Consider the following 144179-nt stretch of genomic DNA (forward strand, 5'->3'; position numbering starts at 1 on the left):
CCACGAAAATGCACTTATCCGACTTGGGTGTGATCTTGTCCGACTGAAGTCGCTTGACAAACACTTCACATCCCCAAATCTTTAGAAAAGACAAACTAGGAACCTTTCTTGTCCATATCTCATATGGTGTCTTAACTACGGATTTAGATGGTACCCTATTAAGTGTGAAAACTGCTGTTTCTAGAGCGTATCCCCAAAATGACAATGGTAGGTCCGACTGGCTCATCATTGATCGAACCATGTCCAACAAAGTTCGATTACGTCGCTCGGACACACCGTTTCTCTGAGGTGTTCCAAGCGGCGTAAGTTGTGGAACAATTCCGCAACTCTTTAGATGATTGCTAAACTCGTGGCTCAAATACTCGCCTCCACGATCAGATCGTAAGGCCTTAATTTTCTTGCCACGCTGATTTTCAACTTCATTCTGAAATTCCTTGAACTTTTCAAAGGTTTCAGACTTGTGCCTCATCAAGTAGACATAGCCATATCTACTAAAATCATTAGTGAAAGTTATGAAGTATTGGAATCCTCCTCTAGCCATCGTGCTCATTGGTCCGCATACATCACTATGTACGAGTTCCAACAAGTCTACTGCTCTCTCAAGAAATCCTGTGAAAGGCGTCTTGGTCATCTTGCCTAGCAAGCAAGCCTCACATGTCTCGTATGATTCAAAATCAAATGAAGTTAGAAGTCCATCAAAATGGAGCTTCTTCATGCGCTTTTCACTTATATGACCCAAATGACAATGCCACAAGTAGGTAGGACTCAAATCATTAGGCCGAGGCCTTTTAGCACTTACATTACAGACAGGTGAACCATCAAGATTTAAAACAAATAATCCATTCACAATGGGTGCAAAAGCCATAAACATATTATTCTTAGAGATCACACAACCATTGTTTTCACTCGCAAATGAATAACCATCCTTCATCAAGCATGAAGGAGACAAAATGTTTCGACTTAAACTAGGAACGAAATAACAATTATTCAACTCCATAATAAATCCTGACGGGAGGTGGAGTTGCATCGTCCCGACGGTCAACGCAGCAACTCTTGCATTATTGCCCACGCGGAAATCAACTTCTCCTCTTTCCACGCTTCTACTTCTTATCATTCCCTGCATCGAATTGCAAATATGAGCAACCGATCCGGTATCAAATACCCAAGAATTAATAATTGTATCAGCGAGAAATATGTTGTCTATAACATTAACAACAAGCGTACCTGAGGTAGAAGTACTCTTACTTCCGCCATTCTTCAAGGAAGCTAGGTACTGCTTGCAGTTTCTCTTCCAGTGACCAAGTTCATGACAGTAAAAGCACTCTTTGTCTGGAGCAGGTCCAGGTCCAGCTTTAACCTTGGGCGGTGGGTTTTGCTTGGACGTTCCAGCCTTGCCCTTCTTCTTCCAAGAATTGCCCTTCTTCTTAAAGCTAGGCTTGTTCTGTATAGCCATCACATGGCTGGTACTAGCGCTTTTCTTGATGTCAGCCTCTGCTGTTTTAAGCATGCCACACAGCTCATTCAAACCCTTCTCCGTCCCATGCATATGGTAGTTCGAGATGAAGTTCCCATAGCTAGGCGGAAGAGACGAAAGAATGAAATCAGTGGCCAACTCTTGGCCCAGTGGGAAGCCCAGCTTCTCCAACCGTTGAGTGTAACCAACCATCTTGATTACGTGTGGTCCTACTGCTGCGCCTTCTGCTAGCTTGCTCTCAACAAAGGCCTTAGACACATTGAACCTTTCAGTCCTGGCCTGTGTTTGGAACATGTCTCTAAGCGCCACGATCATATCGTGCGCCTCATGGTTTGTTTCGAACTGCATCTGCAGCTCGGGTTCCATGCAAGCAAGCATAAGGCAGCTTACTTCGAGGTTAGCATCACATGCTTTCTTGTAAGCATTCTTAGCAGCAGCGGGTGCATCATCAGCAGGTTCTTCTGGTAGTGGGTTGTCTAGAACATCTTCCTTTTTCTCAGCCCTGAGAACAATTCTCAGGTTACGGATCCAATCCGAGTAATTTGTTCCATTCAACTTGTCCTTCTCAAGGACCGAACGCAAAGCAAACGGTGTAGTGCTGCTAGGTGCCATTTAATCTACAACAAAGTAATGCAAAATACACTAAGACAAACGTATCCATGATAGAGCAAATCACATTAAACTATTTTAACAGAATCTACTCCCACTAAAAACAATATCCCTCTATTGAAACTTAGTGATTCAGGATCCACAACTAACAAGTCTACTAGTGAGCTTTAGCATCACCGCTAGCAAACAAGGTAGATCGGTAAGCAACTTTTGCTAATCATATCACATATGACTCCTGTTGCTGGGTGACATCTCTATGTCTCAGCGCCCAACCTTTATGCCCCAAGGTCCTTAACCGTTAAGATGACCTTGTTAGGCAAACCAACCCTTATGCGTGTAAGTGTCCGACACAAACCCGTCTAGTCAAGGAAAACTAGTGGTACCCTAATTTCATAGACCCACCACTAATTGTACAAGACATGGGACGGTGCAAGTTTTAGTTGGGAGGGCATACTAACTTAAACTTTGTGAGGGATCGTTCTACTTCTAACATCACAGCATGCAGAAAGTAAAACATAAACAGAATAGCATTCACACAGTTGTGACACAGTATGGCCCGTTTTCATATGGTGATCTCCATCTCCATAGAACCTGTTCACCATGGTGATCTCCATCTCCATGTTCCATGTGCGCCATCTTCCTGGTGATGAGTCCTCCAAGAACTAGAACATGCTATTACGCCTAATAGCTAGTAAAGAATCTAGTAATGAAGATTACATAGTTGCTTGGATCATCACAGATTGGTACGCAGACCATTAAATACAATAAAGTGACAACACATATGGCTCCTGCCGTGTTGCCGTACGCGCGACACGCAGGTCACGAATGAGTTACACACATGCATCACATACACAAGGGGGCCATACTGATCACAAGATACCACTGTCGGGATACGAGGTAGGCTACACTAGCGCAAATCAAAATTTCTACCGCTTATAACCAGGAAGAACTGCCGTATAAGGATCACGGGATTACCACTCGACGCACTACTGGTGCGGAAGATGTAGATATGCGTCGATGCAGTGAAGACGATCACGTAGTCGTACGTAGTCGATCAACGTAGTCGTATGTAGTCGATCACGTCACGTCCAGCAGCTCCTCAGCAGATCGTCCACGTGCAGCAAGATCGCCTCCGGTGCCGCGGCTCGTCGTCGGCTCGTCGTGGCTCGTCGGCGGCTCGTCGATGGCTCGTCCAAGTGCTGGAGGCGCAACACCTCCAAGGTATCCACACGTGCAGGGAGGAAGCGTCGCAAGCCGGACTGCTAGATCCGCGAGTTGCAACAGGCGAGGGCGTGGGAGGCGCGGCAGGTGTGTTTCGCCAAAAGGTGTAAACCCTAGGGCGCCCCCACCCCTCTATTTAAAGAGGTTCCTGACGGGCCTCTGGGTCCGAGGCCCATTAGTACTTCTAAACCTAATCCAACTCGGATCAGATCCGAATTGGGCTTCCAGCCCCTTAAGTGTGTGACCCTATGGGTTCGGATACGTATAGACATGGCTCGAGTACTCCTACTCGGCCCAATAGTCGGTAGCGGCCTCTAGCAAGACGTGCCAACTCCTATACGTACACGAAGATCATATCAGACGAACCATCACAACATAATATATATGCTATTCCCTTTGCCTCACGATATTTGGTCTAGCTTCAAGCCGACCGCTCTTTCTCGATCCTGTGATTCGGAATCCCTTTGTAGGTTAACTCTTAACCGTACGTAGCATGGCCATGCATTTTCGGATCCGATTACTCGAGGGGCCCAGAGATATCACTCCCAATCAGAGAGGGGCAAATCCCATCTTGATTGACCATGTCTCATAGCATGCTTCTTGACAAACCCGAAAGCTACCTTTATAACTACCCTGTTACGGCGTAGCGTTTGATAGCCCCTAAGTAGGTCGATCCACATCTAGAATACATGCGACAATCTCAGGTCTAAGGACAAAGCGTATATGTTGTTTAAAGAGAGAACTACTTCTCGTGTTGGGTCAGTCCTAGCACATGTCTCCACATGTGTCCACATTATTAGTTCAACATCTCCATGTCCATGACTTGTGAAACATAGTCATCAACTAATACATGTGCTAGTCTAATATTCATGTGTGTCCTCACATGAACTCCGACTAGGGACAACTTTAGAATAACCATACAAGTAAAGAGTTTCACATACAATTCATATAATTGCAAATCAATTCAAGTAGCCTTTAATGGATATTCAATGAACACAATATACAAATCATGGATACAAATGGAATATTATCATCTCTATGATTGCCTCTAGGGCATAACTCCAACACAAGGCACTTGGCAAAATAATAAGATTTTTTCCTCTCCTACCCTCCAAACTTTTTCTACTCTCCACATACAACATGTGGTACTACATGTTCAAATTTGGTATATTTCTCTATATGTTTGCTATATTAATTTATTGCATTTAGAGGAATTTATTGGTATAAGTCAAATTTGACTTGCAAGTGATTCAAATAATGGAATAAAATGAGTGGAAAAATGGTATTCATGTTATTGAGTCCATTTTGAGGCCTTACCTAGGAAATCAAAAGAATTTTTGAACATTTTGTTCAGGAAACACGACCATGAACATGTGCCCGAATGGTTTTAAAATTCTAAAAAAAGCAAATGAAGTTTGAAAATCACGAGATTTGTCAAGATCTCATGATATCATATGTGGAGGCTGTGGTAAAAAATTGAGAAGGTTTCGCATATTTTGTCACGTACGATGCTTACAAACTGAAGCAACTCCGAAGAAGAATCGTAGCGTTGAGAAGGATCTAGTAAGATTCTGTACGTGTCGATGTCCCTACAGAAAGGAAACTTCCACAGAATGACCCCGAAGCCTCGGCAACGTCCTGGGTGTTCGGGATTCCCGAGCACCATAGTGAGCTCATTGTTTTCCCTATCAACCTTCAACTTTCCCGCTTTAGCATCTTCAATGTTTTGGATAAGACTTTTGGCCTTCTGACATATTGTTTCATTGAACATAAGTGTCCCGTCCTCTTGGCTCAGGTTGCCTCCATGAGTGTAATACCAATTCTTCAATCGATCGGGCCTACAATTGTTGCTGGTACGATACCTCGATCTAATAGGTTTTGTTCCATCTTTTTCCATTTGGGAATTGCACTCATGTAACCACCTCACCCTAGATGATGATGAAACTCCTTCTGGGCATTGGTACTCATCTAGTATTCCAGAAATGAGTTCCAGTGATCCCTTCACTTTGGCCTATCATTAAAATCTGGAGTTCGGCCCTTCTTGATAAAGTTGGCATCTACATTCTTCTTAAAGGTCTGGAATTGGGTTGCCATCTTCTTCAGCATCTACTCTTTCTCAACTTTTTCTTCGACACCTTCAGGAAGTGTGAAGTGTTTCTTGACATCTGCCCACAACATATCCTTTTGTGTCTGCGGGAGCACGTATGGATCATTTAGTTTACCCTTCCCTTCAATAATGTTGATGGGCACATTATCCCTTACAATAGCCCCGCATTGACTCACAAACTTTCTAGCCACATTTTTGGGAGCAATTGGCTGGCCCTCTTCTGTCACTTTGGTGATGTGAAGCCTTTCCTCCATTATCTTCTCCATTATCTTTGTATGACCTCACGGCTTATTTCGCTTCGTCGATTCAGAGGGCTAAAAGTTCAAGATTCATTAATTAGTACATAGTAATAATGAATATGAAATTATAGATGGGGTAAAACAATGAAAATGATATATACCTCGCCGGAACCTTCCATCACGGCAAGGTTTTGTTCTGCATTGTCATCAACACCTTGCTCGGGCTCATCATTGCCATCACCGAACATGTTGAGGAACATGTTCGCCTAGCTACCCTCATCCTCAGTGTAGGTTATTGGAATGTTGAAGCCACTATCGCCAGTAGTAATCTGCTCCATTATATACCTTTCATCGTCTTCATCTCCCATCATCAACTAATAATGACATTAGTTAAACAAACATGTAATCATAGATACATTAAATTCAAAATTGTATCATAGAACGTACAAAAGATACTTGTGAAATATACACATCAAATTTTAAATACAAGATACTGGGAATTGAAATGCCTCTAATAAGATTTCTCACAGTAAGCCTGCAGATATACAAGTGAAAGCATGTTACATACTGGAACTTTGATCGACCATAAATTCATAAAATACCTAATATTTGGACATAGATGCCAAAAAAGCCAAGTGCATGACTGTTTATTTTCTAAATGAACTTTTATTCATATTAACTACCAACAAATTCCAAAAATCAATATCACAATAATGACATGTACATACAATTAAAAGAAACTTGTAAAATGTACAAATTTTTTAAGTATTTAAACTAATTTGTACACTTTTTTCATAAGTATTTAATATAATTTGTATTAATTTCTCTAAGTACTTAAACTAATTTGTACAAATTTCCTAAGTACTTAAACTATTAAATTGTACTAATTTGTCTAATTATTTAAACTAATTTGTGCAATTATTCTAAGTATTTAAACTAGTTCATACTAATTTTCTAAGGATTAAATGTAATTTATACAAATTAAACATTAAAAATAGTAATTATGCATTAAGAACACTAAAAAATGGGTGCTTGCATTAGCAAGCCCCGTTTCAGGGGGAGGGGGCAGTACCGGCAGGGTGAGCGGGGTGCGGATGGCGGGACGACGATCGGGGCGCGCGGCGTAGTGAGCGGATGGACAGGGCACGGACGACGGCAGATGGAGCACGAACGGCAGACGGCAGATGGGGCGCGGGTGGACAGTGGCCATATGAGAAGAGCACAAACAACAACGGCGGATCCAGTGAAGTGAGGGAGATAAGGCAAAGGAGAAGGGAGGCCGATGCTTTAAACCCCCCCTATCCCGGGTTGACTTTGCAACCAAGCCTAAAGGGCCTTTAGTCCTGGTTGCAAATTCAACCTCGGACTAAAGGGAGTGGGCCTTTAGTCCCGGTTGCAATTTCCAACCGGGACTAAAGGGTGCTTTTCGCTTGGGAGATGAAAAGGCACCCTTTAGTCCCTATTGGAATTTGCAGGCGGGACTAAAGGCCCCCCTTTTCGTTTGTTGTTGCTTTTGCAATTTGAATTAATATATGTTTTAAGTTGTTTTGCACTAGTCTTGTTAAAGAAAAATAAAAACTTTACATATTATGAACATGCAAAAATATATTAAATTAGCAAGTATATTTAAAATAAGTTTGAATCAGTCATTAATTCTATACTATTTTATTAAGTTTCTAAAGTAATTATTTTAATGCATTACTATCATCAATAAACTCTTCAATTAAATAATTTCAACACGCATAAAATGCAATTGATGTATGTGGTTAAATTAACATTGTTTATATTGATTTGAATAAATGTTCACCATAGAGTATTACATATAATTCAAAGGTTCTGATGGCCATAGAGCATTACATAAAGGTGCACCATATTTAGTGCATTACAATGTAACATTAAAAAAGTTCTTCTTGATGAACGTTCCTTGGTCATTGTCGGTGTTTTATACCCGGCAACCTACCAAGGGGGTACCCGACGTAGTAGATTGGTTGGTGGGGAATTGCTGGACCTGAAACTCAAAGGTAAAAGCGCGAACACAAGACACGGATTTATATAGGTTCAGGCTGCCAGAGTAGCGTAATACCTTACGTCCTGTTTGGAGTGTTGTATATTGCGCCCCGCGCTTGGATGTTGTGTGGTGTTGAACCTCTTGGCGGTCCTGAGGGTTCTGCTAATCTAGGTACCCCTGCCCTCCTTTATATACTCCAGTATGTGGGATAACTAGTCGGTTACAAGGAGGAGTCCTAGTAGGATTACATGGTATGAGTCCTAGTAGGATTACAGAGGAATCCTAGTAGGAGTCCATCTTCTTCCTTCCTTGCGGGTACTGAGGATCTATCCCCGACAAGCCCCCGAGTGCTTCATAGTCAAATGCAGCAGTCTTCGAGTAGTTTTAAGATCCTCACCAAGTAGTTTTGGAGCTCTTCAAGTACTTTGTCTGTCTGAATCTTCAAAGTTCCTCAAAACTGCTATGAGGCTATGGTGTGCTCAAAGCCCTGATCATCTTGATATTGTAGTCTTCATATATGGAGGGTGGCAAAAGTCATACTCCATATGGAGTAGCCCCCGATCCTTAGGTTGAATCGAAGAAGCAGGTTGAGGGTTAATAAAATCTTGAATCTTCTTTCTTCTTTAAAAAAAGTAAATTGATGGGTGTAGCTTATCAACCCCCGAGCCTTGGATTGATTGAATAATCAATTCAAGGATCTTGAATCTTCATGGAAATCATCATCCGAGTAGTTTTGTGGCGTCCAGCCCCCGAGCTTATGTGCCAGGTGAGCCGGAGGAACCATGTCGAGTACTTATTGGCGCTTAGCCCCCGAGCTTGGAAGCTAGCTGAGTCATTGGAGATATTCCGAGTTGTAATTGGCACTTAGCCCCCGAGCCTGGGAGCTAGCGGAGCCACTGGAAGTATTTCCAAGTAGTAATTGGTGCCTAGCCCCCAAGTTTGGGAACTAGCTCTGCCTTTGGAGGTACGCTTAGCGTCCGGGAGCATTGTCGCCGTAGCTTGACCTGAAAGAAAAGATGCATACATTATGTAGCATATTTGTAGAATATAGAAAACTGCTGAAATTTATTCAGTTATCAATATAAATGTTTCATGTCATGCTCTTATTTCGGTCATATCTCTCCCGAGTAGTTAGCCTACTGCGTTTAGGCTCTCGATCTCTGTTTAGCCGTAGCCACTGCGTGGCGAGATCTTTGTCTCTTGTACGTGTATGGGCATTGTTGTATGCACAGATGAGATCTTTGTCTCATGTATGGGTGCTAGCATTTAGGCGTGTTCTACTCGAGAAGATTAGTGACCTTAAGAGAAGACAAAAATGAGTAGTCGGCATTGCAACAAAAGAGATTGCGCGATTGTGTGTAAGAGTTTGCAGCCCTCCAGCGAGTAGAGCGCGTGTAGTGCGCATAAGATTTGTGCCTCCATAGGGTGTAGTCGTTGTGAGCCTCCAATATTTAGTGCATCAAATTTGTGACTATTGCCTCCAGAATTCAATGTACCACACCCGTGGCGGTGCCTCCACAACTCAGTGTACCAAACTCGTGGCCATAGCCTCCGCAATTTGGTGTACCAAGCTCGTGGCTATCAGTCAACATGCCCCAGGAATAGTTGGCAAAGTGTAGCTCTGGAGGGTAATTTCCGTTGAGAGGCGTACACAAAAAGTACTCGGCGTGTTGCCCTACATGTGGAAAACAAGTTGGAAGAATTAGAAAAGTGACTTAGCTTGATTTGTGGACAATTGTCGACGAAGCCGTGTGAATTGTTGATGAAGCCAACTAGTCGGAGTCGATTCCAACTAGTTGTTGATCACGTGCAACCCGCACTCGACTAGTTTTCTAGTTGAGACGAGTAGTTGAAGTAGTCCGTCCTCAACTAGTATTCTAGTCGAGATGAGTAGTCGAAGTAGACCGTCCTCGACTAGTTTTCTAGTCGAGACATTGGTTGAAGTAGTCGATGGTTTGAAGTCTGTTCCGACTAGTTTTGTAGTCGAGATGAGTAGTTAAGGTAGTCATCGGCGAATCACCAAGCGCCCTCGCAAAGTTCAAATAGTCGTTCACGAGGTAGTATGCGTACTCTTCTTGATGCGAAGCCTTCTAGTAGTCTTCTTGTGCGTGTAGTAAAATTGCATTGAATTCCCTTTAGCCACAAAGGATAAGTGGTGTTGGCCTAGGTTTGTACGATTCTGGATGCGCGTGTAGCAATCAATTTTTCTTTTGAACATTGCACATGCCACAGCCTAGCAAAATAGACTAGCATCTTTTGTTTTATATTTATAGACATGGACAGCACTCGCCGACTCGGATTCAATCGCAACAAGTCCACATGGAGATAGGGTGATGACTTCATCTTAGCGATTTGGATTGGCTCTGAATCAAACAAGAATACGGAATCCAATCCGGCTAGGAATTGAGTACTGACCGATCCGAACAGGAAAGAACAACCTCATCGCGCCGAGTATTTTGATCTTGATGATGAGGTCCTTCAAGCTCGCCCGATGATCTCGACGATCAACGCTACCTGGCACGCCAGATGTCGGTGTTTTATACCCGGCAACCTACTAAGGGGGTACCTAAGGTAGTAGATTGGTTGGTGGGGAATCGCCAGACCTGGAACTCGAAGGTAAAAGCGCAGACACAAGACATGGATTTATACAGGTTCGGGCCGCCAGAGTAGCGTAATACCCTACATCCTGTTGGGGTGTTGTATATTGCGGCCTGCGCTTGGATGTTGTTTGGTGTTGAACCTCTTGGTGGTTCTGAGGGTTCTAAACTATCGATCTAGGTACCCCTGCCCTCCTTTATATACTCTAGGGGGTGGGATAACTAGTCAATTACAGGGAGGAGTTCTAGTAGGATTACATGGTATGAGTCCTAGTAGGATTATAGAGGAATCCTAGTAGGAGTCCATCTTGTTCCTTCTTTGCGGGTACTGGAGATCTATCCCCGACAGTCATGATCGCGGTGTAAGTATGGAGTCTCTTCTTTGGCTAGCATGATGCTTGGGTCAACGTTGACAATGAATGGAGGCATGCCATCAAACTAATCATAATCATCTGACTTGTCTATTTTATCCTCGAATCCCACGATTTTTCTTTTACCTAAAAGAACTATGTGGTGCTTTGGCTCCCATGGTTTTTCTTTATCTTCTGAATTTTTCTTAGGTTTGCTAGACATGTCGTTCACATAGAAAACCTGATGCACATCATTAGCAAGGATGAATGGTTCATCAATGTATTTAGTCTTGGTTAGGTCCACTATTGTCATTCCATACTGATCTTTCGTTACGCCACCTCCAGTTAGCTACACCCATTGGCAACGAAATAGAGGGATATTCAGCGATCCATATTTGAGTTCCTAGATCTCCATGAAACCATAATACGAGTCCTTGCTCCTGTTGCTGTTTATGGCATCTATGCGGATACCACTATTTTGGTTGGTGCTTTTTTGGTATTGGGCTCTCGTGTAAAATGTATAACCATTTATCTCGTAACCTTGGAATTTCATGATTGTGCTAGAAGGTCCCCTAGCTAACCAAGCGAGTTGTTTGTAAATCGCGAAGTTACCCATAAGGTTTTGACGCAACCAAGAAGAAAAAGTATCTATGTGATCATATATAATCTAGGCATCGAATTTCGTCGGGTATTGGGAAAATAGAATCTGCTTGTGTTCCTCGATATACGGAGCCACAAAGGATGATTGTTGCATAACAGTGAAGTGTGCTTTATGGAACAAATCACAATCATTGCTCATACTTGATTTCCTTCCAAGGGAGCCCGTTCCTATAGCTTCCCCTCGTGGCATGATGTTGGAACCCCAATCAAATTAATTGAGTCAATCAAATCAACACATAACTCAATGAGCTCCTCTGTTCCATATCCCATGGTGATGCTTCCTTTTGGATGGGCATGATTATGAACATAGTTTTTTAGGACTGACATGAACCTCTCGAAAGGCCACATATTGTGCAGTAATATTGGACCAAGAATAGTAATCTTTTTGACTAGGTGAACCAGGAGATGTGTCATAATATTGAAGAAGGATGGTGGAAATACCAACTCAAGGATGGTGGATTGATTGCCTTATACGAAATCGCACTGAGAAACACGCATAGCTTTACGAGCGCCAATTGTACATTCTCTGGTAGAATACCCCTCAATGCAACTGGAAGCAACTGGGTCATCAACATGTGGCTGTCATGGGCCTTTAGGTTTGTGAGCTTCTTTTCTTTCATATTTATTATTCCCTTTATATTCAAGGAGTACCCAGATGGAACCTTGATAATATTCACACATTCAAACATGCTATCCTTCTCTTCCTTGTGAAAAGTGTAACCGGTAGGATGTAAGTAGTGATATCCTTTATCAATCTTTTCCGGATGTAGGCCATCACATTGCTTCATATGTTTTAGGTCCTGTCATGCTTCCAATGTATCTTTTGACTTCCCATAACAACCCATGAAGCCTAGCACGTCTATTGCGTTGTGGACCTCTAGGATTTCCCATAAGGTAGCTCCCAAAATATAGATTTCTTCTTCCACATGGGTGCACGTCCGTTATCATCGTTCGGAACAGGTTCGCTACCAAGACCTTTTGCAAAGACTACCCTTACATTGTCTATCATCTCAAATACACGCTTTCCATTATGGTGTGCATGTTTTTTACGATGGTCTGGCACTTGTTAGAAATGCATCCCTCTCTTTCTTAACGGGTGGTTAACAGGAAGAAATCGACGATAGCCCATATACACGACCTTCCTCTGTGTCGTCTAAACAGTAGGTGCTGGCTCGATATCTCTTGTTTGTCTGTCGTAAAAGGTTACCCAGCGTAGGCCAATCATTGATGATTACGAACAACAATGCTTGTAGGTCAAAGCTCTCTTGTTTATCCTCATCCCACACACGTACACATTCTTCCTTCCAGAGCTGCAAAACTACTCAGATGATGACTTGCGTGAAGACTAAAGACCCTCAGATTGATTATTTAACCATTCCAAGGCACGGGGGCTGATAAGCTATACCCAACAGTTGATTTTTTCAAGACGAAAGAAGAAGATTCAAGATTATATTGACCCTCAGTCTGATTCTTCGATTCAACCTAAAGCTCGGGGGCTACTCCATATGGAGTGTTCCAAAGAAGAAGATTACAAAATCAAGATGATCAAGGGCTTGAGCACAACATAGCCTCGTGACATCCTTGAAGCACTTCAACTATTCAGCTAGACAAAGTACTCGAAGAGTACCAGAACTACTCGATGAGGATCTGAAAAGTATTCGAGGATTGCTGCACTCGACTACGAAGCGCTCAGGGGCTTGTCGGGGATAGATCCCCAGTACCCGCAAGGAAGGAAGAAGATGGATTCCTATTAGGATTCCTTTGTAATCCTACTAGGACTCATACCATGTAATCCTACTAGGACTCCTACCTTGTAACCGATTAGTAATCTCATCTCCTAGAGTATATAAAGGAGGCCAGGGGTCCCTAGATCGGTAGGCCAAGACCTCATAGAACCACAATAGAGGACCAAATCCTCAATACAAAACAACACCCAAGCGCAGGGCACAATATACAATACCCTAAATAGGACGTAGGGTATTACGCTACTCTGGCGGCCCGAACCTGTATAAATCTGTATCTTGTGTCCTCACTTTTACTGTCAAGTTCCAGATTTGGCGATCCACCACCAACCAATCTACTACCTCGGGATACCTCTCGGTAGGTTGCCAAGTATAAAATACCAACACCAACCTAAGGGTATTCCGACCTTTCACGTGACTTCTCTCTCCTCCTCAGCGTGAAAAGAATATTTTATTAGGGGCAGTGTCCAGTAGGAAATTTCCACTGTTGGGTAGTGTCCGGCAGCCAAATCGACTTTTTTCAGTGTCCTGTGGCAAATACCGCGAAATCAGAGTGTCCATCTACAAATTTTGCCTTATTAATATCCTTTGGCTCTATTGAGTTTTTTTTTAGAAAAAATTCACCCAACACTACCATTATGAAAATAAGCACCTACATTTGCATCTAAATTACCCACCTCTACTGTTATGAAAGATAATCTAAAACAACCCTTTAAATTTGCGCATAAATTACCCACCTTTATCATTATAATAGATAGTCTATGTAACCCCCTAAGTTTGCATGTAGACTACCCGCTGTCTTCTGTTATAAAAATGCTGAACAACAGTAAAGTATGTCTATATATGTTTCTAAATTACCTTATACTACTAAACATATATGTTGTGTGTCACCATGCAGGCTAAGTATATGTGCATGCATAAGGGATAAATACATATTTCTATAGCTTGGCAATCATGAAAAAATTTCCTTTGACGAATCACATACCAATAACACAAATTATTCACTTTAAATTATATTAGTATTCCATGGTAATAAATTATGTAAGTTACTATTTTAGATAAATTTATACATTTTATTGAAACAATATAACATATCTCCACATCCGCCATTGAAAACATATATAAAGTAACCACTTAAATTTATATATTTAAATTGCACACCATTGCCTTCATACTGATAATATAAGTAGCCCCAAAAGTTTGCATGTAAATTACCCACTATATTATTATTACAAATAAACTAAAATAAATCTACATCCAAATTACCAAGAACTGTTAGTATAAAAAGCTGAAGAACCATAAGGTTGGGCTGTACTTCTAGCACTAAACATATATGTTGTGTGCCATCATGCAGACTAAGTACATTTGCATAAGTAAGTGATAAATATATATATATATATATATATATATATATATGTGTGTGTGTGTGTGTGTGTGTGTGTGTGTGTGTGTGTGTGTGTGTCTGTGTGTGTGTGTGTGTGTCTGGTTTTGACAATCATGAATAATGTTCCTTTGACGAATCACATATCAGTGGCACTGATAAGTCATTTTAAATTATATTGATACCCCAATGAGAAAAAGCTATGTACGTTATATTGATACTCTATTCTTAATTAAAATATTAGAGACATAACTCTTTGGTAGAGAAAATTTGACATCATAAGCGTCGAGGTGCAGGCTAAATGACTATTTATGCCATTATAGTAACTAGAAGTGCAATCTAAGGACTAGAATCTATTTTTTGAACAGAATAAAAAAAGGGAGTTAATAATAGGTAAAATAAACATTTGACCTTACACTTGACATGTGGGTAAAACAATAATTGCGGCAACCAATAAGAACAAAATTTGAAAACTAAAATCTAGATTAAATGCCTCATGACGCATAAGGTTCCAAGACACACAGAGGTCTGATGCAAGGGAGCAAAGCTGCAAATATATATGATGAAATATATATTGTGATTCGTAAATTTATCACGACTGGGTAGATATAATGGCGTGTATGTGTAATGATGGGCATTATGTTAGCATATTTCTCGTAAGATTCTAGCCCATGCAGGAGTACAGCTCGATGGACTAGCATATTTAATTCTGAATACGCCATGCAGTTCGTTACATTCTTATTACTCCCTCCGTTCGTAAATATAATATGTTGTTGACTTTTTACTCCAACTTTGACTATAAATATCTATTGAACGAGTTAGTTAACTAAAGTAAAATGTGTATCATTATATCTATTATCAAATGTTCTTTAGATTTAACTTGTAGGTTTATCTATTTGCAAAAATATTGGTAGAAAAGACGAATTATTAAACAAATGAAAAAACTCAACGGTGTTATATATTTAAGAACGGAGGGAGTACATCATTTGTTTGCACTGATATGCCACTCGCATCTGGTCTGGCCTATAATTAGAAAAGTTTTAGTTTTAGTTCCCTGCTGCTACCAGCTCGTACGTGCACTTTGAATCTGTATTGTGAGTATTGGCTGGCACACTGTTGAACTGATTATATTGATGATTGTTTTCAGCACTCCCTAGATGGCGTTGACAAGTGCGGTCCAGCAGCTATGGAACCGGTGGGAGATTCAATGTGTGGTGCTCGTGAGCTTCTCCTTGCAAGTCTTCCTTCTCCTCTTCTCGGGCATCCGGAAGCGCCACGCCTCCCACGTCCTCAGCCTGCTGCTGTGGCTCGCTTACCTGTCGGCCGACTACGTCGCGACCTTCGCGCTTGGCCGCCTGACGATCCACCTCAATGACCCGCGGCATCAGCTTGTCCTCTTCTGGACGCCCTTCCTGCTGCTTCACCTGGGCGGCCAGGAGACGATGGCAGCCTTCTCCACTGAGGACAGCCTGCTGTGGAAGCGCCACCTACTCAGCCTCGTCTCGCAGGTCGTCTTGACCGTGTACATCGTGGCTAAGTCCTGGCATGGCGACAGCAGCAGCAGCAAGCAGCTTGCGGCACCAGTGGCGTTGATGTTCATTGCTGGGACAATAAAGTACGTCGAGAGAACATGGGCGCTCATGTCGGCGGCAAGCACGATGACTCCCGGGAGCAGCTCCATAACTGACCATGTGCTCCACGTAGAGAACGTGTCATCGACGATGCAAAGTCCTACTTCCAGAGGCTCAATGCACTTGTATCAAGTGCTCAAAGAGATGGCAAGCTAGACTACTACGAGGGCCTCGTAGGAGTGGCCGGGAAAGGCCACCGGATGTGTGTGCAATTCTTGACAGACATGACCCCTTTCCTGAACTGGCATAGCGGCAACATCATTGACCGCACTATCAAGAATCTCCAAGATTTGAGGAACCAAGAGCTCGGAACCCAGATCGCTTACAAGCTGGCTGAGATCCACCTCTCGCTCATCTATGATTTTTTTTACACCAAGTATGGGGTGCTTCAGTTCCATCTGAACCTGCTTAACAGCGGGGTCGAGCGGCTCATCACATTTGGTGCAACCTCCGCAGCGCTGGCTCTATTCCTCAAGGCTCATCTAGATGGACTCTTCTTCAATTTGAGCAGAGCCGATTTGATTGTGTCTTATGTTCTGCTAGTAGGTGCCGTCGCATTGGAGCTGTCCTCCACCGTCATGGCGATCTCATCATACTGGCCGTACCTACCCGGCAGGAGTCCATTGGGCGGCGATGGAATCCAATTCCCGGTAGAAGTACAATGTTCAATGTGGTGAGGTTTGCCAACCCAGTGGACAAGGAGCTGTGGTCAGGAAAGATGGCGCAATATAACCTGATCAGTGAGTGCATTCGAGGAAAGCAAGGTAACCTGTTCATGAAGGCCCTGCGTAAGATTGGCCTCGTGTCTGACATCACGCACGAACAAGTCTCTCCTGGCCTGAAGATGTTCGTCTTCAGCAAACTGCTGGGCATAGCGACCACTCGGCATGTGAGCCATTACCTGAAATGGGACTTTAGCACCTTCCGTGGCCAGTGGCTGCGGTGGGAGCTGGAAGCCACGGAGGAAGGAAGGTCGATAGACCAGACACTGCTCAACATTGAGGGTGGGCATTTCACGGGGATCATTCTCATGTGGCATCTCACCACAGAGATGTGCTTCTACACCGACAACAAGGAGGATCCCCCATGGAGAACGATGAGCCGGCAGCTGTCCAACTATGTCCTGTACCTCGTCGCAAAGTGTGGCGTGAAGAGTGGCAGCAACGGTTATTTCGAGCTCGGTAAGCTCAGCCGCGACGTGAGGAAAGCTCTTTCTCATGAGCGTTTCTCTCGAGGGCGCCTGGAGCAGAGCAAGGTCCTCCTGTATGGTTACGAGGGGCATGGGTATTTCTCTGCTCGTGCCAGTGGTATCGCCAAAGAGCTGCTCAAGGTCACTTGCTCGATCAACTCGGAGGTGGGAGCTCATCGCCACTGTATGGGTTGAGATGCTTTGCTACCTTGCACCCAACTGTGATACTGGGTTCCATATAAAGAAATTGAGCACCGGTGGTGAGTTCGTCTCCCAAGTCAGGATCTTACTCATTATTCTGGGCATTCCTTTTCTTCGGGATCCATGGCAAGAAGCCGAAGGTAATAAACTTTACAAACAACGCAACGTGCTGGCTTACAATTATAATTATCCATTTATTCCGTCAGTGTTTATTCCTACTGTACTTGAAGGGTAACACAATAGGTGGGTCTAATTTTATGCTACCTCTTTTGTATCTGACAATAATTAGTGTTTACATATAGTGGTGTTTAGATAGCTTAGTTGCTCTGGTTTTCAGATCATTTGATCAGTTAGGTTTAAAGCAGGGAACAATTTTTAGGTAAAGATAATTTGCGGTGTCATTTATATAAAATTAGTTCTCAGGGTCGTTTGATCGTAGTGCCACAAATCGTTCCAAGCAATATGATTGAATGAGATTCAAAGATTTTGGTGGCCTAATGTTGTGCATTTTTTGAGGGTTGGGGTGTTTGAGCTATCCACTCTGGCGCATATGCACTTTTCATGTTTCTGGATATCCTTAGCTTGCACGTAAAAATAGTTTTTAGATTTGTTTCCTTATGGTTCTTCAGTTATATTCTTTTATGCAGAAAATGTAATACGTAGTTACTGACCTAGTTAAATTCATTTTGTAAATCAGCTAAGGATGACGCCAAGTATTCTGACTTCGTAATGTTCTAATTTCTATTGTGGATAACATGGGATCCCAACTCCAGCTTATTCGAGAAAGAAACTCTCTATGCTGAGGTCTATTGCGTTGATGAAGATACAAGTATAGTTGGCATCCTTCGCAAAAAAAAAAGGTATAGGACGTATGGTTGTTGTGGAGCTTTGTCATGAGTCAGATTTTCTAAGCAGAAATCTTCTATATGTTGCGATAATACTTGTTGTGAAACACAAAAGATTCTCGTAGTATGTACATGTTCAAATACGCACCCAAGTGAGACTCGTACTCTTTAAGCTAGCTATTATTGTAAGCACATTTTGTTTGAACAATTATCTGTCATGAGAATAAATTTCCATATATAAGAGTGAAATTATACCTATCAACCTAGACGTCGATGTAGCCCATGATATTTCTCACATGTTTTGGTGTCCTCTAGGGAATTTATCAATTAAATATATATTTAGGATGCCTTAACTTCATGATAAGTCGAGAAGAGAGGATGTTCAACCTTCAGTAGATAAAATGATTAAGAGAAAGAGTTGCTGGTTGGAGGGGGAAGCTTTTATCCTATATCCAGGTAGAGTGACTTCAATTAAGGCATGCCAGAGCTCGTATTCCCATTTATCGTCGCTCCTTCATAAAATTACCCAAATAGGATATTAAGCTCATAATTTCTCACATGTCACATTGCCTTTGGAATGGTAGTGAAAACAGTTCTGGTATTCACCTTGTCAACTGGGAGTGTGTCAGTTTAAGAAAAGGATATGGAGGCCTTGGTATACCTAACCTCATAGACCTTAACCTGTGTTTGCTCACCTCCTGGCTGAGAAGGTATTCTGAGGACAGGGAGAAGTTATGTCAACAAGTGATAGACTATATATAAATACAAAACTCAGAAACCTAATATTTTCTACAGTTCAGATAGAGGCGTCTCTAATATTTTCAAAGGTGTCCTTTGGGCCGCCAAAGCAGCTAAATGGGTTACAGATGGAAAGTTTGCAATGGGAGAAGTATTAGGTTTTGGGAGGATATTTGGGTTGGTAATTCTAGCTTATCTGTCCAGTATTAGGAGTTATACAGAATAATGAATGAGCAGACAGCCACAATTGCTGAGCTATGGGATGGTTGTGTTGGATTATAATTGGATCAGACATTTTGCTTTCGATTAAATCAATAAATTCCAAGAGCCCATGTTATTTTGTGGGAGTTATATGGTAATTACATTTATAATAAAACCATACAGGAAAAGAGAGGTTACTTGACCAACTTAAAAGGTGTATCGTGACATGCACCCATGGAATAGTTGGCGAAGGGAATAATAGTGCCACACGCGTGCGCTCTCACTTGCTGAGCTGAGCCGAGGGCATGAGCGTGGGCGTGGCCATGGCCGTGGCGGCCGTGGTGAGGCGTGGCATGTGTGCGTGCGTACTGTGCCGTGTGCATGATTGGATTGAATTCAATCAACATGGTTTTAGAAACCGATTGATTCCCTGGTAATTGATTGGCGCATCAATGATAGATGAAAACGGTGGATTGATTGAGTCCGCCTTCCTTCTATTTGTGGCCTCGCTTCCTTCTTAAACCCGAACCCTCCCTCTCCCGAGACATCTGATCTCACCTCCTCTCGCGACTCTGCTGCGTAGCGCTCTAGCTTCCCCGTCTCGGTTGCACTGCGTGCACAGGAGCAGGCCTCCAGAACCATCACCTCCTCCGAGATCGGATAGGTGGGTGATAAGATTTTTGGGGGCACATCACCGTGCGACTGCTTTTTCCCGACAACAACTCCATCAATTGAGGGACTGCACTGTGTACCTCTTGTAACATCCCTACTTTTTATAACATTTAAAATACACACTTTTTAAAAATTTTCTTTAAACTAAACATATTCTCCTTTCCCCAAGTATTCAAAACATTTTTATAAATAAAACTTGCACAAAATACTAGCATATGTGTTGCATTTGATTGCTATAGGAATACCATTTTTATAACACCCTTCTTGGATTAATATTTGAAAGAATTTCAAATAGCCAAACCCTATTCTAAATTCTTTCTGAATATCATTCAAATTCTTGACTAAATCTACACCCACACCTTCTCATCATCAAATCCTTTAAAACACCGAAACCTTAGGAATAATATTTCCATAATATTCTTTTTCTCAAATCCTAGAATTAATATCCAAAGTTAGTCTGAATATGAATTCTATTTCAAACCTCTGAGAAATCCCTCCTCAAACCCAAATCTACCCAAACATCATCAATCTTAAAACCCTTTCAAAAAGCCCCAATTCTATGCCCTATCAAAGCCCCCACTTCAAATCTAAATTTGAGAACTATTTCAAATTTCACCTCAAAACCCATGCAAACAAATGCAAAACCATTTAAACTTTCAAACGGGCCGCCAACCCTCCTTCTGGCCCGGTTTCCCCGCCTTCGGCCCACCTTCCCTCAACTCCGATATTTTTTATCTATCGATAATGTAAAACCTTGGTCACCAGTCCGTCCTCCCCATCCCATTCACCATCTTCTTCCCTCAAGCAGCCGAGAGAAGCCACCGCAGGCACTCGATCGGTCCATGTCCAGCTACGGCTTTTCTCTCCTGTAAGCGTTAACCACCTAGATCACACTGTAACACAAACCCCTCCCGGTACTCCTGCCTTCTTCACCTGTGTCCAGTCCAACTGGCATTCACCACCTCCACCTCCGCTCTCCGCACATCCAGCTGTTGCCTGGTCAGGCTGTACAAGTGCGCCTAGGCTTGATCTGTACGTACGCCTCGCCTGCAACCCCATAGTGCAACAGATCCAGTTATGCGAACCATGTGGGCATTTGGTGCCGGAGGTCACTGAACTCGCCGTGTTCGTCAGGTCAGTTTCCTTAACCATTTGTGCAATTATTCATGTATAAGCTCAGTCCCTTGTTAGGTACTCTCTCCGCTTTACAATGTCTTGTTCATATGCCATAGAAGACTGACTAACCATGTGAAGCTCTAACAGTAGCCAGTGAACAATTTACAGTTTAGACATAATTTCTGCCTCACTCTCTCATATTCCCGTACAGACCCTTCTTTGGTAATTAGGAACTTATAATATCTAGTATTTTCTTCACATACGATTGCTATGTGCTAGCCGGCCTGATGCAGGTATATGTCTATAGTCGTTAGTTATTCTCCTCCCTTTATGATTCCCTTCAGGGCCGGCTCTAAGGTTTCAAGGGCCCTTGAGCAAACCGTAGACTATGGGCCATTTTAACTTAAATATTTTTTTCATTCATAACAAAAAAAGAAGATGGTAGTACTGATGATATGTACTTAATTCTTGAAAAATATTATCAATACTACAAACTAAAAGAGCAGCAAAATGAAATTAGTATGATTAATTTATTACTTCAAATAAGGACCAAACTCCATGACTCCATTGATAAATGATGCTTTAGTGTTTGAAATAAACCTCCTTCATGCATTTTCTTAATGCATAATTGTTAAGGACTTGTGTAAAGCACCCTTTAAGATTCAATAAACTGGTCATCTTATTTTCTTTTTTTTTTATTTTCTGAGAACACAACAAATGCTTATTAGGATTCTAACACCTAAATAGCGAAGAAAAAAAGATAGGAATTAGAAGTTTAAAGCCCTAGAAATCTAAGACACAATAACCTGCTAAGCTAAAAATTCACACGCCGCTGAAGCAGAGATAGGAATTAGAAGTTTAAAGCCCTAGAAATCTAAGACACAATAACCTGCTAAGCTAAAAATTCACACGCCGCTGAAGCAGAGAAATATGAGGAGGACCCGTTTGCCGATTGATTTGCACATGAGCGGTGAGGGTAGACGATTGTGGATCTCCTTTCCATTTTGGGGACAAGGATCAGTCGATCAGACAGCTGAATGGGATGGTAGGCGCAAGGCCGCATCACTTTGATTTTGCGGCGCAGGGGACGAAGATGGACGAGTGCACGCGGAACGCAGATTTGTTTCTGCGTCTGGCTGCTAGCAGCCTAGCCACTAGCAGGCTTGTCAGGTCTCATTGCCTCAAATGTAAGTACACCATATAAATATTTAGACCTATTACATATAGGATCCTGGGCCCCTTCACTGGTAGAGAAGTGAGCTTTAATCCCGGTTGGTAGGGGGCAAATATCCCGAAAATGCATCCGGGATAAACCATCCGGGACAAAGGGGGGGTCTTTTATCCCGGGTCACTTAACCGGGACAAAAGACCCCCTTTTATCCCGGTTGGTAACACCAACCGGGATAAAAGAGTTGAGAGCGCCGACGCTGCAAAAAAAAAAAAACTTCCCGAGCTCCCAGGCAGGCCCCCACACGCCCGAGCTAAAAGTCACAAGTCACGCGTAGCTTCCTTGCCATCCCACCTACACACCACATCTGACTATGTAGGGGATACTATCCTTTTGTATTAACTCGTGGGGGACCCTTTTATCCCGGTTGGTGTTTCCAACCGGGATAAAAGGGTCCCCCACGATTTAATCCCCTTCCAGTCACCTTCCAGTCACCTCGTTGGGGCCCTTTTATCCCGGTTTGAAACACCAACCGGGATAAAAGGGGGTCTTTTATCCCGGTTGGTGTTTCCAACCGGGATAAAAGGCTCTTGACCCTTTTATCTCGGTTGGTGTTACCAACCGGGATAAAAGGGGGGGTCTTTTATCCCGGTTGGTGTTTCAAATCGGGATAAAAGGCCTCTCAGAGTCTTTTTTTCCCATTAGCCTTTGCAACCGGGATAAAAGGTTCCGGTTGGTGAGCCTCCCACCAGTGACTGAGTTTTAGTCCCGGTTGGTGAACCTTTTATCCCGGGCCAACTTTAAACCGGGACAAAAGGGGGCGTATGGAAAGTCAGTTCTCTACTAGTGCTTCCTGGTATGATATTTGGCCTAATTGTGGTACTGCAGAATCCAGATCCTGCTATTCATGGCGGTGGTCTTGGATGCTTTGGCATCCTACGTTCAGAACATGCTGGCAGAGATGGCAAGAGATGAGTTGCAAATGCTGTTCGGGGTCTCCGGAGAGATCGAGAAAATGGACATCAAGCTTGAGTACCTCAAGAACTTCCTCGCTGATGCTGACAGGATGAACATTACCAACCAGAGCGTGCAGGCATGGGTGCGAGAGCTTAGGGATGTCATGTACGAAGCCACAAACATCCTCGACATCTGCCAGCTCAAGGCCATGGAGCGGGGTAAGGGCCATGATGCAGGGTGCCTCAACCCCTTGCTGTTCTGCATGCGGAATCCCCTCCACGCCCACAAAAATGGCAACCGCGTCAAGAACCTTAACCAGAGGCTAGAAGAAATTAGGAAGCGTAGCTTCAACTTCGACTTCGTAAACCTCAGTTCATATGAGGACAGTAGCAGGAGGGTGGCATCCGCTCGTCTTCGTAGCCGTGAGATAGCTGGGGAGCTTGATGAGTCAAGTTTAGTCGGCGAGAATATTGAAGAGGACACAAGAAATCTGGTTGAGATACTGACAACAGAAGATCTAATAAAAGATGAAAACAACAAAATGATGGTTTTCGCTATTGTGGGAGTTGGCGGGATTGGTAAAACCACTTTGGCCCAAAAGATCTTCAATCATGACATCATCCAACAAGAATTTCCAAACAAAATGTGGTTGAGCGTCAACCAGGGACTTCGGTGAGACGGAGCTTCTGAAAAGAGCTATCATCGAAGCTGGGGGTGTGCCCACCAATCTACTGGAAATATGAAGAGTGCGCTTGACTGAGATCTTAATTAAGGAGGCCTTGAATGGGCAAAAGACCTTATTGGTCATGGATGATGTTTGGGATCCTCAGGCATGGGAAGGTGTGCTCAAAACCCCCTTTGTCAATGCTGCCCTAGCTCATGGTTGCCGTGTCCTTGTTACCACAAGGCATGATGCAGTCGCAAGAGGGATGATGACAAAAAAGCCCTACCACCGTGTCAATAAACTTGAGCCCGAAGATGCATGGTTGTTGCTCAAAAAGCAGGTTCGTAAGAGTTAACCCATGCAAACAAAATGATTTTTCATTCATGCATCATGCTTTATAACTTATAACTGCATCAGATTATAGCTAATCTGCATTTTTAATTAATAGCAATAACCCGATTCCCTGCTGCCGCATTATTATTATTATTATTATTTCGCACATATGAATTTTACATCAGTAACTTAACCTCAATGAATGTGAAAGGACAAAATCTCGTACTTCAATATGTAGTAATGTTATAAAGCAGATGAAGACTCAATGTGGAAGTTGGTCACAATTTCCTAAAGCATATTCAAATTAGAATTAAAACTTTGGACTACATTTTATAAATTTTTTTGTTATGCTGGCAAGATCAAAATTTTGAACCCCAATAGGCAATGGCTTGGCGGCTAGATTCTTGTCGAACTAATTAGCAAACTTAGGATTCTTGCAAGAAATAGCAAACTTAGGATTCTTGTCGAACTAATTATCAAACTAAGGATGACATCATCCTACTGCTGAGATGGATGGATCGGACTTAACCGAGACAACATCAGCTCAACAACAGTAGTTAAACGCTAAGGATCTGAAAGCTAATGACACGAGGGGCAAAGATAGAGATCTATCGGATCTAGTAAAGATACAACAATTAAAGCATACAAGATCAAACTAGCCGATACGATCAGATAAATGGTGAGCTTTTGAAATAATTAAGAGATCGATGCAAGTTAACTTAATCAGATCAAACAAACTCGATAACTAGCCTTACGATAAGAGGATCAAAATATCGGACTGAACCGAGAAAGTTTTGATACAAATAATGTAATGACCGATAATGACGGTACTTACAAGCCTGCCGGAGGTCGAAGTCGATACAGTCCTGCTCGCTAGAAGAAACTCGGCGAGATTCTACTCTAATCCTATTCCTAGGGTTTGGTGGCATGAAGCTGAAAAAAGTTGCATTGATTGATTGTTGACTATTCTCAGTACAATGTCCTAGGTTTATATTTATACCTGGAACAAACTAAAGTTCTCGGTCACGGTGTGAGCCGTTACAATTATTTCTAGAATCTACCTAAGATAACTCTCCATGCTTTCCCTAATTTGGTGGAGACAAACATGTCTGCATCGGGCTCCCTTCGCTCCCATCAGCTCTGGGACTCTGTCCTTCCGTTATTGATCCTGGTCAAAAACTAGCGTCAACAGAGGCATAACAGTTACACACGTTCTGATTCAGCATGTATAGTAGGTCAGGTGTACCTAACGTGATTTGCTTGCAGCGGCTGGTTGCTTCGATTTCAATTAGTGGCCAGGCAAGCTCATTTCAGTTTCTTGATACGTAATGATATGTGATGAGGTGATCAGGTATATCATTTGAATTTTGCATTGCATGAAATAGTTTGCCTTGTATGTGCTAACCTACGTTTAGCCCGTAGTCTAATGTGTTCAATTAGGTTCTCTAATTAATTAGCCCGATGGACAAACGACTTTTGTTCGTGCATGTACGAGGAAAGTTCAGTCGCGTATTGTTATGTGATTCTTCTGCTGTCTGCTTGCGCACGTTTTTGACCTATTTGGCAGAGCTCCAAGAGTTGATTTTCTGCTAAATCCAGCAGGAGCTTTGCCAAACAGTTTTTCAGGGAGAAGTGATTCTCTGCTGATTTTGTAAAGTGATTCTCTGAAATGAACTAAGAGGATGGAAGTTGAAAAAAAATAGCTTCTCCTAATTCTATGAAGTGATTCTGCATCTGATTTTCAGCCATAGAATCACTTCTCTTAATGAATCAGATCTCGTAGAGAATCAGAATCAGATGGAGCTCTACCAAATAGGCCCTGAAAAGGTCATGAAAGAGACATGATTTAGGAACCTAGATGACACGCGCTGCCAAGTTCATGTACCACTGGTGCATTTTACTCCACGTTCTGAATTCAGCATGTACTGTAAGTCAAGTGTACCTAACATGATTTGCTTGCAGCGGCTGGTTGCTTCGATTTCAGTTAGCGGCCAGGCAGGCTCATTTCAGTTTCTTGATGCGTAATGAGAAGTGATCAGGGTATATCATTTGAATTTTGCATAGCATGAAATAGTTTGCCTACTATGTGCTATTGTGCTTTGTTTCGCAGTCGTAGTGCAAACCTACCTTTAGCCCGTAGTCGATAATTAGCCCGATGGACGAACGACTTTTGTTAGTGCATGTACGAGGAAAGCTCAGTCGCATATCGTTATGTCGTTATGTGATGCTTCTACTGTCTGCTTGCGCACGTATGGAACCTTGGGGTACCTAGGAAAATTGAAAAGGTCATGCCGGTCATTTCGCGATAATGAAAGAGACATGCCACGTAATGATCACGCACACTTGCCATGGAAAGGTCACATCATACTCTTTGAATTTCCACCACTCGCCATGGCCGTTTCCAGATGTCGGGTGTGATGAGCCATATAGGTTTAAAAATGTTTTTCGTTCATAGGGCCGGGGGGGGGGGGGGGGGGGGGGGCGTGGCCCCCGCTGGCCCCTAGCTGGCTCCGTCCCTGACTCGCGGTTCCATGGGTCCAGCCGGTCGGCTTTACCAACTCAACTTTTCTCGTCCTCTGTCCTCTATCTCCCCTCGCGATGTGTCCTCTATCAAGGTATACAAAGGGCACACCAGACTGCCATGGGAAGAAGACTCATCAGGAACTCAGTCTGAGCAACGACCACAGTTACAATGGGAGGCCGGAACAGGCTGCTCTTCGCGGCGCTGCTGCTCCTGCTCTGCGTGTCCGCGTGTCTCCAGGGTGCGCGCTGCTCGAGCAGAGAGGGCGGCGAGGGCGGGAGTGGTGGCGGTGGATACGTCAGAAATGCAGCTGGCGGCGGTGGATACTTCAGTGGTGCAGCTGGCGGAACCATTTCCAACTGGCGTGACCCGCTTGGTCAAGGTGCTTTGAGGGTCTGCGGTGCCGCTCTCGCCCTCGCAGCCGCTGCGCTCCTTTGACGCTGTTCTTGGTTTCCTAGAGGCTAGAGGGAAATTTTATATCTCATGAGTTTAGTAGCATATGTGAGTATGACTGTATCATGCTTTTTATTGCAGCAATGGCTCGCTGCACTATTCACTAGCCAGTACATAGCCCTGTTAATTGGGTTGTAACCCACCAGGAAATCAATATAACCCACTCCAATTCAAACCTCCACCATCAAACATCATACCACCCCAAACTTTCCAACACATAAATTATATAAACTGCTGGTCACGTATGGTTACAACCCAATAAGAACCCATATGATAGCTACTAGTAGCCAAACAAGTTCTATTCAGTCACTTTCTCACAATAAGAACTGCACAGGGGCAACCCACGCATCCTGTCCACCTCCCGCATCATCTCCTCCACATCTGGTCTATCACTCTCTCTCCTAAGTTGATCATCACCTGACGAAGCCGCAGAGTACTTAAAAGACAAGTTAATAGTTTGACTAATGTTAACTGAAACTGAATGCAGGTTTATGTTTAATTCAAGCTCCTGCTATTGTTACAAGGAACTGTGATCAAATCGGATACCATTTCCAATAATGAGATAAGCTGAATGGCAGAATCATTGACAGAACATATGTCACATTATTAGACGACTTCATTTGTTACTAACCAACCATACCTCAAGGTAAATAGTAAATCTTATTAAACCTTAAGGTAAACATAAATACTCAAACCCACGGTGTATAAAACACCAAGCGGTGCAGAACAAACTGAAAGTGACGATTCAGCTATAAACGGCCATTGTGGTACAGAGTTACCAACATGGAAACAGACTAGTAATTAGAAACTGCTACTGTTACAAGCAACTTCAAAGTCCGTATCTCTGTCAGACTACAATCCTAATGTTCATACTCATACAAGTCCATTCAGATTATATATGGATCCAGGGCATGAGTGGAAATAAGGTGATGCTGGAAATAAGGTTCCATTCAGTACATGATTCTGTACTGACATTGGATAGAACATGATTGATGAAGGACAGAACAATGTTCAGCAGACCAATGAGGAATAAAAGGGCTTTGCAAAACTACACGCAGTCATAGATTGTATGACCAAAGACATATACCCAGCTAAATGTCAAGACTAACAGAAATACCCAAATGACTAATTAGTGTCAGATGACAAAAGACAAGGGCTGCTGATTCAGTCTACAGGCAAACAAAATGTAGAGGCAAGCAATATGGCTAGAATGCCAACAAACAACTAACTAAACAGTAGACAGACAAGCTAACCATGGTCTGTTCATCCAAGAAACAAGAGCAGTAAAAAAATTAAATAGCTTCAGAACTCATCTCTTGAAATAATTCATTAGAAACTTTTGGCAATATAGGTTGTTCAAATAACACAAGCTATATGGGTTGTTGAAACTAAAATCATATATATTAGCAATTCACTTCCTATAGTTGGCAATAATGTCCTTTAAACCAGTCAGATTTATTCAGAATTGAATAGGGGGGCTAATCCTTGATTTCACGAGGGAGTCACTAGCAAGAAAACAAGGAAAAACATAGTTACTTTGCTACTCATATCGACAAAAAGAATGTGTAGCTAGGCCCAAATACAGTATGCTCCTTGCACTAAGAGGTGACAAACTAAGGAGGCAAGCTCTAAAGGAACGGAAAGCGGGTGGTACAAGATGAATTTACACTAGCCAGGCCCACATTATGACGCACAAGCGCCGTTTCCATGCGGAAGAAGTGGATCTTTACCTACAGCTGCAGTTGGCTGAGCACCGAGAGCTCCATGAGGCAGCACGTCATCGAGGGCCTTGATGGTGATCACGACCTGCAACCTAGGAATGCGCCATCGTCATCCCACCTGACCTCGACGCGCCACATCCTGCCAGACGGGCCGACAACATCACCTGTTCGCTTCTTGGATAGCTCAGATTGCCGCAGCAGCTGTGGAGTCCGGGACGGGCAGGAGGCGTTGCGGCGGCACAGGCGAGTCGGAGGTGGAGGCGTGGTTGTGGCAGCGGCGGCGGAAGAGAGGCGTGGCTGCTGCGGCAGCGATAGAGGGAAAGGAGGGAGGCGAAGCGAGGCCACGGGCAAGGAGGAGGTCGAGGCGTGGCGGCTGCGGTGGCGGCGGCTGGGGAAGCGAGGTGTGGCTGCAGCTGCGGTGACTGCGGAGGGAAGGAGGCCATGTGAGGCCCTTGGCGCACCATGCACCCGCGAGGGTTAGCATGCTGTGGCTGCGACTCGCCTCGCCAATCCATGTTGTCCTAACGGTGTGTAATCCATGGGTTCAAAGTCATTTGATCCAAAACTCACTACGGGAAACAGGGAAGATGCCGAGTGCCAGGGGCACTCGGCGAAGCCCCAAAAACACTCGGCAAAGCGTTTGCCGAGTGTAACACTCGGCAAACGACACACGACAAAAATCTTGACGGCAAACACTGATTCGCCGAGTGTTTTGTGTCGGGCACTCGGCAAAGACTTTGCCGAGTGCCCAAAAAACACTCGGCAACCAATTATTGAAAAAATAAAAAAAAAAAGTCATGCTCCGCCACCTGCTCCGCCGCCGCCGCCGCCGCCGCCACCATCCTCTCCTCTTCTCTTCAGGCCCCGGTGCCGGCGGATCCGGTGGAGGGGACGGGCGGGCGGCGGATCCGGGGGCCGGGGACCGGGGGGGCGGCGGCGGATCCGGGGGCCGGGGGCCAGGCGCCGGGCGGGCGGCAGCGGATCCAGGGGCGCCGTGCGCCGGGCGGTGGCGGATCCGGGGGCCGGGGGCCGGGGGCCGGGGGCCGGGGGCCGGGCGCCGGGCGGGCGGCGGCGGATCCGGGGGCCGGGGCCGGGCGCCGGGCAGGCGGCGGCGGATCCGGGGGCCGGGGCCGGGCGCCGGGCAGGCGGCGGCGGATCCGGGGGTGCCGTGCGCCGGGCGGCGGGTGGCGGATGATCCGGGGGCCGGGGGCCGGGCGGGCGGCGGCGGATCCGGGGGCCGGGGGCCGGGCGCCGGGCGGGCGGTGGGGCCGGGGGCGCCGGGCGGCATACCGGGCGGCGGGCGGCGGCGGGCGGCTTCGGGAGGGAGAGAGGAGGGAGAGAGGAGGGAGTACTGACGGGGGCCGGGGGTAGTGAGGGGGCGGGCGCTTAAGTCCTTGGGCGGCCGGGCATTAAGTCGCCGAGTGTCCTAGGTAACACTCGGTGAAGGGTGCTTTGCCGAGTGTCTACACTAGGACACTCGGCAAAGTTATTTTAAAAAAAATTTAAAAAATATCTAACAATTTCAAAAAATTGTTAAAAATTTACATAAAATAATATATATTCTCTATCCACTGTACAAAAAGTTTTGTAGTCTAATCAAAACTCGACCGTCATTTTGACTCCAAATCTTATGCAATCCTTCTCAACGTTACTATTTTTCTTCGGAAATACTTCGGTTTGTAAACATCGTACGTGATGAAATGTGCAAAACATTCTCAATTTTTTTCCACAGCTTCCACCTATGATATCATCACATCATGACAAATCTCATGATTTTTAGACTTTGTTTATTTTTTTTATAATTTAAAAATATCACTGCCACACGTTCGTGGTCGTGTTTTCTGAACAAGATGTTCGAAATTTCTTGTCATTTCATGGGTCAGGTCTCAAATTGGGCCAAAAAACATGAATATCATTTTTCTACTCATTTTGTTCCATAATTTGAATCACTTCCTGTTCAAATTTGACTTATACCAAAAATTCCCTTGAAATGCAATTAATTAAATAAATATAGCAAATAAATCCAAAAATATACCAAATTTTAACATGGAGTACCACATGTTGTATGTGGGGAGTAGAAAAAATTTCATGGTGAAAAAAGGAAAAAAAATTATTTTTTTGCCGAGTGTCAAAAAAACACTAGGCAAACCCCCCTGTTTGCCGAGTGTTTTTTTGACACTCGGCAAACCCCCCTCTTTGCCGAGTGTTTTTTATTTGACACTCGGCAAAGCCCCGGTTTGCCGAGTGTTTTTTTTTGCCGAGTATTTTTGGCTTGGCACTCGGTGAAGAGCTTGTTTGCCGAGTGCTCGAAAAAAAACACTCGGCAAAAAAAATACACTCGGCAATTTTCATGTTTCCCGTAGTGACTAATAAATACACTCCAAATACACTCCGGACTACCTGCTCCAAAAATTCAAATCGAACCGGACTATTTGATGAGTGAGCCCACTATAGACTAACCAAAACAAGCCCAATACAGAAACCTAGCCATTAAAACTAATAAACACAAACTGATTAGCAGGGCTACCCGTGTATCGATCTACTCGTGTTTCCGTGAACTATGATCATCGAATAATGAAAATATATATTATATGTTTATTTAGGGCCGTGTCCAATAATGTCTTTATCTTGTTTGTCTGCATAAAGAGGCGTAGATAAAGGAACTAGGCAGGGAGTTTTGGCGGTAGTAGAGCTGTATGCGTTGAGATCAAAGGCACGAGGCTAAGGAGTTTGCCAGCACGAGGCTAAGGGGTTTTTCAGCACGAGGCTAAGAAGAAGAAGACGTGAAAAGCATGACTATAAGGAGCACATGAGAAGCATGACTATAAGGAGGCGTGAGAAGCGTGACTACCTGGAGGCGTGAGAAGCGTGACTCTATAGGAGAGTTCAATTTGTACACGCTACTCCTAAAGATCTTAATGTACAACATATTCTAAGAATATAGTAGATGAGAAAGGGTATTCATGGTATGTAAAATGACCCCCGAGTCATTATAAAAGGGGAGCACTACCCCGTTGTAAAGGGACGGATAATTTTGAAAGAGATAGCAAGTGCTTTTTCCAAAACATCTGTTATGTTGGAGTCTCTTTGAGATTTGTTTCCCAAGAGGCATGATGCAGTCGCAAGAGGGATGATGGCAAAAATGCCCTACCACCATGTCAATAAACTTGAGCCCGAAGATGCATGGTTGTTGCTCAAGAAGCAGGTTCGTAAGAGTTAACCCATGCAAACAAAATTATTTTTCATTCATGCATGTGGTTGTTGCCAAGATGCATGTACGAGGAAAGCTCAGTCGCATATCGTTATGTGATGCTTCTACTGTCTGCTTGCGCACGTATGGAACCTGGGGTACCTAGGAAAATTGAAAAGGCCATGCCGGTCATTTCGCGATAATGAAAGAGACATTCGACGTAATGATCACGCACACTTGCCATGGAACGGGTCATATGACTCTTTGAATTTCCACCGCTCGCCATGGCCGTTTCCAGATGTCGGGTGTGATGAGCCATAAAGGTTTAAAAATGTTTTTTGATTCATACTCACTAGTCCATCAACCCGTGCTCCCGCACGGGATAATATTTTTTTAGAATCTATTGTATTTAAAAATTATTTAGAAATTAAACTTCTAGCTAATAATTAAAATTGTTTACCTACTACTCTCTTATTTTTCAATACTTCAACATAATACTTATATAGATATGTATCTATCTTTGTCCAGTTGTGATTGATTTTTAATTAATAATTACTCAATGCACTTTTTCATCCATATTCATATTTTTTCCATTTTGTATCACACCTCCAATCCTCCATACGTTATGTTTAGCATACAAATCAATATTTTTCATTGATTCCTCACATACATGTATAAATGGTCTAAATGGTGGCACTCATCATGTGCATATACTTTAACTTAGTATTTTTTTATTAACACTGATATAAATACGTAATTTAAAATCATATATTAATTTACCTTTTAACATTTCTGTATGATGCGCATGAAGATAATTAGATTAAGATTTAAATGATTACTTTAGGTTATTTTTAATAACGACATACGTGGATAACATAGATAAAATTTTAGAATGACATTTTATGTTATGCTTTATAATGATGTGTATTAGTAAATTGGATGAAGGTTATAGGGTTACTTTAGATTATTTTTTATAATAGCTGAGCTCGGTAATTGAAATATAGGTTTAGAGCTTATTTTTGAATATTTTCACAATAATAGTGGTGGGTAACTATTATTAGAGTTTACAGGATTGATGTTTGACGTTTTTAATTTTTATGAGAATTTGTCTCTTTTTCTAGCTTGTCTCGTGGGAACTAATGTGAAGCCTCCAATAAAAAAAAATGAGACTACATTGCTAAAAAACTATTACCATAAGCTAGCTCTCGTTTGTTAAATATTCGAACACACAATGCTTATGTAGATATATACTTAATATCTTCATCCAATTGTGATAGATTTTAGTTAGCAACTACTCTATAATATTTTCATCCACATTTATAATCTTTAACTTTTCACTTTGCATCGCAGGTATGCGCTTGAATTTGTTTAATGAACTTAAGTTTGAGATACAATTTTATCATAGAAATCTATACTCTCATCACTTTATATCCTTATAAATGGTGACACACATCATGCGTATAGACCTTAATTATTATATCGTATACCAATAGTGCAAGATATAGACGATTTAGAATCATATAGTGTTGTATATTTTTAATTAAGATTATTTGATTCAAATGTAGAGTTACCTCATGTTATTTTTAATAATGGCATGTGTGGGTAATATAGATGCAAATTTTAAGGGGTTTAAATTTTTTAAGTAATAGTGGTAGGCAATTCAGTTGCAAATTAGGGGGTTATTTTAAATATTGTTTATAATGGCATAAGTGGGTAATTTTGATGAAGATTAGGGGGTTACTTTAGTTTATTTTATATAATGGCAGAGGTGGGTAATTTATATAGAGATTTAGGGGGTTACTTTAGGTTAATTTTATAATGGCATAGGTGGGTAATTTTTTAGAAAACATAATAGATCCAATGGCTATGATGATTTGAATATATCGATTGATGGTCGGATGTTTTGCTTTTTGTGAGAATTTTTAGGATTTCTCTTTTTTTCTAGAGTATCCACCTAGGAATCCTAGGTGGCTTCACCTGGAGGCTTCAAAAGGAACCTCCAATTAGTAATAGTAAGATAGGGGGGTCGTGGCCCCCGCTGGCCCCTAGCTCGCGGTTCCATGGGTCCTGCCGGTCGGCTTTAGGTATATATAAAGGGCGCACCAGACTCCCATGGGAAGAAGAAGACTCATCAGGAACTCAGTCTGAGCAACGACCACTGTTACAATGGGAGGCAGGAAGAGGCTGCTCTTCGCGGCGCTGCTGCTCCTGCTCTGCGTGTCCGCGCGTCTCCAGGGTGCGCGCTGCTCGAGCGGAGTGGACGGCGACGGCGAGGGAGGAGGGGGAGGCGAGGGTGGCGAGGGTGGCGAAGGAAGCGAGGGTGGCGAGGGTGGCGAAGGGGGTGGGGGCGGGAGAGGTGGCGGTGGATACGGCAGCGGTGCAGCTCGAGGATCCATTTCCAACTGGCGTGACCACCCGCTTGGTCAAGGTGCTTTGAGGGTCTGCGGTGCCGCTCTCGCCCTCGCAGCCGCTGTGCTCCTTTGACGCTGTTCTTGGTTTCCTAGAGGTTAGAGGGAAATTTTATATCTCATGAGTTTAGTAGCATATGCATGTGAGTAGACTATATCATGCTTTTTATTGCAGCAATGGCTCGGTGCACTATTCACTGGCCAGTACATTATCGATCTACCCGTTTTTCCGTGAACTATGATCATCGGATAATGAAAATATATATTATATGTTTATTTAGGGCCGTGTCCAATGATATATGTCTTTATCTTGTTGGGTTTAATTGTCTGCATAAAGCGCTAGCACTAACCGAGGCGTAGATAATGGAACTAGGCAGGGAGTTTTGGCGGCAGCAGAGCGCATCAGCATGTGCCAAAAATTTTGTTACCAGCAGCCAAAAAAAATTAAAAAAAGGAAAAAAAACAGCGTGCAAGCGAAACAAAATAGCGTCGAAAAAATACCATAAATGCGCGAACGAACCACAGTTCAACAATGTAGAAAGAACGCCATGCCAAAATTGCAGAAAAGCCGGGTGCGTGGAACCTGATGCTTCGGAACTTGTGGCCGGAACTTGGTGGTTTTAGAGGAAGTATCGATCGATTGGATATGATGATGTTCCAAGTGGCAGTATTTAATAATATGGGTATAACAGGAAAAAAAAAAGCATCCTAGTTAATCACCCTTGGTACATGAGATTAATCTGAATCGTCCAGACTGGAGGGAGAGGAGTACATTGAAAGCTCTTCTCTCCCCATCAGATTGAATTCTGTTCCACCGCCACGAGTCATACGTGTGTCGGTGTTCGTAGCACAGGAGATACTCAATGTGCTTATAGCGTGTGTGCGACAATTTTGAAAAGCTCACTCCATCTCTTCCCTTGATCCTCTGCTACCACTTGCAGCTAAAACATGCAAAGTCAATTTAACTAGCAAAAGTAGATGACTGGCACGGACGACAACTATTTTCTGTTTAAAATAATGAAGAAAACTTACCCATGGCATTTAATAAACCTCTGTTTCAAATAATGAATGTTATTTCTTTTGTCCTTCAGATCTCACATCGAAATCCAGCCTTGTACTTTTATTTGTACCTCCACATGTGAAAGTAGATCATCTGCATGCGTACCCAATGCAACACCACGTGTTCAGACTGGTCGGTGCAAGCTAGGGAATTAAGCCGCCGACAGTCGGATGATTTACTGAAGTGCAAACAAACTGTTAAATACTTTCAATATATATACACTGCATCTGTGCATCTTCCTCTCAATGCTAGTTCCCTGCATCCACTGCACCAACACCACAATCATGTCTTTCGGCGCCACTACTCTCAAGGTAGCCACTGTTGCTGCCATTTTCATGGTCCTTGTTCTATCCTCCGAGGCCGGGAAGAAACCTGCAGCAGCCGGGACATCTTGCAAGGAACGCGACTGCATCTCCAAGTGTCCATCCAAGTGCTATGCGAGCGCTGACAGCGCTTGCGGGGGCTATATATAAGCAGGGTCCATCTCGTGGCTGCATCCAGGGCTGCGAAAATGATTGTCACTCTTCGTGCGGGTCCGACGAGGCATGCCACGCCACCTGCCCGGACGAAATGCGTCAAGAAGTGCCGCGACCAGCCGTGGCCAGAGTACAAGCCTTGCCTCTCTGCAGTCTTCAAACTGTGCAGGAATTGAAGGAGTGCGAAGCAGGTTGCAAGGGTGAGAAGGTGCAAGGCTGAACTCCATGGCCTCATGCTGCGGCTGCGTGAATGGGCTTAAGAATTTATGGCTCCAGTAATTGATATAATTTTGGTTCGGTCAGTTAGTCCTTCCTTGTGCTCTGCATGTTTAGTTTTTGTGTCAGTAATCTCTAGTAGTCTCCACGAATGTTGGGTTCACTTGTTAGTTCACTACTCCACATAACCCCATCACTGCCGGCCCCAAACCGGCCTTCAGTGCTGGTTTGGGATGCGTCGTCCCGAATTCGGCAGTGATGTGGCGTCCCATCACCGGCGGTGATGACTCTAGCATCACCACTGGTTAATGCTACAACCTGGCGATGATGCTAGAGCCATCACCGGCGGTTTGTAGCATAAACCGGCGTTGATAAGGGACTCATCACAGACAGTTTTCTACATAGGCCGGCGGTGATGAGTCCGTTTCACCGCCGGTTTGAACCAGCTGTGATGAGCTTTTCTAGAGCCAAAAAAATTCGGAAATTTAATTAGAATCACCCATTTGACAAAACTCAAGGGAATGCACATAAATTCATACACGAGTCCATAATGAACCATATTGTTACAAGTCCACATAAAACATATTGTTACAAGTCAATGCAGTTCATAAACTACCAGTCCATAGATCAAAGTTCACAAACAAATTGATACTTAATCCCTACTAATCACGCAGTACTCCCACCTTGGATTGATAACATGATCAAGAATGAACCCGGCTAGTTGTTCCTAAAGTGATATTAGCGGGCCCATCATTAGCGCGGAAGTGGACATCCCTTCTTTCTGCAAAACAAATCAAAGATGTATTAGTTAGGTTCAAATACTAAGTGCAAGTCATGAATGGTAATTATAGAGGGTTTCAAACATACATGCTCAGATGCCGCATTGAAGTTATCACCACTATAGAGATGCATCAAATACATAACATAAAACCCACAATGATCGTACCATCAGGCAGCCTTAGGATCCACTTCTTTTCATTAATGATGAAGTCTTTCCAATAAGGTCAATGCACCCTGCTTTTGTTACGATATTTAGCGAAGACCCTATTTGACATTACAAATGGTGAATACAATTAGGTGGAGGCAAATCGAATAAATGAAATCCAACACTTAAAAAAGATTGATTTACTTTATTTACTTGTTGAAAAGGTCAAGGAGTGGTTGGACATATGAGCGAGGCTTTCTTTTTGAGTCTCATATGGTGAGCGTCCTCTCCAAAATGCATATATCAATGAGGATATGATGGTTAATACATAAATTTTATGGAATGATCTTAAGTGCTTTGACAACAAGTGTCTTACAATAAGAAAGGATCATATTCACTTACAAGCAGTTGTAGGAGAGAAGTATGTGCTTCTTGTCTGTAGCTTCTAATGTCCTCTCATTGACAGCGATAGGGTCCAAGAAGCCTATGTGCTTAATCCCATTTTCTCGGCACGTATAAGGCTCCATCCTACAAAAGAATGAAGTTATATGTATAAGCCACTTAGCAAAGAACTCGTATTACATGTTAGCGACGATACTTACAAAGTCCACAAGGCCATGATTGAGACGTCAAGGGCTTGTTGTTGGAAGAACTGAAATAGTTCTTCGTAAGGAATTAATCCATATTTCACCCCTATCACCCTTCTTGTATATATCATGCACCAAACATGCTTGCTCTCTGTTGTTTGTACCACTCATGTAAGTGTCTCATTCTCATGGGTAATTGCGGGATCATGCTCAGCTCGACTAGATCATTTCCTAGCTCAAACTTCCATGCAATAGGCACAAACTGCAAGACTTGAGGATTTTTACTATACTCGATTGCCAGTAGTTGTTCCTCAATGATGTTCTACGCCTCACAAAGGACCTTCCTCTGCTATGTCCACTCAAAATTTTGATTGTGTAGAAGCTTTAAATATTTAATCATATGGCTTTTGCTACTAGTTCACTCAAAGTCTGAGGGCAGTCTTTCTTTTTCTACCATCACTGGCTTTATGAATTTTTTCTGGAAATGCGCAACAGCTTCAAGACTAACTGGCACCTCATCTACTACCTTGAAGAGCGATGTGATGCTGGCATTAACTGATTTTTTCCTTCATAGTGCCCTTGGCCTTAGGAAATGAGCTTGCTTAATTTGACTTTACGGAAGGTATCCTCTGGGATGATCTCCTCTTTGATGGAAAGCTGCTTGGATTTGGCGGCGGGGTTGGTTCCTTTTGAGGTGGTGGGCTTGGATCCCTTCAAGGTGGCGGACTTGGATCCCTTTCACGTTGCGGGCTCTCATCCCTTTGTGGCAGCACCGAGTCATGTCCACCATCGCTATCATCATCAGACTCATCAGAGTATGATGAGTCAAAGGATATGTAGCGTTTCCTCCAAGCCATGAATGATCCAAAGTTATGCTTTAGTTTCCTCCAAGTACATGGATCAATTTATCCATAGTAAAAAGGAGCACTTCTTTTACCAATCAGATACTACACCATTTCAATTTAAGGGATAAAAGAGTAATAAGGTATTAGCCATAGTATGAAAAAGTAATAGTAACAGTGGGTTATAGTTGAAAAAGGCATTCTTCTAGTTTTATTCTTGGAAATAAATATCTACATCATACGCTTATATAGTATGATTCCATAAAATGTTGAGATGTTCAATGAAATACGGAGCACATTATCAGTAAAGAACATACAATGAATGACAACCTTCTGGTTTTATTCTTGGACAATAAATATCTGTTGTGGGGTGAAAATGTTTGAATTTTAATTTTCTATCAATGTTTCTTCAAAGTACATGAGTTCAATTTCAGGAAACAGTTCAAAATATATTATAATTTTATATGCTATGCATGCATATTACAATGTAAACTAATGTTGAGAATAATTTATTTCAGGGATGGTTCATTGTGTCTTGTAAACTCCTTAATGTTTACTAGTCTCCTGACGTTCGAGGAGTATCCAGTCGGCACTTTGAGTTCATTGAAGAAAGTACATATCTTCTTTTTTTCAATATTGTTCAATCTCCAAGAAGCAACTGGAAGCTTCTTTTTTCCATGAGCTAGAATAATGGGATGTAGTTCTGGCCTGACATTCATCTCTTGAAGGTCCAGTCGAGCTTCTGTTGAGTCTTTTCCTTTGCCTTTATGTGCCATTAATGTTCCGATCGTGGTCTCCGCCATGTTTTTAGTTATGTGCATGCCATCAAGTGCATGGCGAACCATCAAGAACTGCCAATACGGTAGTCTATTGGCAAACTCCAGAGCAACGAGTTCTTTTTAAACAAAGAATCAGCCAGGGTGGGTACACTTCCTTTGCCCTTTCCTAGAACAACTCTAAGTGGGCTTACTATTTTAAATATCTGCCTCCCATCGCGGTATTGTGGAGCTTTGTGTGGTTCCTTTGTCCCATCAAATGATTTGTTGTTCTTCCGATATGGGTGATTTAAGGGAAGGAACCTACGATGACCCATGTATACCATCTTCTTGCTGTGGGTCAACTATCTAGCTTTGGTTCCATTCAAACAAACCACATATCCATTATATCCCTTCGTAGCCAGGCTAGCTAAGCTACCCAAGCCGGGTAGGTCCATGATTGTTACGAATAGCAATGCTCTTAGCTTGAAGTGTTCCCTCTTGTACTCATCCCACACCTTGACACCATCTTTCCACAATGTCATCAGATCATCTATCAATAGCTCCAAATAGACGTCGATATCATTGCAAGGTTGTCTTGGGCCTTGGATCATTAACGGCATCATAATGTACATCCGCTTCATACAAAGCCAAGGCAGAAGGTTGTATATGCAAAGAGTAACAGGCCATGTGCTGTGATTGCTGTTGACCATGTTAAAAGGATTATCCCCACAGGAAAGGATGCAATCATTGGGGCACGCATGGATCTTTTCTGCTTCATGGCCCATTGGGCAGATAATCTGCTTTGTCTGATATGTGTTCTCAGGCAACTCATTCGGGCTTGGGAGCATCTTTTGCAGGATATTTAACAATTCATCAAAGCCTTTATCAAACAAACCATTGGTTGACTTCATCTCCAATAGCATTAGGTCAGCTTCCAGTTTTGAAATGTTGCAGCCAGGGTATAGTGGTATCTTGGCATCCTTCCTCATCTGCTCGAGCTTCTTCAAATTTCTTGCATCAAGGCATTCAGGATCCGCATCATGTAGCATCCGGTCTATGGAATCTAGCCCTTCATCTAATGCTAATGTCTCGCGCGTGCTTTCTGGCATGGGCAGCTCATTAGAAGTTTCTGGCACTAGCAGCTCATAAGAAGTTTCACAAGTGTTTCCATTCACGGCTGCAGCCCGGGCAGGTTCAGACATGGTCGTTGCCTCAGATTCATTATCGCCACATTCACCATGCTTATTCCATACCTGGTAGTTACCCATGAAACCTCTAGGCAACAAATGACAGCGGATCTGCTCGACTTTGCTCCACTCCTTCTCATTTTTATAATCAACGCATGGGCAACATACGTACCATCATTCTGAGGCTTGTTTGTGATGTATGCCTTGGCGACCTTCACAAAAGAATCAACACTGTTGATGAATGAAATATCTCTCGCCTTTGAATTGTACATCCATCCTCGATCCATCTATGAACAACCATATTTTCTTAGTTTGGAAACAGTGAGTACTATGTAAACCATACAAGCTACCAATTAAAAAATAAGCTTCATACACACCTAAAAATCACTTGAGTGCATCCGCTAGCTTCATACTTATGAGGCATCCATGAAGAAATTCCTCAAAATGGCCTAGAGATAAGAAAGAGCCTTTCCATCACATTCAACATCAAATTTGGAACAATCTAACTAGGAAAAGCATACCAACTACTAATTACAAAAAAAATTCAAACACACCTTGAATCAATTGAATTTTTTCCGCTAACTTCACACTTTTGTGGCATCCATGAAGAAATTCCTCAAAAATAGCCTAGAGACATGAAATGCCCTCTCCATCACATTTTTTCATAAGTTTGCAAAAATCTAACAAGGCAAAGCATAGAAGCTACTAAACAAAAATCATGTAAGGTTTTGTGATAACTTCAAACTTTTGGACCATCCATCAAAAAATTGCTCAAAATTATCCTAGAGTAAGAAAGAGCCTCTCCATCACATTTTCTCAATTTTGCAACAATCTAACTAAGCATACATGGAGTGATGAGCAAGATACTAACCTTCAAGCAAGGTGGTGATGAGCAACATTCAAATTTTGGCTCACTCCATTGAAATTCCACCACAAATGAGCTCTAAAATGAAGCAAGAGAGCCTCTCCATCAAATTCATGCAAAATTTCAAAAACTAGCTAAAGAAAGAAGCTAAGAATTTAAGGAATGCTAGTTACCAACTTCAAAATAAGATGTTAACATGTATCCTTCAAAAGTGTGAGTTTTCTTGAGCAATTGGAAGAAAAATGTCCACAACAATGGAGGAAGGAGAGGAGGGCGTCAGGTGGATTGCATTTCAGAACATCACATGAATTCTAAGAAATGCAAATCAGTTTTCCAAATATAATTCTCCTTTGTATGTGTACCCAAACAGTTGGTTGCCCACCTGCAGGCCATGACTAACATACACAAAAGCAATTACACTTTCACCTCTTACTATTAGGTTTCTCAACCTTTTCAGTTTCAACATTCATCTTTTTTATGGAATCCAATAGGGATGGTGGCTGCTCTTTGTTGGATGACAATTTTGCAAAAGGGTTAACTGGTCTTTGAGGCTCTGTTCGATTGCAGTCTTCAGTGCTCATCTTTTTTGCCCCAGTCTGATCCATGCCTCCAACTTGTGGCAGGAAATTGAAAAATGCGAGTTGATTGACTATTTGAAACATGTGTACTCAACTTATCACATGGTAGTGACTTTGTATCATAGCTGTTAAAGTACCACGTCAAATTACACTCGAGACCTCTCACCAACTCCTCCACCACTTTCAAAGGAAAATCAACCAAACTCCTTGTTATATTCCACCTCTTGGTTGCAGCCTTATAGATGTCCATGTATACATCCAACATATCTGAATAGATACCTGATAGCAACTTGTTCAGCGATTTGACGTACCATGTACTTGATGTACTTGATGATCTCACCTTGGGTACTTGATGTACTTGATGATCTCACAGCAGCCGTACTTGTTGAACTTGTAGACCGTGTTCATCCGGCGAGCAACTTGTTCTTTACAAAAGCTTAGCATAGCCAGGCATTCGCATCTATAGTGCACCAAAAGCATGCCTAAGACTCCCCAAACCATGCTCATAAGGAGCTCATATCCACTAACGATGAACACCTAACAACAAACCCCATGCGATGAAGCTAACTATCAAATGGGACCGGATGGAATCAGCAGCTGAGGCCTCGTCAACTGATGTACTTGATGATCTCACCTTGGATACTTGATGTACTTGATGATCTCGCCTCTCGCTTGTTCTCCTTTTGGCTTCTTTGGTTCAATTAAACTGCTTTCTTGATTGCTAGGATTCGGTATAGGTAATGAAGATTCCATCAATTTTTTTTCCATTTTGCACACACTTAGAAGGTAGAGCTGCATGAGAGGTCAACACTCGTGTGTTCCTTGTGATTGTAGCATTGGAGGAAGAACCTACTGCCTCGGGTACTTGATGTACTTGATGATCTGCCTCGGGTACTTGATGTACTTGATGATCTCGCATCGGGTACTTGATGTACTTGATGATCTCGCCGCAGCCGTACTTGCTGAACTTGTAGACCGTATTCATCTTGGCGAGCAACTTGTTCTTTACAAAAGCTTAGCATAGCCAGGCATCCGCATCTATAGTGCAGCAAAAGCAGGCCTAAGACTCCCCAAACCATGCTCATAAGGAGCTCATAACCACTAACGACGAACACCTAACAACAAACCCCATGCGACGAAGCTAACTATGAAATGGGACTAGACGAAATCAGCAGCTGAGGCCTCGTCAGCCGATGTACTTGATGATCTCGCCTTGTGTACTTGATGTACCATATCAGGCATTTCTTATGGACGTAGATGGCCTTTGATAAGTTGCCCTCTTCAACGGAAACAAGTCTTCCCTTTAGATAATATACCATCGGACCATAAATCTGAAATAGGAGGAAAACAATGCTAGTATGATGCAATAGAATATTCAACAATACTATTTACAAAAATCTCACCCAATTAAACAAGAAATGATTTTTGCATGGTTAAAGTATTAAATATTTCAATTTTTTGTAGCACCATTAAAAATTAAACAATAAATTTATGTACAATTAATTAAGTACATCATTAAGTCACAATAAACATGTTAATAACACTACAGGTACTATTCTTCTAAATTTTTCCTAGGTGAAAAAATCTATTTTTTCAAATTTTAAAGTTAACATAAGTATTAGGACCAGTATAACCTATTACTAAGTTAAAATTAATAATTTTACCATGTTTGATATTTGACCGCATATGACATTTTTATAGTGTATATCTAATAAACATGAAGCTACCAAATTGTTTTTATAATTTTTATGAATGTCATTTGATTTACTACGCAATAAAGCAATAAATTAATACAACAACAATCTTAAAAGAAATAAAAATAAAAAGATGGGCAAATAATTAAAATAGGGGTATGTAACCCCTTTAGTACCAGGTGGTGGGAACACCCGGTACTAAAGGGGGCATTTTTATTTCGCGCACGCGGAACCCCTTTAGTACCAGGTGCTGGGAACAACCGGTACTAGAGGGTTCCCAGCACCCAGTACTAAAAGGCCTCTACTACCAGGTGTTTTTCTTGACTAGTACTAGAGGGGGGAGGAGGTTAAAGCCGTGCCTCGCCTTCCTCTTCCCAAACACTTAGCCATTTCATTGTCCCGACTCGCTGCCTCCTCCTTGATCCGCCGCCTCCGTGCTCATCGCCTCGTCTGCCAGCATCGCACCCCCGTCGCCGTTGCCGTCCCGCCTCATCGCCCCCTCATCGCCGTTGCCCCCGGCCCATAGCCGCCTCGCCTCTCCATCACCCCTGGCCCCATCGCCGCCGCCATCCCCATCGCCCCTGGCCTCCGTCGCCCCCGGCCCCGTTCCCGCTGACGAAACCTGGCATCCGGCCGTGACATCTTTATTCTTTTTTTATTTCTGCAGCATTAAAAATTGTAGAAAATTTGTAGAAATTATCTAGAAATTGTAGGAAAGTATATAAAAATTATAGAAAATTTGTATAAGTGCGGGAAATGATGCCATTTATTTTTTTATTTTTGCAGTATTAGAAAATTGTTTACCTAGCTAGAAAATATAGAAAAATTATTGAAGTAGCTAGAAATAATAGAAAATCCTATTAATTGTTAGAAATGTCTATAAATAAGTAAAAATTACTTTGATATTGTTATAAATTATAATAGTCATTCTTTATGATGTTGAAGTAGATAGAAATTATAGAAAATATGTGAAAATAGTCATTCGTTTATAATAGTCATTCTATATGCCATGTTATAATAAGGGAAAATTGTTGAAGTAGCTAGACATTATAGAAATACATGAAAATTACTTCGATACCTTTAGAAATTACCAAGATATTTTATGATGTTGTCATTTACGGTAACAAAATTCATCAAATAGTTCAATCAATTATAGAAATGTGCAAATCATTGTAAATATTTTTGTACTCAATTATTGTATAAGTATTTCATTCTATTTTGTTGTCATTTTCTAGGAGTGTTTCATTCTATTTTTGTTGTCAATTCTTTATTTATTCATTTTTATATTTGAATTAGCTAGAAATTGTAGGAAAAATGTTTAATTATTTAGAGAATATAGAAAAATTCTTGAATTAGTTAGAAATTACAGAAAAATTGTTGAAACATCTTATCAATTGTAAATTGTCCCACTTGCCATGTAACAAAATTATGTAGTCAATTATAGTTACAAAATGTATAAATATTAGTCATTATGATTATAATAGTCATTATTTTTTTGTAACAAGTTCTATAAGTGTATCATCCTTTTTTTAGTCATTTATTATTTTTACAAATTGTATAAGTGTTTAATACTTTTTGTAGTCATTCTTTTTATTGTTGTTGCATACTATTTCTTAGAATAAATCCTTTTATATTATACTAGTTACAATGGCGTAATCAGAGGACGAGCATGACACCCAAATGGCAGAGGAGCTCATATTCAATCAACCAAATGAAGAGATCGATCACAGCTAGGCTGACATCTACCTCAACATGGCTGGTGATGGCAACGAGGAGCAACCAATTGTCGAGGTAGGCAATGAGGAGCAATCAATTGCTGAGGGAGGAAATGATGGGCAACAAGGCGAGGTACAGTAATTATTATACGTAAACATTATTTGAATTCTCTTCTTATCAAAAGAAACATCATCATGCAACATTCCAATCACGCAACATTTCAATTGTCGTTTTCAACCATCTGGATCGAGCAGCAGGCCTCAAAAGAAATGAAGCAAGAATAAAAAGTTAGAGGGCCGTATCATCATCACACAAATTGCTGAAGATGGTGAACCGATTGCTCCTGCCAATGCTAAGACAAAATTGGTGAATCAGATTGGGTTTCTTGTTAGAGATAACATTCCAATGAGCTTTCAGAATTGGAAAAAACTTGACAACATCGCTTCAACAAGCACGGTCCCAATCCCCACAGGCATGGTCCTTTACGTACCTAATCGAGAGAAGAATATGTTATGGCAATAGTTAAAAGATAACTTCATGTTTGAATATGTAGAGGAAGACAAAGTGAAAGAATGAGGCTTTAAGAAGGCTGCAATTGCTTTTCAGACATACAAAAAAACTTGAACAAAGAGTACATAAAGAAGGGGCTTACACCTGATTTCAATAAGCACCCAAAGTTAAGGGATCACTGGGATTCCTTTGTATAGTTCAAGCAGTCAAAAAAGAGCTAGTCGCAAACTCAAACCAACACGACAATGCTCACAAGAAGCATTATTTCCATCATCTTGGGACAGGAGGTTACAAGTCGGGGATAATGAAATGCCAAAGGATGGAAGATGACCTAATTGCTAGGGGAATAGTACCACAGACTCCTGAATGGCCTGAGTGAGCAAAGAATTGGTTTTATGCTTATGGCGGCAGGCTCAATCCTGAAGATGGATCAATTGTGTTCGGCAAGGAATTAAGAGAAGGAGCTACGAGACTTGATGACTTAGTAAAGAAAACAATTGATGGATCCTTTGTGCCCGATCGAGAGAGGGACGAGCTGACTGTGGCACATGAAAATCCTGAACACCCTGGACGATGCCTAGGCAAAGGAGTCATTCCATGGAAGTTTGCCTTTCGTGAGCACATTGAATCATATAGAAGTTACCAAAGAAGTAAGGCCGACCACGCACGACAGCTGCGAGAGCTGCAAGAACAAGTAGCAGCATCAGAGGCAAGAATGGAAGAAATAATTGACAGGGGTGTGGTGCTAGCTCTGGGCAAACAAGCCAGTGAACAAGCAGCTACTGCAGCATCAGGGCCACATGTCGACATAAGCCCGACTCAGTGTCGAAGCAGTGTCGCTTCTATGGAAGTCCTAGCTGGAGGATCCTCTGAAATACTTGAGGAACGCCACCCTATGGACGACATCACTGGGAGAGCCCCTTGTGAGCTTGTTACTCCCATGAAAAACAAGCTCATCGTGGTGGCTTATGGTGTGGCTAAGCAATCGACGCAAGGGCAAACACTTCATGGTGTGGACATTGCAGCTCGCGGTTACGCTAAAGTTGGGGTGGACCGAGTGGCCGACGGTTGGGATGACCTGGAACTGGAGATCCCTGGAGGTGACGGGAAAAATAATCTAGGAGAAGCTATTCATAGTTGGATTCTGTGGCCCAAGAGCTACATAAGGATTTCACAGCTGAATCCCCCGACCTTGGGATCATCTCCTCAAGGCTCAATGGCAAGATCACCTACGCCATCTGCCAGGGCACCCTCTCCACTACCAGATAGGGATCCTAGCATGAGTCCAATACGTCCAATACCAGTAAGGGATCCAAGCATTAGTCCACCACCTCCTATGAAGCGTTCAGTTCCACTTCCACCTCCTAAGAAGGAGAAGCAACCAGAGAAGAAATTACCATATGATATGACAGATGAGGAACTCAAGGCAGCAATGGATGCTGAGAAAAAAAGCATAGAGGGAGGCTCAAAAAGAAGCATGGAGGCAGGAGCCACCACTTGATAAGCGTGAACTTCGATCTTTCATCAGAAGTAGGGAGGTAGGGCAAAGGAAACAGTCAGAGAAACCACCACTAACTAATTACGAAAGGCAGATAACAAAGCAGGCAGCTAAGAAGAGGAAGAAAACTGGGTCAACTATTCCTCAACTCAGAGCTCAATCCAACCAATCATTTGCCCCGCTTGTGGTGCTTTCTGAGTTTGACAAGAACCTGCTAGAATTCGCTAAAGATACAATCTGACCGCAGCTCAACTTTGAGAGGAGGATCACATCCCAATGCACCCTAGGGCTGCTAAATGGAAATATGAGTATGGTAAACTGCTTGTGTGGCCGCAGTTGGTGAAATGTCTCCCAACGAAGATGTACAAGTTGCACAAATGGTACATGGAGGCTACAGCAAAGGGTTTTGCCATGATCGAAGATCGGATTGGTGATGAACATTATTTCTGTGGGGATGACATCATAAATGTGCTGCCGGAAGAACTATATTTCCTGTTCAAAAGACGTACTAGACAAGTCACTCATCAGTTGTTGGATTTTGTAAGTCTTTAATATATTCCACTAACTTCAAAATCCCCGCTCTAGTCAATTTGCTATGTCTTAACTCCTATTCCATTTTGTATCATGTATGATGGAGATTCAAACTTGTTGGAGGAACGAATACTATGACATAGGCTTCATGGACCCCCAAGTTATACATAATGCAAATCTAAGAGATAAATCAAATCGGACCTTGAAGAATATATATAAGTTCCTCAACAAGCAACATTGCAAAGAAGTACATACTACTACCGTACAACTTCAAGCGAGCGTGTTTCCTATCTCTTTTTTTTTTGAACTAGTAGTTAAACACAAGATAGCTTTAATTTGGCTGTATAGATTCCATTGGATACTCATTGTTATTGTGCCCGATATGAGCTTCGTATATGTCTTCGACTCTTTGAGGAAAAAAAGGAAGAATCCGCTAACATTATAGACGCTATGAACAAAGCATGGGCTCGATTCCGTCAAACTCACATGGGTGAATTCAAGGAGGAACTTCATTGGAAGACTGAATTCCTAGTATGTATTGAATTTTCATATCTCGTGGTACTTCCTTTAACACAACAAATATTTCATAATTTTTTTCCATATATATAGTGTTCGAGACAAGAGCCAGGTACTAATTTACGCGGATACTACTTATATGAGTTCATCCACGGCTTTATGCGTCTGAAACGTATCACCGAACACGAATTAACTGTACGTATACAAAATTCTCAACAATAAATTAGTTCATGTGTATATACTTCAAAAATCAATTCATAAGCTTATACTTCAAAAAACAATTCATGTGTATATACTTAAAAAAATTAGATTAAGTATTTCAATTTATTTGCTTATACTTCAAAACGTTTCAATTGTGCAAACCCATTGATCTACTATATATATAATAAACTTTGTCAATGACACAGATGATGTACAAGCAGGATGAACTCTTTGACACGAAAGTTTTCAGGGCAATACAAGAACAACTCTATGGATTTCTTCTGGACAAGGGTCATAAATCCTACGGGGAAGTTTCACCGTCAGGAGTCGGGTTTAGAATAGTAGATATGATATGTGAATGCACAATATGTCTATATATGTGTAATATTATTCATATATGTGTATGCACAATATGTATATATATGTGTAATATTATTCATATATGTGTATGCACAATATGTATATATACAGTAGTATCTCAAATGTAATATTAAAGATAAATAGAACTTTATATATATTAGCGTATAAGAACTAGTATACGTAAAGAAAACAAATATGAAATACGAATACAGAATAAAGAAATAGAAAATAAGAAAAGAAAGAAAAAATAAATTAGTACCAGTTGGGGAGACCAACCGGTACTAAATAGGCTGCCCCGCGCGCGGCGTGGCAGGCCCTTTAGTACAAATTATTTCAACCGGTACTAAACGGCCCCACTCCCCACTCTAGTACCGAATTGCCAGTACTGGTATTTGAGGGGCTTCCGAACCGGTACTAAATGTGATTCCCTACGGACAACGTAGAAGAAAGGCAGAGCATAGGTGAGAGAGAACATCTAGTCCATGGAGCCAGTCAGGTGATTTGCAAAGGAACGGGCTCTGCTCTGACACAATATAGAAGCCGGAGCCAATATGTTCCTGGAACCGACTTTCCCTGCACGTTGAAGGCGCGTTGAGAGATGGTTTCGTCCAATGTGATGGTTCTCTCGTTGCTGCGATACGTTCGAAGCTTATGGATTATTGGGGTTCGTTTATATATTAATTATTACAAGGATACTCCTCGCAGTAACAGGGCCTGATGAAAAGAGACTTTGAAATTCGAATGTGTGGATCCTCAGGAGAAGCTGATTCATCTTGTTCGGAAAAAGGCCTGATGACCAAATTGATGATACTATGCCGCAGCGTAGGGTGCGGCCGATTGGACACTGTACGCCATAAAGGCGTGAACCATTGCCATTGTATTTCACGTGCATGTCAGTTGGTGAGTTCCTGAAAAAACAGTCATCGGAAGAAAGTAAGCCGACAAAGCATTCCTGAAAAGCAGTCCTCATCCGTAAAGAAAATAAAGTGTCCCCTACATTGCCTATATTAATATGGAAAATGAATAGTGCCAACAAAATATAGCCTGTCAGGGTATATACCTTAGTCTTGATGTGAGCTAGCAGCGCCTTAGCGTTCTCTGTTTCACACCACTGCACCAGGTCAGGGCAGCCTGAAACTATAAGCTCTTCGAAATTGGTGAGCTGCTTCATGCTCTCTGGCAAAGATTGGATGCTAGTGCAATTGATTATCTCAAGCATCATGAGATTGGTTAGGTCTCCGAACCAGTCCGGCAGCACTAGGTCAGGGCAGCCTGAAACTCTTAGCTCTTCGAAATTGGTGAGTTGCTTTATGCTCTCTGGCAAAGTCTGAATGCCAGGGCAGTTGATTATCTCAAGCTTCATGAGACTGGTTAGGTCTCCCAACCAGTCTGGCAGCACTGTAATGCTTTCGCAATCTCTCAAAGAAAAAGTCTCGAGGGAGGAGAGACCTTGAATAATGTCTGTTGAGCTACATGTGAGGTCACTGCAATGCTCAATGCTCAAGTAACTGATCCCAGAGAACTCAAGGAGCAACCTCCACTCATGCAGAGGCTGCTGGCTGTAGTGCACAAAAAGACCTTTTGGACCTGGGTAGGAGGATTCAGGGACATGACATCTCTCTTCCAATTGTGATAGTAGTACATCATTACAACTCCTTATGTCCAGGAAGTACTCACCTCTAGGCAGGCATGGTTTAATCGTCAGCTTGGGGCTGTCTCTTATTTCCAAAAGGGTTAGTATAGGGAACATGAGCACACGTGAATCATCCTCGCCACAGGAGTATGCCGTGTTCCACTCTTCCAGGTTTTCCATTCTGAATAAACGAAAGGTTCTCAGCTTGGGAAAAGCTCTCGCGCAGCCGTACAAGTCCCCATCAATCTTCGTAATGCTGTCCATTTGCTCGATATGCAGCTCTTGAAGCTTTGCTAATTGACCGAGTGGTGGTAACGCCTTGCAGCTGGGCAACTCCATAATGGTAACACTGACGACAAGAGGTAAATAGCTTGCAATGCTCGTCGCCCAGGGTGGAAAGCTTATGCTACTATAACCTCGTATCTCCAAGTATTCTAAACAGGCTGGTGGCGTTAGTTCTTCCAAAACTTTAATGTCCTCTACAAATCTCTCAGCATCTTTTGTCCATTCAAATTTTATTTTTTCAAGATTTTGTTTTACCGACAACTTTATTTTCTGCGCCTCTGTGGAACACTTGACTCTTTCAATCCTGCTTATCTCCAAGATAGGAGGATTTTCATCCTTGAGCTTAATAAGATTGCTGCTAGATTCACCATCATCGGCATGGACCATAAAATGAGGTAATAAGACAGAATTATTTCTGAACTGAGGTAACGTGGACTCATCAAACCTGCGGCAAACAGCCGTATTCAGAAATTTCAGACTGCCAATTTCAGATATACTTACTGGCAGCTTCCTGAGGTTCCCACAATGTGAGAGATCCAGAGTACACAGCTTTTTGAGCTTACCAAAATTTTCAGGTAAACCGTAAAGATTCCCATTTTCTGACAAGATCAGATGCTCTAGATTAGAAAGTGTACTGATGTGCCCCAGGAAACCGTTGCTTTCGTCTACTCGCTGGTCACCGTACATAGTTACCAGGCACCTATGTAAATTTAAATAGCGTAGTTCAGTGAGATTGCCAATTGCTTGTTGTAGCCCTCTTAGGCTCGCTCGTTGTTCATTTACGCCAACGGAGCAACTTGATAAATTCAAATATTTGAGCTTTCCAAGGCCAGTCAAGGCTTCCGGTACACCTTCAACACGATAGCATTTTGACAAATCAAGATGTAGCAAACTATGGAGCTTCCCAAATGATGCTGGCAAATTTTTTAGTGTAAAAGAACCTGATAGGTCTAAGCACTTGAGTTCAGTAAAGCTTCCCAAAGACTCAGGGAGCTTTGGAAGCAATGATGTAGTAAATCCATCTATGCATAACTTCAAATTTTTGACCTTGGTCAGGGTGCCCAAGATCTCTGCCTCAACCATACCATCTATACTGGTTCCTGCAGGATTCGAAAGATTATCTGAGGGATACTTGTACTGTTCTTCATCCCAAAGGAGCTTGTCCTGGATACCCATTAAGTATGAGCTGAATGATAAATTCAAATACTTCAGCTCTGTGAGATTGCTCAACTCTCTTGGTAAGTTTCCAATATTTTTGCAGTATGATACGTCCAAATATTCTAGTTTCTTGAGGCTACCCACCTGCTCTGATAATCCTGTAACATCAGCGCATTTTGAAAGATCCAAATGTTCCATATTTTTTAGATTGCCAAACAATTCTGGCAGTTTTTTTATTTTCAAGCAACCTGACATATCAAGCTGAATCAGTTCCTCCATTTCTCCAAACGACTCCGGCAATGCTAATATTTCAGATGACCCACGAATGCTGAGATAGTTTAATTTCAAGAGCCTCGTGATATGATTCGGGATAGATTTACCAAGGATCCCTGGTGCATTCAGATACTTCAGATTCTTTAAGTGGCCAATAGAATCTGGTAAATGATTTATATGGCATTCACTTAAATCCAAGATACACAGGGACGTTGCAGATGAGAAAGCATCGCCACGTAGTCCAATTTTGCTGCAGTCCAGGAAACGCAGTGCACAAAGACTGTCAGGACAAGCCAAGGATAACGCCAACGGCTTGCTACAATCAGTAAGCAATGCATAGCGGCAGCTGCCTCCCCGAGTACTGCCTTTTTTACTAGCATCCATAATTTTATCGTCCAATATTAATCTTGCAAAGTCATGTACCAGGTCATGCATGGTAAACAATGCAATACCTTCATGATACGTTCCAGAAGTCTGCGAAGAAAGTCGAAAATAGTGTTATACAAGTCTGATTTTATTCCGTTACGGCAAGTCATTGACCAAAACTTAATCTACATATAAATTAATTTTATAAAAAAACTAGTGTCATTACATTTGTATTAATAATAACACTTTCTTTTGAGTATGCTTCTGGCATCGTGTAAATTAAATATTAATAAATTAATTGTTGAACAAAGCCTTGCTACAATGACACAAATACTCCTTGTAAAATAAAATGGAGGCGGTAGTATACAGAACCAAAATCGTATTATAACTACTAACAAAATTTCTATACTAAACATGCACATAATATGACTAATTTTTGGCCAGAATTTATGAACTTTGACATTTTCCTCTATCTTGAAATAGGCAGAGTACCTAAATATTGGGGTAATGATTTTAATGGAAATCCTTCCATTGTTTTCCTTTTGAAACATGTCTATTTTACTCCCCTCAGCTATTCAGTTTGTCCGCTTAACCCCCCAAACAAAATTTAGACTCGATTTACTCCCCCAAACTATTTCAGTTGGTCCAATCTAAGCCTAATTAGTTTTTTCCTTTTTGTTTCTCCGTGTACGAATTGAATTTTAAGTTCAAGGTTTGTGAGCAGATACAAAAATATAATGCCTTATGTTAAAAAATTATACTAAGAATTTGTTTCATTATTTTCATATGTTGAGAATATTTAATACGAAATTAATCTTAGATATACAAAGCTATATGAAAAATAATCATAAAAAATTTATAACATATTTTTCAAATGTAGAGCATTATGTTATAAGTCAATTAACAAATCTAAATTAAAACTCAACTTGTACACGAAGAAACAAAAAAGAGAAATCTAATTAGGGGTAGATTGGACCAACTGAAATAGTTCGGAGGAGTAAAGTGAGCTAAATTTTGTTTGGGGTGTTAAGCGGACAAAGTGGATTTAAGAGGGGAGTAAAATGGATTTTTTCCTTTTTTGAAACATGTCCATTTTACTCAGCTATTCAGTTTATTTGTTTGGTGTGCCCCACATTAATATGACAAACTAAACTTTATTTGTTTTCTCAATGCTAGATATACATCATTTTTCTGTCTTACAGGGAAATAAGGGCCTTTGGAAACCAGCATATACTTGATCCAGGAACACAATTTTGGAGGCTTGCTTGATAAATAAGGAACATTTTTCCATAGAAACAGATGATCATAATGTATGTACATTTCTCAGGTTGCCAGCAAGTATATTATGAAAAGGGACCCCTCGACTGTTCTTACTAAAGCCTACCGATATCATATACCAGGAAATATCCTTAAATCTGCCTTAATATCGTTTTTGGTCATTGATGAAGTAGATATAAACCTAATCACACAAAAATGGCATGAGCGGAGGTTCAGTAATATTTTTTTTTAGGGCACGGAGGTTCAGTAATAGGATTTGTGCTTGCTACTTTCATCATGTCTTGTTTACAAGATGGAGTTTTAATTTCATTTTGTGCCTCACTTTTGGTGGAAGATGTAATAATGAATGGCTTTGTGCATCTTTGATGCAATGGATGGGATAATTTTTATTCACTTATCTGGAGAAAAAAGCATGAAGTGCATACTATAACAAATTAATTAAAGGGGTGTGATTACACCCAAGTTTATTAATATTTTCCCCTATGATATCACTTAGATCTCCAAAATTAGTTTCTTAATCAAATAGATCAGCTCTAAAACATCTACATTTCAATTTGACAGGTTGCTGACATGGAAATGAGAAGATTATTCCTCGCAAAAAAAAGGAAATGAGAAGATTATTCCTCGCAAAAAAAAGGAAATGAGAAGATTATGCAAGGACCATCGAGCACATACACCACTTGACAAACGTCCAACATGAGGTACACAATGTTGTATCTCCCTAGCGTATTTCACTTAAAATATTGGGTTGTGTTCTGCAATTATAGACACTAGCATTTATTGGCAAATGCTTTTGGTCACTATTTTTTTGGTCACAGCGTACCATAATGAATTACATCATTATGCGAGTTTCCTTGCAATTATTTTGTGGCAATAATGAATTTAAAGGTTGGAGGTTGACATAAATAACTCACTGGTGGTAACATTGAAGGTTGAAGAAAAGACATTCCCAGGAGCTGCGCAATGTATTGCTCACTAAGCTGGTGCTTCTTAATGTGCACTCTCATAGGCCTTATGAACCCTAGTGAAATCCATTGGCGGCTTAGATCATCTTTAACTATGTTGTGACCTTTCGGAAAGATTGCGCAGTAGGTAAAGCATGGCCTTACCAGGCGATTCATACTGCTATAACTTAATTTTAAGGCTGCAAGCACTTGATTATGCAAGGATCCATCCATTGAATTAGTTTCATTCCAGACATCACTTTCGTTAACTTTCTCCCATCCGTTTAAGTCCTTGGATCGTAGTGTGTATCCAAGAGATTGAGCAGCTAAAGGTACACCTCCACACTTCGAGGCAATCTCCAATCCTATATCCTTCAGTTGTTCTTTGTCATCTCTATCTTCAAAACCACATTTTTGTTTTATTATATCCCAGCACACTTCCTTTGACAGGAGTTCTATCTTGTATGGCTCAATGGTTCCAACTTCCTTTGCGACGCGTTCGTCGCGTGTAGTTACTATAACTATTGTGTTTTCTGTCCCACCAAGCCTTAGCATAGTTTTCAAATCAGTCAATTTATATGGGTCACGCTCCCACAAGTCATCCAAAACAATCAAAATCTTCTTCCCAGCTAGTAGCTTCTTGAGGCGTGTCCGTATCATCTGTTTCTCGTTTAGTTGGCTCTCCCTTTCGGAGAGTTGTGAAATTATGGAGTTACCAATTTTATTCGAATCGAATCTTGGGGACACATAGACCCATACTTGAGAGTAATATTTGAATTTTGTATCATTGTATATCATTTTTGCAAATGTTGTCTTGCCAATGCCTCCAATACCATGGATAGGAAGGATGGTGATGTTCTCTGTCATGCTATCACATTGTAATAAAGAAGCCAATACTTTTTGTTTTTCTTCAGCCCTCCCAACAATCAGTTCTTCTATAACATCTGAAGATGTTTCACGTACATCATAAAAATCCAGCTCGTTGCAGCTAGGGCCTGGCTTCATGGTAAAATCATGCTGTTGATATGTACTGTTCTTCGGTTGCTTCACCGTCTGCAAAATTTCATTGGATTTGTGAATGTATTTAGAAATTATAATATCTTAAATAACACAAAATAGTTAAACTTTTATGGCACATTGCCAATGTTAAGCACGATAATAAATTGTCTATCGCAATGGCTACAACATAGAAGAAAATTGAGCTGGAATTTGTAGTACACACCGGGTCAAATTTGTATATATTCTTATGAGCTGGAATTTATTTTCTCACTTTGCCCCAGCCACCAACCATCGCACGCCTCCACGTTCTTGCCAATTTGAGAGAGCCAGAGAGGTGGAGATGGAATGGAACAGCTGGATTTGGTGGTGGGGGTGGATTTGGTGCTGGAGATGGAGTAGTGGCTTGGGATTTGGCTGTGCTATCATGAGTTGGGATGTTCTGATTGTGTTTATGCTCGTCTGTTTGTCTTGCGTGCTTATCTAACAGAGAGTGCAAGACAGAGATGAGTAATTTGATGTGTTCATGATCAGTATGATCAGTGTCCTTGTAAATATTTGGATCCTTGGAATTAAATTCCATTCTAATAATCATAATTTAGACACAGATTAATTAAGCTAATATAGCTGTACGTGGAATATATATTTGTATATTATTGTTGGTCATATGAGAGATACTTATGTGGTGCACTTCTGCTATAGGGAAGCGAGTCGAAAAGCACGCTATAAGTTGCACGTTAGAAACATAGCATGAGAATCTTAGAATTAATTTCCATCTCCCACCCTCATGAATTTAAGATAGGCTTATATATAAACTTTGGAAAGTTGTGGAATGCCACATTCCAAGATAAATAGCCTACTCGATTAAGTAGATTCCAATTTCTTTAAAATGAAGGGATCCAAACGAGACCTAAGTGAAAAGAAAAAAAAGTTCCATATGAGAGTATTAGGACAATGATGTTTATGGTATACTGTGAACATGCACTCTAAAAGAAACACATGCATCAAAGAGCATCAGGTTCAACATCAATTGGTTTACTTATTATTAGGTTTAGTCCCACATCGGAAATTGATGGTATGGGAGCACAATATACAAGGCAGGACAACTCTCACCCATCATACTAGTCTTTTCGGTTGAGTTAGGCCCAAGGCCTTATTGTTGTCGGCTCCGGTGACCAAGGCCTGGTAGTGCACCGGCTTGTGGGTATAGTGGGCTGGGCTAGAATCCGCTGTGCACTCTAACAAGTGGTTTCAAAACCAAATGTTGAAAAATCTCGAACATCTCCAGGGTCACATGGTGATTGATGGCCTGAACATCTCCAGGGTCACATGGTGATTGATGGCCTGACAGGGAGCCTGTGAACAGCTTTGGAGGGTCACATGGGTTGTGTGTGACTGGAGGAGAGTTGGGCCCGATGTGTGATGGGGGAGATTGTTAAGTTTAATCTCATATCGGAAGTTAATGGTGGGGGAGCCCAACAGATAAGGTAGGGTATAGCCTAGTCCTCGTTTATCAGGCTATTCTTTTAGGTTAAGTTAGGCCCAATGCCTTGTTATCGTAGGCTCCAGTGGACCTTGGCCTAACAGGGCACCAGCAACTCGTGAGCATAGCGGGCAGGCCAAATTCCGCTGCGCGCTAACACTTATCATATTGTCCACTGCCATGACATACAAGGGAATTAGTTGAAATCTGTTAGATTCATTCTATAAGGGCAAAATAGTCTTTTTACTCAGTACTTAACCCTTTTCAAATGGCCAACTAACGAGAACGGCATGAGTGGCACACAATGGAACCTAAGAATTTCGATGGCAGTTTAGTGGTATCGAGGAAATTTACTGTTCGTTATTTTATCCAAGGCTCCAACCATGCCCACGTTCAGTGTAGTTAAGGAAACTCACCTCATCAGTCGTAGTGTTCCCTGCTACAGGCAGTTCAATGTAGAAAGCCGTCAGTTTCACTTGTTGTGCCACACGGCCATCCTTTTGGGCTTCCGTAAAGAAATTGTTATAGCTGTCTGCCGCATCACATGTTGAATACCGTATCCCCTGGTCGGTGGCAGTGATACTCTCAAGAGTGAAGTACCCGTTACTGTCTTCCAGTGGCTTCTGGCTAGATGTGGTCACAGCAACAGCGCAGCTGGACATTGGAGGTACAATACCACCTAGTAGTGGGCTCAAGAAATACTCTGAAGTCGTGGTGAGCAGCCTAAATGCAACTCGGGCAGCAGTATTATTTGTTAAACGCAGCACGGACGAGATTGTCAAGTCACTTGGTCCTGTGTGGAACTTGAGCTCGACTGACTGGACGCTTAGGAGGACGCTCTGCAATGGACCGAGAGATTCATATTAACACATGTGAATGCCGTAGTTTGATGTATAGAGTAAACCTACTCTGTTTTTTTTTATTTATATGTATCGTACTCTAAATGGAATGGAATACATTAAGTTTCCCATGTAATGAATAAAAAGGAATATTGAGTTGCTAGCAAAATATTTCAAATAGTAACCATTATACAGTTGAACCTTTGTGTAAAACAATTTTGTATAGTTAAACCTTTCATTCCAGTTAGATACTCCATCCGATTCAATCCATGTTATTTAAACTTGGTCATGCCACAACCCTTCAGCTAATACTATCATATCTCTTTGAGTAAGTCCTGGAGAGCCCTTTTACGGTACACAATACTACTACTTAGTAGTATATAGCATATATAAGATCTAAATGTTCATGATTATGGATGATTTAGTAATTATTACATGCGAAAAGTTATATTTCAAACGGAATAGCCTTTTAAACTTTATGCTAGTGTCAAAAATAAAATTTTAGTGATGCTATTTGTGTTCTTTTACCATGATACCCTGATACTATCTATACTACTCATGTATACTACCCATACCACAAGTAAAGGTTTCAGTAGTATACAATTAATCTTGACCTTCCGATGTTTGTATACTAATCCTTTTCGAACACTAGTATAGTCTAGTATTGTGTACCGTAAACGACCTCAGCCTCATAATTCTAAAATTAATGACTTATTTTGCACATAGTCTAGAAATCTAAAACTATATAAGCAGGTTCATAAATCTAAAACTATATATATTGCATAGAAAGAAGAACTACAAATGTCACATTATCATAAGCAGGTTCAGGTCACAAACAGAGTGCATCTAATTATTACTCTTGAATATCTGGAGGCATTTGTAGTTTTGCACCGTGGAATAGCATCCCGAATGAGTTGGGGAAAAATACTGAGAAAACACAGAGCGAATCATTGTATATGTTTTTTTTTCCTTTTTGACAACTACATGATTGTATATGTTGTATTGCATTTGAACTAGTTTAGTTACAAAATGCCTTTGCATTGAATTATTTATGCAAAAAATGACAGAGAAGATTTAAACATGGTGAATACCGTTGCACTGAGCATTATATATTAGGTTCCATGGTGGATACCATTGCCGCCATAGGGCCAACAAGAGCGTAACTGAGGATCTACTACAGGTATGTTCATTTCCTTAATTATCATCCACAACTACCTTATATGGGACAAGAGAATAATATGATTAATTAAACTTGGAAGAAATCCTGTGTTCTATGTGCAAAAAAACTGATAATGACATATAAAATAGGATCTAACCATGGTATATGCACTACGCGCTAATCTTCAGCCTCAACTGCAGATCTACTATTGGTATAGGGCCTAGAGCGTAACTGCAGATCCACTATTGGTATGCTCATTTCCTTTACATCCACAATTACCTTATTTTATTTCATTAGGAAAATCCTTCGACTAACTGGTGCTCTATTAATACATAACATTTGTGACACGGAGTTTATTTCTTTATATTCATAATCAAAATATACTTTCTTGTAAGTATACTTTTGTATCACAAAAATGTAATTTTATGAAACAAATCATGTCTTATAATCTCAAATGGAGGGAGTAACTTGGGCTCCAGACACAAGATGCCTCCCTTGGCGTGACAATTTAAGGTGGGACCGGGGGCACAAGGTAGCAAAGTCATCTGAAGCAAAACGAAACACATCTCACAAGAACTGTAGGCTTGACAGCATAATCCAATCAAAATATAACACATGGCAATTATTCTACAGGAAGGCCAGACATGTATAAATTCTTTTGTTGGTAAGCTAGTTTGATTGGTGTCTCTTAAAAATCTGAAATAATTAATTAATATACCTCTGTTTTTCTTCAAAACTTATAATAACTCCGTAAGATTGAGATTACAAATATATATTTCAAATAAAACAATATAATGGTATTAGTTACCTTGCCGATCTCGTTTTCAGTCTCATCCAGCTGCTGAACGACATTTTCTATATGGGGCCTTTTATGCTTGTCAGACTCCATGCATTTCAATGCGACGTCAATGCATGTATTTACCTGTTGGCAATATGCTTCTAGTGAGGAACCACTCCAGGCTTTCTGCAATCTGATTCTCCAATTGGCTTGTATCTGTAAAATCAGAGTTTTAAAGCAGTATTGTTACAACACACTGTTATGTCAAATATAACATGTTATGATGGCACTATTGGATAGATTTTAGAACTATATATTGGACTTAATGCATGCTACCATTTGGATAGACATGAGAAGAGCCATGAATCAGTTGTTCTAATACAACGTTGTGAAAAGTGACTCAAATCCTTCTAGAATAAGGACTCAAGAAAATGTACTATTAAAACTTCTAATCCAACAGCTATATGAGAACACAAAGCACAGGGATCGAGGAGGCGATCCCAGGTATGCCTCGCCTACCCCCGACCTCCCCGCCGCCGCCACCACCGCCGCCCCACCTTCCGCCGGCGCGGCAGCCCCGGCTTGCATCGCCCACGCTCCTCCGCCGCTATACGTGCCTCGCACCACTGAGGCAGCATCGACCCCCCACTGCCCGACCTGAATCACCAGCGACTTCCCCACCACCGCCGCCCAGATCCGGCAGACCTACTGTAGATCCGGTGAGCTTCGTTCCTGATTCGCAGGGCTCCACTCGTCAGGGACATGGCTCCCCTCGTTCTTACGCCGAAGCGGTCCGTGGCCGGCGCCCCAACAGCGCGGATCTGCGCCCCCACCAACCGAGCTGCGCTTCCATTACTGCGGAGAGGAATAACTCCTTCCACACCCGCGCCGCCCTCCGCGCCCCTGCCTCGGGCAGGGCGTGGCCTCAACCCCATCACGTCGAAGCCTCGCCGGAGCACAGCTGGCACACGGTACGAGAGAAGTACTGGTGGAGGAAAAAGGAGCAATTGCGGCCACGCCCGACGCCGCCTCGACATGACAGGCTTTCAAGGAGCTACAACAGCCAGCGCACCAACTCTGCTTCCACGGCCCTCGCTGCATTCAAGCGGAAGACTGCTGGCCGGTGCTTTGTGTGCCTGGTGAAAGATCACAGGGCCAACGCCTGCAGGGACCCAATCCGATGTTTTTCCTGCCTCCGGTCTGGGCACAAGGCTGCAAGGTGCCGAGAGCGACGCCCCCTTCGCAGCTCCACCCACCAACATTGCAGCAATAAGCACCACGTACCTTCTTCCAGGCGGCCTGCTGACGGCCGCGCCAACCAGCCGGCGGCGCCTTCATTAGCACGCGCGTCTGCTCGGCCATCGGCGCCTTCGCCTCCGGCTGGGCGCACGCGGCACCAACAGCCGCCACCCCCCCCCCCCCCACCGAGGCGCACGACGACTTCCCGAATGGCGCGCGTTGGCGACCCCTGTACCCGCCCTGATGAGGACAGCTACCTGGTGCCCACCTCCTTCGACCTTGAGCAGGAGCTTAAGGAATGGGAGGGCACGGCGCTCGTGGTGAAGGCCATGAGTGCGCCCCCATCCACCGGCGCCAGGGAAATTGAAGCAGTTGTCCTCGACGAGCTCTGCTTGCAACGGGGGGCGGTCAGGGTCTCCCGGCACCAGCCGGAACCGTTCCTCATCAAGTTCGAAGACAAGCGCCACGCTAGGGAAGCGGCCGACATGAGCTGCCTCAAGCACCACGGCATCGTCATCAACGTCCGGCCGTGGCGCAGCCTTCAAGCAGCCCTGGGAGCAGCTCTGTTCTATCGGGTGCGACTCTGTCTGGAAGGGGTGCCCATTCACGCATGGAATCCTGAAATCATTGAGCGGATGATTGGTGCGACCTGCTCCCTTGAGTGCATCGACACCAACCTGCTGCACCCCGACGACACGCGCACAGTTGATCTTTGGGCGTGGACGGCCAACCCCTGCAGGATCCCCAAGCGTCTCTGGCTGGTGTTCACAACCAGAGCCAAGAACTCCCAGGTAGACATCCTCCAGACACCGCCAGAGCGTTGGCAGAGGGGGCTTAAGTACTGCGTCCTTATCCATCTTGAGTGGATCTATGACTACACGGCGACGTCCGCAGACCCTTACGGGCTTCTGGGGACCGGCGTCCAGGTGGCTGTACCAGAGCCGGAGCGGCGACGCTTGGACTGGCACCATGGGGCGGTGGACGGGGCGGAGGCACCGGTCCCGGCATACCCACCCTTCAACGTTCCGCCGCCGTACCATGAACGGCGGAGGGACCGGGCACCTGTAAAGGTGCCACCGCGTCAGGACAAGGAGGAGGCGCGTGGAGATCGTGCACGTGGACGCAACAGTACCAGCGGCCGACGTGGGAAGCAAGTGTACAACAACGACCACCCCACGTTCGAGGGAGGGGGGCACCGGCGCCACGACGAAGATGGTGACGATGCTGACCGCCGCCGAGAGGGGCAGCGCCGAGGCCACCTCTTTGGCGCCCGCTCTGTGGAGCACGAGCCGGTCTACAGAGAGCGCGACCGCTCCCCTCGACGACGTACCGGTGGCTACCAGGGAGGTCGATGCCGCGACACCCCACGGGAGGAGGAGCCTGGTGCTCAGGGCCATTCATCCTGTCCACTCAGTGAGCGACCCACTGCAGAGGTACTCAAGTTCAAACTTCTCTACCTGTTAAACGCTACAACACCTGCTGCTACAGGGGAGGTGCTTGCCACGTCCACTGACAGCCTCCTGGCCAAGACCCTCCAGCTATCTGAACGTCTTCATGGCGGCCGGAATGGAGCCTGGTCCGAGGGGGATGATGGTTGTGAGGACCCTGGCCGGCAAGAGGGGGGCTGCCCCACACTGGTCCCCCTGCCAACGGTCTTCAACCGCCTCAAACGCGATCTCCGGGTGCCGGCGGTGGCACCTGAACCAGTCTCCATCAACATGGTCGACGAGGCGCTACAACAGATGCAGCTCCAGGTTCTTGACGGTATGGCCGAACAGGTTCCAGGCAACACGCTCGACCGGTTGAACGGGCGGCAGTCGGGGAGCGATTGCAATGCTACCCCGACGGGTGACACGGCGGATGGCGTCGGCACACAGCTGGCTGTGGGCGACGCCCCACAGTCACCCAATGGGGTCCAGTCGTTCTTCTCCGCGCCCTCACCGCCAGTGCTCCAGCCAGCGCACGTGCCGGCCAGAGCGCCCCGGCCGCGACGTGTATACGACATGACGAAGGTACGCCGTAGCGCCCGGCTGGCCAAGAAGCCAGCAATTCCTGCTGAGAAAAGAGCCCAGATCAATCTCTGCCGCAAGTTGGGTCTCCCTGGGGTGGACATCGAGCCAGTCGAGCAAGTGCTCGCTGAGTACGTCGCCATGTACAATGGGCCGTTGCCGCATCAAGTGTTGGCTGGCCTCACAGCTCTGTTCGGACTCGACGACGACTTTCTGGCTGGCCTGGATGATGCACTGCTGCAGATGGTGGGGCAGGGAGTAGACGACCTCCATGCGGAGGTGCTGCAAGAGGCTGATGATTGATGCATCGGTGGTCGTCGGTGAATGTGTTTCTGTTCTTGAATGAATTGCTATTATGTATCTGCGTTGCTGACTCTGCTCTGGCGAGTATCAGACTCGGTCGACGCCTGTGTATGGTCGACCACGGAGCATCAGCAAACTTCTATGTGTACTGCTTTAATTCATGTACCTGCTATTGGAACTACTTTTGTCTGTCAACGTTGCTGTGCTTTCTTCAAAATGGCTGATCAGCAAGCTGCTACTTGTGAATTCTGCCTCACACACTGCTATTGCACATCCTGCATGATTGTTACTACTACATGTTTGTCCCTGCGTTGTTTGATATCTCGCCATGACAACACATAGCTTTAACACCATCTGCTGGAACGTTAGGGGTCTAAATGCCGCGGCCCGTTGCATAACTACTAATGAGCTACTGTCGTCTACTCCTTGTCATATGGCCTGTCTTCAGGAAACGAAGTTACGCAATGTCGATGCGCATCTAGCAGCCTTTCTGGGAGGTTATCGGTTAGATAGCTATGCTTTCAAACCAGCAGAGGGAACGAGGGGTGGGATTCTTATACTCTGGAACAGCAGTCTAGTTGGCCTCACAAACATTAGTTACAGACGATTCTCGATGACGGCCACAGTCACACTAAATGACTCAGGCCATTCGTTCCTTCTCACAGCCGTCTACGGTCCAGCGCGTGACAACCTTAAGCCAGCTTTTCTAAGGGAGTTGAGGAGATGCAAGCCAGACAACGGGGAACAATGGCTCCTGCTCGGGGATTTTAATTTGATTTATAAAGCACGAGATAAAAATAATAGAAACCTCAACACTACTCGTATGAGACAATTTAGGTCAGCTTTAAATTTTTGCGGGCTAAAGGAGATACATCTACAAAATCGAAAATACACATGGAGTAACGAGAGACGACGGCTGACACTGTGCAGGCTCGACAGAGTCTTCTGTAATGAAGGATGGGACCTCGCTTTTGACCAACATGCCCTGCAAGCACTGTCTACCTCCGTTTCTGACCACTGCCCATTGTTGCTCTCCAATATGTCAGGACCGCGAACACCTCGGCCGTTCAAATTCGAAAATTTCTGGACAAAAATACCCGGCTTCGCCGAAGAGGTGAAAAAGGCGTGGCAGGGACCAACACCATATCCGCAGCCAGTAAGGATCCTATACCACAAGATGGCCACGACGGCACAACACCTGAGAGCTTGGAGCCAGTCGATCATTTCAGAAAACCGACTTAAACTACATATGGCGCTGGATGTAATTAAACAACTTGACATCGCTCAGGAGAGCCGGGCTTTAACGGCGGCTGAATTTCACCTACGCAAAGGACTAAAACGCAGAGTGCTGGGCTATGAGGTTATTGAGAGAACGCGGAAGAGACAAACATCCAGAATCATTAATTTAAGAGAAGGAGATGCCAACACGAAATTCTTCCACCTAAAGGCTAATGGACGTCGTCGACGGAATTACATTGCCCGTCTCAAGGATGGTGCGGGCTGGGCTACATCACATGACGATAAAGCAAGGGTGGCCCAAGCCCACTTTTCAGCTGTCATGGGAGAACCAGGGCCTCGGAGACTAGATTTCAATTGGGCTTCCATCAACCTCCAACGATTTGACCTTTCACACTTGGACGCACCGTTTACTGAGGATGAGGTGCTCGCAGCCATCAAGCACTCTCCCGTGGATAAAGCGCCAGGGCCTGATGGATACTCAGGCACCTTCTTCCGAGCATGTTGGCCCATCATCAAAGGAGACATAATGGCCACTCTGCACGCTCTTCACAGCATGCGGAGCCGAAACTTCGAACTGCTCAACACAACCAACATAGTCCTTGTCCCCAAGAAAACAGGCGTAGATAATGTGACAGATTATAGGCCGATTAGCCTAATACACAGCATTGCAAAGCTCTTCACTAAGATATTAGCCTTGCGGTTAGCCCCTGCTATGACAAACATCATCTCCAAATCACAGAGCGCCTTCATCAAAGGGCGCAGCATCCACGATAACTTTATGTATGTGCGCGGAATGGCTAGACGATTTCACCGTAACAAAGTCCCTATGCTTCTTGTGAAACTCGACATCGCCAAGGCCTTCGATTCCGTCCGTTGGGACTACTTACTATCGCTAATGGAGCACTTGGGATTCCCACCAAGGTGGAGGGAATGGATTACTGCAATATGTGCCACGTCCTCATCACAGGTCCTGCTAAACGGCATTCCTGGAGCACCGTTTACACACGCACGAGGTCTCCGGCAAGGGGACCCGCTTTCCCCTCTGCTCTTCATACTTGCTATTGATCCATTACAACGCTTGTTGCAGCTGGCCACGAAGAACAAATTACTGACCAATATCGGTCGAAACCGCCACCGAATACGGACATCCTTATATGCTGATGATGCTGTCCTCTTCGTTCGGCCGGTCAAAGAGGAGATGGCCAACCTCTCAAAGCTACTGGACCTATTTGGCAAAGTGACTGGCTTGAACTCCAATATCCAAAAATCAACAGTTGTGCCAATCAACTGTGACAACCTTGACCTGGATGATATCCTGCAAGACTTCAACGCGCCAAGAGGAAGTTTCCCGATAAAGTACCTCGGCATCCCACTGACAGTACGGCGCCTACGGAATGTCGACTATCGGCCTCTGATTGACAAGGCAGCTTCCAGATTATCAAGCTGGTGGGGTCGAAACTTGACACATGCAGGGCGGCTAACACTAACAAAATCTGTGCTCTCCTCGCAGCCGATCTACCTCCTCACCATACTCAATGCTCCCAGAGAGGTGATTGAGGAGCTCGACCGAATCCGTAAGCGCTTTTTCTGGGCTGGGGATCAGGCTCTGACTGGCGGAAAGTGTAAGGTGAATTGGCCAACGGTTGGCCGACCACTGGAACTAGGCGGATTAGGAATCCTTGATTTCCACCTCTTCGCAAGAGCACTTAGACTGCGTTGGCTATGGCAGGAGAAAGTGGACCCAAACAAAGCTTGGGTAGGGCTTCCCATCACATGCTCAGACAAGGATAAGCTGTTGTTTGCTGCTTGCACGACCATTCAACTGGGGGACGGCGCCCGCACATCCTTCTGGCACTCTGCTTGGGCACAAGGAAGACGGCCTAAGGACATTGCACCTAAGATTTTTGCTGCTTCCAGGAAAAAGAATAGGACGCTAAAAGAAGCCATACGACACCACAATTGGGTGAAGGATCTGAATGTGCTTGAGTGCTTAACAGTGGGCCACCTCCAGGAATTTTCGGAGATATGGACTCTTGCTCAAGAAGTTCACTTGCAACAAGACACAGATGATCAGGTAGCATGGAAGCTGTCACCCTCGGGCCTTTACTCGACAGCATCGGCTTACCGTGCTCAATTTATGGGATCCACATCCTGCAATCTCCGACAACTGATCTGGAAACCGTGGGCACCGCCGAAGTGTAAATTGTTTGCATGGCTAATAATTCGCAACAGAGTATGGACGGCAGACCGACTGGCTACACGAAACTTGCCAAGAAATCAAGTCTGCCCTCTATGTAGGAGTCGGCCTGAGACAGCCCACCACATTCTCGTTGACTGTCGGTATTCTAGACGGATTTGGTCCATGGTGGCCTCCTTGATCTCCTACAATCAAGTCAACCCGAACCAGTGGGCACACACGTCAACTGTCAAGGAGTGGTGGACACACATGGGCGCCACGCCGGGAGTTCCTCGAAAAGGACTGCGGTCCCTCCTCCTGCTCGTCTGCTGGCAGTTGTGGCTCGAAAGAAACGCTAGAACGTTCCAAAGAACTGAGCGTCATGCCCATGCTCTGCTATCGCAGATTAGGGATGAAGCCTGTACCTGGAAGAGTGCCGGCGCGAAACACATGGCAGCCTTACTGGAGGGGGTATAGCCTTATACGGTATACGTAGTATAGGCGGGCGCTTCGCTGGCGTCGAGTTTTCCTTTATCTTTGTCTTTAAAATAAACATGTAAATCTCTCCTATATTAATAGAAATGGCACAATCCGTGCCGTTCGTTCAAAAAAAAAACTTCTAATCCAATTAGGATGTGACGCCTACTCCTACAAGGATCCGAGGTCTCGGAGGGGACTATATAACCCAAGGGGAAAAGGCCATGGACATATCAAGCGAACACAATGTCTCGTCATGGCTTCTAGGGCAATCAGGAGCACATAGGAGTATTAGACTTATGTAATTATGAAGTAATACATTATTTTTAAAAACAAGTTGGCAAATCCATTATCAGTGCCGCGGCGCTGGCAAGCATCAACTTGTCTTGTATGGGCAAGCTAATCTTGTGGTTGCAGTGTAGTACTGTGGTCCTATAAATTCTCGCTCCTAGCAAAACACGTGCCTAGGCATATTTCCAGCAAAAATGACTCATTGGGATTAAAAGCAAATTAACAGTGGGTTAACCTCATCCAGTCAGCCATTTCCCATTCACACCGCCTGATTTTATATATATCATGAATGCCACACCAATACCATAGGATTTCATACCAGACCAGTAAATTCTTGAAGAGGCATGTCGTCAATTTTGGTGCGGGCTGTAGGCCCTGCTATTATCTCCAGGATTACAACACCCAAGCTGAATATGTCAAACTTCGTTGAGCGAATACTGTTGCTGACATATTCTGGCGGCATGTATCCTCTGCATATGATAACATAAACATATATTTAAATATCCGCACACAATGAATAAGCAGCAATTATATTTCGGCTTCATAGAAAAGGATATGCATTCATAGGCGTTCAGCTTACAATGTTCCATGTACACCTTCTGTGCTCCTAGTTTCCTCGAATACCTTGGACAAGCCAAAATCTGCAAGTTTTGGCACCATGTTGCTATCAAGCAATATATTGTCAGGTTTGAGATCCAAATGATGGACCGGATTCTTTAATCCCGTGTGAAGGTATTTTAAACCCTCGCAAGTCCCCTTAATGATATTATACCGTGTGTGCCAGTCAAGTCCATGGCATTCATCTGCACAAGTAAACCAATCCAATTTGATGAAGTGGACCAAACCAGTAAACAAAAAAAAGATGATGAGGCACCAGCGTACCAGACAGATGTTTGTGAAGGCTCCCTTTGTGCAAATATTCAAAGCAGAGTGCTCTATGTATCTTTTCAGCAAGTACTGGTACTCCATCGTGCTCTATATATTCATGATGGGTATCATAACAGTAGCCAATTAACTTTACGATGTTTGGATGACTGAGAATTGTAAGCTTATCAAACTCATCGTGGAACCGCATGTCGTCAAGTCCTGGGTCCTTATCTCTTAGCATCTTCACAGCAATCTCTTGACCATTTTTGTGTACCCCCTATTCATGATAAATCATAAGTACCCAACTGAAAAAATGTGCATGCTGTCCCTGTGTATATAGTTTGCTGTGACATATTATACAAATGAATATGGTGTGAAAAAATAAAATGGGCCAAGCAGTATGTTGGACATATCCCACTGCTCTATGGTATCCCACTGCTCTATGGTGCTGCCCTGCAGGTTTGTAGTTTGTAGGACATACTAAACTGAGAATAAGATGTGTTTTATACATATTCTAATAATCTTACCCTATAAACAGTTCCATATCCTCCTTTGCCGAGTTTCCGTTCCTCAGAGAATTTATCTGTAATTTCTTCTAATAATCCGATTGTTAGATCTCGATGCCTCATTGTTGTATGTTATATAACTTGCTGTCCTTGTTGCTTGGTGTTGCTCTGCAATATAACTAATTAAAGCAAGAAATTTAATTTTGTACATATAATAACAGCTGCTCGATCAAACTCGTTCCTATGTACCACCAGCTGGGGTGACCATGCATTCAAAGATCCTGCTGTCATATATAGCATCAACAAATTAAAGAGAACAACGGGCGGGGACCAGTTTATCGCAAAGAACCGATCAATATCATGACAAAAGTGGATCGTAAGAGCATGCACACCTTGATGCAGAGTTTAATTAACTGTGTTTTAGTAGTTGGCAGCAATGTACAGGATGGGGTAATTGATTTGAGAATAGTATATTGTTGATGGCAAAAGACGCCCGATCAACAACACAAGCCAAACAATACTAGGAACAGAATCGCCGGGTAGTGATGCTCTTGATTACTAAAGTTGGCTACATGAATACACGGTGAGCAACGAGCAGTAACAAAGCACTTAGATCTCTTTTTGCCCAAAGTATCAGAACACACGTGTGTGCTCACACTACAAATGCAACCAAGCACACGTGAGCAACCAAGTGCACATGCAACATCGGATCAGTTAAACCCCAAGGCCGGGGAAAAAAGTCTTAGCTAAAATGCTTTGGTGGTCACTGGATACTATTAGCACTGAACATGTGATGGTCACCGAACGAACCATATGTGGTGGTCACTGGACAAACGCATCCATTGAATCATCCGGTGATTTTCACAGAGGACCCTCCCTTGACTTGAAGTCTCCATTTAATCGCTGGTCTGTGCAAACCCTGACTCAGCTTGTTTTAACGGACTGGATGATCTGCTGCTGGTGCTTAGCACCGGATGGTCAGTTTTGTTTCAGACATTCTGCATAGACTCCACAATGGATTGATCGACCATTTGCCTGTGCTATGTTTTTAGCACAGGATTGTCTGGTCAGTTGACAAATGTTTTTCATGACTCATTTTTCTATTATATGCTTCATTATATGTAACACCCAAAATTTACAACTTTGCATTTTATTAAAATTTGCTAGAAACAATTTTTCTTGTTTAAGGCATATAAGGTCATTTTGCATTTTTCTAGGCATTTAAGCATTTTTTTAATTAAATAATGAAATATAGGATTTTATTTGTGCATCCATGCCGCTGCATTGTTTTAATCATGCTTGCTTGGTTTCAGTTTGGTGCTTTGGTTTTGGCTGTTGGATCGTTTTTTTTTTTGTCTTCTAGATGAGTTTCAGTCAAGTTCAGTCAGGTTTCAGAGTTGCTGTCTGCTGGGCGTTGTTCCTGCTTTGCTGTTTTCAGTTCTGAATCAGGAGCAAGCTGCGGGCGCAGTTTCCTTTTTGTTTTGGACTGTCGTTTCCTTTCCTTTCTGGCCCAGTTTTTCCCTTGTATTTGCTGCGCTGGCCCAAAAACTCCTCCTCCAGCTCAGCTCCTATCCGCAGCACTCCGGCCTGCTCCGCTTCTCTTTTTTTTTCGGCCTGACAGTCCAGCTCCGGAATCAGCTCTGATTCCTTCTTATTCTTCCGCGCGGCCCAGCTCCAGCTCTTTTCACTGCGCCAGCAACCGGCCCAAGCTTCGCTCGGCCCAGCTAGTGGCCAACGGCCCAGCTGCCCTCCCGCACCGCGGTTCCCTTCTCTGGCCGCTGGGGCCCGCCATTATCTTCTCCAGCTTGCACGCCTGTTTCCTCCTCCGCCCAGCTCGCACGCGTTCCTTCAGCGCTGCTTTCTCCGCTCGGACTCGAGTGCGAGTTTGTCCCGCGCCCCTGCCCAGCGACCGACTCGAAGCGGGCCCGCACGCCGAGACCGCGTATAAAGGCCGCCGCTATTTGTTTTCCCCAACCGCAGAACCTCCGCTTCCGCATCTACAGCTCCGCGCCGCCACAAGCCCTTTGCGCCGCCGCCGTCGATCTCTGCCTCCGCCGCCTTCCCTCGCCTCAAGATTCGCCCGGAGCTCAGCGAGGTGGGGAACCCGACAGCCCTGTCCCCGTTCAACTTCGCGCTTGCCTCTGGCCGGACGACCTCGCCGGAGCCGCCGTTCGCCGCCGCGCTCCGCACCACGTCCTTCGCCGCAAGAACTCGCCCGTCGACCCTCTAGTCGAGCTCGCCGCTTCCCCCTCTTTCTCCTGGGCGAGCCCACGTTCCAAACTGTGCCCTGACGCGCTTTTCCCGGGCGAAGTCCGGCGAACCGCCGCCACCCGCCGCCGCTGGCGTCATCGTCGCATCTGCTAGCCGTCGGATCGCCATTCGACGGTCCGCGTCGAGTCAATCCGGTCTGTACCGATCAGCAGCCGCGCGCCGTGCCACTTTTGCATTTTAGCCCCTGTGGTTTCTGCGTTTTGTGCCGCTGCTCTTCCGCAGTTCAAAATTATTTAAAATTAGATCCCTGGAAGTTTGGTTTCTCGCAGTTATGCTCCTGCATCTTGTTTTAAGCGTAGTTTTTGCATTATAGCTCCGTTTTTAACGTTCTTTATATCCACGTGTTTGTTTTAATGTGTAAAATAGTTTTTCAAGCTTGTTTTCTCTGATTGGTGTATTCTTTTCTTATGTATTGCATTTGTTTGCTTTGTATGTGCTTGTGTGACGCGTATAAACGGTCAGCAATTCGACGGATTTAAAGATCAAGCTTTCGAGGAGTACGAACAGCAAGAGCAAGGTCAAGAAGGCAAGTCGTGTCCTTGATCACTCCATTTAAGTCCTATTCACCTTTACTTTAATGTTCTATACAACATTGCCATGCATAGTATAGTTTAAATTTGATGGATCCCAGTTAAGGATGTCCTAGATTTCTTTACCTTTGCCTTGACCAACTGGGTTAAATTTATGTTGGGTAACTCGTGCTTAGTGCTCAAACATGGTTATGGTGGTTTAATCTGAATCATTATTAATTTGGTATTATTTGTGTTATACCTTCCATTAATATAAGACCATTATGTTTAATCGGAATATGGAGCGACCACCCAGGAAAACAGTGCTACAATAAGACTAAATGGCTCTGGTCTTGGCTGAATAATTAGAAACCTTAGTCTGGAGTAATCTTACTCGTGATGAGGCAAGAGGGGGGACTGAGTCGTTGCATTAGCAGCCTGTGAAGGGTTGTGCACACCAGACACCGAAACCTTAGCGGGTTACCACTTATTAATGAATCTTTGTACAGGCTTCGTAGCGTCCCTATGCAATCACACCTCGGAAGTGTGGTATGGTGCCTTGCAAGCACTGCATGGTTGGGTCCAAAGTTCTTTTGAACTTTTACGCGACTTGTGGGTAAAGATGTACAACCTCTGCAGAGTGTAAAACTGATCGATCAGCCGTGCTCACGGTTAAGAGCGGCCTGGACCCTCACATGATAATACTATCGAAAATGGACTTAAATTGTTGTTATTTTATTCATGGTTAGGTTATCACTTTATTTATATTCTTGTTTAATTTCGGGTGGTATAAACTTATACATAGTTAATTGCTAATAAAATTTGACTAACTAAATTAAAAGTTGATGCTGATTAAATCTTAGCTATACCTTGAATTGCCTTACACTACACTGTTCCTCACGACTTGTTGAGTACCAACCATAAGTGTACTCATCCTTGCAAAACTATTCAGACGAAGCTAATCTGAAGGAGTACCTACACGATTTTGAGGAGTTATAGGTGTACAATTCTTCAGTCAGCTGCCTGTGGAGTCGTGGCTATCTTTGGAGTTCCGCTGCGTAATAATTAGACTTTGTAGTTTACTTGAGACTTCCGGTCATGTAACATTGGTTAATACTCTCTTTATTTCATTATGGCAGTGTCTTTGATATTCACTTATGTTGTACATGTGTCTAACTTGATCCTAGCGCACATGTATTCAATGCACTTGGTTTTGTCCGGGTGTGACATTATATTTTTCCAAATTACCGACTATTTCAACTCTAATTATCTAGGGTGTCAATGTTGATCATGAACACATATATGGCCGGAAGAACTAACGGGCCTGAAGTGCTTGAATGGGACTATAAGAGAAGACGTACACGCCTTGACGAAGAAAGACTAGTATCAATGGTGGAGTAGAGAGACCATGCCCTTGTTTACTTCCCAAGTTGGGAGGTGCCAAATTGGCATTTTACCATAAATGCGACACTGTAGCGTTTTGTTTGTATTTGTGAATTATTGTCCAAATATTGACTAATTAGGCTCAAAAGATTCGTCTCGCAAAGTACAACAAAACTGTGCAATTAGTTTTTGATTTCATCTACATTTAGTACTCCATGCATGTACCGCAAGTTTGATGTGATGGGGAATCTTCTTTTTGCATAGTGTCAAAGTTGGGAGTTTGGAGGGAAGAAAACAAGGGGCATGTGCCGGCACCCCAGAGAATCCACATTTTAGACGAATCAAATGCAGTCGGAACCAGGGGAGAGCTACATGGTGGTGTGAGATGGCTTATACGTTACGTCTGACATCCAGTTGGAGGAAATCGATGGAACATGGTCAACTTGCAATCAGAATGATAATCTTTATTGGGAACGGAAGTTTTAGTAAGGCTTCAGTTGCACAAAACTATTGCAATGAGATCGGCAGACTGAGTAAACAAACTTTAGTCAGCTTACCTCCAAAACATGGCAACTTGCCCTAGTTTAAGGTGCTGTTTGGCAAGCTTTGCGACGTTAACGTAAATGTAATCAAATAACACTGGTAACACAAGAGAAATAATGGATAACAGGATATGTTTGGTTCGACCTCATGGTAACAGAATCAGTGCCTCGCTGGCGCTAGACGCGGTAATCCGGAGGAAACAGGGGCGGCGGCGGCACTAGTGGGGACACTAGCGAATGCCAACTTGGGCTCCAGGCCCCCTTGATCCGGGAATGCCTCACCTGTCCTCGCCCTCTCCGGCTGTCATGTTTGCCTTGCGCCGCCGCAGCTGGAGTCAGAGAAGATGAACAGGACGCCTCGGTGTCAGGCGGAAGGAGCTCATGGTAAAGCTCTGCTCAGCCTTTGCAAGCAGCCATCGCCGTAGCTCCGGACGGCGAATGGCTGGTGTGGCATAGTTGTTGGTCAGGAGCTGTGCAGATGAATTAATCTATGAACTCTGCACCCTTCTACTTGATGATGGGCACATAAGTTGGGGATTAGTGGATTACGGTGGAATTGTGGGTGAGCTACGAGATGAAATTTGGGCAGCAGATTATCGCAATCGCCGATGTCGGTCACAAGATCGGAGAAGACTCTGCTGGAGTCCAACATCGCTGGCTTATAGTTTTTTGAAATTATATTACCGATGGTAATATAGTTTTTCTGTAGATGATTAGCTCAAAGATTCAGTAACCACACAAATACTCACCTAGTTAGAGGATAACTAGCTGTGTCGGTCCTTGATGGATTATCAGACAGAAAATCCTCACCTAGGGGGAAGATTCACACTTGCAGAACACTGTAGCAAATTAATATATAATTTATGGGCTGTTGGGGCTTGGGAGTATGTTCAAATGATCTTTGTGCACTTGGCATGTAGGGTCAAATTAGATCGCTCCTAATAATCCATGTGTTTATGATGTATGGGATGCACGTTCACGGGCTTTCCACTCGTCATCCAAGAAGTTAATTGATTTCCCCTAAAAAAAATACTACCTCCGATCCGGTCAATTAAACTTGATGTGCAGAGAACAAAAACAAGGACACAAATTATTTCCCTTGTCTGAAACGTCAAGTAAACACGACCGGATGGAGCAGCTAGCGATTCTATAGCCACCAGATCTCAGATAAGCGGGTCATTGTCTGCATATTTAGCAGGAATCACAACCAAATCCTGAAAATCTTCCAGTTGTGGCAAGTTGGAAGGCATGGTTGTTCTTGATGCTGATGAGCATTATTTGATTGCTCTGGAGAACAAACTATATTGTGGATCTGAACGCAAAAGCTTTCTAGTGTACAAGAACATGTACGTACTAAGGATAAAAGGAAGAAGAACATACAAACGTTCCAACAGTTGGAGTCAGCTGGGCGCGTACGTTTTCGCTAGAACAAGTAGCAGTGTATATAATACACAAAATATCAGGAAGGAATCGAAGAGAGAAATAAGGAAGTTGGGATGATGGGTAGATCTGACCGACCTGACGAAGACCACCTTGGAGGGCGGCTGCTAGCTGAGAAGCAAGCTTCCGACGGAAGACGAGGATACAGTGAACAAGGGGTGACTCCGTGGCTGGGACTCTGGGAGAGATGAATGCACTGCATGTGGGTATAGGAAGATAAAGCTGCTGCTGCAAGGGGAGTGCTGCTGTGCAAGCCTGGCTATGACGTTGGCTTGACTGCGGCCGCAGTGTGTGCAAGCTAGCCACGATGGTGACTTGACTCCAGCCGCTGGATGCCAAACAAACCGACCGGTAGAACACGCTCGCCTCTGGTGACAACGCGTTGTGGCCAAACGAAACCGATGTGGAGCCACTCGGATGCCAATGGTATATTCTAGCAACGACGACTTTGGATATGCATTAAATCAGATTTGTTTTTCTTCCTCCCGCTGAAACGGTCACCAAAGTCCGTTCTGACATTACCAGCCACGAGAGGGAGCGGCCACGTACGGAAGACTCGAAGCGCATGCAGACGTCCCTTTCTAAATTCGAAACGGATATCGCACGGGCATGCCAAGTCCTCGCACAGGCGCGTTGACACTGCCACTGCTTAATTAAGGAGGTTATGTTTGGTTGCCTGGCTAAGTTCCTGACCAGGCTAGTCTAATACAGCTTGTGATTGTTTGGCTGCCTGTCCAGAGTACATAGCTAGGTCAGCGCAATGCAAAAGGAGCACCAAAGTCAGGCTAAGTAGCCAGGCTAAATCTTAATCAGACTAGATCTAAGCCATGTAACTAAACACACTCTAAGATATGAAGTTTAGTCTAGGACATTGCGAGAGGTTTGCATTAGGACATCTTTGTCCTCGTCGTTGGAGTTGGTCTAGCCAGCATGACACATTAGTTGCTGACTTTCAACTTTCATTAATTAGCCATCTGCAGAGTCCACTGCTCAGCCATCACCAGCCACGCGGGGAATAGAATATGTTGTGTACGTGTTTGTGTACGCAGGAGATCAAGTCAGTAGGCCATGCCTGAATTATTAGTTTGATTAGAGGGGGCACAGACCTAAGACCTCCCTCCCAGGTTGAGAACTTGATGAATGAATTCATCAATTGAGCAACAGTCCCAACAAGTGCAGCTGCTATGGTATCTAGCACTACAACGTTTTTTGAGCAGGGCCAAGGCAAAATCTTTTTGAAAAGTGGCCAAGGTAAAATCAGGACCTTCAGTTTGGGTCCAATGATTCACGGAACAGAAATTTTTAGCATGTACCAGATTATTGCTTAGATTGTTTGTTTTTTTTTCTTTTTTTCTTTTCCACTAGGTGAGGCCAGCAGAGGGGCCCCACCGGTGCCACCGTGGTGGCCTGGGATGCAGCTGCTGAGAAGCAGCGCCGCACCATGCACGCACGCAGCTGGGTTCAAGCCTGGGCGGGTGCGCTCCTCACCTGGGCTCTGGGAGGCACACCAACCGAGCTAAGCTTAGTTTGTTTGCTGGTCGCATGTAATCCATTTTTCAGCATTGGAACCTTTCAGGAGAACATGCAAGTTGCTTTGATATGGTCAATGTACACAAACTGCAGCTAGTCTTAATCAGTGAGGAGAAATTTTTCTACAGGAGTGCCAAAGAGCAAACTCTCAACAATAAATAATGTCAAACACTACTAAAATGAACTCTTTGAATACAAACTTCAAGCACAAATTAGTCGAAAACGTTGCATACAGAGACAATCTATCAGGAATACAAGGGGCGCACACTTAGGTGAACCTTTGAATAAGCCTTGAACAAGTTGCAAAACCTTATGAGCAAATTCTCTATATGCCATTGGAAATTTAACCCATCCTTTGTATGCCATCAAAATTTAGTCCATCTGCCATTGGAAATTTAATTTAACCCCATGAATACCACTGACATTGTATTTCTGTGTAGCCACCCGTTCACTCATCAAATTATCGTCCATCTGTTGTGATATTGCCAATGTTACCCCCACCCGACGACAGCCCTCTTCTTTCTCCCTGGAAATCCCAAATTCGATTCCTCCCGAACCCTGACATGCTTCCTCCCATATCCTTCTGCATCTCGCACCCTGGGCTGGCGCGTGGGCCGCATCACGGCTTCTCCGCTCGCATCGCGTGGTCCCGTACGTCGGTGCTCCTCCGCTTGTGTCGCGCGGGCGCGGCCCCGCAGGTCGGCGCCCCCTAGTGTCGCGCATCGCGGCCCCGCGGGATCAGCTCCCCCTGGCATCGCGCATCTGCGGCCCTTCGGTGGCGCATCACGATTTGCGCCAGCGCCATGGGTAAGGCGGGAGAGGCAAGGCGGGCAGGAGGAGGAGGCAAGGCGGGCAGAGGTGGGGCAAGCAGCAGGAGGAGGAGGCAAGGAAGGAGACGGATGAATTGAGACCTAGCAACTGTGAGGGACGATGGTGATGCCAGGGGTGGCTTCCTGAAGGGTAAGCTGTTCATCTCCGCCTTTGCCATGCTCATTTGTGCTAAACTGCATGTCAACTATCACTACGAACGATGGGTTTTGATGGTCCAGTTCATGCACAGGATGGATCCTAATTTGAGTTACTCGCTGAAGTTCAGACTCTTTGACGATCCTTGTTGGCGGCAGTTAGCGCATCAGTTTTTGACAATTCTTGTTGGCGGTAGTTAGCGCACTAGTTTGTGAACCGCAAACGTACGGATCATCGTACCTTTTTCCTTGAAATATTCCATCCAAGGTTTATCAATCCGTGGATCATCATTAAACTAACTAGTGTCTCTATCTAGTCTAACGGATCAATCCTAACATTAAGTGTTGATTGCATATAAAGGAAAATATGTTGTAAAGATTATAAGGTATGATGAATAAGGGTACATGTTCATCACCAAGGGAAACAAGAGCCTATCATCTTTTAGTTGCAGTTCTAGACAACGAGCAAGCACATCATGCATCTCATCCAAAGCAATCTTTAAACTACTACCTCCGGTCAACCTCCCAAAAATCCCCACTATACACGAAAGCAGACCCTGACACGATCCCCCCTATCAGCACAGGCATTTTAAGGGCACGACCAAAAGTGAACGTGTCTAGTTGTCATAAAGGGTTAACATACTAGATTTAATCACCATGATTACATAAAACATGCTATGTAGTCTATCCTTGCATTAGACTAAGGAACAAGATTATCATGATAGATAGAAAGCATAAAAGGAGGCATTGAGCCGCTAACGGATCGGATGATATGAAGAACATTGCTCACACAATATGTATTAGATCATCACCACCGAGTACATACCATCGACGATCTACTACTGCTCCTGAACTCCGCAATGGCACAACCACGCAGGGAGGCTATGGCGGCTAGGGTTTGGCTTAAGCCATCTCCTAGACAACTCCGAAGACTTGCAGCGACCCTCAGCTCCCTTTGGTGGATGCCCTAAGTTTCATCGACTTCTAGTGGATGGATGCGCGTGCCTATGGAGAATAGATGTATTTATTGCCTGGAGATGCCATGGGGCGAAGGGCATGTCGATCGGAGCTAGAAAAGGGCTAGACGTTTTCCATCGACACGCGCATCCATCCACTGGGCCTCCTAGGCCGATCAGCCTAGGCATTTTCTCCAACTTCCCAACTTCAAATGACCAAACTTTCTATATGAAAGTTGTAGATCTTTTCAAGCTATGTAGTTTAGACACCTAACTCACCCTAATCGAAGTCAGGATGAGGAAGATATGCCTTGTGCAAGATCTGCTGCTTCTGCGGGCCTTTTGGCCTTCTAATCTTGAGTTTCCTTTAGTTTGACCATGAGATTGACTTATCAAATCACCACATACTTTACCTCTAAGTCATCTGGAATGGTGGTTCATTGAATGTGAATGTGTTTGGAGGCAGAATTAGGCCAGGCCGATCGGCCAATGTTCCTTGGGCCCCGATCGGCCCACTCTCTTTTGGGCTCCGCTGGTGCTCATCTTTCTCGTGTAGGCTCCTTGTGTTATCCAAAGTCCAGGTCCAAATCGAGCTCGTACAAAAGTTTCCTATTTATGTCGTATTTCTTTTCATTTTGCAATATATTCCAAAATACAACACATATGCGAATATGGGGTTATTTCAAGGTGGCGGGTTAGTATAAGATTTAATCCAAAAACACCACTTCAATAGCACTAAAAAGGTGGCAATAACGAGCGCCAACAATCCCCCATGCTTAAACCTTGCTCATCCTTGAGAAGTCCATGATACTTGCTTTATTAGGAAATCAGCATTGCCTTTCGATGTCATCCCTGCACTGAATTATATATAATTAGGCATATTGCTTTCTCAAGTGTTTAGCATTTAAAGTTCAAGTTGTGATTGCTTAACTTTCATTATGGAGATTGACTAGCAATAAAGAACATGCCATAAATAAAAATAAATACAATATTCTTGAACTTAAGTGAACTTTAGACCTTTTACCTTGTTCCATTGTGAAGAGTTTTTCAAAAAGATGCAAATCCAACATAAGTGAGATTCTCTTGCAAAAGTTCATGGAAACACTCATCTAATCAAGTCACTCAAGCTTATACTAGATTATTATCAACCCATTCTACTAATATATGATAGTGGAAGGCTTATGTGGAGCTTGGTAGGTAAAATAATCCTAGCAAAATATTATATCAGAAATATTGTCAAATAAAGAGGGAGATCTATTGGAATTACTGATACTTGTCAAAAAGGTCATGAAAAATAAATGTTGGAGAGGAAGAGGGATGAAACACACACATTTAGATAAGTGGATATGTGCAAGTGGCAAAAGGATAATCCTGAGACATAGATGAAGTTCTCGTTATCGGATTGCACATGGTTGGAAGAATGAGTATGATATCAATGTGTACTGATAATAATGAAGTTTCGAGTACTGAGGGTATTTTATTTCTTTTTTCCTTTTTCTCCTTTTCCTGCCTTTTCTTTCTTTTTCTTCTTCTTTTTTCTCTTTTTTTCTTTTTCTTTTGCTCCTTAGACCTTGTCACAACATATTGAAATTGCACTTACTTCAGCAGTAGTCACGGATATGATTGATGCACTGACTCCCCCAATGCTTGAACAATGCTCGTCCTCGTGCATGAAAATTGAAATCTAATAACTTCTAAAGTAAGCATGAAGTCCTTTGAAAATCTTAACAAAAGGTTATAAATCTTCTCAGAGATGCTTCTTGCCAAAAATTATAGCGAATAGGGGCAGCAACCCTCTGGTCCGATCAGCCTAGAGCTGGTAGGCTGATCAGCCTATACCCTCTGGTTATCTATTTCTTCTAAATTTTCTTCCACAAACTCATGATTGCCTTCTCTGATGATTTATTAGTCTGTCATAGAGAAATCCACTGGATCTTCGTTGAAAAATTTTCATACTCATATAATAGGTTGTGGTCAAGGAGGTATCACAAAAAGATGATTTTGGTTTAGGGTGGATGTTGAGCGAAGTTTGTGAAATTCCTAGTGTAGAAAATCACAATGCATGGACAGAAAGGCTAGCAAGAAAAAGGTCTACACGAAAAAGATGGCCAGCTTTTAAGTCTCATACCACAAAAATCAATCTTAATCCAACTCATCAAAACATAAGTTTGCAATCAAAAGGTTTCATCATGAAAGATCATTCATGTATAAAGGCTTTAGTAGGTAGAACTTTGCAAGAGATTCACGGATGTAGATAGAATATGAATTAATTTTAAATAAAAAAAGTTATTAGGTCATCTAGAAACTTAAATCAAAGAGCAACATAGAGTTGTGAATCTAGAATTTAGTCATTTAACCTCCACAATTAAAGAGCTGATATTTAATCAATTTAAGTTCATTAAATATAGAGCAATTAGTCAAATCATATACAACATTGTTTAGGTAAAACAAAGCAGCAACCTTCATCATTTCTCCATAAGCAAGATTATACCAAAATTATTAACATCATGCTGAGCACAAGGTGATGGTGATCATGATTTATTCAAAACAAAAACTACGTTGTCCTCCTAGTGACCATGTTATTATCGAGAGATATATAAAGGTTACATTAGGTCTATCGTGGAAGGCTTATATACACGGGCATTATAAAGAGATCGAAAAAGGAGAAGGTGTAAGAAAAATTTACAGTCCTACAAGCACCTGCGCAACAATCGACAAAGCTCTCCACTGTCATTGGGCTTCCAAACAGCACCATGGCCCACAACCTACAAGGCAGTAATGTTGCCAAAGTTCCACGGGCAAACAGATCCTCGCTAGTTCCTCATTGAGCTACGAAACAACCATAGTCTCGGCGGGGGGAGATGATGTGGTATTAGCAAAATCATTTATCATAGCATGCGAGGGTGCAACATTGAATTGGTACTTTGTACTTCCACCATAATCTGTATACAGCTAGATAGATCTCAAAACCAAGCTAGTCCAAAACTTCCAAGGCTTTCATAGAGCCGTAACCGACGAAGGAGATCTATTCAACTGTGTTCAAAAAGATAAAGAACCTCTAGCAAACTACGTGAAAAGATTTGTCCAGCTCAAATCGCAAACTCCGGATGTGGAGGATAGCATCGCTATAGCAGCCTGCATCAAGGGGCTCAACCTAGGTCCAACTGCCTCGAAGCTATCAAGAAAAAAGTCAAAAACAATGGAAGCTTTGTTTGTAGAGCTAGACAAATATTGTAGGTCAGATGAAGACCATAGGAGGAGAGTGGCGGAAAGAAACCGCTAGAGACAGGTTGAAAAAGACCAAATCTGGCAAGCTTTGTGTTACAACCACCCGCAACAACACAAGTCATACCCAACTCAACAGGTGTTGTCGATTGAGGGTAATCAACCCTTGCAGCAAAACCAAAATCAAAGCCAAAACCAAAACCAAAACCACTAATAGCAACCAAACTTTGGCAGTGGCCAGAGAGGCAGCTATGCCAGAAGGGGAAGATTCCGAGGTAGAGGGCCTCCAAGGCCAAATAACCAAAGCAATGAACAGAGAATATTTTACTGTACCTTCCATGGCAAACAGCTTGATCATGCAACGGACTTCTATCCAGAAACTAAAAAGACCCTCGAGAGAATGGCCGAAGAGAAGAAGGCGGCCACAGTACCCAAAACCATCCACCACACCACCTTTTGGCCGCAACCGCCATACTACCCAAACCCACACCTCGCAAGCTTTCAACCCGCCATGATGTGGCAGCATTCAGCACAATTCCACCCTCAAACTCATCAAGCCTCGCAGACTTCCAACATTACACCTTCCCAGCCTCTTCATGAAATACCGCTACCCCCACCAAATCTACCCAACGAAATTCCAAAAGCTGAGCCTAACAACTCACAAAACAACAATCCCAAAGCCTTACCCACTTACAACATGATAATGCCAATCTCATGGGGATCCTCACAACAAGAGCATCGCGAGGATAGTCCAAATGCTCTACCAACCTATGGCATGATAATGCCAATCATCGGAGGATCTTCCCTTGATTCAAAAAAAAAAGGCAAAAGAGAGATTATTTTAGGCAGGTGAACACAATCATACCTAATGGACCCTTGGCCAAGTCAGAGTGGGCACACATGCCCATCTCTTTCACCGAGGAAGATTTTAAATTAAAAATAGCCTCGCACAATGATGCCATGGTAATCGAGGCCATCATAGCCGGGTGGAAAAATGGAAAGGTCCTAGTTGACAATGGAAGCTCTGCGGACATCATCTTCACAAACACATTCAGAGAAATAAAAATTGACCCTCACTTGCTCAAGCCAGCAGAAGTCCTTTTGCTTAGCTTCGGGGGAAGGTCGGTTAAAGCCTTGGGAAATACTTAGATCGCTAAGAACATCCTAAGCAATCTATCATCGATTCATAGATTGAAAAACAAGAAAACCCGATAGAGCATAAAACCATAGAAGGAGATACTTAGATCGCTAAGAACATGAACAGATCTATTACTTCACCATGAATAATTGTACATCACAATATCACCATTGGGATCCTACCTTGATCTTGATGACTCCTAGCTCTAGAACTCCAGTGTGATCTTCCTCGCAGGGTGATCACGCCGACAGAGGCTCACCTACGCTAACCCTTGACATCTGCACTGAAGCATCCCCACATAAGTAGATACTAAATGTGATACAAATATCAGTCCCAGGAGGCTGATAACACATTTATTCAACAAATGGTTCATAAACTGTACAACTCCCGAAGGAGCGGGCGGGCAAGCCACACCCAAAGGAGAAACAAACCAACAACGATACAGATCCAAGTTGTCGTCCAGTCGGACTCTGGGCTGCAATTGGAACTAAGAGACAGCGGAAGCATTCTACAAAGGCCAACACCACAGGCAGCGTTGGGTGCGGAAGCAACCTCCTACTCGAAATCCTCGGCGATGAAATCCGGGTCTTCCTTTAAAGCAACAAAATAAGGGTGAGTACAAAAGTACTCAACAAGTCCAATCCCATCCACGGAGGGGGATACAATCAAGAATATGCATAGGATATATCAAGGATAAGGCTAAGGTTTATTTGCATTAAAGCTAGATTTTCAACACATGTAAGGGTTCATTTTCCAAAAGAGTTTTCGCAAAGCATTTCTTTTAGTAAGTGAATCATTAAGTGGGGTTGATCCTACACAAAGGATCTAAGTTTTAATGCTACCGGACTCCCCATCTGCAATAGCTCACGGCACAACTGCCAGACACTTCCAAAATTCAACACACGCTATGAAAATCATCCATCTCCAAGCACTAGTTATGTGACCAAAACGTAACTCGTCCATTGCCGTGGACATGGCTACCCGGATAGGTTTTAACTCTGCAGAGGTTGTACACTTTTCCCACAAGTAGGGTACCGCAACACAATCACCTTAGTGTCGGTGCAGATCCTATCAAAGCCATTATCCACCTTAGCTAAGCCTGACTAGCCAACACGGAAGTAACCAAGGGGTTAAGGACCTACCAACGAGGTCTTAACCGGGACCTAAGTTCACACAGTTCTTATTCCTTCTCCATGGTCTCCCGTTGCTCACCAGCTCTCTTGATGACTAACAGACTAGCTAGTGGGATTTATGCTAAGCCGTTGCCGCATACAACGATCGAGTGGTTGCACGATGGTTGGATTAGGCAAGATGACACATTAACTCGGTCCTTAATTTGTGACAAGATGGATATCTCCCAACCTTGCTCAACCACCAAGGTACGAGCCCAACTTATTAGCATTTCACACAAGAAACACCCATCCATCTCATCTAAGCATTTCTTTCCTTCCTTTCCGAAAACCCATTTTCCCTTTTAAAAACACTCACATATTTATTCTTTAACAAAACACATTGTAGTCATGATTGAATTAAGTAACAAGATCCTAAGCATTCTGGCAGTAATTATCATCCAAACAGAGCAAGTCGTATTTAGAGATAATTATAGGATAATCAAGGAATAATCATAACAATCAAGGGGTGGCTATCCAACCATGTTTCAGCAGCAAAACAATATGCAATTTATAAAACAGGCCAATAGGTTGGGTTTGAAAAACTGGGATAAATATGCATCAAAGGGTGAGATTGGACTTGCCGTCCTCAAAGCCTTCCGGGAGTTCTTGTTCGCGGTGCTGGTCTTCGGGCTCGAGCTCATGGTTAAACTCCTCCTCATGCTCCTCCTCGGGCACTTCGTGATCTACTGCACACACAATCAGGCACATAATAAATAAAAGAAAATTAAAGCTTTACCCGTTGAGCTCGAACAAAGAACGCGAATGGAAATTAGGAGGAATGAGTATTTTCATGGTATTTGGCGATTACTCGGTGGACGTATATTGGAGGATGCCGTGGTCGAATTTGGGATTAATTGGAGGAAGTTTGGTGCATAAAATGACAAGTTAACAGGGCGTTAGGGGCTTAAAACAAAGCTTAGGACCCAACTGTAAGAACCAGGAACCTATTTGCAAATATTTCTAGAAGGTGGAAGGGCATATTTGCGAGAGAACTTTGAGAGAGGTGGGAGGGCTGGTTTGTGAATATGGAAAAGGAGAGGGTTAGATCAAAATTGGGGGGGCTTTCTTCTTCCTTGATTCGGTAGAGACACAGGGAGGTTGGGGAGGGCGCCCCAGCGGCAGCCGGCTGGCTGTGCTTTGCCGGTGGCGAGCCCTAGCGGCTGGGGAAGGTGGAGGGGGTCATGGGGGCTCCGTTTGAGGCCTCACCTTGGTGAATCGGCGATGGGAAGGGGCGGCCGATGGTGGATAGGAGGCGGCGGCAGTCTGCTTAGTGGCGGCGTGCAGGAGCGGGGCGGCGGCACCTTGGCGTGGGAGGTAGCAAGGAGAGGGCGGCGAGCTTGTGGGTGTGGAGGAACGGCAGGGGCTCGGCCCCTTTTATAGGCGGCGCCCGGGGAAGACGACGACGGCACACAGGCGAGCGGCGTTAATGGCGGCCGAGATTCCCGGCCGGTGTCGTGGCGAGGTGGAGTTCCACGTGTGACGGTTTTTGTCGGGCACGTGGCGAAATTCGTGGAGGATGGAAAAAGATATAAAGATGGTTGTCGGCTTTAGGTGCCGGGATGGCGAAATCACCGGGAAGGAAAGGATTTTTGGGAACTCAACGGTCAAAAGATTTTGAAAATGAATTTTAGCGGATGATTTAAGTTGGTGACCCTCAAGCTCCTTTTGCTTCTCTGCTACTTCACGCTGTGTACGTCGACTCTCCTCTGGTGCTCGGTGGTTTTTGGGGTTATTTATAGTCTAGAGGGCACGTGGTAAAAAATGGAAGGCGAGGGGACAAAGGAACCCCAGGCCGATCGCCTAGGAGATGCAAAAGACGGTCAATAAGATGGGAAAAGGATGGAAAGCAAAGCTACCCAATGCACTCTGGGCATACAGGACAACATACAAAACTCCCATCGGCATGTCCCCATACCAGCTAGTCTATGGGAAAACGTGCCACCTACATGTTGACTTAGAGCACAAGGCCCACTATGCCATCCTGCGCTGGAACATGGACATAGCTAGCCAGAAGAAATAGAAAAATCTAGCTCTCCAAGCTAGAGGAGTGGAGAGAAAGGGTTTATCACAGTGCCAAGATCTACAATGACAGAACCAAGAGGTGGCACGACAAGAGGATCAAGCCCAAGGAATTCAAAACAAGAGATAAGGTATTATTATTTAATTTCTCTTCGGGCAAGGAAAACTTTGTAGCAAATGGAAAGGGTCATACACCATCATCAACTCATCTTCACATCGAGCAATCACACTCCAAGACGATGATGGTAAGATTTTCAAGGTAAATGGTCAACGCCTAAAAGTTTTCCTCGAGCCTTTTTATCCGGAAGAAGAAGTAGATGTAATTAAATTGGTTGATTTCAATTATCTACAATAAGCTTTATATCTACCTCTCCCTCCAAATAAAAATCATAGGGAAGGATGCCGCTTAGAAATATCTCTTGCCTTCCCGCTTTATCCTTAGGGTGTTTTTATTTCATTTAATTTTGAATTCTCTCATGCGCCCTCTATTTGAATTCAATAAATATTTGAACTCCTTAGGATTCAAAATGGTAGAGTTTTGGTCTCCACTTGTTGTCTTGAATAAAAACACATGTACAAAAATAAGTGTGGGGGAAAGCCTCCCCCAACACGCTGCACAGACCAGCAGAGAACTACACGCTGAAGCTTGGGGGTTGAAGGTCCAACAGTGGGTCGGCCGAACCATGACAAGGCCCACAAGGCCCCAACTTCCTCTTACGCACTGGTTTGCGCAACCCTCTCACACACGTGTTTTCAAATAGGAGGCCTTATGCTCTCCCTGCATTCCTCGCATTTCTTCCTACTCTTGTGAACAATCTTTTCATAGGGAACGCATGCTTATCTACGTAATTGACTAATGTGATATGATTAAGATGAATGGAACCTTACTCTTTCATGCAAAGTACTTGGGACTTCTTTTCAAAAAAAAATAAAATACAATAGCTTGACTCCTCAAGTTATGATAAAACTCCTACTAAAACTAAAGAATGATCACCTTGCAAAACCTTATGATCATGCAACTTGTCTTTGCTTTGAGCTTTGTCAAATTTTGTGACCCTTGCTCCAGATAGCCGACGCTTGCTCCAGATAAACAATATCGGCCGCAAAAGACGAAGTTGTAACAAATCAAGATTAGCCATATGCATCGACATTTGTCACGTCAGCTGGTAAGCTCAATTGGTCCCACTGATGGTTATATCACCCGACACAAGAATATGCCTTCCAATTGCAACGTTAGCCTTCCTATGATTGATAAAAACAATTCTTTCCCAACGGAGGCGCTGGCATCTCGGCGATCATGAGCACGAGCAATGCGGACGGTGCAGCGCCGATGCCGAGCATGACGCACCAGCCGAGGTGGAGCGTGCTGGGCAGGATCAACCATATCATCGGCCATCCCAATATCAGAAATAGAAGACCAACAAACCGATGATATATACTGCGGATCTAACAAATATATTTATTTCCCTTTGTATAATTCCTCCCGGAAGCCGCGATGAAATCCCGACAGCGTGTCCAGCGACGCGGGCAAGTCCCACAAAAATACACAGCTGTCACTTCAAAAGACCTCAATAAATACTCTGTAGTTGGCCCTTGCTTGGCTTCTGCCTCCTCCGTTGGTCACTTCAATAATGGCCTTAGAGGAACATGCAGCAGATGAGGACGTCATCTTGCGGATTTCAAAAATTCTACTATGGACACCAATTTGAACCAACAGCTTCAAGCCCTAACTTGCCAAGTAAGAGGTGTTTGGATATTATGTGCTACACTTTAGCAGTGTCACATCGAATGTTCGGATGCTAATTAGGAGGACTAAACATGAGCTAATTATAAAACTAATTGCAGAACTCTGTGCTAATTCGTGAGACGAATCTATTAAGCCTAATTAATCCATCATTAGCAAATGGTTACTGTAGCACCACATTGTCAAATCATGGACTAATTAGGCTTAATAGATTCATCTCGTGAATTAGACTCCAACTATGCAATTAATTTTATAATTAGCCTATGTTTAATACTCCTAATTAGCGTACAAACATCCGATGTGACAGGTGCTAAACTTTAGCATGGTGTTCAACACCCCCTAAATTGTTCGGCTAGAGGAACTGGCACTACCGTGTATCAGCTTTGAATTTTAGTTTTCTACCAGTGAGACATGAGCCGATGAATCCCACTTTGATTGATGTGGTTATTCTCACCGGCAATTACCAATAAGCCGATGATAGATTGGATCCTTCACCTCGTTAATCATCACTTCATATAATCATCAGACATTAATTAATTGTATACCATGAATTGATAACAAAGGTAAAATTCATAACCTGACCCCGGAGACTATATAATGATAGGATCGATGCTGCATCTCTGTGATCGCCTACCAGTACATATATATCAGCTCTGATGGTAAGTGAGAAGAACTAGCAATAACTGTATATCCCGCAGCCGACACACTCTCTCCAGACTGATTGATCCACGCATGGTGAATAGCTTCATTGATACCCTCTTGGAAATTGATTTTGGGGAATACTTGCTAATGTATCGCTAGGTTATTCCTCAGCACCTGGCCTCGGCTGTTGGGTTTTCGGAGCTGGCCCCCACCGAGTTATACCGAACAATTTCGAGCACAGCTTCTGAAAAACCTTGACTGATCTTCAACTGAATCTGTTACAGCCACCGATATTATGTTGCTTGGAGCTTGATGCTTTTGAAATTCGTGAATGAGTCCCACCGGGCATGTCAAAAACGTGTTGACACAAAATTTGGACCGCAGACCCTGCGTTGGCAACACGTCAAGATCTGGGAGATTAGCTTCGCTCCGGTGTAGGTTCCAAATCACGTAGGTGCATGGCGTGCCAGTCAGTTTGACTATTTAACTGACAAAGTGTATGATGACGTCGTATTGACCATTTAATAAAATCACGATGCTGAGTCGATACGACACTTGGGCAGATAGAATATATAATGGACGGTTCGTCGGCTGGATGATAGACTTGAAGTACAAAGAGCCAACGACCAATGGCTGATTTGAGAATTAAGCACTTAGGCGCCTATCGGCCGGCAAATAGAATCAACAAGTTGATAGCAATTAATCTAGCATAACCACTGGTCGGATCGGACCAAACCGAGACAGCGCTGACAGCAGGGTGATAGATTAAAGGGCTACAAGCTAATTACTGGTGGAGCAATCGTTATAAATAGAACTACCAAGCTGGTAACAATTAATCTAGCGTCACTACCAGTCGTACCAGACCTAACCGAAACAATACTGGCAGTAGGGCGGTAAACTTAAAAGTCACTAGCCGATGAATATAGATGTGACGAGATAAAAGCTCAGCAAAAGCTCGATAAAGGCCAAGAATAAGAAACTACCATCTAATAAAGCACACTCTGTTGAGCTCTTAATGATAAGGTAATAAAAAAACACAACATATGTAAAAGATAAATTAACTGATAAATCTTAATCAAGGCAGAATAAATTTGATTCTGCCACATCTTGCAATAGATCCAACGATGCAGCCTTATAGAATATGATAAGAATCAATAACGGGTAGATGCAGCCTTATAGAATATGATAAGAATCAATAACGGGTAGATGAAGTATACGAAATTACAGCGACGCGCCGGTAATTAAAGCCTAGAGCATCTGATAATGACGATGACTGCAGGCGAACCGGAGCTCGAGGCGATGCAGCCCTGCTCACCATAGAAGTCGCCGGTAATGACGGATCTTGCCGGAGGTCGAAGTCGATGCAGCCCTGCTTACTAGAAGAAACTCGTTGAGGAACTACATTACTCTTACTCCTAAGTGACTCCTACTCCTAAGGGTGACATTGAGCCGAAAAGAAAGTATTGTAGTGTTTATTTCTCAAGAGATAACCCTTTACAATGGTCAGGTGTCGAGGATAGATCCCCAGTACCCACAAGGAAAGAAAAAAACAGACTCTAATTAGGATTCTCCTGTAATCCTAATAGGACTCATATCATGTAATCATGGTAGGAGACTCTAATTAGGATTCTCCTGTAATCCTAATAGGACTCATACCATGTAATCCTACTAGGACTTCTACCTTGTACCCGACTAGTTTTCTCACCCCCCTAGAGTATATAAAGGAGGGTAGGGGTCCCTAGATCGGTAGGCAAAGACCTCATAGAATCACAACAGAGAACCAAATCCTCAACACCAAACAACACCCAATCGTAGGGCATAATATTCAACACGTCAAACAGGACGTAAGGTATTATGCTGCTTTGGCGGCCCGAACTGTCTGGCGATCCCCCACCAACCAATCTACTACCTCAGGCTACCCCTCTGTAGGTTGCCGGGTATAAAACATCGACATCTGGCATGCCAGGTAGGGATGATTGTCGAGATCATCAGGCGAGCTTGAAGGACCTCATCAAGATCAATCTACTCTACAAGATAAGAACGCTGTTCTCCCATCCAATCGACGACTCGGTGTGCAACTGCGTCGAATTTCAAGGCGATGTCGTCGGACTGGCTAATTCCGAGCTAGCATCTGTTCTTGCCAAATTGGAATTCGAAACGGAGTGCGGAGTGGAGCAATCAAGATCGAGATGGAATAGAATTGTACGGCATCAAGATGGAATCCTACATGGAATTGATTTCATTGGTCGAGTCCGAAGCGAAGACTACTTTGTTGATCGGATACGGAAAAGCACACCAAGCATCGAAATAAAGAAACAGCTGCCCCAATAGTGTATTCATCTATACGCACACCAAAAAAGCTACCAGAAGGACTTCAGCTTGCGTGGCAACACCAACAAATCTCTCCCGATATGATTGACTACTTCTGCAAGAACAAGACATCCACGCTGGCTCGCTAACGTCTACTTCAACTACTCATCTTGACTAGAAAACTAGTTGAGGATGGGCCTCATATCGTCAACAACTAGTCGAAATTAACTCTGACTAGTTGGCTTCATCAACAATAGTTGCGGATTTATCGACGACCGCCATGACTTCATCGACAATCATCCATGAATCAAGCTAATTCACTTTTTAATTATTTTATATAATTTTTCCGGCTTATTTTCCGCATACAGGGCAATGCACCGAGTGCTTATTTGTGTACGCCTCTCAACGGGAATTATCCTTCAGAGCTACACTTTGCCAATTAGTCCTAGGGCATATTAACCGCCAGCCATAGGCTTGGTACACCGAATTACGAAGGCTATAGCCATGGATTTGGTGCATTGAGTTCCGGAAGCTCCGCCACAAGCTCGGTACATAGAATTTAGGAGGCTATGCCACACAGTTTTGTGCATTGAGTGCTGGGGGCTCACAACGACTACACCCTAATGAGGCACAAATCCTATGCGTGGCAACACACGCTCTACTCGCCAAAAGGCAGAGAAGTCTCAAAGACTACTTTAAGTGCAATCGCGCTCTCTTTTTGTTGCAATGTCAACTACTTATTTTCAATGTCTTTTTCTTAATGGTCGCTAATATCCTCGAGGAGAACACACCTTAATTCGTGAAAACATCAAATCTTCTGTCATGCCTAAACGCTAGGACGCGTACACAAGACAAATATCTCAGATGCGTAGCAGCAGTGCCAGTACGTGTACATGAGACAAATATCTCACACGCAGTGGCAATGGCTAAATAGGGACTGAGAGCCTAAACGTAACAGGCTAACTACTCGGGAACAATATGGCCGAAATAAGAGCATGACACACAACATTTACATTACATTCATCACTGAATAAATTTCAATATGCTACATAATATATGCATCTTTTTTTTAGGTCAAGCTTCAACAATGACTCTCTAAGACGCGCAATGTACCTCCAATGGCTCAGCTAGCTTTTAGTCTTATCATCAAGAAAGAAACCTATTGTAGCCAGTAGTTGAATTTGTTTGAATTGGATGACCCTTCCGAAGAAACAAGTCCCCCTATAGCGGCTTAGCACAATACCACTAGTAGTAGCTGCTAAAGGGCGCTGGTAATAGTGCGGTGAAGGAAACCAATGCCACGGGAGAAGAGTGTAGCTAGAAACAATGCTAGTATTGGCGAGGACACAGGCCGGTAATATTACTGGCACTGGTAGCAGCGGGGCGCTCTAACGATCCGTAATAAACTGTAGCTACCAAACGTAGAAAAACTACGCATCTAAAAAAAGTTAAAACGATTTTTAATTTGAAATGGACGGAGTAGCTTGTTGAAAGCTACAATTTCCTATAAAATTGTTTCCACCAGAGTCTACAAAAAATATATATAGATATGCAAATCAAGCTATAAATGAAAATACAAACACACTACGCCACAATCGATTTTTGTTGACGGAAAATACAAACACACTAGGCCATAATCGATTTTTGTTGACGGGTAACTGACCTATGTGCTGGCAGGCGGAGCACCCACCAGCAACTTTGAGCCAGCACAAATGGTTCTCTGTGCTGGCGGGTAAAACCAGCACAAATGGTTCTTTGTGCTAGCAGGTAAAGCCAGCACAAATTTGCTTTGATACTTGCACACTCTCTCACACGGTATGCAGCTGGGTGCATTAATTTGCTTTGGTACTTACACACCCTCTCACACTCTGGGTAAGCCGCGTGCGGTGTACTTGCGCTTTTGTGCATGAGCTGGCCACTGTGCTAGCGGGTCGCCCGCCCGCTAGCACAAATGGGGCACCCCATTTGTGCTGGCGGGTGCTAATCATGCCCGCTAACATAGTAATTTGCTTGTGCCAGTATAAATCATTTGTGTTGTAGTGACACAGGAATTCAAAATGTGAATTTAAGCAAAAGGTGTCTCCATCGCTTCTATTTCCAGCCACAGTGAATTTACAGTGACACCCGTATCACTGTCAAGCAGCTGCCGAAATCCATGTCAGGCCACCGGAACGTATTGTTGGCCGACAACGTAAATGCAGCTGTTGATCGATTGCTATCGTGTTTAATCCTCGTGCTGAATTCGGTTCTGAGAAACAGTAGATGTAGCTGTATGTACTTGATTCGCGTTCTCCATCTTTAGCATCACATATTACACGTGAGAGTTTACCATAAAAATGATGGGGTTAATTGTTAGAGTTTACGTGAGAAACAGTGTGTACAGTATCGTCTTTAAAATAAAACAGTGTGTTATCTTCAGTTATTCTGCTATTGGTTAGTTTTAGCTTCCTTTCCGTCGATACAAGGTCCTTACTTGGCAACATGTCCCATTGAAGACGAGTGCTTTCGTGTATGCGGATAAATTCTTGTCAGCCTCTATGCGGACGCTTCAGGTAAATTGGCACGCTTTATTTCTCGGTGTGATGAACTAGCATGCTTTAGTTGTGATCTAGTTGAAGGATGTTTGGTTGGCGTATGGATAAAATGATGCTATTACATGGATACGCTTATAAAGTGTATTAGTGTGTGCCTGGTAACTCCAACTCTATTCCACCAAATTTTAGAATGCACAAAATCGTCACAAATCTGCGTGTCGGCCACACATTGGCCTGCCTTCATCAGTCATCACAGTGCCCAAATCTCCATGAGATGAGAGAGTATAATATCTGAAATTTGCTCACTTGGTGTAAGCCACACCATCACAACGATGCATACATGATACAGTCCATCGTGTTCCCAGTTACAAAAAGCTCTAAAGTGTGACTTAATACTGCAGTGAACCACTGCAATCGCATGACTGGCAGAACTTTGGTTTCAGCCGAGGAAGGAACACTGATATACTCTCCAATCAAAGATTCCTGAAAATAAATATAATTGCCATACAGTATCAAATCTCAGAAAATGACCCAAACCTGTCTTCAGATGAGTAGCCATGTCCATGTGCATGAAGTAAATACACTGAAAAGCTTCATATGGAACCTACACGCACTGCGAGAACTAAAATCCACTGACATTTGAACACAAACCACTAATCACCGTATTTGATTTCAGAACTTCTACTCATCAAACTACAAACAGAAGTTACAGAACATGAAGTTTATTAATCATTGAACTAAAAGCAATGATCAGTCAATCATATATACTCATATACATTTTGCACTAAATTCCATTTCCTGACTTCAAAAATATTCTGAATTAGCTTCATACTGAAGAAAATCTAACAAACAAAGGTGGAATCTAACACTCCACAATTTTCCATTCAAGACACCTTCACAGAATTAAGATACTCCACAACAATTTCAGAAACTTACAGCTACTACTGGCAAGATTAAAAAGGGGCGATGTCAAACCAGATTAATGGCCCTACCCTACGACTGGGATGTAGTAGCACGAACTTGCAGCTACTAGCAAGCCCAATACATGGAGCAATGACCAAATAATTAGTCCATAGTAAAATAGCAACGAAAATGATTTACATACACTACCAAATAATCAAAGAAAAAGTATCTGTTTAGTATATCTTAATGTTCTTCATATCTGAAATTCTAAATCCTGATTACAGAAAATGTACCCTCAATATATATGTAGAAATTGTAGAAAGAAAGAACAGAGAACATCATTTCCTATTGGATAGATGCTAGACAAGTGATATTTTTCCTAGCTAATCTAATATCACTTTTCACACTAACATTATTTAATTATAAAGAAAATCAACTTAGATATACTACTACATGAGTCACCAAGTTATAGAAGCTTTAAATACTCTTGGGTATGGTAACCCATACGTAAATTACTAAATTAGTCAAAGAAGTTTCTTTTCATTAAAATGCTAATATTTTGTACAAGAAATACATGAACGAAGCAATCCTAATTAGGGTGCACATTACTTCACTGTGGATCAACCAGAAACTGAACTATGAAATTTCACTGGAATACAACAGTTAATCAGTCATCTATTAGCCAAACTCAGCCTGCTTTCTATACGTGGAAAATGGAAATGGAACATGGACACATTGAAGTACATTAAAGCATCTTCATACAAAAACTATAAATGCACATTGCTGCAAAAAGTTCAATTAAACATTACAGCAAAAACAATTACTAGAGATGTTGTATGAACGCTTACCCCTCATCAAACCACCAACTACAGGATTTATATGTTAATTCATGAACTATATGCAACAAGTAACATATAATGCCAAGATGGAAACAACCTTGGCCAACTGCCTTACAGCCATAGTAACATTTTTGGCATTGCAAGGTCTACTGAACTTTCATCAATATTCAAGTGGCGCACACACATGCAATACTCATCGGAAAGAAACTCTTTACCATCACCAAACACTCTTACTGGATGTAGCGCAATTGACTTCATTTGGACACGAGTAGTGTGTCAGGTTTCTGCTGCTTGCTGGGTGTGTTTGGCTTTGAGCTTGGCCTAGAGCTCGATGCATTGCTTATGGCAGTGCCAGCAGTCACAATTGTCCAAGAAGCCACCGCCACAGCTTCCTTTGCAGCCTTTCTAGCACTCTTGTCAAGCTCAATCAAGCTTCTGGCTGCTAGGATTGCCTGTGGCACAAGTCATGGCATGCGCGGGCATAGACAACCCTCACAGGGTCTGCAGCTGCATCCCTTACCTCAACTGGGTTCAGCGGTGCAAGCAAGCAATGCCCAAGAACCCTCATCACTGGCTGGAGAAGCTCCCAGGGTAGCGGCAACCTGGCCTCCTTATCGTAATCCTCGTGGCAATTCCGTCCACTGCTGTCACCGTTGATACGCATCCTTGACAGTTCCTCCTCAAGTTCCTTCCCATTCTCAGCCTCGGACAACATTGGTGACACGGACCCCAAAGAGTCACCCTCCTCTTCCTCCAATTCCTTCTCATCAAGCTCAAAACGGCATTTGCAGTACTGCCCCGTCCAGGCCGCCGCAGCATTGCAAGCATCCACCTTCGACGCAGCTGGCATCTGTGAAATCTTGTAGTAAGCCTCGAATGCAACTCCGATAATCCCCGCTCGCTTGGTTGACTTCACAGCTGCCTGCGGCTCCAGCAGCGGCGAGAGCACCCCCACCACGGGAGTCGCCTGCGGAGGAGGGATCGGCGGCGGCTGATGCCGGCGAGGAGACTTCGAACTGGGGGTGGACGCCGGCGCGTGGTACAGGGAGGGGACGGACAGGTCAGGGACCTGGACGAGCACAGGCTTCCCCTGACGATTCTTGGCCTCGGAGGAGTAGACGGCGAGGAGCACCGCCTCGAAGCCGGAGAGCGAGGATGGGAGCTCGGGCGGGAGCCGGCGGAGGTAGAGCGCCGCCAGCAGGGGCAGGAACGCGAGCGCGGCGAGGCGGAGGTCGGCGTCCCGGGAGAGGAGCGTGTCGTAGAGCCAGTGGCAGGCGGGGTCGTCGGCGCCCCCGCCGGCCCGGAGCGCGCCGGAGAGCGCCGCGTAGGCTGCCGGGGAGCGGAGGAGCGCGCGCGCGGGGCGGAGGAGAGCGCGAGGATGCGGGACCGCGCCTGCGAGACGGACTCCCACCAGGACGGGCTCGGGTCGGAGGCGGAGGCGGAGGGGGACGGCGAGGCGGCGCCTGCGCCGGCGGAGGATGGGGAGGGAGGCATAGCGGCGACGGCGGCGGAGGAGCCGAGATGAGATCTCCTCCTCGGCTGTTGGGGGTGGGAATGGACTTGCCAGTTCGTCGGAGACAGGTAGGTGGTAAATAATGGGCCTAATGGGTCGTGTAACGATATTAGTGGGCCAAATGGGTTGTATGTCGGCCCATATATGGTCAAGAGAGTTTGATGTAAATACCGGGCCGCGTTTGTTATTGGCCCAATATGAGTGTCCAAACTCAAAAGTACTAACTGAATACAAAATTCCTCTTGGAAAAACAATACCTGAAGGAGTAAAGAGATTTCCTGGAGAGGTTAGGAGTTGACAACTGCATGAGTAAAATGGAGTTACTAAAGCACTGATGTAGGCATTGAGAAAATTATGCATCCTCTGATCTTCTCCTTCTCTGTTACATTTTCGTTATCATTGAGTTGAATGCCAAACATTAGACTCATCAATATTAACCACATTGTTCACAACTCTATTACATTCATCTGACAAAAATAAATGGAATAAGCCTCCGCATTCATAACCTTTACCAACAAATATCCCATACTTAAATAGTGTTTTTTGTCAAAATTCAGTGTTTTTTATTAGCAAAGCTATATAACTTTATTTATATCTCATATATTTTGGCAAGAAAGCAGTTAGGCAACTTGAAGATAAGATCTTATTCTGACAACGGAGTACCATGTAATCCGATAGATAAGCACATCAACCAATTATGCATACAGAAAACATTCAACTACTTTAAAGTCATGTAGATTAACAATCATTCTGGAAATAATGTTTGGAAAAAAAATTCTTCTTACACGGTTAGGAGAAAAGAAACAGTTGATATCTGTAATTTTCTTAGGCTGTCCGCATGGTTTAATGGATGTAAAATATAGGGGAGAAGTATACCTCATTAAATCATCTTGCTTAAGCAAGAAGCTCAGCGAGATTATTGGTTCTGGAGACGTTCTCACGCTCGCAGAGCAGATCGTGCTTTGGTCAGGGGGTTCTTTTATTCTCACGCTTGCTTGTCTCAGATCGAGGATTGGTTGGGTGATGGGAAGAAGACGGAAGGATTCTTGCTTTTTGGGTGATGCGAAGAAGATGGGAGGGTTCCGGCTTGGGTGGGCGACGAAGGGACCGGAAGGCACTCGATTTTTGTGGCATGGCATATCCGATTCGTTTGCTCGGCTCGATGACGATGGGGAATAACTAGGGCTGTTAGAACAAGAGCTGAATATGCATGGCAGTATTAGCGGTAGAGTAAATTAGGTGATAAGTGTTGTTTTGTAGAATAGTTCCCATGTCTAGCTTAATTTGGGGATTAACAAACTATCATAGCTTTGGTATTGTGTTTAATTCTTTTTCATTCGTATCGGTATACATAGATCTATATCGCTTGCACTGGTGGAGGGCAAAATTTGTAGCAAGGGAAAAGGAGAAAAATGGATTGAGGAGGAGGAGAGGACTAAGGTGTGGTGCATCTTCTTAGTAGATTTGGCTTTTTCCATCTCAATCTTGCTGCCCTAGGTTTGCGGGATGATCAAGGTGAGGTGAATCCACTTTAGCTCTGCTAATTGATTGTTTTAGATGATTCTTGGAGATGAGGATTAGTGGATTTGTTAGGAAAAACACGGTTTGAGATCGATCTAAGGTGTGCTGTCCTGTAGCTCGGGCAGTGCTGCTGTCCTTATAGTTTTGGCAACCTAAACAATTTTTCCTCCGAAAGTGGACCATACAAAAGTTGTAGACGTTTGTGAGATCTATCTGCTGTCAAAGTTTCACATGTTTTTGGTGGAATATACCTTCAGTTATTGAATATTGTTTGGACACTGTTTCTAAATATCCAGATTTTGACAGCAGATGTTCAGACATATATTAGATGATCTTAAGGATGGAATTCGTGGAAACACATAATAAAAAAGTTGTAGGTTGCCCAGAGATGTATGTCCTGACAAACTTTTAGAATTTTTGGACAAGGGGTTTGGGAGATATGGATTTTTGTATGCTGCTGCCCGAGATTTCAGACATATTCTGTACTTCATATTCAACTGCAGTTTTACCCCTCTTTGGATTATGTTAAAAATAGAGGATCTGAACAAAGTTACAAGCTTTTTCCCTTATCTTTATAAGTTGTATTTGTTTGCTGTCATATCTTTTGTAATTTTAAAGATACAAAAAAGTGAAGCAGCACTACTACGGTTAGCCTAGGCAATGTTCACCGTTAGTGCTTGTTTGACGGGTTGGGCTATATGAGTGCTTTTCTTGCTGTATGCACATGGTGTTTGAGGATATGCGCTGATCTTATTGTGTGCAAAACAAGTGGTAACGCTCCGGATCACGTTTAGAGCGGCTGTCTCCTTCATTGGGAGGCAAGTAACGTAGCGGTGGTTGCTACAAACTTTAATTTGCTATTTTTTCTATCTCCACCTTAAATTTCATAATGATAACTTATCCAATATGATCCATTCAATTACAGGTTTATGCATGTCTTACTGTTGTTATTACATATGCCTTGTTCTTTACTTTATAACTTGGTACTGGCTCTTGTTGGCATTTAGGATGTGGTTTATGTTGTCAAATGAGAAGAGACTTATCTGGTACATGCGATGTATACTCTCTCTATGCGATCTGTCTTGACATTGCATTTCATTGCATCACAACACATGGCATATGGAGTTATGTCGGCACTTGATAGCTGCAACCGTACCGGTACAACATCGCTTATTGGGCATAATGATGCAGCTTCATACTTTGTTGAGTATGAAGGCAGGAGACATGGCATTTGCATTTAGGGTGCTATTGGTTTTCTATGGTATTTATTTGACAATGGTGCTGAGAAGTGAATCTTCTCCAAGATTTGGCGATGAATTGGTTTTATTTATGTATAAGGGTGTTGGAGTTGATATTATTATTATTTTTCATTGATGAGCTATGCTTGCTGATAATAATTAAACCATTGTCTAATGAACTTGTAGTTTTAATAGCTTGTTAAAGCCGGTTACTTGCTGAGATTTTATATCTCACCCCTATTTTATCATCTCAGGTACTTGATGGATGGATGCTTTGCTTGGGGGTTGGGAAGTAGCAGCATGTCACACACTTCTCTTTAATCAAAATTCTCTAGTGTGATGCTGTAATATTTAAATCCTTCTCTATGAGAGTTTGTTTGTTGCTTAATGATGGATAAGATTCGTTAAACCTTGCATTTAATCATTGGATATCATATTAGGATCTTTCATTTATGCTAGTGTGCTTTATCTGTTTACATATCTGATTATTTGTTGCTTACGCGATGTTTCCGTTTTAGGGGAGATGCTGTCAAAATCTTTCCCTTTTGTACGGTGTGGCTTAGCAGCATCCTAAGATGATGGTGTTTGTTTTTCCTAAGGTGTTACAGCCATGTACGATAGGTTGGCCACATGGTGCTGATGTGGCATGGTCTGGGCCCACACGTGAGGCCCACGGACTGGTATGGGGCCCACAAGTTGACCGGTGGGACCCCGTTGACCGCTGATGTTGAGCCATGGCCAAATATGTGTGGAGCTTGGTGGTTCTGGACACCTCCTTTGCTACTCCAGCAGGTAGCCCCAGCATCACCTGATCAGTAGTGGGCGGCACGGTAGCTGATAGAGCTGGCGCGGTTAACTCGGGGGCTACCACAGCTGTTGACGGCATTTCCTCCGGCAATGTGTCGACGGCCGCATCACCGACTTCAAGGTTGGACGCGGCTATCTCTTCAGAGACAGTCTCATCTACAGCCTTCATGAACCAAGAAATTCACCACATCAATAATGCATCTCGAGTTCATCAGTGACATACAAGTCATCGACTACATACCGTGGTACCCCGAGACTTTTCAGTGGTTGCAACAGACTTAGCCGCAGCCATCTTGTGGACTACTCTGTGCCTCTTGACAGGACGAGAAGGTTCGTCCTCTGACTCCTCGGCGGCGGTCTCTGACTCTTCTTCCGACTGTGCCACATAGCCGTCAAGTACTCGGGACTTCTAAACAGCAAATCGGTGTCAGCAACAAGAATCACAAGTCCAAAGAAAACAAGTCAAGAAGGAAATACGTACCACCTCTGGCTCGTACCAGGATTCATACTGGCGAAGGGCCGCAGGGATCACTGGAACTCCCTGATAGTTCCTGAAGAATTTCGCCAGACGCGCCTCCACGTCGTCGTCAGATATGTCCTCCTCAGACATACGCGAAGGATCTTTCAGACCTTTGTACTCATTTCCCGGGTGAGCGCGTTTTTGAAGTGGCTGGACCCTTCTTTTCAGAAAGCTGGCTGCCACATTGATCCCAGTCAGACCGAGTGCTTTCAACTCGGTGATCTGCTGCATCTGAAGATCAAGCTCCGGGGTATCCTTAGGCTCGCTTACCAAATTTTCCGCATGCTTGGGCGCGTGACCAGTCACCACAGGCAGGCGAGGATCATGGTTCCCGATGTAGAACCACCTTTTCTTCCAGTCCCCATGGGAGTCGGTTAGATTATACTCAATATATGCATTCGAGTTCCTGAGTTGGAACCCGGTGCCTCCAAAAACCTCCGTCCGCTGGGCACTCGGCTCAGGCTTGCAACGGAACAATTTCCTGAATAGCTCAAGACTTGGAGGTACTCCTAGGAAAACTTCACATAGATGTACAAATATAGCCATGTGCAGTACTCCATTGGGATTCAAGTGGACGAGCTGAAGACTGTAGTACTCGAGAATACCTCTGAAGAAGTCGGAGGTAGGCACGGCCAGTCCCCTTTCCACAAAGTGAGCAAGCATCACCGTCTCCGCCGGGTGCTCCTCGAACTGCCACGCATTGGGAAATGTGGGGTGCCACTGCACGATTTCCTTCGGCTGATGAAGCGTCCCCACATAAGTAGAGACTAAATGTGATACAAATATCAGTCCCAGGAGGCTGATAACACATTTATTCAACAGATAATTCAGTTACCGTACAACTCCCGAGGGAGTGGGCGTGAAAGCCACGCAACGATAAGAAGTAAATAAAGAACAGCGGCTAACCAAGCGACTGCCAAAAGACAGCACTCGGGACTACACGGCAGCAGCAGCATCTTGGAAAGGCCAACACCACAGGCAGCGTTGGGTGCGGACACAACCTCTACTCGAGGTCTTCGGCGACGAAGTCCGGGTCTTCCTCTGTAGTAACGAAGCAAGGGTGAGTACAAACGTACTCAACAAGTCCAACCCCATCCACGGAGGGGGATACAAGCAAGTTTATGCACAGGTTACAACAAGGATAGGCTAAAGTTCATTTGCGGTAAAGCTAAATTTTCAACACATGCAGGGGATCATTTTCGAAAGGGTTTTTGTAAAGTTTTCCTTTTAGTACCCGAAATATGAGTGGGGTTGATCCTACACAAAGGATCCAAGTTTTTATCGCTATCGGACTCCCCGTCCGCCATAGCGCACGGCACATTTGCCGGACTCTTCCAAAATTCAACACCCACACACACACATGTGACATCCTTGCCCAAGAACTAGTTATGTGACCAAGCCGTAACTCGTCCAATGCCGTGGACACGGCTACCCGGATAGGTTTTAACTCTGCAGAGGTTGTACACTTTTCCCACAAGTAGGGTACCGCAGCACGATCACCGTAATGTCGGTGTGGATCCTAACAAAGCCATTACCCACCTTAGCTAAGGCTGGCTAGCCCTCGCGGAAACACCCAAGGGGTTCACGGCTCGTCCACGAGACCGTAACCGGGACCTAAGTCACCAAGATCTTACTCCTTTTCCATGGGCTCCCGTTGCTCACCAGCACCCCTGAGGACTAACAGTTCAGCTAGTGGGATTTATGCTAAGCCGTTGCCCATACAACGGTCGAGTGGTTGCACGATGGTGGAATTAGGCAAGATGACACATCAACTCGGTCCTTAATTATGACAAGATGGATATCTCCCGACATTGCTCAACCACTAAGGTACGAGCACAAGAACCTGGCATCCCACACAAGGATTACCCATCCATCCTGTCTACACATCCTTTTCCCCTGAACCCGGAAAGCCATTTTTCTCACTTGCACACACACACACGTTTATTTTCCGAAAACACCATGGTAATAATGATTGCAGTTGTGTAACAAATTCCTAAGCATTCTAGCAGTGGTTATCATCTAAACAGAGCAAGTCGTATTTAGAGATGAGCATAGGATGGCAAGGAATGTTCATAACAATCAAGGGGTGGCTATCCAACCAGGTCTTGCGATGAAATAATATGCATTTTGTAAAACAGGCCAATAGGTTGTGTTTGAAAAACTAGGTATTAAGTATGCATCAAAGGGTGAGATTGGACTTGCCGTCTTCAAAGCCTTCCAGGAGTTCCAGCTCGCGGTACTGGTCCTCGGGCTCGGGCTTACGGTCAAACTCCTTCTCGGGCTCCTCCTCGGGTAATCCACGATCTACGACACACACAAGCAAACACACAAATAAATAAAAGAGGAAACGGTTTTTAATCGTGAGCTCCGAACAGGAAACGTGAACGGAAAATAGGTAGAAGGATTATTTTTGGGGAATTTGGATATGGATCGGTGAAAGTATTCCAGAGGATGACGTGGTGAAATTTGGGTTTAATTGGAGGAAGTTTGGCGCATGAAATGACGGGTTAAACATGAATTAGGGGCTTAAACGGAGGTTTAGGACTGATTTATAATAAACCAGGGACCTATTTGTAAATACTTTTGGGGTGGAGGGGCTTATCCGCGAATGGCTTTATGAGAGTGGTGGGAGGACTATTTCGCGAATAGTGGATTTCAGGGGGTTAGATCGGAAATTGGTTTTCTTCTTCCTTTGGTGCGCACAGTACACAGAGAAGGAGAGAGGGAGGGGCACGGCCGGCCTAGGGGCGGCGGCTTAGGGTCGCCGGCGGCGAGGGGAGGCGGCGGGAGAAGGCGGAGGGGTCCGTGGAGGCCCCATTTTGCTTCTCACCTTGGGGATTTGGGTAAGGAAGGGGGTGCGGCCGGTGGTGGATCTTGGCGGCGGCAGTGGCGGCGGCTCGGGCGGCGGAGGCACTGGTGGCGGCGGCGCTTGGCTGGGCGTAGGGGAGGCGGTAAGTGGTGTTGGTGGATGGAGAGTGGGGAGGGCCGGGCGGCTTTTATAGGCGGCGGGGAGGACGCCGGCGGTAGGGGACCGGCAAGGGCCGGCGGCGACCGGCGGCACGGCACCGATGGCGTGCCGTGGCGAGGAGGTAGGGGCCGGGGCGGGAAGGTAGGGGCCGGCAGGTGGACGGCGCAGGGACGTGCCGGTAGGGCCGGGAGGGTCGAGCGCGGGGCGCCTTCGGGCGGCGCGCGGCCCGATGGCGACGGCGTGGCCGGCGGGGCCAAGGCGGGCGGCATGGGCCCGGGCGTGCAAGGGACCGGCGACGGAGGGTATGGCACCAGGAGGAGTGGGGCGCCGGGAGTAATGGCGTTGGGGCCAGCCAGGAGGTGTGGCACCAGGGGGAGGTGACGACGGGTGCCAGGAAGAAGAAAGAGGAGGAGAGAGAAGAAGGAAGGAGGAAGGAGGAAGAAGAAAGAGAAAGAAAGAAGAAGGAAAAAGAAAAGGAAAAAGGGGGGAAGGAAAAAGAGAAAGAAAAGAGAGGGACCGACGGCGATTGCGGCACGCAGTCGGAGCATGCGCACGACGGTCTGACGACGGCACGCGGCGAGATTTACGGGCACAGACAAAAGATGGGTGGGGGTCGGCATGGGTGTCGGGACGGCGAAATTGTCGGGGAGATTTCCGATTTCCGGGAGCTCAACGGTAAAAAGATTTTGAAGACGGTTTTTAACGGGTGATTTTAGTTGGTGATTTCTGCGGATGTTACAAACCTACCCCACTTAAATTGAATCTCGTCCTCGAGATCCGACTGAGTCCTGAAGAGATGGGGAAATTCTTTCTTTAACGCGTCCTCGCGTTCCCACGTGGCCTCTTCTTCGCCATGCCTACTCCATTGTACTCTGCAGATCCGGACTGCTGTATTCCTTGTCCTTCTGGTGACAGTGTCCAAAATTTTAACAGGCACTTCTTGATACCGAAGGTCCTTTTGCAGGTCTATTGTTTCCACCAGTACTTGCTCCTCCGGTACTCTCAAACATTTCCTTAGTTGAGAGACATGGAATACTGGGTGTATATCCGATATTTCTTCGGGCAGTTGGATACGGTAAGCCATGGCTCCAACTGTCTTTAACACTTGGTATGGTCCAATATACCGAGGGGCTAGTTTTCCTTGCACTTGAAACCTTCGAGTACCCCGAATCGGGGATACCTTGAGGTAGACAAAATCTCCCTCATTGACTTACAATTCCCATCTTCTTTTGTCTGAGTAGCTCTTTTGTCTGGACTGTGCAGCCTTCAGCTTCTCTCGGATTTCTGCCACACGGTCTTCTGCTTGATGAAAGCTGGTCCGACCAGGGAGCGTTCTCCCACTTCTGACCACATCAGAGGGGTCCGACACCTTCTACCATAAAGGGCCTCAAAGGGTGACATGCCTAGACTGGCTTGGTAACTATTGTTGTATGAGAACTCTGCATAGGGTAAACTTTGTTCCCAATCCTTTCCATAGGTTAGGACACACGCTCTCAACATGTCCTCCATGATTTGGTTGACCCGCTCTGTTTGGCCATCGGTCTGGGGGTGATAGGCTGAACTAAAATCCAGTTTGGTGCCCATGGCTTTATGCAAGCTCCTTCAAAACCTAGAGGTGAACTGAGTTCCTCTATCCGAGACGATCCGGCTGGGCACACCATGCAGCTTCACTATGTTGTCGACGTAGAGTCGAGCTAGTCTTTCTCCACCGTATGTGGTCCGTACGGGTAGATAGTGAGCAACTTTAGTGAGTCGGTCCACTATTACCCATATGGAATCATTTCCCTTTTGAGTTCTGGGCAAGCCTACAACAAAATCCATGCCGATCTCATCCCACTTCCAAACCGGGATAGGCAAGGGTTGTAGCAAGCCGGCTGGCTTTTGGTGCTCGGCCTTGACCCTTTGGCAAGTATCACAACGGGCGACAAACTGAGCTATGTCCGCCTTCAATCCGTTCCACCAGTATTTCTGCTTTAAGTCCATATACATCTTGGTGGATCCGGGGTGAATGGAGTATGCCGAGTTATGGGCTTCATCCATGATGGTCTGCCGGAATTCTCCGTCCTTGGGGACACAAATTCTGTCCTTGTACCACAAGGTTCCCTTGTCATCTACTCTGAAATCCGGGGCTTTATTTTCTCCGGTTTGCTTGCGGATTTTTACTAAGTCCTGGTCTGAACTCTGGGCTTCTCGGATTTTATCCTCCAAGATGGGCTGGACACTTAGCTTGCGGCTAGTATTCTGGGGAATGATATGTACATTTAACCGGGCCATTTCCTCTTGTAGACGGGCATTCTCGGGTCCGAGCTGTCCATAGGACTTTCTGCTTAAGGCATCAGCTACAACATTAGCTTTGCCGGGGTGGTAATGGATTTCTAGGTTGTAGTCCTTTACCAGTTCTAGCCACCTCCTTTGCCTTAAGTTCAGATCGGGCTGGGTGAAAATGTACTTTAGGCTTTTATGGTCGGTGTAGATTTCACACTTATTCCCAATCAGATAATGTCTCCAGATCTTGAGGGCATGCACTACGGCTGCAAACTCTAAGTCATGGGTTGGGTAGTTCTGCTCATGGGGCTTGAGTTGTCAGGAAGCATATGCCACAACCTTCCCGTCCTGCATGAGGACACATCCTAATCCTTGTCGGGATGCATCACAGTAGATGACGAAGTCTCGCTGGATATCTGGTAAGGTTAATACTGGGGCTGTTGTCAACCTCTTCTTCAGCTCTTGGAAGCTCCGCTCACATGACTCGGTCCAAGTGAACTTCTTATCCTTCCTGAGCAACTCTGTCATGGGCCGGACTATCTTGGAGAATCCCTCAATAAACCTCCGATAATACCCAGCTAAACCCAGAAAACTCCTGATCTCACTAACATTGGTGGGTTGCTGCCAGTTGGAGACGGCTTCAACCTTCTCAGGATCAACTGCTACTCCTTCCGCGGTCAAGATATGACCAAGGAATGCCACTTTCTCCAGCCAAAATTCGCACTTGCTGAATTTAGCATAGAGTCGGTGGGCTCTCAATTTTTCTAATACCACCCGTATATGTTGTTCATGCTCCTGAACACTTTTGGAGTAAATAAGTATGTCGTCAATAAAGACTACGACAAACTTATCTAACTCGTCCATAAACACCTTGTTCATGAGGTTCATGAAATAAGCAGGTGCATTGGTCAATCCAAAGGACATCACTGTAAACTCGAATTGACCATAATGGGTGACAAAGGCTGTCTTCGGGATGTCGCTCTCCTTGATTTTGAGCTAATGGTACCCTGATCTCAGGTCTATCTTGGAGAAATACTTGGCTCCTTTCAGCTGGTCGAATAGGTCATCTATTCTGGGGAGGGGGTATTTGTTCTTAATGGTGACTTCATTTAGTGCGCGATAATCTACGCACATCCTCATACTCCCATCTTTCTTCTTGACAAAAAGTACGGGGGCTCCCCACGGGGATGAGCTAGGCCTGATAAAGCCACTCTGCTACAATTCTCCCAACTGTTTCTTCAGTTCGGCTAACTCTGAGGTTGCCATTCTATAGGGTCTCTTGGCTATAGGGGAGGTTTCGGGGACAAGGTCAATTACGAACTCTATGTCCCTGTCAGGGGGCATTCCAGGTAGTTCCTCAGGAAAGACGTCCGGGTATTCACTCACTACCGGGACCTCTTCTATGGTCTTGGTCTCCATGCTAAACACCATGGGGTCTGGGCCACTTCCCCTAGTGTGATAGGTCACTTGCACATCATCTCGATTGGTCAGGTGCACTACCTTATCAGCACACCCTATATGACCGTCATGCAGGCTCAACCAGTCCATTCCAAGAATCACATCTATCCCCTTAGACTTAAGTACTACTAGATCCGCTAGAAATTCTACCCCACTTAAATTGATCCTTACCCGAGAACAACCTAGTCGACACTGAATGTCGGCCCCAGGAGTCCGGGTTAATAGGGGTAACTTTAGTAGTACTGTAGGTATATGATGTTCTTCCACAAAACTTGAGGATATGAAGGAATGTGATGCTCCAGAATCAAAAAGTACTATTGCCAAGACTGAGCTGACTAGAAACTCATCGAGTACCACGCCTTGAGCTTCGCGAGCCTCCTGCGCACCGATGTGGTTGACGCGGGCTCGTCCGAATGATTGCTGGGGCAGCCTCATCTGCTGGCTGTTGTTGTTGCTGGGGTTGCCGCTGCTGCGGACTGGCACACGGTTAGCCCCTGACAATGCGGCCCTAGGCCCCGCTACTGAGTTGGACAAGGCTGATGCTGCTGGCTTGTTGGCATAGGGGCAGTTGGCGATGAAATGTCCTGGCTCCCTGCAGTTGAAGCATGCCCTACCATTGCCAGTGACTTGGCTGGCGCTGCTCTGTGGGGCCTTGATAGGGTTCTGGCTCCTGAATGGGGCGGCGGTCTGATGTGAGCCAGATGCTTAGGACTGGGTCCGATAATGCATGGGAGCTTGGGATCTGGGCAAGGGGTGACCGAAGCTCCTTGGCTTCTGGAATCGGTCCTGCTGGTGTGCCTTGCTCTCCAGGAACCGACGCTTGTTGTCCCTCCGCTCTTCCGCCTTGGCCCTCTCAGTCAAGATGGCCATGTTCATCAAGGTGTTGAAGTCGGGGTAGATCTAGGGAGTGAGCAGGGTCCTCAACTCCGTGTTCAAGCCTTTCTTGAACATGTCCTGCTTCTTCTCGTCCTTGTCTACCTCCTCTGGAGCATAACGGGCCAGCTCCATGAACTGGAAGGTATACTCTTCCACAGATCTGTTGCCCTGGCGGAGCTCACGGAACTCATCTGCCTTGTGCTTCATGGTGGCTGCGGGGATATGGTAGCGACGGAATTCCGTCACGAACTCATCCCAGGTGATAGTGGAGGCATCCTGGGCGGCAGAGCAGTAGTTCTCCCACCAAGCTAGGGCAGTCCTAGTGAGCTGGTGGGCAGCCAAGAGAACTTTGTCCCTGCCCTCACAACCAAATGGCTCCAGCTTCCTCTGGATGACGCGCAGCCAGTCATCTGCGTCCAGAGGGTTGACGGATCCGCCAAAAGTGGGTGGCTTGGTCCGGAGGAAGTCTGTCAACTTCTCATTCATGTTCTGCTCGCGGGGCCTCTGGCGAGTAACGGTGTTGGCTAGAGCTTCCAGCAGAAGGGTCTGGTTGTTCATCACTTGAACCAGATCAATAACCGGTGGGGGCGGTGGCTGCTGTGTTCCCACTTGACTTTCTCCCCTTCCTTCTGGCTGGCTCACTTCCTGCTCCTCAGGAAGCACCGCCGGAGGCGGTTCTTGCCTTTCTGGCTGCCTTTCCGCACTGGGGGTGGCATGGGCCTGACTTGGGGAAGTCCTGGTGGCACGCTTGGGCGGCATCTGCAGATTGAGTGAGACTTTATGAGAGTGCGATTTGGATTTTAGTGATCTTTAAAGTGGTTAATTCGTATTTTTGAAGAGACAGAATCCACCTCCTGTCGACAAGCACACAAACTAACAAGCAACAAACACAAGCGATTTTATTTATTTTGCCACGGGGGGGGGGGGGGGGGTACAACACTGCTGGGGCAAGGCCAAAACATGTACTACACGACCGGTTACAGTAACACAACTGGAGGGTACAACTCTAAACTGCGGACCATGACGGCTTCAATCCCTGGGCAATCCTGGCTGGGCATACTACTCGCGGGGCGAGTCTTCTCCCTGGACTGAGTGGTCTTCTATCGGAAGGAGAAGGGCCAGCACCTCATCCTTCAGAGTCCCTCCCGTTGGAGGGGTCTTGGGAACCACTCCATCCGACACCTCGGAGTTCCTTTCTGAAGGTGGTGGTGCCGGGGTGGCATCCGGGCTCTTCCGCTTACTAGGTCCCGGGGCAATGGGGATTCCTTCAAGGATCGGGGCCTCATCGTCCTCAATGGCCACCATCCTCCTTCTGGCACGGATGGTGAGGTGGGCATCCTTCAATTCCTTGGAGTGCCAATCCTCAGCTTCCTTGAGAGCCTCAACGACAATGGCCTCGTTGCTTTGGGCGGCTGCGGCTCGAGCTTCGGCGGCGGCTAACTTCACCTGAGGCCTCCTCACCATAACTTCTGGGTCCTCGGCCCTACGGGTCTGCTACTTCAACTTAGCAGCCTGCTCGTCGTAGAGCTCGTCCAAGGTGAGAAGGTAGGCAGCCATGTGTAGCACAGTGGGGTCATCCTCGCGCTGTCCACGTCCTTCCAAGGTCCATACCCGGGCCAGCCAAACCGGGCGGTTTTTCTTGACAGGCGGGTAGAACCTCATCGGAGTGCGGCCAATGTGCCTCTCATAAATCTGGCACAGGAAACGGAGGGCCTTCCGGGCTGCCACTTGATAAGTATCCTTGTGCCAGAAGCCGGTGGCAGTCACATTCCATGGCTGGATGTCCGGGTAGCGGCTACTCCGCCCGATGTAGATAATCATCTCACACCGAGGGGTCCCGCGGTCCTCGTACTCCCTGCTGGTGTACTCCGGACGTTCATAAATCCTGAGGCGGTCCATGCAGGCGAACAGAAATCTGGGAAAACCAGGCTCCTTCAGGCAGTGGCTGTTGACCCATCCTTCCTCGGCCATCTGGAAAAGATTCGGGGCACAAATTAGTTTTACAATAGAGCAGAGGTAGGTAGAAATTTTGTAATTCTTTTGTTTTGGTCAACAAAGGGCTAATCCGGTCCTAAGGTCGCGTCCTACAGTCAACGACAGCTCTAATACCACCTGAAGCGTTCCCACATAAGTAGAGACTAAATGTGATACAAATATCAGTCCCAGGAGGCTGATAACACATTTATTCGACAGATAATTCAGTTACCGTACAACTCCCGAGGGAGTGGGCGTGAAAGCCACGCAACGATAAGAAGTAAATAAAGAACAGCGGCTAACCAAGCGACTGCCAAAAGACAGCACTCGGGACTACACGGCAGCAGCAGCATCTTGGAAAGGCCAACACCACAGGCAGCGTTGGGTGCGGACACAACCTCTACTCGAGGTCTTCGGCGACGAAGTCCGGGTCTTCCTCTGTATTAACGAAGCAAGGGTGAGTACAAACGTACTCAACAAGTCCAACCCCATCCACGGAGGGGGATACAAGCAAGTTTATGCATAGGTTACAACAAGGATAGGCTAAAGTTCATTTGCGGTAAAGCTAAATTTTCAACACATGCAGGGGATCATTTTCGAAAGGGTTTTTGTAAAGTTTTCCTTTTAGTACCCGAAATATGAGTAGGGTTGATCCTACACAAAGGATCCAAGTTTTTATCGCTATCGGACTCCCCGTCCGCCATAGCGCACGGCACATTTGCTGGACTCTTCCAAAATTCAACACCCACACACACACACATGTGACATCCTTGCCCAAGAACTAGTTATGTGACCAAGCCGTAACTCGTCCAATGCCGTGGACACGGCTACCCGGATAGGTTTTAACTCTGCAGAGGTTGTACACTTTTCCCACAAGTAGGGTACCGCAGCACGATCACCGTAGTGTCAGTGTGGATCCTAACAAAGCCATTACCCACCTTAGCTAAGGCTGGCTAGCCCTCGCGGAAACACCCAAGGGGTTCACGGCTCGTCCACGAGACCGTAACCGGGACCTAAGTCACCAAGATCTTACTCCTTTTCCATGGGCTCCCGTTGCTCACCAGCACCCCTGAGGACTAACAGTTCAGCTAGTGGGATTTATGCTAAGCTGTTGCCCATACAACGGTCGAGTGGTTGCACGATGGTGGAATTAGGCAAGATGACACATCAACTCGGTCCTTAATTATGACAAGATGGATATCTCCCGACATTGCTCAACCACTAAGGTACGAGCACAACAACCTGGCATCCCACACAAGGAATACCCATCCATCCTGTCTACACATCCTTTTCCCCTGAACCCAAAAAGCCATTTTTCTCACTTGCACACACACACACACGTTTATTTTCCGAAAACACCATGGTAATAATGATTGCAGTTGTGTAACAAATTCCTAAGCGTTCTAGCAGTGGTTATCATCTAAACAGAGCAAGTCGTATTTAGAGATGAGCATAGGATGGCATGGAATGTTCATAACAATCAAGGGGTGGCTATCCAACCATGTCTTGCGATGAAATAATATGCATTTTGTAAAACAGGCCAATAGGTTGTGTTTGAAAAACTAGGTATTAAGTATGCATCAAAGGGTGAGATTGGACTTGCCGTCTTCAAAGCCTTCCGGGAGTTCCGGCTCGCGGTACTGGTCCTCGAGCTCGGGCTCGCGGTCAAACTCCTCCTCGGGCTCCTCCTCGGGTAATCCACGATCTACGACACACACAAGCAAACACACAAATAAATAAAAGAGGAAACTGTTGATGCCGGATTTCGTCACGAGTGAAATCGGCGCCAGGAGAAGAGGAAATGGGAAAGTACAGTTGGAAATCGGCCGAATGGCGCTACAGTTCGAGATCGGTTGGTTGGCGCTACAGTCCAAGATCGGCCAAATGCTGCAGTACGGGATCGGCCGATGACTTCTGCCTCGCTTAACTCTTGGGGTTCGGATCGGACACGCCAGGTTCCCGATCGATTACCTTTTGCTGATGAGGAATCGGCCGATTAGGAGGTTGGAATAATTGGGCCGGTATGGGCTTGGAAAGGAATAGAAGGATGAAGGGGAGATCAGCCCATGAAGCGTATAATAACCAACCTAGTACGAATCGTACTTGTAAATATTCGTTTTCTATTTGAATTAGGGATAGAGTTCTAGTCAGATAAGGAGTCGTTTGTACGGGGCTATAAATAGCTACCTTTGTAGATCTGTAATCATCAACAAATCAATACAACAAACTACTGTTTCCTCGTACTTACTTTCAAGCAGGCGACTTCGCCAAATACTTTCTTCTTTTTCACGAGTTCGTACGGGTTGGCGGGGCTGCATCAACTTGACCTCCGGCCGATCTTGTAAGTTCCGTTTATCGAGTAAATTCTAAGCTTTAACTTCGGGCGCATCGCTGTCGTTTCGTTTAGATTTATTCACTAGTTATCGATATTTACTAGAATCATAGGTTTTACCTGTTTTTCTAGTTTTATCACCAGTTATCCAGCTAGGAATCGGCAGTTTCGGCTTTCTTTATATTCTGCTATTCAATTCACTTATTTTACATATAGCCAATTAGATCTGTTCCTAGTGTTGTTACTATAGCAGTGTGTTGATTACTCTAGTAGTTTTTGTCTACACAGCTACAGTGATCGTTTGCTTTATAGCCGATTTCTTTATTACGGCAAATCAACCGACTCGCTGATAAGCTCTCTCGAGATTGGAAATTTAGCCGATCGCGACTTTCGGACCTGACACGTACTCTTCCTTGCCAATCAACAGGTCAGATTGGCTGGCACACCGCGCGAACCGCACCAGGGCAATCACCCGAACAGGAGTTAAGCAGATTCTCCCGGGTCGTGTGTCAGACGCTGGGGATTCGGTTGACCGATTTCTAGCGCCAACACACTTTTGGCACGCCCGGTGGGACAGATACAACCGCCACCATGTCGAAAGCTGCTGAAGTCTCCGAAGACAACGTCATTGAAGTGACGGAAGCAGATCTCAAGGACGACCAGAAAGAAGAACTAGAGAAGCAGACAGCGCTCTACCGGAAGGCATGCCTGCAGTCCTTCAGTCGCTCCAGAAGCGGGGAAACTATCAAAAAATCTCCGTTTCCAACTCCCCGCCAGATCACAATCACCGAGGACTCGGACAAGATGGCCGAGATGGTCCAACAATCCGTTTATCACACCTTCATTGATCAATCCCCGGTGCTTGCAAACACGGTGTACAACGCCGTCATTAGCTCCTTCGCTAGCGGAGTACCTCAAGGATACAAGGGACTGGCTTATACTCAGCCGATTCCACCGAACAAGGTTTATTTGAATTCGGCTTCTCAGCCGATCCAATTTACTGTTGGGGGTTCAGGCGCTTCATCATCATCGGTTCCTATGGGGTATGGTGGCACACAACACCTTCAGCCACACCCCATCCAGCTGTCCTCTGCGCCGTTCCCTCCAGTTAGCCCGACGCCTTGGGGGGCACCATCAGCTACGGCCGTTCAGGATCAATCGGTCAGTCAGGGAGGCCCCCAATTCCAGGCATCTTTCCAAACGGCCACTCAACCAACCATGCCGCCGTACCAGCCTGTCGCGCCAGAAATGAGCAAAACAGCAGAGCTCGTACTATATGATGAAACGAGTGGCTCATTCAAACAGCCGACCCTGAATACACAGTCGGCTTTCACTCAGATGCCACCTACTGTCACTCAGCATTAGGCTATTCCACCTCCGATATACCAGCACGTGCCAATCCCTCAGCCGACGGTTTACCAGCAACAGCCGGATTGGTCGGCACGTATTGCAGAAGTGATTCAGGAACAATTCGGCTTGAAGTTGAAGGTACAAACTTACACCTATAGGACACCATACCCGTCCACATACGACCTACTGCCGTTTCCCCATCGGTATAAAGTTCGTGACTTCACCAAGTTCTCGGGGATGGATGACACTTCAACCGTGGAGCACGTGAATAGATTTATCATCCAATGCGGAGAAGCGGCTGCACAAGATGCTCTACGGGTACGGCTATTCTCATCATCCTTGTCCGGGTCGGCCTTCCAATGGTTCACGACATTACCGCCGAACTCGATTATTACATGGGCCGATTTGGAAAGACAGTTTCATAAATACTTCTACGCCGGGGTGCATGAAATGAAGCTGTCCGATTTGACCAGCCTCAAGCAGAGAAGCGACGAGCCGATATCCTCATATGTACAGAGGTTTCGGGAAATCAGGAACAAATGCTACTCTTTGGCTCTAAAGGACGCACAGCTGGCTGATATAGCCTTTCAAGGTCTCCTGCCCCACATCAAAGAAAAATACGCCTCACAGGAGTTCGAGAGTTTAAGCCAAATCGTCCACCGATTGTCTGGACAGGAGGTACGTTCTTTCGATCCACGGAGGAACTTCCAGAAGAAGGTGGCGTTCCTGGAAGAGGTGGAGGCCGAAGAAGATGCTGAGGTCGGTCTTGCTGAGTGGGTCAAGGGAAAGAAGCCAATATCATGCCCGTTCGGCAAAAAGGAGCCAGAAGCGTTCGGTTTTGACACGACGAAGGCCGATAAAATCTTCGACCTTCTCCTCCAAGAAGGAAAGATCAAGCTCTCGCCATATCATACAATACCTTCTGCTGAACAACTAAAAAAGATGAAATATTGCAAATGGCACAACGCTACGTCCCATGATACTAATGAGTGCAAAATCTTCAGGCAGCAGATACAGTCGGCCATTGAGCAGGGCAGACTTAAATTTGAAGTGCCAACAAAATTAGCCAAGCCGATGAAGATCGACCAGCACCCCTTCCCCACCAACATGGTTGATACGGGGAAGAACTCGCTCCAAACAAAGGTGCTGACGTCCGAATCGGCTAAAAAGAGTGGTGCCGTAGACCCCAGAAATCAAGCAACGCTTGAAGATGTCAAGGGGAAGCGGCGGATGGAGGACGACTATGGCGAATCAGAAGAGCCACGCATTACTTCCCAGTTCCTGCTCTAGAAATATCAGCGTCAACATGAACGCTCAAGATCCCGGGAAGAAGCGATGCGGCGGCACGAAGATCACTGGAGGTGCCCATTCTTCATCCACTATTGGGAAAGCAACCTCAGGCTACCTTCGGCCGATAATTGCCCGGAATGCAACGGCCCGTATCGGGGCAATCGACCATTCAACAGGTCTCGCTCCAGAGACGGAGGACCAGAACCGATCAGCAGGAACTGGCGCGACCAAGACGACCGGCGCCCTCCCGTGCGTGATCGGCTGGGGGGCAGAAGTGACCGATATGACCGGTCAGAAGATAGACGCCGTGACAGGTCGGGGGGTAGGTTTGATCGACATGACCGGCTAGAAAACAGGGCCAACATCCACAGTCAGCTTGAAGAGATGGCCGACGCTCGGGTGACAGACGAAAACCCTTTAGGACGCGAGCCAGAATGGGAACGCGCCAGGCCAAGGACCAAACCAGTAAACCCCAGATGGTGTCCCGTTGGATTGACCAAATCTCAAAAACGAAGGATCCAACGTCTCCGCCAATGGGAACAGCAGGAGGAGGAACAACAGAGCACGGCGGACAAGAGGGAAGGCAGGTCTCAGGTGTGGCGCCCTAAAAGAAACGACAGAGAAGGCGACGAATCGGCGGGCGATGAATCGGCAGCCGACATCGGTATGGTGTTCATACTGCCGATGGAATTTATGACCCCTGCCGACCGACAGGACGTGGCGGCGATAGAAGAACAGATGGCACGATTGGCTTTGGAGCCAATGATAGCCACGTTCGAGAAGCCCGAAGATGACAAACATCAACATCTGAAAGCATTGTTCCTTAAAGGGCATGTCAACGGCCGACCCCTCACCAGGCTGATGGTAGACGGAGGAGCCGCGGTCAACATCATGCCATATGCCGTGCTCCGGAAGCTTGGGAAGAGCGACGATGACTTGACCAAGACAGACATGATGCTCAAAGACTTCGAAGGCAATGTGTCCCCCGCTCGCGGCGCCCTCTGCGTCGACCTCACCATCGGCAGTAAGACCCTTCCCACTACCTTCTTTATTATTAATGGCAAGGGATCCTACAACATGCTACTCGGCTGGGACTGGATACACGCAAATTGCTGCATCCCATCGACGATGCATCAATGTCTTGTACAATGGGTCGGCGACAACATCGAGGTAGTCAACGCCGATTCCGCATATAGCATTGCGGCAGCCGACACGCAGCAGTGGAGCTGCGAAACCGTCAAGTGCATATCCGGCAGAGTATGGGATACCGATTTCTTGAAGGTGTCCGATTTTGGCCTACAACCGATCCGAGCAGTCGGCTCCGAAGACTCAGAATAAATGGATCAGTTCGCCCGAGAAGATGGGAAGCTAGGGCACGGGTTCACGTCGGCCGATTCATTAGAGATGATAGACTTAGGCGATGGTACCAAACCAAGGCCGACTTATATTAGTGCAAATTTAGACCCAGAATACAAATGTAAATTGAGAAATTTGTTAAGAGAATTTAAGGATTGTTTTGCTTGGGAGTATCATGAGATGCTCGGTTTAGATCGATCTATTGTTGAACATCGGCTACCCATAAAACCAGGGTATCGGCCGTACCAACAGCCTGCACGGCGCTGCAATCCTAAAATTCTACCAGACATAAAAGTCGAAATAACTCGGCTAATCGAAGCAAAATTTATTCGGCAATGCCGTTATGCCGAGTGGATCTCCAACATTGTACCAGTGTACAAAAAGAACGGAAAGTTACGCGTGTGCGTTGATTTCAGGAATCTTAATCAGGCCACACCGATGGACGGGTACCCCCTGCCAACTGCCGATGTGCTGATAGACGCTGCCGCGGGACACAAGATTATTAGCTTTATGGACGGAAACGCTGGATACAATCAAATACTAATGGCCGAAGAGGACATACCCAAAACGGCCTTCAGATGCCCGGGCCACCTTGGTTTATTTGAGTGGGTGGTGATGACTTTTGGCTTGAAGAACGCCGGCGCCACGTATCAGAGAGCCATGAACTACATATTTCACAAACTCATCGGCATTCTGGTAGAAATCTACATCAACGACGTCGTGGTCAAGTCCAAAGGACACGAAGAGCATCTGGCCGATTTGCGAAGAGTGCTGGAGTGCACCAAAAAACATGGGCTAAAGATGAACCCCAATAAATGTGCCTTCGGCGTATCCGCCGGACAGTTCTTAGGATTCATGGTGCACGAGCGGGGAATAGAAATCAATCGGAAAACCATAGCGGCTATCAACAAAGTCGTGGCCCCGCAGAATAAAACTGAATTGCAGTCTTTAATCGGCAAGGTGAATTTCATCAGAAGATTCATATCTAATCTATCTGGGTGGATTCAGGCGTTCACGCCACTATTGAAGTTGAAGCCTGACCAGGAGTTCATATGGGGGGAGGAGCAACGCAAAGCATTGGAAGATATCAAGCAGTACTTGGTTTCACCACCGGTATTGGTTCCTCCTCAAACTGGTAAGCCATTAAATTATACTTATCAGCCGATGAAAAAGCTATTGGGTCGGCTCTAGTCCAGGAATTCGAAGGAAAGGAACGAGTAATTTATTATGTTAGTAGAAGACTTCTGGACGCTGAAACAAGATATCCTCCAGTAGAGCGGTTGTGCCTGTGTCTTTACTTCTACTGCACCAAACTCAGACACTATTTACTGACGGCAGAATGCGTGGTCGTATGCAAAGACGACGTAGTAAAATACATGCTGTCACTGCCGATCTTGAAAGGACGAATCGGCAAATGGATCTTAGCTTTGTCAGAGTTTGACCTGCAGTATGAATCGGCAAAAGCAGTCAAGGGTCAAGTCATGGCCGATTTCGTAGCCCAACACTGCGGGCCAGAAATTACCTTCGTGGAACCGGTACCTTGGACTTTATACTTTGATGGGTCGTCATGTGGGGTCGGATCAGGAATCGGCATCGTCCTCATATCGCCTCGGGGGGCAAGCTATGATTTTTCTCTGCCGATAGAAGCCACCGCCACTAACAATCAAGCGGAGTACCGGACTGTATTGAAGGGCTTACAACTACTAAGAGAAGTCAAGGCCGATTCTGTTGAAGTCTTCGGAGATTCCATGCTTATTGTGGATCAATTAACGGGGAGGTCCGAATGCAAGGATGATGTATTAAGAATTTATTACGAAGATTGCCTGCAGCTCTTAAAAGAATTTAAATCGGCAGTAATCGAACACATCCCAAGGGATCACAACGAGGATGCCAACAGGCTCGCCCAGCACGCATCCGGATATCGGCCAATTCTAGGCGCTATGGCTCTGGAACTCGCGGCCGATGACTGGCGGAAAGAAATTGCCGACTACCTGAAAGATCCGTCTAAGAAGGTGGAACGACGGGTGCGTTTTCATGCTACTAAATACATACTGCTTGAAGACGACTTATTCTACCGAACAATTGACGGCGTCCTGCTTAAATGTCTGGGAACGGAGGAGGCTAAGACTCTGATGGGAGAAATCCATGAAGGGGTGTGTGGAGCCCATCAATCGGCCCATAAGATGAAATGGATGATCAGGAATAATGGGTATTACTGGCTGACGATCCTCGAAGATTGCTTTAAATATTACAAAGGATGCCAAGATTGTCAGAAATTTGGGAATGTCCAACACGTGCCCGCATCGGCCATGAACCCCATTATCAAGCCGTGGCCGTTCAGAGGATGGGGAATAGACCTTATCGGCCAAATTTACCCTCCATCAAGCAAAGGGCACAAATTTATTCTGGTGGCTACCGATTACTTTACCAAATGGGTGGAAGCAATTCCGTTAAGAGCCGTGACATCGGCTACCATGGCCGACTTTGTAAGAGACCATATCGTCTACCGATTCGGTATTCCCCAGACTATTACAACCGATCAGGGAACAATGTTCACATCGGGGGAATTCGAAGAATTCACAACCGATATGGGGATCAAATTGTTAAACTCCTCTCCGTATTACGCCCAAGCCAACGGCCAGGCCGAATCCTCCAACAAAGGGATAATTAAGTTAATCAAAAGGAAAATAGAGGAACAGCCAAAGAAATGGCACCTATGTTTAACTGAAGCCCTATGGGCGTACAGGATGGCTTGTCATGGAGCCACCAAGTTATCCCCTTATCAGTTGGTGTACGGTCACGACGCAGTACTACTGTGGGAGTCAAGGGCGGGATCGAGGCGCATTTCGCTCCAGGACCAGTTAACGGCCGACGACTACTCGTCACTCATGAAAAGGGAACTCGATGACTTGGCCAGCCAGCGGTTGAGAGCCTTGATAAGCATAGAAGAAAATAAGAAGAAAGTAGCCAGGTGGTACGATAAGAAGGTCAAAGTCAAACAATTCTCCCCTGGGGATTTGGTTTGGAAGTTAGTATTGCCGATTGGGTCGAAAGATCCTAAATTCGGAAAGTGGTCCCCTACATGGGAAGGGCCGTATAAAATTGGCAGATGTGCTCCAGGAAATGCTTATATTTTGGAAACAATCGAAGGAGAAGAGTTTACTAGGGCTCTGAACGGAAGGTACTTGAAAAGATACTACCCTAGTATATGGGTCGGAGCATAAAGGATTGACCGCAATACAACGGCACACAGCCGATACAAAACGGTTCATCTAGGAAAAACATGTAATCGTCCAAATCGGCCGATGTGTTCATTTGGTACGGACGGTGGATTACAGGGCCGACAAGGCACAAGTCGCCCTTAGAACAAAAAATATATAATAACTAATCATTCTTTTTCTTGCGCTCTCTCTCAGCCCGACCTAACTCTATCATGAGACGGATGTACTCTTCTTCTATTTCCTTCATTGAAGCCTCCGCTTTGACTTGACGAGGGAGAGGGTGGCTCCGGTCCATGGCCGGGCGCGATGTTCCTGCTGCTGCATCTTCAAGGGCGACTCGCGGAGGGAGCGGATGGCTTCTGTCGGCTTGAGGTCGCCGGCGGGCGTTGCCATCCAAAAAGTCCAAGACCCGACGGGCATCAGCAGTGACATGTTCTTGAAGTTCATCACGATGAGCCCTGATTAAATCCTTATCCTCTGACGACAACGGTTCATCAGAGTGCATGATCTCGATGGCGCGTTCGAGCTCGGGGCAAAGACGCCGTGGCTAAAAGAAAGAAAGATTAAAAAGGTGATCCTCTCCAAAAGAGTTAAAAAGAGAAAAGAGAATCAAGGCCAGAGTTTCACCTGGTTGACAAAGGAAGAGGAAGATGACGAAGACATGACAGAAGGTCGCGCCGATGAGAACGGGTTGAGAAAATAAAGCTGAAGCCAAACTGGTACTCTCGGAAGGGGGAATCTAGGCCGGCATTTATAAGAGAAAGAGGCGTGGATATTTGGTAAGGGTGCGTCCCATTGAAAGTAAGAAGGGCAATAAATAAAAGAGGCATCGCGATGGACGGTCAAAGCAGTTATTAAAGGTTCGTACAAAATAGTCAGTGCTTTTACAGATTACCCAGGAGGGCATCGATAGCCGCAATCGCCCGACGCCGGATCTGATCGGTAGAGTCCAAGACCCGTTGGTCATCATCCGCCGATCCGGGGACTTCTAACGCGCTACGGTGGAGCTTCAGGGCTTCATGGGCCAAATGCTGCCTCTCCTGTTTTAGATCGGCAATGACAGAAGGGAGTTCTTGGAGCCTTTTCTCTTCGGCACTGATTGCCTTGGTCACCTGCTCCATCTCCTTGGCGAGCTCTGCCCTTCAGCGTTTGAGGCGGTCTACCTCGCCGACGATCCCTGGGTGGGAGTCCTCCAGAAAATGAATACGTTGGTGCACCTCTTGAGCCTGACGTTTGTACGCGTCCTCTTCTTCACGAGTCTTGGCCAACTTGGCGCGATCGGCCATGTGACGAAGGGCTCTGAAGACCGGGATCCTCATAGACTCGATGAATGCAGCCGGCGCCAAGGCTTCCTCCGCTTCTTCCGGCACTCGTCCGCTGACGTCACCAAAGAGCTGCCGAATCGGCGAGGCATCTTCTACCAATCGGCCGATGTCTCCTTGAAGAAGGGATCGGATGTTGGTAAGCTTAGCTCGGACGTCGTCAGGGATGGAGCTCAAGGTGATCTGGCGGGAGGCAACTTCTTCATCGTTAGAGAGAGCGACCGCAAAAGAGAAGAGGCTGTTGTCAGGGGTGGGGCGCCGGGAGTAATGGCGTTGGGGCCGGCTAGGAGGTGTGGGGCGCCGGGAGTAATGGCGTTGGGGCCGGCCAGGAGGTGTGGCACCAGGGGGAGGTGACGCCGGGTGCCAGGAAGAAGAAAGAGGAGGAGAGAGAAGAAGGAAGGAGGAAGAAGGAAGAAGAAAGAGAAAGAAAGAAGAAGGAAAAAGAAAAGGAAAAAGGGGGGGAAGGAAAAAGAGAAAGAAAAGAGAGGGACCGGCGGCGATTGCGGCACGCGGTCGGAGCACGCGCACGGTGGTCTGACGACGGCACGCGGCGAGATTTACGGGCACAGACAAAAGATGGGTGGGGGTCGGCATGGGTGCCGGGATGGCGAAATTGCCGGGGAGATTTCCGATTTCCGGGAGCTCAGCGGTAAAAAGATTTTGAAGACGGTTTTTAACGGGTGATTTTAGTTGGTGATTTCTGCGGATGTTACAGCTGAAGAAGCATGGCATCAACCAGTGCTTGGACTCCCTCTTCCTTCATCACTGAGTGTTGCCAAGTTGCCCCAGGTGGTGGCGGAGCAGTTTGAATCGTCGGCCCCACTTTCGGTGCCGGCAGCACCAACTCCTTCCCCTTCTTGGATCTAACCTTGCTCGTCGCCAGAGCCTTGCCTTGGATCTTCTCGGGTTTCTTGCCCATCTTCTTGGAGCGCATTCGATGGATTCAACCTCGCCCTAGGGAAGAGGTTTCCACTCGGATCTACCTCACAAAAGCGGCAGTGGCGGAGGCGGCAGCACTGGCGGCGGTGGCACAGCGAACCAAAGTACAAAGGAGGAAGACGAAAAACAGATCTAATGCCCGTACGGCGTCACGGCAACTGCAAAGGGGGCTATTCCGGATTTATCTCCACCGGCTCCGGATTCGACGTGTCAGTTGCACAACGGACAGATCAGATCGTGTATTAATCGCCATAAACTCCCAACGGCTACTACAGTCAACGGATTGATGACCACTTCAACGACAGGAATCGCCTAAGTGCTCGGGGGCTGCGGGGACCGTACCCGTTGGTCAGTTTTTTCTTTTTCAAAATCTTCGAGGGCAAAATGGGCGAAAGCTGGTTTGACCCTAAGCCTGAGTCTTCGACTCAACCTAAGGCTCGGGGGCTACTCCATATGGAGTGCGATTGACATCGCACTACCATATAAAAACTACTCGGGACGGAGACAACTCGAAACTGCAGAAAGAGTACCTTCCAGCCATGCGACAGTACTCGGGCACTTCAGTTCGCGAAACTACTTGGGTAGTGCCTGCAACGCCCGACTATGGCGCACGACTACAAAGTACTCGGGGGCTTGTCGGGACTACTCCCCGGATCCACGAGTAGGCCTTGGACGGCCCACTATGGGACGTACTCGGACGTGATCAGAACAAGGATGGGCGTATCCTACACGGACTAGTCTTGTATGTTTATGGAAAACTACTCGGGGCAATACCGAGTAGAACTCTGTAAAAGTACCCGACTAGGACTCAGACTTGTAACCCTGCCCTCCCGGGTATATAAGGCCGGGCAGGGACCCCCCTCAAGACAGATCCCTCAGGACCAGAACATACATCAATACAAACCAACACACAGGACATAGGGTATTACGGGATCTAGCGGCCCGAACCTGTCTAAATCGTGTTCCTTGCGTCACCATTGATTCCTTGATTCTCGACAACCCTTACCGCATAAAAGGCCACCTAGGGTACCCCCTAGGCGGGTTGCCGGTCTAAAACACCGACACTTGGAGCCCCATAGAGATTCTGCTATGTGGTCCTTCCCGTCTAGTTTTTTTTCATGATTATTTCTGAAAATTTATTCAGTCGTGATTATTGCTGGAAATTTGCTGCATGGGATCTTTACGTGACCATTCCAACCTTTGTTTTTTTTATTGTTGCCATTTATTAGATTTTTTCATTTTAGTAATGGATATATGGTTGTGAATATCAGCTCAAAGGATGTGTTGATGTGTGTTGTGGCACGAAATCTTTCTCCTCTAGTAGGAACGGCTTCTTCTACTACTTATTTATGATTCTTCGTTCCAAAAGATGTTGAATTTTGTATTGTTTTAGACTCAGTGTCTGTTACCATTTTAGTCCTTGTAACGACTGCACACCCTCACCGCGCTGCATTAGATACGACAATCCCTGATGCACTACATATCATACAGGATGGTAAATTCTTGCCTATACCTGTTCTTGATGGAAGTAAATTCAATTTTTTCCAGCATAAGGTCGCCTCCTTTGATACTTCTATTATGTATCTGATTTTCCTTTCCCTTGAAAAGCTGGATGAGTTACCCATGCTGCCATTTCAATGATCTCCCTATCCATGACCGATGCCCTCCTTCCCTTTCATGTGGATTTTCATAAACCCTAAACCCTAGTAATCTCAAAAAAAGAGTGTACCCAATGCGAAAGCTCCCAAACAAGGTGGGGTCTCGGGAAGGGAATTCCTAGACAGTCTTACCCTTGCAAAATTCTTTTAAAATTTTGCAAAGAGGCTCTGAATTGCAAAAAAATATTTTTTCCCTAGTAATCTCAGTCCATCAAAAATTGTTTTTTTCCCCGAAGGTTGAAGGGCCTCTTGGACTGCAAATGATGTGGCAAACACAATAATGCAGAAATTCTGGGACTCTGCTCTTGCTCTAGAGCATACAGACTCTGCTGCTGGAGGATCGACAGCTACTGCAGCCGGCGAAGAAGAATTAAATGAGTAACTTAATCAAAGGTGCACACTCATCCTGCTGTTCGTATTAGGTGAGAATCTGCAGGCTCTTACATATATCTTTTCCATCATGATCGCCCGATGTTTGTTGGACCCTTGAAGACTTTGACTGATCTGGAATTAAGTACGGGCACGTCTAACTCGATGCAGACCTAGATGCATTACGAGTAGCCAGTGTCAGCATGTACTGCTATACCAGAACAAGTCTTTCTTTCTTCATTCCTTTATTGCCGGCAACGGGTAATTAGTCAACATATTAGCCAAACACGCCCTGATGGCAAGCGTCCAATATGGTCATCTGACATTTGGTTTTTTTTTCAAGCTACTTTCCTACAAAACGTTGCTGCGTAGCTGGTCATCTTTTGTGAGTGTCTCGTTGAACAACTAAATAAGCCTGGCACGCTGCAATGGCCACTGCAAGCAGCTCCTTCATCCTGGTGCAAGTGTTGGCCATCTCACTGTCCGTTCTAGTTACTGGTGTCGCTTCTGCTTCTTGTTCTTCCGCAGGCCCAAGTCCAACTCCCAACATCAACGGGAGCGACACTGACCTCGAAGCGCTGTTGGCTTTCAAAGCTCAGTTCTCCGATCCTCTTAAGCTGGACAACCAACGTGTCCTCCTGTCGCTGGATCGGCGTGTCATGCAGTCAGCAGCGTGTTACTGTGCTGTCGCTGACAAGTGTGCCATTGCAAGGAGAGCTCAGCCCACATCTCGGTAACCTCTCTTTCCTCGTGCAGCTTAACCTCGCAAACACTAGCCTCTCTGGCACAATTCCTGATGATCTTGGTATGTTACATCGGCTTAGCGAACAAAGTCTCCATGTAAATGGCCTCTCAGGCTGCATTCCTGATAGTATAGGCAATCTCTCAAAGCTGGAAGTTCTTAACCTTGGTTACAACACACTCTCCAGCCAGATCTTGCCAGAGCTTCTACAGAATATGCCCAATCTTCAGATCCTTGCTCTGAATGATGACGAGTTAAGTGGCCAAATACCGCCATATCTATTCAACAACACACCTTCCCTGAGGTACATCTACCTTGGAAGCAACAGCCTATCAGGTCCGATACCACAGGGTTTGTGTTCCCTGCCCCTACTCGAGTACCTAGACCTCTGGAACAGTACCCGCGACCATGTTCAACATATCACTGTTGCAAGTTATGTCACTCGGAGAAAACAATCTAACTGGGTCAATTCCTAGCAATCAAAGTTTTAGCCTACCGGTGTTGCAAGAGTTGTACATGTCTAAGAACAACTTTGCAGGTGGGATACCACTAGAGCTTTCAGCGTGCCAGCGCTTGCAAACTCTCTCTTTGGCCCACAATTCTTTCTTTGATACTGTGTCAACGTGGTTGGCTGAACTGTCACAGCTCAAAACTATTTTCTTGGGAAGAAATTACCTTGTTGGATCTATCCCAGCTGTTCTTAGCAACCTCACCAGTCTTACTAAACAACCTGACCGGTGACATTCCAACTGAATCTTACTATTATTATTACAAATTGGAGGCTTCTTTTGAAGCCTCCAGGTGAAGCCACCTAGGATTCCTAGGTGAACACTCTAGAAAAAGAGAGAAATCCTAGAAATTCTCACAAAAAAGCAAAACATCCGACCATCAATCGATAGATTCAAATCATCATAGTCATTGGATCTATTATGTTTTCTAAAAAAATACCCACCTATGCCATTATAAAAATAGCCTAAAGTAACCCCCTAAATCTATATATAAATTACCTACATCTGCCCTTATATAAAATTAGCTAAAGTAACCCTTAATCTTCATCAAAATTACCCACTTATGGCATTATAAACAATATTTAAAATAACCCCTAATTTGCAACCGAATTGCCCACCACTATTACTTAAAAACTTAAAGTAACCCGTTAAATTTGCATCTATATTACCCACACATGCTATTATTAAAAATAACATGATAACCCTACACTTTGAATCAAATAACCTTAATTAAAAATATATAGCAATATATGATTCTAAATCGTCTATATCTTGCACTATTGGTATATGATATAATAATTAAGGTCTATACGCATGATGTGTGTCACCATTTATACAGATATAGAGGAAGTGATGAGAATATAGATTTCTATGACAAGCTAGAAAAAAGAGACAAATTCTCATAAAAATTAAAATCATCAAATACCAAACCTGTAAACTCTAATAATCATAGCCATTGATCTATTATATTTTTTAAAAAGTTACCCACCACTATCATTGTGAAAATATTCAAAAATAAGCTCTAAACCTATATCTAAATTACCAGCTCAGCTATTATAAAAAGTAATCTAAAGTAACCCCATAATCTTCATCCAATTTACTAATACATATCATAACTTAAAATGTCATTCTAAAATTTTATCTATATTACCCACGTATGTTGTTATTAAAAATAACCTAAATTAAACACCTAAATCTTAATCTAATTATCTTCATTTGCATTATACAGAAATATCAAAAAGTAAACTAATATATGATTCTAATTTACCTATTTATGTCATTGTTAATATAAAAATACTAAGTTAAAGTATATACACATGATGAGTGTCACCATTTAGACCATTTATACATGTATGTGAGGAATCGATGAAAAATATTGATTTGTATGCTAAACATAAGGTATGGAGGATTGGAGGTGTGATACAAAATGGAAAAAAATATGAATATGGATGAAAAGGTGCATAGAGTAATTATTAATTAAAAATCAATCACAACTGGACAAAGATAGGTTCTATAGTATTATGTTGACGTTTGGAAAAAATAAGAGAGTAGTAGATAATCAATTTTGATTATTAGCTAGAAGTTTAATTTCTAAATAATTTTCAAATACAATAGTTTCTAAAAACATTAGCCCGTGCAGCAGTACAGGTTGATGGACTAGACCTAATGAGAGAACTCTCGCTTCTGAATCTCGGATCCAACCAGCTAGCAGGTCCAATACCAGCCAGTTTCACAAATTTATCTAAGATGTCTGACCTTATTCTGCACACAAGTCAGTACCAACCAGTCTCACAAATTTATCTAGGTCCAGTGCCAACCAGTCTCACAAATTTATCTAACCTGTATACCCTAAATCTGCAAACAAATCAGTTGTCTGGATAAGTACCAGCAACACTTGGGAACATCCGAGCTCTGAACAAGCATTAGGTGACGTGTTCAGAGTATCGATCATGCTAAATCTCCGTTTTGTGAATCTCTTGAGCAGAGTATGGATCTCTAGGAAAGGCATCACGCAAGAGTGACGTGTTCAGCTACAGGATCATGCTCCTTGAAGTTTTCACTGGAAAGAGACCCACGAATCCGATGTTTAATGGAGAACTGAGCATCAGGCAGTGGGTTCATCAGATATGTCCATCTGAACTTGCATCTGTTCTGGATGACCAGCTCCTGCAGGAAGCTTCTTCTACCTGCAACCTGAATGATTCTCTTTTGCCAATATTAGAGCTGGGATTGCTCTGCTCAAGTGATTCGCCTGAACAAAGGATGTCAATGAGCTGTGTGGTGTCCAAACTGAAGAAGATCAAAAAGGATCACGAAAAACGACATCAGCAACAATGAAGAGCGCTGCCCAGTAACTGATCGCCCTTATTTGTATACTCTATCTCATTTTCTGTTATGTTCACTTGTCACTAGAACTGTTGAAGAGCAACATCATCTTGCCTATTCTTCTTCCTTAGTTCTCATACCTCGTCGGCGTCGCTCATCTGTTCCTGTTATGATTTCGGGAATTCTATGTGTTGTGTGATATCTGTGAAATGGATAGAGAATTTCGGGGAGGTCATATAGGGCTAGATAGCGCCCATCTGTGGGGTGAACACGGGCCTGCCGCAGTGAGTGGTGAGCGGGCTGCAATTGTCGGCGGTCTTTTTACCACCCGCTTCTTTCATTGGTTGCCGCCTCCTACGTTGCAACAGCACGACGTCATGATCTCCCCTCGCCGTGCATGCGCACGTGGATGTTGAGGGTTTTTGGTCGGGCATCCTTTTCTTTTCACCGCGCAGCAGAATATTTGACAGTCCGAGCCCACTGGGAAGTCGGAACAGCCAGCGCACAAGCGACCAGGCGTCTCCAGCCAACCCCTGGGCCCCACACCCGAGTAGGGCCTGGTCCACCTAACAGTGGCGCGAGCTCCACCCTGGCCGACGCGTTGCGGTCAACATTGAAAGAAAACATGGAGAACGCATCGCGCGACATTTCGCTTAATCCCCCATCGGTTATGACACTATTACGAGCTGAGTTCTCTCCGTTCAAATTCTGGTTCCATTTCGAGCGAGAACAACTTTCCTATTCGAACTCCAAAGAAAAGTAGGACTAGATGCTCTTACAAGCCTCCTTCCAACGAATGCAACGAGAGTAGGAGACACGCAGCACGCCAAATTTATTAGGCTTATCTCTAGTGGGTAATAAGAGTATAACATAACCACTTCTGCTAACCATCCAAGCTATTGCTTAGGCCATTCTTAATGCACAGTTCCATCGCACTATTACCAAGACTACCATGTCATGTCCTCTCGGTGCATAATTTCATTGCACAGTTTTATAGACAGCCTACAACATTTAATGAAGTTATCATCAAATGTGTCTTGCGACGAAACTATAACATCCTTAGTGCAAGTTTCATTGGATTTCATGGGACTTGGTAACTGTGCTAGGTGTGTTTCATGGGACTTGGTAACTGTGCTAGGTGGGTTTCATGCGATGAAACTCCTATCTTCTCTCTCCTCGTAATTAGGTTGCCAAGTCAGCAAAATTGCTGATGTGGTATAGGAGTTAACGCACACGAAACCTTCGTGACACCCCACTGAGATTGGCCTTACTGCTTTACTAGGATCTTTAAAGTTAAGACTACAAATATCAAGGACCAATTATATTTTAAGGTGCCAGTCTCAGTGCACAGTTTTATTGCATAGTTATTACCAAGACTGAGAATTAGGTAATTGTGCCAGTTGAGTGCAACAGAGATGAAACTCGTCTCACATATGATGAAACTCCTTCTCTCTCCTTACAAATACCTCGTCAAGTCAGCAAAATTGGTGATATGGCATGAAAATTAATGCTCATGAAACTCCCACTGAGACTGACCAAACATCTTTTCACCGATGAAACATCTTTTCACGGTGAGTGGGCGGGCGGCAGCGTGCCGGCGACAAATAGAGGTCGACCGATTCAATCAGGTAAATCGCTCAGTAATTTGGTCCGTTTCACCAGCCCTGAAAATGCAAAATGCAAAGTAAACCATTAAAATGAGGAAAATGGTAAGGAAAATAATGTGTCAACATTTCAAGTGGTGGTTTTTGCGAAACCCATATTTGTGTGGCAATTTTGCGAAGCCCATTGTTTGGAAAGGCAAAAATCCAAATTTCTCGACATATGTATTAGGCTTGATCTCTGGTGGGGTAAGGGTATAATATAACCACCTCCGCTAACCATCCAAACTATTGCTTACTGCTTTACAACAATCTTTTAAGTTAAGACTACGGGTACCATGTATCAAAGACAATATATTCACTTTTACTTTCTATACGTTTTGAGTTCGGTATAACTTGTTTCATGGAGGGAACATGTATGCAAGTACATACAAAACTATAAATCGAATATAAATTCTATCCCACTTCCTCGGATCCATAGCATACCTCAACCACAAACTATGCTCATATTCCATAATTCTCGTTCTCAAGCAAGCATTGATGCAATAAGTTTGCATCAGTTCTAGGCTTTGTTAGCGGGTAACTAGTCATAGCATTTCATAATGGTTTTGCCATACCAAAACTTAAAGAGCCAAACGAGCATCAGCAACTCTATCCGACTATCTCTCCCTATCTTGTTGACCCCTGGGGTCTGGAGTGTCTGGACTTCGTGCTTAACTTCAGACTCTCTTTATGTTGACATCTAGGGTCCACCTTTCCATTAATTAATGATAGCAAAGTTGTTGGCTTCCACGGTGCCTTTGATGTAGGGCATGATGGTGGACTGGGTTTGCACTTTGCACCACTACTGGGGATTCCACATTTAGTACCGGTTGGGAACCCACCTTTAGTACCGGTTGTGCAACCGGTACTGGCAATTTGGTACTAGAGGGGGTTCTTTAGTACCAATTGAGATAACCGATACTAAAGGGTATTAAAAATAAAAAAAAAATCCCGCCACCTGGCCCTGCCCCCGCCTCCGCCTCGCCGCCTGACCCCGCCCCCGCCGCCCACTACACCTCCGCCACCCTCCTCCTCCACCTCGCTAGCCTCCTACCACCCCGCCACCCAGCCCCGCCACCGCTCCCGCCCTCCCGCGCCACCGTCGCCGCCCCCGCCCGCCCGTGCTCTTGCCAGCCACCTCCTATCCGCCCGTGAGAGAAAGAGAAGTGTGAAGTGTCCACCTGTGAGAGAAAGAGAAAGAGAAGTGTGGAGAAGGCAATTGCCTGTGAGAGGATATGACCGCCCGTGAGAAAGAGACCCTTTAGTACCGGTACTAAAGGGTGACCTTTAGTATCAAGTGGAGTTCCCACCTGGAACTAAAGGGCCTCCGGGGGATCCCAAATTTCAACCCGGTACTAATGTTGGATCCAAATGTGACCGGTACTGAGACCGTGGACGAGAGGTCTATTCTCTAGTAGTCCACCTTAGTCAAGCTAAGTCTCTAATATGGAGCGGCATTGCATCCAAGGGTTCCATGCTTCTTTGGTAATGGAACCCTCCGAGAACAGAATTACAAAAAGTTGAAAAGTACAGAGACCTCAACTATTAAGTGGAGACTTATCAAATAAAAGATGATCCCTCCGAGACTCACATTGAGAGCTTGCTAGCTAGGTACTGCTCCATATTCCGTACTTCTGGGAGTACTTGCTCATCATTCACACGCCAGGCAAGCAAGATGAGCAGCAGCGCCTTTGGAGTAAGCAGCATGGTGGCGACGCTGCTGCTGGCCATGTTCGCCATCAGCTCCATCGGGCCCTAATCTTCTCATCCCGGCGGTTCATAGCTCCCCTCGTTCAGTTGCTGCATGTCCTTAACCACTACGCGGTGACCTACACCCTGAGCTCATGCAGCCCTCTTCCTCCCACCACGCTGATACTGGTCGAGAACTCACCTTTTATACCAGTTGGTAGGGAACAAATCTCCTGAAAAACCATCCGGGATAAAGCAATCGAGACAAAAGGGGGGTCTTTTATCCCGGGTCACTCAACGGGGACTAAAGACCTCCTTTTATCATGGTTGGTAAAATCAATCGGGACTAAAGGAGCTGCCACGCAGGCGCGGGACAGATCCCTTTAGTCCCTCCAACCGGGACTAAGTCCTGCTCGAAATTTTCAAGCGCGCACCCCTTTAGTTAGGCAGCATGGCGCCTGTAATTTCATGCATCACGTACATACCCCTTTAGTTAACCTTTAGTAATTGAGAATTTTTTTTACTAAAATCAAACTAGTATTTATACAATTACTATATATACAATTCTTAGCATATATATACAATTCTTAGCATACTATACAAATCTTAGCGTATTATATACAAATCAAACTATCTCTACAATTTCCCCGTCGAGGTGTTGCTGGGAGCATCTAATTTTGTCCATCGTAATAAAATTCTCCTTGTGGATTTACCACCTCGTCCACCAGGAATCCAATGAGACCTTCACATATTGCCGCTACTCTTTCCTTCCTTGAGAGTCCTGATGAATATTCATCATCTGTAATTTGGAAACATGTGAATTTTACACGAACAATTAAATATAAGGAGGTAGAAAATAATTAACTATTAATAGTTTTATTTTACGTACTTTATATTCATGCAGCATCATCTTGGCGGTCTTGGGTCCCACAAAAACCGTGCATGTGCTCACAGACGTAGTAGCCACATAGATTATTTTCAGGTTCCTGTCTTAAGCACTTCAGTGGGGGAAAAACAAGTTATGAAATATTCGTGCTATAGAATGTACAAATTGTGCAGACTTCATACGTACCGGGAAGTCTGTTTTCCATGTAAGTTTTTCTTTGAATGGACCTTTGTGTGCCTTGATGAATTCTCTCCATGCACTGTGGATTAAAATAATGAATGATATAGTGTTAGGTGAAAATTTAGGAAACAAACTTTTGTATAGAGGTAAAGTCCAGAATTATTACAAGCCTAGCATGTCTTTCATGTCTTAGTACTCCACCGGATCTTTCCTCAATGAATCAAAGATAGTGACGTGGCTTCTTTCAGTCTCAATTATAATGAGGATCCAGTGGTAGCTGCGTACGTAAATGTTCATATATATATTAGAGCTAACTAAATATGAAAATAGACAGTATACACATACTTACTTGAAGTTGTATTGAAGTAGTATGTAATCCTTGTATTTTTGTCCGTCTAGGGAATTGTATACTTCCACCAATGTTTTGTCCGGCGCATCATGTATTTGTTTTTGGTTAACTACGGATGGATCCATGAAGCCAATATGGAGGTATGCTTCTTGTCGGCATGTCTGAATTAGCAACCTACATAAAATGGAAGACGGAGTTAGTACAACAAAAAATGCACAAAAAATAATGATATGAGCCAAAATTTACATGTAGATAAACGGACACTTACAGAACCCAGGCGCTGATCAGAGCGACGTCCAGGGCATCATGATGGTACACTTCATATATATCCTTGAATTGTAGCCACGGGACTTTCTCGCCTTCACCGTAAAAATCTATCAGTTTTACCTTAAGGCCCAACATCTTCCTCTCGTCGGCAGACAACTTTATGTACAAATGATGGAATTCGTACATCTTTGTTGATAGCTTCTTTACCAACTCGAGGCTTACCAGAGGCTTTCCTAGCTCAAAGGTCTATTTCGGTTCAACTGGAGGTGCAGCTAGTAGCTCAACTTGCCCTAGGCATTCATCAAGTCCCATACATGTTTCTTTCATGAATTTCAATACTTGTGCTTGTTGATCCAAGGGCATTGCTGCTATCTTTTTAGCATCTTTTTCTGGTAGATGCCCGAGGTCGGGGACAGCAACACTGGAAGATGACTTCACTTTCCTTTTTTTTCTTCTCATCAGCCTTGACTAACGCCCGTTCGTAGTTCGATAGTAGTGCTATCCTCTTCTTGACTCCTTTTTGCATCATTATAAAAAAATTTAATTCTCTTTGATCTACTGGCGGTGGCTCCATCTCCATTGCTTTTTTTAATTCGGCCTATTTTCTGAACCACTCCCTAGCTTCTGCTTGGGTTTTGGCCCAGCGTTCCTCTCGAGTCATTGCCTCCCGATGTTCCTCACGAGTCACTTCGGGCTCCTTTGTTTCTTCTTTCTCTGTCTTGGCTTGGGAGGTGGTGGTCGTGACCTCTTAAGTGGTGCTGCAGGTTCCTTGCTTGAGGCTGCTCTTAGTCCTGGCAACGGTGATCGGGGAGGGGTGTTGTTGTTATCGTCGATTGTCGCTCCCACCACTAGGATGTGGTGGAGATGGAGACCTTGATCAAGTAGGAAACAACAGTCCTGGTGGTGATGACGGTCCTGGAGCAGGTTGTGGTGGAGATGACGGTCTTGAGGTTTGAGGAGGTGGTCGCTGCTGGGGATCTGCGGGAAGGGGTCTTGAGCTCTGAGGAGATGACACTGTGCCGGGGATGATGATGTAGCATTTGTGCCATAGAATGATCCCATGAAGTGCATCTCGTAGTGTCCTTTCCCCATCGCCTCCCGGGAGGTCGAGCTCTAGGCCTTCATGTTAGCTATCAGCGATCTGCTCTACGCCGACGCTGGCGTAGCTAGGTGGAATCTCCATGCCATGGCTTGTCTACCCTGCCAGGATTGGTAAGGCACTCTCGAACGCCACCTGTACATATAGAAGAAATAAAGAAGTTATTAAACTCCAATCCCGAGGCATGGATCAATGGATTGAGAAGATTGCATAAATATTATGTATAACTATACCTTAATGGTGAGGTTGCCAACCGGTGTATGCAGCTCACATGAGGTGCGTTGCGTGATGGCATCCACAGGGAACCGTTGCTCGTCCACGGGTAATCTTGACGTCTGTGGATTAGGGAGCCCTGTGGAAGCACAGCTTCTCCCGAGGTGTTGAGACGGGCTGGCAAAGTTCAGATCCAGCAGTGCTCCAGCTTGGGCAAACTCCGCAATTGTGTGGGCCACTCGACGGCTGATTTCCTCCTCCATTCTTACTTCTATAGAATGCACCTTGGATTGGATCATGTGCCACCAGCTCTCATCAACCTGTTCCTTTCTTCGCTTCTAGCTTCTGTACGTGTCCAAGTTGACTCAGAATGCGAACTTCCACGGAACAACCCCGAACCCTCAGCAACGTCTGGGGTGCTCGGGATTCCCGAGGGCCAATATGAGCTCATCATTCTCTCGGTCCACCTCCAACCTCCCAGCCTTAGCATCTTCAATGTTCTTGATAAGCCTTTCAGCCTTCTCACGTATTGTCTCATTGAAGATCAGTGTCCCATCCTCTTGGCTCAGGAAGCCTCCATGGGCGTAGTACCAATTTTTCGATCGATCGGATCATTCAATAGTTGCTGGTACGATACCCCGATCGATCAGGTCTTGTTACATCTCCTTCCATCTGGGAATTGCTTTGTTGCAACCACCTCGCCCTAAACGATGATGGTACCCCTTTTCAGCATTTCCAGAGTTGGTGACGACCTTTTTCACACCGTCTTTGCTCCTCTTGTATTCTACAAATGCCTTCCAGTGGTCCCTCAACTTTTTCCACACATTAAAATCCAAAGTTTGATCCTTCTGAATGTAGTTGGCATCCAGCATCTTCTTGAATGTTTGGAATTGTGTGGCCATCTTCTTTAGCGTCCACGCTTTCACATCCTTTTCAATATATCCTTCAGGAATGTGAAATATTTCATGACATCTTCCCACAACATATTCTTTTCTGTATCCTAGAGCGTGTATGGATTAGTACTTTTGCCCTTCCATTCCCTGATGTTGATGGGCACATTGTCCCCTACGATTACACCGATCTGACTCACGTACTTTGTTGCCACTTTTTCAGGAGCAACCACCCTGCCCTCTTCTGTGACTTCTGTGATGATAAGGTTTATTCCATCCATAGTACATAGTTGTAATGAATAAGATATTATAGATGGGGTAAACATTGGAAATGATATATACCTCGCTGGAACCTTCCGCCACGGCAAGGTTTTGCTAGGGCTCGGGTTCTTCATTGCCATCACCGAAACCTTCCGCACGGCAAAGTCTTGCTGGGGCTCGTGCTCTTCATTGCCATCACCGGACATGTTGAGCAACATGTTTGTCTGGTTACCTTCTTTATCGGTGTATGTTATGGGAAGGTTGGAGCCACTACCATCATCAGCAATAATCCACTCCTTCTTTATCTGTGTACGTTATGCCTCGTCGTCTGCCATCTCAACTACTTTAAATAGACATGAAATCATAGTTACATGTACGTTAAGTTACATAAATGAAATCATAGTTACATATACGTTAAGGTACATTCATGAAATCACAGAAAAACCATGAAAAAATTTCTAAGAATGTTTATGAAATTTCTGCTAATTTCTAAGCATTTCTACAAAATTTTTACAAATTTTTAGTAATTTGTAAGAATTTCTACCAAATTACACTAAATGTATACAAAATTTTACTAAGCATTTATACTAAATAATAATAGTAAATTTCCTATTAATTTTTTATTAATCTACTAATTATCTAAAAATTTCTATTGATTTTCTAACTAAAAATATAAAAAAGGAGCCCTTGCATCAGCAAGCTGGTGGCTTGCGTTAGCAAGGTCCTGCGTCGTACATGCGGAAGCAAGAGGAGGCGACAGGCCCAGGAGTTTACGCGCATGGTATGGTGACGGCGGGGACAACAAGAGGTGGCAATGCGCGCGTGCGGGCTGGCCGGGACGAGGAGGATGGGGCGCCGGAGACGGAGGCGGCGGCGACGAGAGCTAGGGGGTGGCGGCGGTATGTAGTACGGCCGGCGGTCCTCTCGTGGCGATGGCGACGAGGGGCCCGGGCCGGGTGACGACGGGGACGAGGATGAGGGGAGCACGAAGGGGGGCGACAGCATTGGGGGCGAAGAGCTAGCGTGATGAGGAGGTAGCGACGTCAAGGACGGAGGCACGACCGGCAACGGGGATGCAGCTAGAGGTGGCCAGCGACGAGAACGGAGGAGGCCGACGACGACGGGGGAGGCAATGATGGGGATGGAGGCCGGCGACGAGGATGGAGGCGGCGACGGGGACGGAGGGATCTTGGGGAAGACGCAGTGAAAATTTTGTAAGTGTTGGGCGCAGGGGGTTAGAAGATGCCTGTTACTTTTACCCCCCTCCCCCCTCCGCCTTTTATCCTAGTTCGTAATTGAAATCGGGACTAAAGGGCCTTTTATCCCGGGTGGCCTTTTATCGGGACTAAAGGGCCCCCCTTTTATCCCGGTTGTAATGCACCTGGGATAAAAGGCCCCCCTTTTATCCCGGTTAGAAACTGGGACAGGGATAAAAGGGTACTTTCCAGGCGTGAATCGAAAAGTACCCTTTTATCCCAGTTCCAGTTTGCAACCGGGATAAAAGGCCCCCCATTTTATCCTAGGTGCAAGTTGAAACCGGGACAAAAGGGCCTTCTCCCATGTTTCATCTCCCACCTATTTTTTGGAAATGGATTTTATTTATGTTTTCACTGGATTTTAGGAAGCAAAAAATAAAATTTTTACATATTTTGAACATGCAAAAATATATTAAATTAGCAATTATATTTAGAATGAGTTTGAATGAGTCATTAATTCTATACTAGATATTTTAGCATATAAAATAATTATTTCACTGCATCACTATCATCAGGAAATTATTTAATTAAATGATTTCAATGCGTGAAAATTTCCATTGATGTATGTGGTTAACATTGTTCATATTGATCGAATAAATCTTCACCTTAACTAATTTAAACACACATGAAATCATAGATATGTTTAATTAAAAATTGTATCAAGTAGTACATGAAAAATCATAGAACCTTACATAAAGGTGAAGCAAAATTAGCGCATTACAATGTAACGTTAAAAAACTTCTTCATGAAAGTTCGTCACGAAAGCTTATCACATGGTAGGGCACAACACATTATGTTTATCATCTTTTGCACAACAACAAATGTGACCTTTGGAAGATAGCCCACATCACACATCAAAAAGGTAGTGTGAATTAATGTCAGCCCAGGCTCCACTTAATTCCACTTTCCAATGTGCTGGCACTACAACTCCAGTTTAGGGCACAACATCCGGATCTAACCAAATGGACACAAGTCTTCCCTTAAGACGAAAGTGGGGACAAGGGCATGCCTTTTCCTGCATCTATTTTCAGTGAAGCTATGATCATCGGCTGGTGTTGAGGCAACTTCTCTGCATAGCACCATCGACTTGTAGAGCTTCATGCGTGTTGGACAGGATTCCTTGAAAGAGTTTGTATGTTGGACCAACGGGAAGTTGATGAAAGAGTGGGACAAAAATGTGACTCATGTCATTGTGGGCAAAGGTCATGGTAGCTCATGAAACAGATCATTTGAAATCCTCATGGCAGTACTACTTGGGAAATGGGTTATCCATTTTGATTGCGTAAGCCCAATAGAGGTTGATTATGGAAGATGTCCACAATGATGCTTTATACAACTACCAGCATCAAGGTTTGCATTGGATTTTTGCTAATTTCAAAGTTAGGAGGAATGTTATTGTTGCTGCAATGTTATTCTTGTTTCAATTAAGTAGAAAATTAAGTAGAAAACAAAAAACATGATAGTAGACAACACAAATTTTGTAAGGACAAGACTTGCTGTAAAGATATATGTAAACCTTGTCCCTAGAAGCAAAATCAAATCCTTATGAACCCCTGACAGACTTGCACTAGTAGAGAATTGGCTTTCGATACGTCCCCTTTTGTCCCGGTTTAAAGTTGGCCCGGGACAAAAGGGGGTGCGCCTCGGTAGGGAAAAATGGAGGGGAGAGTTAGTCCCAGTTGGTAATTGCCCTCTTTAGTCCCGGTTGCAACGGCTAGTTCTGGCACGTTGGTGGCGGCACCCTTTTGTCCCGGTTGGAGGCTCCAACCGGGATAAAAGGGTGGACCTTTTACCTTGGTTGAAGCCTCCAACCGGGACAAAAAGTTTAGTCCCGATTGGAGGATCCAACCGGGATAAAAGGGTGGCTCTTTTGTCCCGGTTGGAACCTCCAACCGGGACTAAACTTTCAACCGGGACAAAAGGTGTTCCTTTTTATCTCGGTTGGAGTTTTTAACCGGGATAAAAACTCATCCCCATTATATACCAAGACAGAGCCCTTTCTTCCTCCTCCAGCCCGAGCCAGTCCAGCACATAGACAGAGAGCTGAGCTTCACCTACTCTCCAGTGGTGCCGAAGCAAGGGAGGTGCTGCCCGAAGTTTTTTCCCTCATTTTCGTGGGAATTTCACTCAGCCAACACAAGTGTTGTGAAGGTTTGCTACTTCATCCTCGTGTTATGCTTTGATTTATGCTTTGGAGATGGAAAGATTTTTTGCTAGAATGTGATGAAGTAGAAAATGGAGAGGTATTTTGAGCTAGAATGTGAGGGAGATTGATGTGACATATATAGTATGCATTCTTGCAGTGGTTTACGAATGATGCTACCTTATCTAGATGGTTTATCTTATCAAATTCAATAAGGTTTTTCAAATCCATACTTGTTGAACTTGCATACCGTGTTCATCTCGGCGAGGATGTTCTCCGCCGAGCAGCAACGTATGTCAAGAAGGAGGTTCGATTCTACGAGAATGAGTGGATACGGACATCGTGACTGTGTCCCCTTTTCCATAGAATCGAACCTCTTTCATGATGAAGTGCGGTGCCGCCCAGTTGAGGATATGCTCACGAGATGATCACGGTCTTCAAGTTCAACAACTTCTGCAGTGCTAAGATAAGAATTTTTGTACATAGATGGCTTCTGCTACTTGTTGAACTTATCAAATTCAATATGGTTATTCAAATCCATATTTGTTGAACTTGCATACCGTGTTCATCTCTGCGATGATGTTCTCCGCCGAGCAGCAACGTATGTCAAGAAGGAGGTTCTATTCTACAAGAAAGAGTGGATACGGACATCGTGACCATGTCCCCTTTTCCGTAGCATCGAACCTCTTTCATGATGAAGTGCGGTGCCGCCCAGTTGAGGACATGCTCGCGAGATGATCACGGTCTTCAAGTTCAACAACTTATGCAGTGTTAAGGTAATAATTTTTGTACATAGATGGCTTCTGCTACTGGAGGAAGTGGTGATGGTGGGGGCGATCGTGGTTCCTCTTCCGGCAAGGGGAAAATCATAGTTGGCCCTCAGCATAAGCCGAAGAAAATGAGCGCTCTGGAAAAAGCAATGCTTCGTTATTTGCAGCAACGTCATGAAGAAGCTGTTGCCGCGGGTCAGGAACTTCCTTTTGGTGGTCGTTATGCTCCACCCTCAATCCTGGGTGTTTCACGTCCACTTAGTATTAACATTTCAGGCAGCACAAATAAACCTAAGGATGAAGCGGAAGTTCCTTATGATGATGGCGCTTATCCAAGGCCCAAAACAACCCGGCAACAACATTGACGTGTACCTAAGACCGTTGGTTGATGACCTTTTACAGCTCTAGAAGGAAGAAGGTGTACGTGTGTGGGATGAGGATAGACAAGAGATCTTTAATCTACGAGCATTGTTGTTCGTAACCATCAATGATTGGCCTGCACTAAGTAACCTTTCGGGACAGATAAATAAGGGATATCGGGCATGCACCCACTGTTTAGACGACATAGGCAATATGTATTTGAAGCACTGTAAGAAGGTCATCTATATGGGTCATCATCGATTTCTCCCTGCTCACCACCAATTGAGAAAAAGCGGGATGCATTTCAAAGGGGCGCCAGACCATCGTAAAAAACCTGCACACCATAATGGAAAGCGTGTCTTCGAGATGATGAAGGATGTAAATGTAGTCTTTGGAAAGGGTCTTGGTAGCCAACCTATTCCGAACGACGATAACGGACATGCACCCATGTGGAAGAAAAAGTCAATATTTTGGGAGCTACCTTATTGGGAAATCCTAGAGGTTAGCAACGCAATAGACATGATGCACCTGACGAAGAATCTTTGCGTGAACGTGCTAGGCTTCATGGGTGTTTATGGGACCTCGAAAGATACATTGGAACCACGACAGGACCTGAAAGCCATGGGGCAACGAGATGACCTACATCCGGAAAAGAGAGATAATGGACAACACTACTTACGTCCTGCCAGTTACACTCTCAGCAAGGAAGAGAAGGATAGCATGTTTGAATGCTTGAATAGTATGAAGGTCCCGTCTGGGTACTCCTCGAATATAAAGGGAATAATAAATATGAAACAAAAGAAGTTTACAAATCTCAAGGCCCATGACTGCCACATGTTGATAACCCAGTTGCTTCCGGTTGCACTGAGGGGTGTTCTACCAGAAAATGTCCGGTTGCCGCTCATAAAGCTATGCACGTTTCTCAATGGGATTTCGCAGAAGGCAATCGATCCATCGAAGCTATTAAAGCTACAGAACGATGTGGTGCAATGTCTTATCAGTTTTGAGTTGTTATTTCCACCATCCTTCTTCAATATTATGATGCACTTACTGGTTCACCTAGTAAAAGAGATTGGTATTCTCGGACCTGTATACCTGCACAATATGTGGCCTTTCGAGAGGTTCATGGCAGTCCTAAAAAACTATGTTCTTAATTGTGCCCGTCCAGAAGGAAGCATCGCCAAGGGATATGGAACGGAGGAGGTGATCAAGTTTTGTGTTGATTTTATTGATTCAATTGACTCGATTGGGGTTCCAACTTCACGCCACGAGGGGAGGCTCCGAGGATTGGGCACCCTTGGAAGGAAATCAAGTTTCAGCAATGATACTGATTTGCTCAACAAGGCACACTAGACTGTTCTACAACAGTCATCCTTTGTGTCTCCGTATATCGAGTAGCACAGGCAGATGGTAGTTTCCAAAAACCCAACCAAATCTGATGCTTGGCTTACGCATCATCACATGGAAACTTTTCCCTCCTGGTTGCGCTAACAACTTATGGGTAACTCTGAGATTCACCCACAGCTTGCCTGGTTAGCCAGGGAACCTACTAGCACAATCGTGAAATTCCAAGGCTATGAGATAAATGGTTATAAATTTTACACGAGAGCCCAGAACTAGAAAAGCACGAACCAGAATAGTGGTGTCCGCATAGATGCCATGGATAGAAATAATAGCATGGAGTCGTATTATGGTTTCATACAGGAGATATGGGAACTCGAATACGGACCGCTGTACATCCCTCTATTTCTTTGCAATTGGGTGAAACTAACTGCCATAACCAAAGATCAGTACGGAATGACAATAGTAGATCTGAGCAAGACTGGATACAGTGATGACCCATTCATCCTTGCCAATGATGTGCATCAGGTGTTCTATGTGAAGGACATGTGTAGCAAACCCAAGAGAAATCCAGAAGAGACATGGGAGCCAAAGTGCCACATAGTTCTTCCAGGTAAAAGAAAAATCGTGGGAGTCGAGGATAAAACAGACCAATCAGATGAGTTGATCAGTTTGATGGCATGCCTCTATTCGCAGTTGAAGTTGATCCAAGCATCCTGCTATCCAAAGAAGAGGCTCCGTACTTACGCCGCGATCATGATCAAGGAACTTTCGTGAAGAAGAAATTTTACAACGTTGTATTGTAATGCGCTAAATTACATGACCTTTGTGTAGTACTTGATACAATTTTTAATTTACCCTATGTATGATTTCATGTGTTCTTAAATTTGTTAGGTGAAGATTTATTAGATAAACATGAACAATGTTAACCACATACATACATGGATTTTTTTGCGCGTTGAAATTATTTAATTGAATAATTTCTTGATCACAGCGATGCAGTAAAATAAATATTTTAGAGGCTAAATGAACTGGTATAGAATTAATGACTAAATCACACTTATTGTCAATATACTCGCTAATTAAATATATTTTTGCATGTACAAAATATGTGAAGGTTTTTATTTTTCATCCTGAAATGCAGTGAAAAAACAGGCGGGAGACGAAAAATGGGAAAAAGCCCTTTTGTCCCGGGTGCCAACAACAACCGGGACAAAAGGCCCCCCCCCTTTGATCCCGGTTGCAAACTGCAACCGGGATAAAAGGGGGCCCCTTTTATCCCGGTTGGTGGTGGCACCTGGGATAGAAGGGTAGGCTCCTAGTCCTACCTGGTGGACGTACCCTTTTGTCCCGGGTCCCATCACCAACCGGGATAAAAGGGGGGGGCTTTTATCCCGGTTGGTAATGGGACCCGGAACAAAAGGGCCATTAGTCCCGGGTACCATTACGAACCTGGATAAAAGGGGGGATAAAAGGCACTGTAGCCTCTTCTACCCCCACGCCAGTTACACTTAGCCAAAATTTCGCCAAGATCCCGCGCTCTGCTCCGTCACCGCCCGTCCGCCTCCCTCGCCAGCCGCCGCCGTCATCGTCCCCCATTGCCCCGGCCATCGTCGTCCCACCGCCCGACCGCCTCACCCACGCCAAGACAGCCTCCTCCTCCATCGCCCCAGCACGCCTCGATCCTCCTCCGTCGCACCCCCTCGACCTCGTCGCCGCCGACCGCCTCCATCGCAGGGCCTCGTCGCCGCCTCCATCCTCGTCGCTGTCTCTATCGCGCGTGCCGCCTCGTCGCCCCTCATCGCCGGCCGCCTCCGCCCGGCGTTTGCTTCGCTCCGTCCTCGCCTTCGCCGTCCCGCCGCCCCGGCCACCGTTGACCGCGCGAGGTCTGCCGGCACTGGCGCCGGGAGTACCGCTCTTGCGGACGCAAGCCCACCGGCTTGCGTCAGCAAGGACCTTTTTTTAGTTAGAAAATAAATAGAAATGAGTAGTAATTAGTTAGAAAATCAATAGATATTTGTATATGTGTTAGAAAATAAAAATAAGTGGAAATTAGTAGTAATTAGTTAGTCGCTCCGCCTAGGTTAGAAATTAATCATGTTTCGTCGTGGTTCAATCCTTCGCATAGGAGACGATGGCTAATTCCAGAGACGTCCGGCCTTGCCTCCGCCTAGGTTAGAAATTAACCGTTGCCGCGGCCACCTCGCTCCGTCCCCGCCTCCACCATCCCGCCGCCATCCCAACCTAGGCACCGTCGACCGCGCGAGGTCCGCCGGCACTGGTGCCGGGAACGAATTAGTTATAAAATCAATAGATATTTGTATATTAGTTAGAAAATCAAATTAGTAGGAATTAGTAGTAATTAGTAGTAATTTGCTAGAAATTCTAATAAATATGTATAAATTAGTAGAAATTTGGTAGAAAGTCGTACAAAGTACTACAATTTGTTGAAATTTGTATAAACATTCCGGACTTTGTGGGCTTCATGTTATTGTAAAATTAGTAGGAATTAGTAGTAATTTGCTAGAAATTCTAATAAATATGTATAAATTAGTAGAAATTTGGTAGAAATTCGTACAAAGTACTACTAATTTGTTGAAATTTGTATAAACATTCCAGACTTTGTGAGATTCATGTTATTTTATGATTTCATGTATATAACCTTATGTACATATAACTAAGGCGATTTCTATGACTGTCATGTATGATTCCATGTATGTTTCAATCAATAGTTGAAATGGCAGACGACGAGACTGCAAGGTATCTCATGGGGCAGATAATCGCTGGTGATGGTAGTGGCGATAACCTTCCACTATCGTACACCGATGAAGAGGGCACCCAAGCGGACATGTCCGCCGATGGGAATGAAGAGCATGAGCCCTAGCAACACCTTGCCATGGAGGAAGGTTCTGGCGAGGTATATATAACGAATCTTGTATTGT

The 144179-nt window shown here is 44.6% G+C and overlaps 3 protein-coding genes and 2 pseudogenes across 7 annotated transcripts; 3 read left to right on the plus strand and 2 right to left on the minus strand.

Annotated features, from left to right (window-relative positions):
- The first annotated feature begins 15331 nt into the window (after positions 1–15331).
- LOC140223633 (uncharacterized) lies at positions 15332–17403 on the plus strand (annotated as a pseudogene).
- Positions 17404–22964: 5561 nt separating this feature from the next.
- Positions 22965–23861, plus strand: LOC117833287 (putative disease resistance protein At1g50180). Its single transcript, XM_034712729.2, has one exon. The coding sequence runs from the start codon at positions 23057–23059 to the stop codon at positions 23780–23782; it is 726 nt and encodes a 241-aa protein (XP_034568620.1). The 5' UTR covers positions 22965–23056; the 3' UTR covers positions 23783–23861.
- A 25185-nt stretch (positions 23862–49046) lies between these two features.
- LOC117833724 (uncharacterized) lies at positions 49047–75646 on the minus strand. 5 transcript variants are annotated; one of them, XM_034713322.2, is made up of 11 exons: positions 75439–75646; positions 69237–69383; positions 68725–68986; positions 68423–68645; positions 68162–68312; positions 60139–60324; positions 57749–58171; positions 54824–55906; positions 50594–52739; positions 49977–50503; positions 49047–49824 (listed from the first exon to the last, which is right to left on the minus strand). In XM_034713322.2, the coding sequence occupies exons 2-11, from the start codon at positions 69336–69338 to the stop codon at positions 49810–49812; spliced, it is 5118 nt and encodes a 1705-aa protein (XP_034569213.1). In that variant the 5' UTR covers positions 69339–69383; positions 75439–75646; the 3' UTR covers positions 49047–49809. The 5 variants fall into 5 exon arrangements, with proteins under 5 accessions (XP_034569213.1, XP_034569211.1, XP_034569209.1 ...); XM_034713320.2 differs by adding an exon at positions 75301–75343 and having other exon boundaries at positions 49977–52739; positions 75439–75645; XM_034713318.2 differs by having other exon boundaries at positions 49977–52739; positions 75439–75645.
- Positions 70489–74069, plus strand: LOC140223636 (uncharacterized). The gene is made up of 3 exons (XM_072295674.1): positions 70489–70501; positions 70584–71620; positions 71949–74069. The coding sequence occupies exons 1-2, from the start codon at positions 70489–70491 to the stop codon at positions 71504–71506; spliced, it is 936 nt and encodes a 311-aa protein (XP_072151775.1). The 3' UTR covers positions 71507–71620; positions 71949–74069.
- Positions 75647–95239: 19593 nt separating the features above from the next.
- On the minus strand, positions 95240–96896 carry LOC117866299 (uncharacterized; annotated as a pseudogene).
- Positions 96897–144179: the final 47283 nt, after the last annotated feature.

The sequence above is a fragment of the Setaria viridis genome, chromosome 8, assembly GCF_005286985.2.
Source record: "Setaria viridis chromosome 8, Setaria_viridis_v4.0, whole genome shotgun sequence".
Taxonomy (NCBI): Eukaryota; Viridiplantae; Streptophyta; class Magnoliopsida; order Poales; family Poaceae; genus Setaria; species Setaria viridis.

Coding starts and splice junctions, on each gene's coding strand:
- LOC117833287 (XM_034712729.2), top strand. CDS start 23,057: ATGGCGGTGGTCTTGGATGCTTTGGCATCCTACGTTCAGAACATGCTG.
- LOC117833724 (XM_034713318.2), bottom strand. CDS start 69,338: ATGAGGCATCGAGATCTAACAATCGGATTATTAGAAGAAATTACAGAT. Junction 68,646..68,724: donor CCTTCACAAACATCTGTCTG/GTACGCTGGTGC, acceptor TTACTTGTGCAG/ATGAATGCCATGGACTTGAC. Junction 58,172..60,138: donor CTGAAAACGAGATCGGCAAG/GTAACTAATACC, acceptor GGTCCATTGCAG/AGCGTCCTCCTAAGCGTCCA.